The following is a 144,179-nucleotide window of genomic DNA, read 5'->3' on the forward strand; positions in this document are numbered from 1 at the left end:
GCAAGACTATCTTTGCGGCTCACTCCTCTGATTGTGGGAATGAAGCAAGGCCTAAGAGCCAAGCTGCATGGTGTGATGTCCCTGTATATAGATATTACTATAAATATGGTAAGTGCAGGTTTATTAAAGTATATATGGTAAGCGGACTGAGTGAGGGGGGGAGTACATGGGCTAGAATGCTGGAGAATGCTGTATGATGATTGGCTGAGTGTTTGAGTGGCTGAAGGTATAAATGAGAGGATGACAGTTGTGGTGGTTGTTGCTTTGGGTTTTGAGGAGTTGAGGAAGTTGTGGGTTGGATTGCATTAGGCTGGTACTGAGGCAGATTATATATGACTAGAAACATAAAGAGTAACGCAATATCTGAAACCATATGCTTGTTAAATATACCTTAAGTAATCTTGTTATTTCCTGGTGTTTATAAATAAAAATTTTCTTGGTTTACCAAAAGCCTGATCCTTGGCTGGGGCTTTCACAGACCAGAAGGGTGGGCAGGGTATTTACCAAGGTGGAGAAACAGTATCAAATGATGGCAGCGGTGAAGAGATAGTGTAACATCATCAAGTATCCAGAGCAACCCAGGGCTGTATGCTTTATAGGCACAAAGATACAGGGGGGTTGTGGCCTGCAAGTGCACCCAGACACAAAGTAACAATAAGCCAGAAGGAGACTAAGGCAAAGTCCCAAGGCAATATTGTGAAAAGGGGAGTGGCTGGTGGTGCTGCCTAGCAGTGGGATCTTGCGAGATCTGTGCTAGAGCCGGTGAGAGAACAAATAAAAACCAGGATCCTGACTGGTGGTGACCGGAGCTGGGGCACACAAGGTGGGACCTGACAGGTGGTGGCAACAGGAGGGATCCTGACACATGGACACGTCAGGCACGGGATGCTCCATAAAGGAGGTTATCTCCAAGGGGCCTCTCTGCTCTTTGCTGCTAGCAAGAGGCTATCTCAAGAGCCTTCTGAAATGTAAATGGAAGAGAAGGCAAAAGTATATTAGCAGTAATCTGTCTGGATCCGTTAAGCAAAAAAGCATAATAATAACCTAAACGTTTTTTAGAACCGCTAATGGCTAATAAACAGGAACTGTGTGGCCCAGACTGAGCTGCTCTCATGGGGAATAGACAATTAAGCTAAAAAGCTCGATAATTTATGAACATGTGAAAAAGCACAGGCCCAGGACTGGTCCTTGGGGACTCCACTTCCTTTATCCCTCCATCAGGAGAACTGTCCATTTATTCCTTCTCTCTGCTCCCTAACCAGTTACTGATCCACAAGACCTCTCCTCTTATTCCTAGGGATAGGGGAGATTTTATTTCCATTCATATTTTAATGCAATCCTACCTAAAAATTTGCACTTCCTTAACTGAGACACTGCTACCTTTCAAAATTTACACTTCTTGGAATTTTGTGGTGCAGTTTTCCAGCCAAAGAGTGGGCATGAAAATGCTTTGTTATTAACTATCGCACTCTGCATTAGAGGAAATTGCTTGCAGAAGTGCGTATATAAGAAGGAGAAATGGGCACAAAACTATATGTGTAAATTTTCATGCAGATTTTTTTTTCTGAATTGAAATATGATCCAGAGTCCATTACAATCAATCCATTACAAACAATTTTTAAAACTTCACAAAGTGCTATGGAAATGGAGTTTGCTAAGATTGGGAAAACGCCAGACTGAAATGTTCAGATTCATCCATCCTCATCGCCATCCCACAGCGATAGGTCTCCATTTTGTTTTGTTTTTTAATATATACCTGGTTTTAATGTTTTATCATTGTGTAAGTCTCTTCGGGTCATTTTTAATTAAAGAAAGACTAATAAATGCAATAAAGAATACAGCAAGACACATGTTGTTTGGCACCAATTCATTTAATAAATAAATAAATTTGCCGAAAGAATTTTCCCTGCCAGGTCAAAAGGGAATTGTCCAGTGATCATGGCTCCTGAACACGAGGGTGGCAGTTCTGTTGTTTAAAAAGACTGCAGTCTGCATGCTTTGTTGCTCTGCGATTCTTGTGAGCTGCAGGAAGATGTGGGAGAGACATTCCTTCCTCCTGTGGTGACGTTCACTGGAAGTGCTGTAAACCCCGCCAAGTGGCAGCCCAGAGCCACACCCCTCCACTCTGTTGTTTTCACTGGAGCTGTAGAGGCATCAGGATGGGCCCATTTTGGCAGCTTACTTCAGGAACCTGTCCACACTGCATGGGGTGATCTGTGGGGAGCCTGTGGGAAAGTTGACCTGGAGCAGGAGGCTCTATTGGATAGCTGTTGGGGTACCTGCAGTTCTAAAATTCTCAGCTGCAAGGCCAGCCCTCCATTAAGCCCAAGATCTCTTTTCCTCCTTGTTCATGATGAGCCTCTCTGACACAGATGGCAGTGTGACTTCTCCTGTGCTGTGGTTTCAGTACAAAAGTGCCTTTCCTGCAACTGCATTTTACAAAAGCTGGAATTTGATTCTCTTTGCATTTAAAGGTGAACCTGCCTAATTTGCACTTTCCGAATATGCAAACCAAACACAGCCATCCTTGAAAATTCCCACCTCTCTGCATTTCACAGTGCAATTCATCAGCCTTGTAATGTGTACGAAAAAAATATGCAAGGTAAAGTGTGCATTAAAATGCATGTATTCATGAAAATCTAAGAGTGCATTAACTTTGCAAAAATGTGTGCATTAGGAGAAATTTGCACTAAAATGCTGATGCATTTGCATGAGGACTTTTTAAAAAATTGCAAACTAATGTGGAAATGTGGAAAACTGAACTTAAGATTGGAAAAATGAGACACGAAGAGAAACCCAAATTGACGGACTCGCCCATCCCAATCTCCCACGGAGCCACAGCTCTTCCCTTTGGCCTGGGAATATCCCAGGCTGGTTATCCCTCGATCCATGGCTGGATGTTGCTCTTTCCAAAGGGTGGCCGCCGTGCTTTGAAGCTTCGGCACTGAATACCATCCATGGGAAGGTGATACCTGTCAACTGGATTTGACTCCCATTCACTGTCATTGGTTTTGTGGACCTTTTGTGGGGCTGGAGGGGAGGGAAGGGGAAGAGGGAGCCAACTGTGGAAAATGCCGTTGGGCCTGGACAAAATAAAAAAAAATGCAGACTGGAAAATCAGCAGCCTTTGGACACATAATGAGGACATGATTCACTAGAAAAGGCAATGATGCTGGGAAAAACAGAAGGGAGTAGAAAAAGAGGAAGGCCAAACAAGAGATGGATTGATTCCATAAAGGAAGCCACAGACCTGACCTTACAAGATCTGAACAGGGTGGTTCATGACAGATGCTCTTGGAGGTCACTGATTCATAGGGTCGCCATAAGTCATAATCAACTTGGAGGCACATAACAACAAAGCAGAACTAAACAAGAAGAAACAGAACTGTCATCAGTGGTAGCTGGTGAATCCACTATCAGTGGGGCAGTGGAATCCACTCCAGGTTTTAGTCCAAACTTTAAGGAGCTGTCCAAAGGGCTCCTTGAAAGTTCAGACTAAAACCCAGCATGGATTTCACTGCCCCACTGATAATGGATTCACCAGCCACTGACTATCATGCTTGTAAGAATTTAGTCAATGACCAAAATCAATGGAAGAAATTGCATTTGCACTGTGTGTCTTGTACATTGTGCACATCCAAAGCAAAATCAGGGGCCGTTAACCTGCCCTGATTCCTTGGGAAAGGCCAGTGCTCTAAATCAAAGCTGCTCCTCTTCCAGAAACACACCTTATGCTGTTAAGTTGGCTTGCCAGTGGGCTAACACCCGCCTCCACCCGCATCGATCTCCAGGTCTCCAAAGCTGCGCGAATCTTGCAGGCTTGCCAAAGAGCGAAAGAACAAAGGCATGAAATGGCTCTCCTCGTTCCATGGGAAAAGTCCACCAGGAGGGAAGTGGAACAGGCTCTTCTCATTAGCAGGCCTTCATATTTCACAAAAGGAAAAACAAATAGAGTTACCAAACGCACCAGGGACGCCTTGAGGCAGAGGCAGGAGGGGGCCCCAGAGGTTACATCCCAGCACTTGGACGCTTTGTGGTCACTCAGGAGGTCAGCAGGCTCTTCTCCCTGTTCTCAGGACCCCTTTGCCCTCTTTCTCCCCTCCACTCCCTCCACAGCCCACCCCTCAGCGCCTCAGGATCCTTTTGTCATAGGCCCATTGCCGACAAGCAGCTGTTCCCACTTTCTCTGTCAAGAGAGTATAAGAAGCCATAACCCCATCACCCCAACAGTGGAACACTTTCCAAACTAAACAATGTACCCATTGGTAGCACACTCCCAATTTTAGGCTCATGGGAAGGTTAGCAGCCGCAGCTGATGCTCTAAATTCTGGACTTATGCATCAAGGCCTGCCACCCTCATCCTTTCCTGCAATCTTGGCCTCTTAGGCTTGTTTTTCCACAGCCTAAAGAAACTACCCCACAGACCCTAATGCAGAAAACGGAACATAATTAGAATCAGGTTTCGCACACAAACCCCAAATTGTTACAACTGATGAAACAAAGAAAACAGGGTCTCTGAGCATAGGCAGAGTAGCACTCACCCTGGCTTCCAGGCCAGAGTCCCAGTGTGTCCTAAATACTGGCTAACTTCTCTTCTAGAGCAGTTTGTATGTCCCAGGGAAGGGCACTGAGAAGCAAAAAAATCAGCTTGAATTTGCGGGGGCTTTGGCAACAAAAGTGGAGCCAAAAACCGCCTCCACTCTTTTGCATTGTTGTGAGCAGAAGGGCAAGAGTTTTAGAGAGGGGCTTACCAGACCTCTTCAAAGCTTTGTTAGGTTGGCAGCTGCCATGTTAAGTTTCCCAGAATGCTCCGTTCTGAGGGCCGGGGTGGGGGCAGAATGGCAGTGAAAACAAAAAACATGGCAGACACCAACAGGGAGGCATCAACAGCTTCCCAAATGCCTTGCAGAATGAACCATTCTCAGGACTTTCAAACAGCAGCGAACAGCCTGAAGAAGCTCTGTTAAGTTTCACCTGGGCCACCCAGTTCCCCAAAATCACCAGAAGGCCTCTCCATTAGGAGGCAAATAGGGAGCATTTTGCCAAATCCTACAAAAAAGTCCCCAATATGTGCTTGTAGTACAGAAAAGTGTGTGTTTGAAGGAGAAGCCGTTCTGGGAGGAGAAAGTGACATATTTCTGCAGATGAAGAGGGGTTGAGGGTGGTGGTGTAAAACCTCGCTCCAGCAGGAGAGACTGACCTGAAGTTGGGCATTAGGAACGGGAACTGAGCGCAGAGGCACCCCCTCTCATTCTGATGTAGAATGTAGGCAATGCACTTCAGGAAGAGCCGGAATTCAATGTCTTTTAAAATGTATCATTCAAATTTCATAATGTGACCATTGATTTCAAATTCTGATATTCAAATTGTGGAAGCTAAATGGGACAGATAAATTTTAATCATTATTCTTTGAGTTTCTCTTCACCTGTTCAGAGGATTGATTTGTATACCTGGTTTTCAGAATGTGGAGCCCAGTTTTCAGATAACGCTGTATACACACTTAAAAACAAATTCATAGAACAAAACAAACAAATAAAATACAGAATTTAAAGTATGCAAGTAATAAACATAATCAAGTGCAAGAGAAACATTACCTTTCAAGCACCAAGAACACAATGGAACAAAAACATATCCACCTGCTTGCAGAACAATGGCGCAGAGCTGGACAAGCGATCATTGGACAGAAGGTCATTCAAAGCTTTGGGGCTGATGAAGAAAAGGCCACGCTGTGTGTGGGGAAATCAATCTGCCATCCCCAAACATTTGACCCTGCAGCAGAGCCTCATTCTTAAATCACTTTAATTGTTGGGGTAGTTCATGACGATATTTTGGAACTGGCTAAATTCCATTGAATAAGTGAATGTAGTTAACAGTACAAAATTGATGAAAAGCTATTTGCAAGTCCACAGTTGAATACTGTGAAATGTTAACTGCTACTTAACATCTTTGAAGTGTGTGACTTGTTTATTTAGTTATTCGTTTAGAAAAATTTATAGACTGCTCCCATTCAAAAACTCTCTAAGCAGTGTACATAATAAAATAATTATAAATAAAAAATGGAAATGGACTGCCTTCAAGTCGATCCCAACTTATGATGACCTTATGAATAGGGTTTCCATGGCAAGCGGTATTCAGAGGGGGGTTACCATTGACTTCCTCTTAGGCTGAGAGGCAGTGACTGGCCCAAGGTCACCCACTGAGCTTCATGGCTGTGTGGGGTCTCCCAGGTCATTGTGCAACACTATAACCACTATGCCACACTATCAATAAAGCACAGATAAAATCAGTGAACCTTTATAAAACAAATATACACAAAAATGATATGTATGGATAGGCTTGCTTAAATTTTAAAAAAGATTAAAGACAAAAATACATACGCTATTCGTGAATGTGGTATGGATCTAAGTTGTAAGCTGAATTGAGAGAGTTTACAGCAAAGGCAGCTGAGATACTGGGGACGCTGGATGGTTAAAAGTCAATTTGAATATGAATTGATTTAAAATTGATTCAAATCTGGATAGGCTCTGGTATAGCACAGTGGGGAGGAGAGCCTGGCTGGGAGTCCAGAGTCTGTGAGTTCCAATCCCCGCTCGTGTCTCCTGGGTGTCAAGGGCCAGCTAAAGATCACCCCCACAGGGAGTGGCTCAGGGGTTACATGCCCTGCCACCTGTGCAGCCTGGGCAAGCTGCAGAGTCCCAAGGAGCCCAGTTGCCCCCCAGCTGGCAGTTGCGGACAAGGAAGGGGCTGGCTTGTGCAGCTGTGGCAAGCTGAGCAGGCCCTAGCCAGCTGGGGAGGACTAGCCGCAGAGGGAGGCGATGGGAAACCCCCTCTGACTACCGCTTACCATGAAATCCCTATTCACAGGGTTGCCATAAGTCAGGATCGACTTGAAGGCAGTCCATTTTCCATTTTGATGTAGGCTCCAGGCAGAACTTGTGAAAGCTGTTGAGCAAGTGTGTGGTTGTGTATGCGTATAGAATGTGCTGACGAGATGTCAAAATGCCAGAGGCACATTCTGTCATATCAGGTGGGAATGCACCCAGGAATACCGAGAACATGTTTTGTTCTATGGTTGATGGATGTGTTATATACCTGTGAATAATGTTTTCTTTAACATCTATATCAGAGATGTTATTGAATTCCTTTTACTGTTTTAGTAGGGTATTTTAAATGACAGATGGGAGCATTATTAGGTATTGGTGGCAAATATGCTATTCACAGGTAGATTCTTGTTAAAATGATGAATACCATGAGACATATGAAAATGTAGAAACTGGAACTTTGTGTTAATGAACAAATTGACTTCTTTCAAGAGCTTTGAGAAGGACATTTTTAATTAAATGAGGTATTTTTTTCAGACAAGAATTATTGGATGGGATGCAAAGGTTCCCTTCCTCTAATGCAACTTCAGGCCAAGGGGCCAAATATGGCCCTCAGGATCCCTTGGGCTTCTCCTCAGGCTACACCCCTCACTAGCTTCGCTTTGCACTCTCCCTGAGTGTTTCTGTCTGACTGGAACACATCCCTGGACTCTGATCATGGTTGTGTGGAGAGAGAAAGACAGTGGCAGTTGGTGGCTGGTGGGGCAGTGGAATCTGCTCCACGTTTTAGTCTGAACTTTCAAGGAGCTATCCAAGAATGCTCCTTGGACAGCTCCTTGAAGGTACAGACTAGAACCTGTAGGAAATTCCACTGCCCCACTGACATTGGAGCCCCCACTGGAGACAGGTGTGTGAGTGTCTGTAGAACCTAGCCTAGTGCACAAAGGTATAATTTACACCCACTGTTCCACCCACTTTTGCCTCTGGCCTTGCCCCCCATGGCTACATGCCCCCACTCGAAGGTGCCCTTGGGCTGAAACTGGTTCCCCACCTCTGCTCAAATGGAAAGAGCTTCATCTACCAGAGGCAACTTGTTCTCTTGTGTTTGGATACAGGATATTTGTTGTTTTAACATTTCCTAATATTTTAAAACTTGATAATAAAGAATACTATCTGCTGCTGCATGTCAGTTGGCAAGATACTGCCCGAAGGTTGATGCTACTGGGGAAAAAATCATTAGATGTCAAATGTTGGTGCTGAATATCAAATATCTGCCAAATATCCATGCACTCAGAAAATGTTTGCCGTCAGCATTTGCAGAGGAAGTCTTTGAAAGGCAAACCATTTATGATCAAATTTCAGTTTACGGGACTTCTGACATCCTACCCAAATGGATGTGTTTGTTTTCCAGCACAAATGAGCTTCAGCAACAACACACTGCAAATGGATGACGTCTCCGTTTTCTGGAAAGTTGTTTAAAGAACAAACAGAGAGAAAGAGCTGAGCTTGAATTCAGACTTTATTTTGTTTCTAAAATGAAAAGTAAGTAAAACAGCAGTACAAAGAGGCTTTGGCATGATGAGAAAAAGAGATTTGTCCAGGAGCAATTTTATTCCAACTTCCCCCCCTCCCCCAACTCTTATTTCTTCTACGGGTGAAAAAAAACCCCAATTAAGAATAAAATTCTCCCCAATTGCTCCAAAGCAGGTTCTCTTGCAGCACTCTTGCAAGACATAGGTCTATATTTAGAGATATGGTGTGTACATAGCATCGTTTATAATAAATAGCTCTTCTTTAAAATCCCATATCTAACATTATATACATGTTCTCAAGTGTTAGAAATATGCGGGTTTTAATATTTGCTTGTTAAAAAATTGCAAAATGCAGGTTCAGCTTTGTCATTTTCTAAACAAAAACACTGCCTTCTTGTTGCCCCCTCCCATTTCCTGGTGCCCTTTCAATTCACCAAAAGCTAATAGTCAGAGTGGATTGGCTGCAAAAAGGAAGAAACCAATATGATAGGGCTGAGCATTGGCCTTACATAAGCCTTGAGCATTTCCCCAGCATCTTGCAGCATCGGTCATGGAGCTGCCACATCTTACATTTAGATAGTAGGCCAGGGTTAATTTCCTTCCAGACTTGACACCGGGTCTCTGCCACACAAGTTTGGCTAGAAAGGGAGAGCAGAGCAGTTCTTTGGCAAACGAGGGGCATAGGAATGAGCCAGGGCTGTGGTGCCACCAATGCAATAGGCTGTGGGGACAGTTCCAACCAGAGAAATATCTACAGGCTTTGTCTTTCTCATTTAATGTGCTTCATTCTTTTGCAGCAGAGACTTGCAATGATTTCTGGATTTATTTTGCAACAAACCATGCGTCCAAAATGTTTTCTTTTTATTGGTGTTTTAGGGTCAGCTTGTCCATCTGAGGTGGCGTGTCTGTGGGGACACTGTGCAGACAGCTGGGACCTCCCTTTCCTTTGCTTAACAGCCATTGCCTTCCCAGTTATATGACAACCACTTCCCCACCCCACCCCAGTTGTTCTATCACCACCCCACCCAGCCAATGATTTCTGTCCCAGTTGTGGGGGGAAAATATTGCCATTCTGACGCTGGAAGTGGCAAGGGGGCACATCATACCATTGCTTTTCTGCTCCACACCTCACTTCACTTGCTTTCAAATGTCACTGTTGTTACTCATGCTCTGGGTGTTGTAGTTTAGCATTATTATCCTGGCATTATCTTGATTTTCCTCAGCAGTGAAGCCCTGAGAATTTTCCTTGCAGTCAAGGGATTGGATGAAAGGCTCTGATTTTGAAGCAGAACCAGGAAATAATTTAAAAACAAACATTACATTCCATCATAGATGGCTCCCCTCTCGTCACATTCGTTATAGGAGAATCACTTCTGATAACTCATTGGGTTGCACATGAACTCATATTTGTTTATGTGATCTATTCTTCTGAGATAACAATCCTGTAACTTCCTTCCATCCAGATTTGTTTTCCTAGCCAAATGATTCATCAGAGGCCAAATGGAACTCAATGCAGGGAAAAGAGTCTCTGCATAATTAGGGGGCTCTTGATTTGCCTTCGTTTCATCTTGCGGCAAATGACTAGAGTATGCCCATTTTCTTGGATGTGCCAAGGCTGGTAAAATTTAGAATTCAGTGAAAACAGGCTGTAGCTTCAGAGAGACAGAGAGAGATAGTAGATCATGCATAAGGAAGGGTAATCAAAATATTCTGGGATCCACCACAGCAAGATTGTCCAGGAGCGACTTCAGTCTGAACATGCCCTAAGTCTCCCACAACGTGGCCCCAGTTCTGATCACTGATGTTGCATGTAACTTCAAGTGCTGACTCATTTGTCCTGGCATGGCTTTAGTGTGTGTGCCTGGTTTCCTCTAGCAGGAGGCCTACTGTTTTGTGGTAAAGATGATCATAATGATCAACATATATAGTTTCCACATGTTATCCTTGCAAGGCTAATGATGAGAGCCCTGCTGGGACAGAACAAAGGCCCATCTAGTCCAGCATCCTGTGGGCAGGCAGATGCTTCCAGGCATGGGCACCTGCAGGCATTCCCTGGGGGAGGAGCAGGGGGGCAAAGCAAAACACTCCCTCCAAAAGGAATGAGAAGGATGGCGTCTTGGCATTTCACCTCATATCTCAGGTTCTACAAGTGCTAGAAACATACTCTTGCTTTTAAATGAAAGCTGGGGAACTGGGGGTTACAGTTCATCTGGAGGGGGCAACTGCCACACCTTGCTCTCCAGTGGACACACATGCTTCCAGGCACCCCTCAAGCAGGCCATTCCTAACGGATTAGGAACCGTGTGCTGCATAATGAGCAGTGTCTTGCCACAAACCAGATGAAGAGCTGCTCTGAGCCCTCCTACGAGATCCCAGAGTGCTGTAGGGAGGTGCCTCTTTGGATTACAGCTCCCATCAGCCCCAGCCATCAGGGTTGTACGATGCTGGGGCTGATGGGAGCATAGCCATGCCGGTTGGGGCTGATGTGGGTTGCGATCCAAAATATCTGGAGGGCACCAGCTTGGGGGAGGTTCCTGCAGCATTAAAGGTGGCAGATAAGCATACAATGTCTTGGTGACAAGAGGGTGCCAGGGTCGGACAACCTCGTGAACCCAGCCAGAGGTCCTTGCATCTCTTACCACTCCGTATCGGGCATGGTGGGAAATGCTGCATCTTTGATGACATGAACCTATCAAGCTGCTTTCTACGGAATCAGACCAGTGGCCCATCTAGCTTGGTATGGCCAACACTGACCGGCAGCAGCTCTCCAGGGTTCGAAGCAGGGAACTCTCCTGGAGATGCCATTGGGGATTGAACCTGGAGACTTCTACATTCAAAGCAGGGGCTCTGCCACTGAGCCACTACAGCCCAAAGCAAAGGCACAAATGTGGGGAAGGAGGGTGCTGGTGGAAGAATGCAGCTGGGCGAGGAGCAAGAAGCACAAAGGAAGCAGCCTTCTGTGTGCCTTGTGCCTGTCATACACATTCCAACTGAGAACTGGCCCTGCCATTACTCAGCTTGGACAAAGAGCTCAGATGTTCTACAGCAGCCTTCTCCAACTTGGTGCCCTCCAGATGTTTTGGAATACAACTCCCATCAGCCCCAGCCAGCACAGAGGGCACCAGATTGGTGAAGGCTGTCTTACAGAGTGCGGGAAAGAGATAGGGAACTTGGGGGGGGGACAGAAACCTACAGTCAACATTTCCTTGGCTAGTAGGGTCCCTAAAACTTTAGCCAATGCTTCCTTCACGGCATGAGGGCACCAGATTTCCAGATTGGGGTCACATGACAGGCACCTCCCCATGACCCTCAGCATGGCCAAAGATTTCATTGCACTAACCAGATTGTGTGAATTGGCCTTTGGGGATATTTTGTGAGCCGTTATATTCTGCAGAGATGGCAAAACAATACAAATGGTGAGACAATAGCAATTTCCATGATTTGGAAGTGCAATGCAAATCAATGGTGTTTGTGTGTGAAAGTCCCAGGTCAACATCTGATCAGTTGGTTCATACATTCTAGGAACTGACAGGATTTTGGAATTGGTAAGGAATATCATTTCTCATCTAGGTTATCTTTATGATGCTTGAAATAATCAGAAACATATGATCGTAAATTATATAAACATAGATTTTTTTAAAAAAAATCCATAGCATAACATAAACAATATAAAGAAATCACTTTTTTATCCCACTTAAAGGCTACTGCCAATTTTAAAAAGTTATCCTAAAAACATATGCTGTGCATTTTATTCTATGGAAAATTAAAAATATGTGTTTATATAATTTACAGTTGTATGCTTTACTTTAATTCTGTTCTTTTCAAGTTATATTTGTTTAAGGGTAGTGATTTTTTCCCCTTCAGATTGAAATAATCAGAGACATGGGTCCATATTCAATGTTCTGTCCGCTAGTGCAAAAGCCCTTGTGCTTGTGGGACAGCAGAGTTTAAAGGTTGCACAACAAAGGAATCCAGTGCAACAGTTCTTTTTTATTCCAGCAGGCTTTTAGAATAAAAGGTGGTTAGGACAGTTCGTTGAGAGGTTGCTGCATTCTCTATTGCTAAATTGCACTATTTTAATTTGTTTTATTTATTTTAAGTGGATGTTAACTGTTTTAATCTTGCTAATGGTTTAATCTTATTTTAATGTAGAATTTTGAATGTTTTAATCATATGTATTTATGTTGTCATAAGCCGCCCTGAGTTCCACTTGGAAAAAGGGCGGGGTATAAATAAAGATTTTATTATTATTATTATTATTATTATTAACAGTTGTGCTAGCATCAACTTGATGCGCAACTGCTGATTCTTGTTGTGCAATCCAGTGCACAGCAATCTTTGGTAATGTACTTGTGTTTTCCCTTGCGCACAATCAATGTTCCACCAGCTCAACAACTAAGTGGCATTAACTTAGCGCTACATTGGATACAACACATGATATTGTACAGCATAACCCATTACATGTCTACTCAGAAGCAATATGGCTTATGTTCAGTGAAACAGTCCCAGGGAAGCATGTATAGGACTGCAGCCTTCCTCACGAAACAAAGGTGATTTTAATTACTGAATTAAAAATGAATAGTTCTTAATTATGAAAATAATGGAATAACATTTTTAAAAAAATCTTGAAGACTTGGGGAAAATCTCATTCATGTCCTGCACTCGTAGTCTCTGGGCATGTGGTAAAGCACAAGTTGCCACCTCCCACACAGGGGCATAGCAGTAGTAGACGGTGTGATAGGCCAGAGTCACTTACCCAGTCTTCCAGCAGGTGAGCTGCTACTCCTTACTGGGAAGGGGAGGGGCAAGGTGGCAGTGAGGATCTCGAGATCAGTGTGGCGCAAACGGACCAGCTGAGCCAATCCAGTTGCCACTGCATTTCACTTCCCCCTCCTGGTAAGCAGCAATGACTCACCTGCTGGGAGGTCAGTTAAGTGCTTCCGCCCCACCAGGCCATCTGCTACTGGAACACAGAAAGCTGCCTTATACTGAGCCAAGCCATTGGTCTATTTAGCTCCATACTGTCTACACTGACTGGCAGTGGCTCTTCACAATTTCAGACTGGGTTCTTTCCCAGCCCTCCCTGGAGATGCTGCCATTGGGGACTGAACCTGAACCTTCAGCACGCAAAGCAGACCCTCTGTGGCCCTTCCCACACACACTTCCCTGGATACATTCAAGCCATTGCACAGCCACTGGTATCAACTACCTTACTAAGCAACCACAATGGCAAGACTTCCTTCTGAAGGCCACGTCACACCTCGCAAAGCCACACAGACAGGTTTGCAACCAGATAGGTATGCTCAACAGGGAGCCTCAGCCTACCCGGCCTGTCTGACAGGTGTACCTGTCTGAATTGGTTGGCCACTTTTATGCATTTATGGGGGGGAAAGAGGAGATGCATCACGTGCAAAGGACAAAAGTGGGCACCAATTTGCACAACATTTCCATACAGATGTCAAATTTAGAAGGAATTGCTCTAATTTAAATAAAAATAAAATATGTCCCAGCAAAGTGGGGGAGGCTGTGACCGGGGGATTGGTGTGCCCCCCACATCAGTCTGCTGCCCAGGTGCCAACTGTGGATGCGCAACTTCAAGGCCTTTGATGCTCTCCCATTTTATCTCTCAATCGGACTTGAACTAGACAATCCTTCCAATAGAGACTGTCCACTGTAACAGAGGCCACGAGGCCAGCCTGTTTATGAGGCATGTGATGCCAAGCACCTGTTGGCCACATCCTCACTTCACATTTTGAGCTGCACACAGTTAAAAACATCTTAGGCGGACATCTTCAAAATGCAATGTGTGAAGAGGTCATGAAAGCAGTCTTGGGATGGCGAAAAGCAGTGGCTGAAAGCACCTTGGACAGCTCCTTGGAAGTTCAGACTAAAACCCGGCACGGATTCTCCTGCCCCACTGACACAGAGGCACCAGCCTCCACTGGCCAGAAGGCAAACTCCCTTGCCCTGAAGGAGGGAGAAGAAAAGGGCTTTCGCTCAGCTCAAGGCAGCCTCTCCTTTTCTGGAAAGAGATCATCCACGCTTTGTGTCAAAACACCCAGGGCTCGCTTTCCATTCAGCAGCACTGAGAACAAGGGGAATGAATGTGGTGCCCTCCTGATATCATTGCACTATAGCTCCCGTCATCCCTAACCATTGGCCATGCTGGCCACTGGGGCTGTTGGGAACTGTAGCCCATCATCCTCTGGAAGGCGCCACACTGGCTACCCCCGAGTTAGAAGGAGGAAGGGCTGGAGATGGAGAAGTGGTGCAAGGCCTGCTTTGGCTGCCATAAGTGCCACCCTTTAAACCCTGAGACAGGGTTTAACCATGTTTTGAACACTGGAGTTGAGCCCTTGAATATGCAAAGGAGTACTCACGAGCATGTGCAGAGTGCTATCAAGTGGGTAAAACTCCTCCCTGGAACCCTGGAAATCCACGGGCAAACAGCATCACCGATACTGAGTTAGATGCACCAACCGTCCGACTTGGTCATAAGGCAGCTTGCTAAATTCCTATGACCCCAAAATCCATCCTTTGCACATCTTAGATTGGGGTGATGGTTTCATAGAATCATAGAATAGTAGAGTTGGAAGGGGCCTACAAGGCCATCAAGTCCAACCCCCTGCTCAATGCAGGAATCCAAATCAAAGCATCCACGTGGCTATCCAGCTGCCTCTTGAATGCCTCCAGTGTCGGAGAGCCCACTACCTCTCTAGGGAATTGGTTCCATTGTCCTATGGCTCTGTTAGGAAGTTTTTCCTGATGTCCAGTCGAAATCTGGCTTCCTGCAACTTGAGCCCATTATTCCGTGTCCTGCACTCTGGGACAATCGAGAAGAGATCCCAGCCCTCCTCTATGTGACAACCTTTCATGTACTTGAAGAGTGCTATTGTATCTTCCCTCAGTCTTCTCTTCTCCAGGCTCAACATGCCCAGTTCGTTCAGTCTCCCTTCACAGGACTTTGTTTCCAGTCCCCTGATCATCCTTGTTGCCCTCCTCTGAACCTGTTCCAGTTTGTCTGCATCCTTCTTGAAGTGTGGAGACCAGAACTGGACGCAGTATTCAAGATGGGATCTAACCAGTGCTGAATAGAGGGGAACAAGTACTTCACAGTGTTGCAAGAACACCTGCACTTGGCTGACTTTCTCTTCTCCTAAAGATATAAGATCAGTCTCAGGCCCTGACCCTGGCAGCCCTATGCACATACCAGGCAGCCTCATGTTTCTCCTTTGCCTACGTGACACCAGGCTGGATACTTCTGCCACGGCAGGCGGGGACACGTGGGCAGAAATATAAACAGCTTTAGCCTAAGACCGTCTTAGCCTAATTTGCTTGCTGATGCGTGTCCCCATTTGAGCCAAGAAGCAGAGCAGTCCTGTCATCCTCTCTCTCTCTCACTCTCTGCATTCCCCCACCCACCCTCACACTCTGCTCTCTCCACATTGATGATAGCAAGTATATGGAAAGGAAAGCAAAGGCTCCTTGGAAGAAGATGAAGGCTCTTTGCTCCAAAGCAAGAGGTCATGACTACTGATGCGGGGGGCAAGAAAAGCCCAGTGGAACTTGCCCCAGGAAGGAACGGAATGGGGGGGGCAGTGCTCAGAAACAGCTGCTGCCTGCAGGGCTGGCAACAGGCATGACTGGGCCCTTGAGCACCAGCTGGGGCCAGCACTGTAGCCCAATATCACCCCCATTGATACAGGCAGCGTGGTGCTAGTAAGCCTGCATGCATGCCCCACTACCTCTCATGTGAATGATGTGTAGGCATAGCGTGCATGCCTGCCATCAACCAAGATGGTGGCAGAGGCAGCAGCCTCTTAGGGAAGCCCCTGCTGCCATATTGGGTGATGACAGGCATGCCCACACAGAGAGGCAGGTGGGGTGTGCAGGTGGGCTTATTGAAGCCCATGCTGTCTGTATTGAGGGGGTGCCTGGGAGCTCCCTCTTGGCAATCCACAGCAGGGTCGGATTGCAGGACCCAATGCTGCTGCAGATCACGGAACAGGAGTGCCACCCTCCCACCCTCAGGGACCCTTCAGGGGCCTTGGTCAGGGCCCAACCTGGCCATCAAATGGTGCCAGCCTTGGCCAACCTGTGTGGTGAGTGGGGCAGAGCCATAGAGCGCCCCTCCCAACCCTGTTGTCACTGCAGCTTACCTGGACAGGGTAAGGCAAGCAATAATGGGGGTAAAAGTGTATACAAATCAATGAAATGAATCAATTGCAATAGGGGAGATATAAGCCAGAGGTGACCATCGCACAGACTTCGACCCAGGCTGGAAGGCCAATTCACACAACCATTTGGGTGCAGCTGGTTTGCAGGAAGCAGCTGGTTGGCAGATCATTTCAACACATCTTCAGATCGTGAGTCACGGTGGACTTTTAGCCTGCTTCTCCAAGGGTGCGGTTGAACTGGCATTTGAAGATGCACCGAAACACTCGTGTCCCCTGTTCCCCAGCTCAAGTTGGGGTGGCATTGGAGTGCTACAAATGTTTGCCTTTTCTAAGAGCTAGTTTCAATTGCTGACATCACCAGTGAAAAGATCTTAGGTAACAAAGCTGGAGGGGGACTTAGAGCTGAAACGTGATGAGAAGAAGTGGGGGGGGCATATTTTGCTGGACTGTACCACTTCAGACTGCAAGTGGAGAGGCACGCATTTGAGTACTCTCCCAAGTAACAAAGTTCCCTGAACATATTATAAAAAGAGCATGTTAGGAGAAGAGGTTTAAGCTGAGTCTTTTCCCTAACATGCTAGCTTATTTTGTGGGGCAAATATGCAAATACACACACACATACCTGCTATCTGAAGTGGCTGGGCCCAGCAAATGCAGGATCATGTGATTAGGGATGGGGGAGACCTCTGATTCAGTCTGCAATAAAAGGCAAACCCACCTAATTCGCACTTTCAGAAGCAATACACAAACCGAAGAAAGGCCATCCTTCTCCAGACAAGTAATGTGTACAGAAATCTTATGCTAGGGGCAAGTGTGCATAAACATGCATATATTTGTGAAAATAACACACAAACCTGCATTATATTAGGGGAAATTGCTTTGCAAAAATGCATATAAAAATGTGCCCATAAGCAGAAATTTGCCATAAAATGCTGATGAATTTTCATGAGACTTTTTTCTTTTCATTAAACTGATGTGGAAATGTGGAGAACTGATGAGAAGCTAAGAGAGACTGAAATGGACAGGTCTGCTGCTTCTGATCATGTGTTTCAGCGCTTACAGAAAATTGACACAATGGCCACTGGCCTGGCTGAAACCCTGACAAGAATGGCCCAAACGGCTACATGGGTTAGTTCACAGGTCACTGGCCAAGATCAGCGGCAGAGTCGTGGTTGGTTTTCCAACACGAGCGATTGGCTCAGGGACAGTGGACTTCTCCCTGACCCAATCTTGCCTAGCAGGCACAGGCCTCACCTCTTTCAAATGGATATTGCTCTTTCACAGTAAATCAGCACATCCAAAGAGGCTGGGAAGTTCTTGGTAAGCTGGAGGACGGACCTGAGCATGTACTGCCCTCCTATCAGCAAGTCAGACATTGAGAGCGATACAAACATTCGTTGAAAAAGGGGCCACTCCCACCAACCCCAAGAGAGACGGATTTGAGAGGAAGCTACAATTGCAACACTGCAGAGGGCGAGAAGCGGCAGAGAGGGGTCAAGAGAAGAGGGGAAATCTATGAGGCGCTACTTTGAGATCCATGGGGGGGGTTGTGGGTATTACAAGTGCAATGTGTTCACCTGTATAAGGGCTTTGGTAGTGGACCTATGTGCATCAGAGCTGCAAAGGAGGGCAAATGCAACGGTGCTGTGTACACACAAAGGCAGAGGCACCACCAGGGAGCTGCTTCATACTCTGGAGTACTTTGTACTCTGGAGGACAGAGAGCAGCGACTGCTCTTTACACATGGACATAAATGGCGGCTTTTGCTGACCTGAGAGCAACCACTATTTATACACCTGAGCACCATACATGCTATGTTGTACACGTTCAGAAACAAGTTCCTTTCCTCGTGTCAGATGCACATAGCCCTCTACATGCATGGCACGCCATCGACAGGGAAAAGAGGCGATCACTCACCGCTGAAATGAAGGGGATCAAATAAATGGAGTGGGTCCTGCGGTGCTTAATTTCCCACTCCTGCCCCCACTTATTGGCTGGGGGTGGGGAGAATTGCTACATCCTTCCATCAGTCCACAGAGGTATAAATCAAGACGCACGCACACAGCCAGGAGAGCCTCTCTGCCCCATACAACACTCCTCTAAGGGTGCAAAGACCTCTTTTCAAGTTTCACATTTTGTGGAGTTGCTACGAAAGTGAACATTTAGAACTGTGACTAGCTGAAGGCGTGTCTGAGACTCCCTTCCTGGGGAGAACAGGCTCCTCCATGTCTACCCTCGGGGGGGGGTCACCTCTTCTCCCTCCCTTCCTGATCTATAGGGGCAGGCAGCTGAACCCACTCCTAGTGCCAGCTGTAGAAGCTGAGCTTCTCCAGGACACTGACTGACCCGGAAGGCCAACCCAGAGTTTGATCCATCTGCCTATGCACCTCCTTTCTTTGCGCACACCCAAGATGCATGCATGCTGCTGCTGACCCTTCCTTTCTCTTTATAGATATATCTGTATGAATTCTAGGGTTGGTTGATGCCGTTTCTCTCCGCCTGGGATTGTGCACCTGTGGCTCCATCCTCCTCCTCCTCCTCCCCCCCCTTTCTCTGTGGTTAAGGGCAGTCTTGAAAGGGGCTCCCTAGACCCTTTACACAGAGCTACGGCGCTTCATAAGTCCCTGGAAGGCTGAGAGGCTGTGGAGTCCTGTGGAGACGGAGCTGATGGCGGAGCGCTGGGCGTTGCAGAAACATCGGTTGGACGGAGTATCTGGGTATTGCCCGGGGGAGGAGTGGCTCTGCTCCATGCAGGTGTCTGAGGTGGACAGGTCTCTGGGGATGATCATGGGGATGGAGTACTGAAGCTTCTCCCGGCTCTTGTACCAGAGGCAGGAGCACATCGACTGGAAGTGGAGGACCTCGGCGTAGACGTTCCGGAGCCCCCCTCTCCTGCTGCTGCTCCCGCAGCCCCCCACGCCCCCAAGCGCAGCAGCGGTCGAGGAGGCCGTAGTGTCCGTGGTGTGCACGCTGCTGGGCTGCCCGCTGTGGCTCAGCAGGGCCCGGTGCTCTGCATCGCGTTTCTCGTCCTCGGCATTCATGGTCATGAATCGTAGCACCACCAAGTTGAGGAAGGCCCCAATGACGGTCAGCCCAGTTAAGATGTAGATGAAGCTGAAGGCCACGTACTGGGGCTTGGTCTGAAGGGCCTGCTCCTTCTGAAGGGCCACGTAGTCCCCAAAGCCAATGGTGGTGAGGGTGATAAAGCAGTAGTAATAGGCCTGGAAGAAGGTCCAGTTCTCATAGTAGGAGAAGGCGGCTGCTCCAATGCAAAGGGTGCTGATGCAGGAGAAGAACCCAATGGTGACCATGTTGGCCATTGACACTTCCGGCCGCCTCATGCCAAGGCACTTCTTGATGCGGTGGAGGAGGTACCTCACGAAGGTGTTGATTCTCTCGCCAAGGCTCTGGAACATGACCAGGGTGAGTGGGATCCCCAGCAAGGCATAAAACATACAGAAGACTTTGCCTCCATCGGTGCTGGGTGCTGCATGTCCGTACCCTGGGGAACAAAGACACAAAGCACAGGCAAGCTGGTCAGTGGCACCTAACAGATTACGGGGGTCGTTTGCTCGGGGAAGGAGGAGGGAAAGGGTCCCCCCCTCCACATCCTGGCTTGATAGGTGGGTTGGGCGCTGCTTCCACCTCCTCATCCAAAACAGTGGCCGGGTGGAAGGGAGGGGAGCCACATCCAGACGGGGCACCACCCTGGCCTGAAAACTCAGAGGTGTGGCCATCTGTGCCAAGGTCCTCCTCTTCCAGTCCATGTCCACCTGCTGCCGGTACAAGAGCCAGGAGAAGCTATAACACTCCATCACCAGGATGCCACCCTAAAAAAAGAACATCCTGTCCCTGCAGCCTGGGCACATATGGAGCCACACCACCAAGTTTGCAGACTGGAGCTGTGCCCACCTCAGGCAAGGTGAGGACATGCAGGGGGATGGGAAAGGGAGAAAGGATGGATCAGGGACCTGGGGGCTTATCATAGGACCACCTGTACGGTGCACAGAGCGGAGAGGGAGATGCTGGAAAGGAAGGAGAGGGAGCGGAGAAGAGCTGGAAGCTGGGAGCGGGAACTGAAGGGAGAGAAAGTCCAGGGGGCTGAGCGTGGTGTAGCTATGCAAAGTACCCCAGGTGTGCTCCCCCCTGACCCCGACACCTGCGCCTTCTGGCTGGGTTTTATCCCCACGGCTGATCTGCTGGCTGGGGTGTACAGAATTGGACAGCAAAGGCTTTCCTTTGGACCAAAGGCTTTAATCAGATTCTCCAGGGACCTTGCATGAGAGACTATTGCGACTGGGGACACAGCCTTTTCTTTTCCGATTTCAGCTTGTAAGCACGCTTGACGCTTGCACTCAAAAAAGGTTTTGCAATCAGTTAAATCGAAACAGCTACAATCCTCATGCATCTCAGCCGCAATGGCTGCCCCTGGGCATGCTCAGAAGAATCCAGACCTGTGGGACCGACAAGCCAGCCAGCCCTCCTCTCCAATGCTGGCTCCCCCTAGTGGGGAAGAGGGGACCTAGTGGTAGGGCTGACTGGCATTTAACCCATTATGAGCTGGGCCTGAACTTAAGCGAAGTTGTGAACTCAGCTCATAATGAACTGGAGTGGGGGATGGAAAACCCTTCATCATTAGGAGCCCGTCAAGTCTCCCTCCCTCGCTCCCTCCCCCCCCCCGCTATTTTCAACTTTGGCAGCATCTTTGGCACAGCCTCCTGGGTCCAGTTTGCACATTAGAATGGATAAACACAGTTACAATCATTTGCAGCTGGCCAATCTCCTTCCAGCAATCAAAAGGCATCTTTAGAAGCACTCAGAAGAACTTCTGCCATGTGATGGGGGGGTCATGTGGGAGGAAGCAGCCCTTAGTCCCAAACCTGCCAGGAAAGGTACCAAGATTTACATATCTTTTTAAATCTAAATTAAATTTAAAAAATCAGCTTTACAGAATCACTCTCACAACAACCCTAAGAAGTATTAGAACTAATGTTACGTTCATGTTGCAAAAAGAGAACCGAGGCAGCAAAAATATATATATCTTGCCCAGGATCGCACCAGGAAGCCACAGCAGAGGTGGGATGTTTGAACCCAGGCCCATCTAGTCCATTGTTCTGCTCTCAACAATGGCCAACCAGGCACCTTAAAGGGAAGCCCACAAGCTTCATATGGCCTTGTACTTCCCAGTCCAAGTTAAACACAACCATCCACGGGATGAACGCAGTTCTCTGGGTGATTTTGAATCAACTTGCTCCCATTTCTTTGACCAACAAGAATATCAGATCTGCCCTTTTCTGAGTCAGTTGCCTGTTCTTTACAAAAACCTGTTTTACTTATTTACAGAGGATCATAAGGAGAAATTATTCACCATGTCGCAAAATGTTAAAAAAAAACAAAAAACCAAATTCACAAGCAATGTGATCCAATGAAACTGATAGGTCATTGACTTAAGGCAGTAGATTATATATATATATTAAGGCCCTTATTTACATTATTTTTTAAAAATAAAAATTATTTACATTACTCCTGCACAGAGAGTCTGCATTCAACATATAAGGAAATATTTAGGCTGCTATGGAATTTGGAGGTCGCTGATGCACAGGGTCGCCATAAGTCGCAGTCGACTTGGAGGCACATAACAACAACCACAATGGAATTTGGTACCACAAGATGCTGTGATGGTCGGTCACCAGTGGAGAGGATGAGGCAAGTTATGGAAGATAATAATGTTGTCAATGGGCATGACAAATGGAAATAAATTTGATCCCCTGCACACTTAAAGGTGAACCTACCACTGTGCACTTTCTGAAACAATATGCAAAGCAAAACACAGCCATCCTTCAGAATTCACACCTTTGTGCATCTGGCAGTGTAGGTCTGCATCCAAGGAATGTGTGCAAGAATGCAAATCCTATAGTACCATGTGCATAAGAATGCATATATCTGTGACAATAATATACAAAAAAAGCATGACATGAGGCAAAATTACATGCAAAAATGTTTATATTGGGAGAAATTCGCACTAAAATACTGATGAATTTTCATGAGATTGTTTTTTATGCAAATTGATGTGGAAATGAACTTAAGAGAGACGACAGAAAGGAACGAGAAACCAAAACACACAAATCCTTCCATCCCTAGCCACAGCTCTATCCCCCAGCCACCTCTTGCCTCCAGATGCCTTGCAGATGTTTTGGAATGCAATTCCCATCAGCACCAGCCGGCATGGCCATAAGAGTTGTCATTCGTAACATCTGACGGGCACCAGGTTGGTGAAGGCTGCTATATGCCCTTACAGGGAAGTAGGTCTATTTGAGTTGAATGCAGCTTGCTTCTGTAGACTGTGCACTGTTAATCTCACAGCCTCCGTTAGCAGTGGTGGAAGTGGAAAACAAATCTTGTACGAGTCACTGTTGTTATTTAATGTATACACCGCTTATTGACAAAATAGGCTTTTGAGCAGTTTACAAAGTATAAAAATAAGTTACACAAATATTAAAATATAAGCATCCATTATTAAAATCATAATAAAACAACCCAGTTAGAACATTAAAGTATAAACATCCGTAATTAAAGTATGTGATAAAACAATCTATTGTGACCAGAGTTTGCTTCTTTTAAAGAAATGACAGCCCTAGATAAAAAGTCACATGACAATAAGTGGAAGAACGTGGAGCTGACTTTGTACTAAACCTCCACAAGCTTGTGGTATACATAACATCAGTGCCTGTTATTAACAGCCAGATCTGTGGAATGTGACTTTTTGGAGAAATATTTGGACAAATGAACAAAATCATCTTTGTGTCAATGTCATAAAAGCAGAGCATCAGTGCAAATTAAATTTTGAGATGTCTTGTGGGTGACTTCTGTGACTTCAGAAGCCAGGGCCACAGGGCAGCTTCAACAAACATGATTAAATTCAGTTTCTTTTTTTTTAACAGAATGTGCGAAATTGTGGGGCTTGGCACCTTTTCTTTTTTATTTAATAAAGTCATGTTATTTAAAAACTCAACACTTAAAAATTTGTCCCATAATATATTATTAAAGGTAAAGGTGTCCCCGCACTTGTAGTGTGAGTCGTTTCCTTACTAGGCAGACCTATATATGGGGTGGGATTGCCAGTTCCTTCCCCGGCCTTTCTTTACCCCCCAGCATATGCCGGGTACTCATTTTACCGACCACGGATGGATGGAAGGCTGAGTGGACCTCGACCCCTTTTACCGGAGATTCGACTTCCTCCTTCCGTTGGAATCGAACTCCGGCCATGAGCAGAGCTTCAGCTGCGTTACCACCGCACTTTTTTGTGACTGTGCTCGCCAGTACTGAGTACCAGCACCACTTTTTTTATTGCCCATGCTGACATCCAGAGTACCTTTAGCAGGATATGAGTACCAGCACTTCATTTTTTTTAACCAAAAGAAGCACTTAGTATAAAGTTATGAAGATTTGAAGGGAAACAGTATTTACCTTCATTTTCTATTTCTTATCTTTTCTCCTCTATTTATTTTTTAGAAACTACCAAACTCCTTATTAAATCCCATATGCACAACTGTACAAAAACATATTTCACAGTCTCAACAACAAATCCACTTGAATCAGAGGCAGGCAAAAGGGGCCTTCCTTCTACAGTCAGTTTTGACACCCATATGACATATTAAGAATGGAAAGTGTTCCTGAGCACGTGCAAAGTACATATGGACTGGCTTTTACCTGGAAACTTTCTTTTTCTGAAAAAGTCAGCGCTGCACAGGCCCTGTTGTCGTCAGGGTCAGTCCAGCTGCAAACGGCTTCTTGCAGTTGTTTTCCTGCCCTCCCTTGAGCTGTGTACAGAGAACTGCAGGGAGGCAGGTGATTTGGGGTGGAGGAGAGAAGGAGACTCCTGCCTCATTCCATCTCCTTCTGGAAACAAGCGGCAGACTGTCTGCCCTGTGGGGGGTGGCTTTTTATTCCAGAGGTGCTTTGGGCACAAGAGACAGAGCTCCCTCCTGCAACTCCATGTCCCCCCCCCCCCAGGATCAGGGATAGCCATTAGTGCAGGAGGGTATAAATTAAATAATAAATAAATAAGGGGCTTGCCTGGGGAAGGGCTGAAGAGGCTTCTCACCCCTGCTGGCAGCCTATCCTCACCAGGCCCCTGCCTTCAGGGAGACCCATCAAGTCTGCTTCAGTGCAGTGCGCAGAGATGGCTTATCTCACCAGGCAAAGAATGTGCGCCCGGAGAAACAGAGAAGGCTACAAAAAGAAAAAGGGTCGTGCGGAGAGTGATTCACGAAGCAAGAGTCAGCATGACGCACTGGAGCCGATGGTGGGCAACACCATCGTGCCCAGATGTCCCAAGAAAGATCAGAGGAACGGATCGTGCCATGGCTGCCTGGCCCCGGAGCGTGGTCTCCAGGCTGCAACAGGGGTTCCTGGCAACCAGAGGGGTGTGAGCTTCTGCCCTGGCCATTTCCTTTCCTTTTGGTTGCTATGATCTTTCCTCTCCCTCTGAATAAACCCAAGCGGAAAAGAGTGGCCCTGGTGTGCTGCTTCACTGCCTTGGCCAAATACTGACAAGGACCTCTGCCCCGGCAGAGCACCTGGCATCCTCCATGGATTTGGATTGCAATTCCCAGCAGCTCTAACCCAGGTGGGAAGCATCTGCTAACATATGTTCTCCCTCCTCTGTCGGAGACAGCGTGTCCGGGAATACCAGTTGCTGGGGATCACACAAGTGGGGAGAGAGTGCGGTTGCACTCAGGTCCTGCTTGAGGCTTCCCTTTCGGTCATCTGTGGGAACAGAGTGCTGGACTAGATGGGCTGTTGGCCTGATGCAGCTATAGGGCTGTCCATACATTCCTTTGTTGTTGTTGTTATTATTATTATTTATTCCATTTATACCCCGCCTTTCTTTTCATGAAACCCAAGGCAGCTTACATATGGTTCCCAGGCGGTCTCTCATCCAGGCACTGACCACAACTGATGCTGCTTAGCTTCAGCGGGGAGCTGGCCTCATGTGCCTTCAGACCACAGCCTGGGACCATGGGAAATGGCAGGGAAATCCCCCCCCCCCAGAACAATGAAATAGCTGGGGACGCTACAGAAGATGAGAGCCATTTTGACAAAGGCCGTGCTCTTCTCATTCCCCCACCCCCCAACAGTCATTCCTGGCTAAGGATTCTGAAATCTGGCAAGGCAACAAAGGTTTGAGATCTGTTAGAGTGTTTGAGCCATCCTTGAGGCTTCCCTAGCCAGATGCCTTCCGTTTGTTTTGGATTAGAACTCCCATCAGTCTCAGGCAACAGGGCGGCATGGTGCTCAGGGTGATGGGAGTTGCAGTCCGAAACAACTTCAGGGCACTAGGGTGGAGAAGGCTGGCTGAAGTTGTGTATCTCCACCTATACTCAACCTGTATATTTGTAACTAAGCTCAACTATTAGAAAGCGCCATAAGCCTCCAGTGACCTCCAAACTTGGGTAAGCACTGCACCCTCGGAATTTCTCACCGCTCAAGGAATTGGGGCATGTATAAAAAAATCACAAGCTTTTTTTTTTTTAAAGGATGCGACAAAAAATATTAATGCAGCCTGGCTATGTCTATGTCTCCTTAGAAGTAAGTCCAATATACTCCCAATTTTAGCTTAGGATTTTAGCTGTGCAGCCTGATCCAACTGGGTGTGTTTGTTGAGGGGGATAAATTCAATTCAGGTCACATTTAAAGGCGGACCTGCCTAATTCACACTTTCCAAAACACCACAGAAACCAAAACACAGCCATCCTCTGACATGCACAGTTCTCCACATTTTGCAATGCGGTTCTCCAGCTAAGTAATGTGTACAAAAATGCATATACTGGGGTAAAATGTGCAAATAAATGCATTTATTAGTGAAAATATCATGCAAAAATGCAGTATATCAAGGAAAATTTCTTTGTAAAACTTTGTACATATTAAGGAAAATCATCATGCAAAAATGTGTATATCTCCTGTTAATGTCATCAGGAGCACAACATCTGTCTGCATTTGCTCAGAATTCACAGCGCTATTTTCCAAAGAGTGAGTTAAATAGCTCCGTTCGCCAAGTCTAATTAAAGATTGAGGTGGGGGAAGGAGGGGGGAGAGAGGGGTGCCTTCAGTTAGGGCAAAGTGCTTCACCCTGGTTACCTCATGCGTCCTTACAACACAGTTATCAGGCTTGAAGCAGGCCCTTAGTTATAAAACCCATATTGTGGTGTAGGGCTTAGACTGGGGGGAAAGCAACGTATCCAAAGCCCCCAGGAAGCACCATACTATGTGCTACACCTTCCGTGTAGGGAATTGATATGCAACGGCATGCAACAATCACACAGTCACTTTTTACAGTTCACAGTACATGTCTTGTGTGTGCACCAGGTGGCCTCCCTGCCCAAAGGTGATGCAGAGAACCTCTGCGAGCAGTCACCACGCATGGCAACTGACACACCTGTTAAATTAATACATGGAAGGCCTTCAGTAGAGGAAGTGTGCAAAGTGGTCATCCTGAGATTCATAGCTGAAGGGGGATTAGAACTGGCGTGGGGAACCCAGGGGTTGACTGCAGCCCTCCAGGCCTCCCAGTTCACCCCTTGTGACTGTCCCCTGGCCACTCCACTCTCCAAAGGCCACACCCCTCAATGGTCCTGCTCCACACCCTCCTCAAGTGTTTTTGCGCGGTTGGAAAGCGTCCTTGTACCGTGATCATTTGCCTTGCTTGTTTGGATGGTCTGGAAGGGGGACAGAGAGATGTGAGTCAATGGAGAAACCTCTGACTTTGCAGAAAGGGAAGAGTCACATCCATTGCCCCACCCATTTTTGCCTTTGGCCCCACCTACCAGGCACATGAGGGAATGTGCCTGAAAAAGCTTTGGTTTGTGACAACTATTGCCCAGTCGCAAATACCCCCTTCTTGGGGAAGGTGATTGTGAGGGTTGTGATACAGCAATTGCAAGTACTCTTGGATGAAACAGATTATCTTGACCCATTCCAATCTGGGTGCAGGCCTGGTTATTTTATTTATTTATTTATTTTTATTTAATTACATTTCTAGACCGCCCTATAGCAGAAAGCTCTCAGGGCGGTGTACAACAAATAAAATCACAATTAAAATATGAGCAAGTGTGGAAAATATATATATATATAGTACAATTATAAAACATTAATAAAATTGCCATTGAGATTTATAAATTAAGATCATATTAAATTTAGAATGTTAAATTTAAAATATTTAAAAATTTACAAAATTTAAAAAGCCTGGGCAAAAAGGTAAGTTTTTACCTGGCGCCAAAAAGACTAAATGGCCTTGGTCGCCCTGATGGATGACCTTTATCGGGAGAAGGACAGGGGGAGTGCGACCCTGTTACCTTTACTTGATCTCTCAGTGGCTTTTGATACCATTGACCATGGTATCCTTCTGGGCCGACTTGGTGAGATAGATATTGGAGGCACTGTTTTACAGTGGTTTCGATCCTATCTCCAGGGTTGTTTTCAGAAAATAACATTGGGTGATTGTCTTTTGGCCCCCTGGCAGTTGTTGTGGGGTGCCGCAGGGTAGCATCTTGTCCCCGATGCTGTTTAACATCTATATGAAGCTCTTGGGATCAGTCATCAGGAGATTTGGGGTGAGGTGTCAGCAGTATGCTGACAATACCCAGCTCTATTTCTCTGTAACATCTGAATTGGGAGAGGCCATGCAAGCCCTGGACCACTGCCTGGACTCAGTGGTGGGCTGGATGAGGGCCAATAAACTGAGTCTGAATCCTAGCAAGACGGAAGTGCTGTGGGTTGGTGGTTCCCGAGTTCAGATGATTGGTCAGTTGCCTGCTTTGGATGGGGTCGTACTCCCTCTGAAAGAGCAGGTCCATAGTCTGGGGGTGCACCTGGATCCATCTTTGTCACTAGAGGCCCAGGTGACCTCAGTGGCTAGGAGTGCCTTTTACCAGCTTCGGCTGGTAAGACAGCTGCAGCCATTTCTGGACCAGGATACCCTGACCACTGTTGTCCATGCACTGGTAACTTCCAGGCTGGATTCCTGTAATTCACTCTCTGTGGGGCTGCCCTTGAGGTTGGTCCAGAAGCTGCTGCTGATGCAAAGTGCAGCGGTGAGACTGCTCACTGGGGCAGGGTATAGCCAACACGTCACCCCACTGCTGAAATAATTGCACTGGCTACCAGTTAGCTACCGGGCTAAGTTCAAGGTTCTGATTTTGGTCTATAAAGCCCTATGCAGCTTGGGACCAGGATACCTGAAAGACTGTCTTATCCCTTATATACCCAGTCAATCACTACGCTCTGCAGGTGAGGGCCTCTTGCAGATACCATCTTATCAGGAGGTGCGTTCCGCACAACATAGGAAGTGGACCTTTAGTGTTGTGACACCTATCCTTTGAAATTCCCTCCCCTTAAATATTAGACAGGCGCCATCTCTGTTGTCTTTTCGGTCCCTACTGAAGACCTTCCTCTTTCAACAAGCCTTTTAAGCAGAGACCTTATCCCAGTCTGCATCTGTGTTGGAACTGCATTTTAAGATGCTTTAAAATATTTTTTAAAAGATTTTTAAGATGTTTTGTTTTTGAGATATTTTGAGATGTTTTGTTCTCTGTTTACTGCCCTATGCTGCTTCTGGGAGGAACGGTGGAATAGATGTTTAATATAGAAAGAAAGAAAGAAAGAAAGAAAGAAAGAAAGAAAGAAAGAAAGAAAGAAAGAAAGAAAGAAAGAAAGAAAGAAAGAAAGAAAGAAAGAAAGAAAGTTCCCCATTTCTGGATGAGAACATGAATGAATGAATAAATTTATTTCAGTCCTTGATCAGCAAAAGGATGAGAACATGGAATTCTCATGTCTGAATGCAAACCAACCAAGCACATGGGCCTCTATTGTACTAACTATAAAATGGCATTTGGCCCAAACCGACTGGATACCAAAGACCAGCCCACAAGGGAAAGACGTTAACAAGATGTTCCCTAAAGCTGCTCACACCAGACCTTTGGTCCGAGATCATGGGAAGAGAATCCCATAGCGTGAAGCACACAGAACCCCAGAGGATCCTCTAATTGGTGGGTCACCATGGAATGTATGAGAGAAGACTGTTTCTAACACACGCCAGGTCCAAGGCACTCTTCTGTGATTTATGGCTTTAAACGCTGAAACCCATGCAAATGCTCGGAGGCTGGGGTGATGTGCTTGGGGGAAGAGGTGCATCCAGAAACTGGAATGCCAAAGGGCAAAAAGAGATTCTTGCTAGCCCAGCTCACCCAAAGGGCAATGGGGGCATTTGGCCTTCCCAATTGCCAGCGGAATAGAAGGATGTTTCGACGGAATAGAAGTGCTGAAGCTGAACACTGACAAAAAGAAGTACATCTTCACATAGCACACAATTAAACCACGGAACTGAAACCTACAAGTTGTCCACCAACTTGGGTGGCTTTGTTTATTTAATTAATTTCTATCCCACCCTTTCTCCCAAATTCAAGGGCGGTAAGGCTACCAGTGGCTACTAGCCACGATTGCTCAATTCTACCTCCCACAAGTGAGGAAAGTGCTGTTGCGCCCACGTCCTGCTTGCGGGCGCCCTGGAAGAGGCCTCTGGTTGGCCTCTGTGAGAACAGGGCGCTGGACTAGATGGGCCCCCTTTGGCGTGATGCAGTTGCTGCAGGCCTCTTCTGCTCTTTTCACATCAGCCCCACTGACTGTGGACATTCCCACTGCAAAATCACTCTCAGTCTATTGCTGTTTGTCAACGCACAAAACTGCAAGGAGGGGGGATCACGGATACCACCCCTTTCTTCTAAAAGGCACAACAACAGTTCTCTGCTGACGCTGCCCCCTTATTTTGAAAACCTTCTCAGAAGAAGGATAAATGGCTCAGTTAATGCTGTGGAAACTTTGATCTGATAACCCACTGACAGCTGATCTCTGTGGCTCCTTGAGGATTAACGTTCTCTTCTTCCCTAATCCCTCTCAATTTAATAGACGTTTGAGATGGAAGGGAGTGGGCTGGAGAGCAGAGCAGAGGAGCCGGAGAAGGGACAAGGTTTGCTGCTGGGATTTCATGCCCTCACTTGTCACTTCCAGTTGTGGGTCTCTTTTGCGCCCATCCCAGCCACCCTAAAGCACTTCAGTTTGCAGGGGGTGCCACCCCTCCACCCCTGCCAACTGTCCATGCCACTTCACACCGCTACTGTACTGAGCCACAGATGATGGTGACAGAGGTGGCCGACCAAGAGCTCCTACCAATCTTCTTGGGAAGGGGTTGTTGCTGCTGCCATCTGCCAGTTCTGCCCTTGTGTGAACCCCACTGAAGAGGCTAAGGTCGCATCCACACCATACATTTCAAGCACATTTGAAGTGCATGGCTTCCCCCAAAGAATCCTGGGAACTGTCATTTGTGAAGGGCGCTGGGGATTGTAGCTTTGTGAGGGGTAACCTACAGTTTCCAGGATTCTTTGGGAGAAGTCATGGGTTGCAGTCCACTAAGTCCTACCCAGAGTAGACCCACTGAAATTAATGAAGCCATGTTATTTGCATGTTAACTTCAGGGGGTCTACTTTGAGTAGGACTAGCACTGAATACCATCCCATGTGTTTTACATGTGTATCGAATGTGCTTGAAATGCATGGTGTGACCTGACCGTAGCTCAGTGGTAGGGCATCTGTTTTGCATGCAGAAGGAAGGTCCCAGGTATGAACCCCCGATGGCATCTCCAGGTAGGCTTGGAAGAGACCCCTTTCTGAAAGCCTGGAGAACTGCTACCAGTCAGTGTCGACAATATTGAGCTAGATGAACCACTGCTCCAACTCAGTATACGGCACCTTCTGCTGACTATCCTGCTGCCCACTGCATGCAGATCACACCAGATCTCTGAGCACTGCACCTATGCATCCATAGCACCATACAGTTGGAAGGGATCTTGGAGATCATCCAGTCCCATCCTCCACTCAGTGCAGGATCTGCAATGCAGGATGTGCAAGTACAGCACCCCTGGCAGGTGGCCATTCAACCTCTGCTTACCTCCAGCAAAGGGGAGGCCACCACCTCCCAAGGCTGTCGGCTCCACTGCCAAGACAGTTCTTACTGTTAGGCAGTTTCTCCTGATGTTTAGCCAAAATCTGCTTCTCTTCAGGTTCCACCCTTCGCTTCTTGTCCTGCCCCCCATCTTCTGCATGGCAGCCCTTCAGATTCTGGAAAGAGCCGTGGTGTTGCAAGGGCTGCGTAGCTGCACAACGTGACCTTCTCTGTCGCTTGTCTGGGCTGGCTCTCCTTTCCAGGGCAACGTCAAAGGACGCAAAATTCTCCCCTGGGCAGTCCTTCAGGGAGCAGCTTTCACGAATCCCAGGATGAGTCAGGGATTGTGGCAATAGATATTATGCCCTTGGGTAGCCTTTAAGTTTTGGAAAAACAAAACGAGACAAAAATAGCTTTGGCAAATGTTGGGGGTTTGAGGGAGAAGACACGCCAAGAGTTGGAAAATCAGAAATCTTGCAGATTGGACATGAGCAGCTGTCTCACACAGAGTCGGACCTGCCTTGACCCATCTCACATTGTATTTCTTCTCTTGCTGACACCAGCCCCCAAGGAGAGGTGCCCTTTGTCAACCTCCTTCTTGGGATCCTTTTTAACCAGAGAGGTTAGGGATCAGTCCTGGGATCCTCTCGTAATAGGTCTATGCTGCTTAATATAAAAAGACATCTCTACGCTTTTTCATTCAAAGAATATTTTCTACCACTGAGCTATGGTCCTCTGAGTTTGTCTCACCACCCTTCTCTAACCTGGTGCCCTCCAACTGTTTTAGACTACAGTCCCCATCAGCCCTCTGCCAGCACATCTGGAGGGTACCTGGTGGGGAGGGGGTCTAAATCCTGCTGCTTATCTATTTTAGGGGGCTAGCACCTCCGAGGATGTCCCAGCCATCATCCGAATAGCTCAGGGGGCACTTAACCCCACAACAACCCTAAAGGGTAGGCAAGGCCACTGCTGATTTGCTCAAGGCTGCTGAGTAAAAATCCATCGGCATGGCTGGCCAAGGGTTTGAATCCGGCCTTTCCTCACCCCAACCCAAAAACCGAGCCACTGCCATCAAGTGGAGCCTGATTGAAATCAAAGGGGATCTACAGCAGATCCTGTGCAATTATTTTTCTGAAAGTGTCACAGGGGCTCTAAAGTCCCTCAAGAGTTCAGGGAGTCAAAGCGCCAGCTGAGTCCAGCTGTCCTGAAACCCAAACTCTGCTTAACTCAACAGAGGCTATTATGCTCTGGGGAGAGGGGCGTGGGGGGGAAAGCTGGTACAAATCTGAAAAGGTTTAAATAGCTACGATGTACTGCAGGAGAGGGGGAGGCGAGCTGCGTTCCGCAGGGCCACAGAGAACTTCTCAGAAATCATTTAGAACGCGACAAAGTTTCTTTGCCTGCCAAGAAAATCACATGCGCCCCCCCCGCCTTCCCTCCTGATTCCCCCCTCTCTGGGGTATCATAAAATAAATAAGATTTATTTGGAGGGGGACAGCTGGTCTAGCCCAGTGGGGAGGAGAGCCTGGCTGGGAGGCCAGAGTCTGTGCGTTCAAATCCCCGCTCGTGTCTCCTGGGTGTCAAGGGCCAGCCAAAGATCACCCCACAGGGAGTGGCCCAGGGGTTACGTGCCCTGCCACCTGTGCAGCCCTGGGCAAGCGGCAGAGTCCCAAGGAGCCCAGTTGCCCCCCAGCTGGCAGTTGCGGACAAGGAAGGGGCTGGCTTGTGCAGCTGTGGTAAGCTGAGCAGGCCCTAGCCAGCTGGGGAGGACTAGCCGCAGAGGGAGGTGATGGGAAACACCCTCTGACTACCACCTACCATGAAAACCCTATGAATACAACCCAAAAAAGGATTCATAGGGTTGCCATAAGTCAGAATCGACTTGAGGGCATATTTATTTATTTATTACATTTATATACCGCCCTATAGCCGAAGCTCTCTGGGCAGTTTACAGCAATTAAAAACATTAAAAGCAAATACACAAATTTTAAAACACAAAAAACACTTTAAAAACACAATTTAAAATTTTAAAAAACAATTTAAAAACACATGCTAAAATGCCTGGGAGAAGAGGAAAGTCTTGACCTGGCGCCGAAAAGATAACAGTGTTGGTGCCAGGTGCACCTCGTCACGGAAACCATTCCATAATTTGGGGGCCACCACTGAGAAGGCCCCCAATAACAACTTGGAGGGGAGCCTTCCTCAGAAAGGAGCCACACACATCCTGTGAAAGCCACATGCTTCTCAGCCTGAGCGAAGTTTTGAGTTCCCTTTCCCTCCTTATGTGAATCATCAGCCATAAAGCAAAGTTTCTCTTTCTGCCTTTCTCTCCATGACTCCTACTGGGTAATACTAGCAAGTATCAATTTCTTCCAGCCCCAATAGTGAGGGGTTCCGTTCCACCCATCTTTATCACTCCTCTCCGTCTTTTCCTAGGAATGGACGATTGCTCTCCACAACTAGACACAACAAGAGCCTGGCCGGTGGATCAGAGCCAAGGGAGCCCATCTAGACTTGCATCTTCTTTCCCACAGTGCCCAACTAGGGCTGCATGCGCCCTAGACATTTAAAGCACATGACTTCCCCCAAAGAATCCTGGGAACTGACGTTTGTTGAGGATGCTGGGAATTGCAGCTCTGTGAGGGTAAATGACAGTTCCCCAGGATTCTTCGGGAGAAATCACATGCTTTAAATGTGCCTTAAACGTTTTGTGTGTGCAGACAGTGGCTCTGAGAAGCCAGCAAGCAGGACAAGAAGGCAATTAGCAATTCCTATATTATTATGATGATAATCATCATCATTATATTGTATTAACATAGGACCATCAGTGTGCATAATGCTTTATAGAGTGCAAGGGGACAGGTCCCTGCCTCGAGGAGGCTGAAACTGAAAATTCGACATAGAGGAAATACGGTAGGGCCCTGCTTACCGGCGTTCCATTTTGCAGCATTCCGCTCATGCGGCGGCTTTCAATTCAGGGAAATTCCCCGTTTTAAAACCGATTTTGCGCTTTTACGGCGTTTTGCGACATTTTTGTGTCATTTTCGTGCGATGCGGCACATTATAGTCAATGGGTTCCACTTTACGGCGATTTCTGCTTTACGGCGGGGGCCTGGTCCCTAACCCGCCATATTAGCGGGGCCCTACTGTAGAGAAGTACAATTTCTGGAAATTTTGAAGCCGTGAAAAAAAATGGGGTGGGGGTTCGGAGAACATGGAAATTTTGGGGGAAACTGAAAAATACACAATACTTTTTAAAGCACCTTTTACAGGCTGAAAGTCACTTTGTTACTTTAGGAAGATAAAACGTATTATGTATAACTTGGTTTGCCATTAAATTATCATGTTTGGTATATTAAAAGTACAGTTCCCCTCCTGTAATATTTCAAAGGATACTGAGGTGAACCGAAGGAGCAAGGGGGCCTCAGCCCCACACTTGGGCAGGGCAGTCACTTTACACCACAGAATGTTTTAGGGCAGACCCCTCAGTGGGCAGCAAGGAGAGAAAAGGCTGGGGGAGGGCACTGCACTCTCACGCCAAGGCTACAGTCTCACGTGTCCCAACTAGGCATGGCATAGAAATTCGATTCAGTTTGCATTTAAAGACAAACCTTCCTAATTCGCAGCTTCCAAAACAAGACGTGAACTGAAACACAATCTTCAAAATTCACACTTCTCTGAATTTTGCAATGCAATTCTCCAGTCAAATAGCATGTACAAAAATGCACATAGAGTCCAGTGTGCCTAAGAATGCATACATTAGTGAAGATAACATACAAACATGTGTTATATTAGAGGCAATTGCTTTCCAAACATGTGTATATTAGGAGAAATGGACACTAAAGTGCTGATGAATTTTTGGGATACCTTTTTTTAAAAAAAATCACAAACTGATGTTGAAATGTGAAGAACTGAACTTAAGATTGGGAAAAAATGAGAAACTGAAATGGTCAGATTTGCGCCTCCCAACAAACGCATCTAATTTCCCAGCATTTTGGAGCCGGAGTGAACACAGAAAGCCTTTGAAACACAACGTGTTAAAGCAAAAGGGCTTTTGTGAACTGAATGCACATGCAAAGGATTTCTGAATGCAGCCTCCAAGGATGGATATGCTGGATGAAGAGAGGATTTATTTCCTGTCAGAGCACAACAAGATTGACTTGGCCAAGTGACCTTCTGCAGGACACCGGTGGAGAGTTTCAGAGCGAAAAAATGACAGCCCAACTGGCTTGGACACCATTGGAGAGGAAGGACTCCTTGCCAAGGGAAGGGGGCTGCAGCCAACTATGCCTCCCCCCCACCCCGGCTGTTGCCACAAGAGCATAACCAGGGGGTTGAGATTTATGGAATAAGCCCTCCAGCACAGAATGAGGTCAAATCTCAGCTGTCCTGTATTTAAAGAACAAGTGCCTGACCCCCGTCGTTTGGGAGGGAAGCATGAAAGCTTAAAGGCCTAGAAATCCAGCGGTGGGATTCCACAGTAATCAGAAGATGGGCAGCAATTAAGGCACTAGATTTCAGTATCCTCAATGCTACATAACCTATTTCCCAAACGTGAACCCCACCCACTCACCCAGTCTCCTTCCCATTCATCGCAAGCATCCGTGGAGAAGACTCAGGCAAAGGATTTAATGTCTGCCTGCCTGGATCAGAAGATCCATCTCCTTGTAGCCCAAGAGTGGTCCACCAGAGAGCCAATGTGGTCCGAGTGTTGGCCTTGGACTGGGGAGAACCAGGCTCAAACAGGAACACACGGGGACACGAGGAGCTGCCTTACATCAAGTCAGACCCTTGGTCCATCTACCTCAGTATTGTCTCCACTCACTGGCAGCAGCTGTCCAGCGCTTTGGGCAGAGGATGCTCCCAGCCCAACCCGGAGAGCCTGGGGATCAAACCAAGGACCTTTTGCATGCACAGCAAGTGCTCTATGCCTGAGGTAGGGTCCTTCCCCTAAAAATAAAGTAAGATGCCAGCCCTCATGGTTCTGAATGAAGAGCTAATTTAAAACAGAAGCTGTCTTAGACCGAATCAGGCCATTGGTCCATCTTAGTATTGCCACACTGACTGGTAGCAGCTCTCCCGAGGTTCAGGTGGGGTGACATTCCCAGGCCTATTTGGAGATGCCAAGGATTGGATCTGGGACCTTCTGCATGCAAAGCAGGTGCTCTGCCACTGAGCTACCACCCATCCCCATCCCATCCCAACCCAACCAGAAAGCTCACTCATCTTAACGTACCTCTCAGGGTTACTAGTCCTGCTTTTCAACGCCAGGTCGGTGAATGAGAAAACTTCGATCATCCAGGATCTGATCCTGGATGAGCATGCCGACCTGGTGTGTATTACGGAGACCTGGTTGGATGAGCTCGGTGGGGTTAACCTCACCGATCTCTGCCCACCGGGTTTCCAGGTGCAACAGCAGGCTAGACCTGGGGGACGGGGTGGGGGAGTCGCAGTGGTCTATCGTGATTCCATCTCTATGACCAGGTGCCCTCTCCCGCAGTCTACCGGGTTTGAGTGTCTTTATTTAAAGCTTTGTGGGCGGAACAATATAGGGATTCTGCTGGTGTACCGTCCTCCCCGCTGCCCAACAGTCTCCCTACCCGGGCTCTCCAGGCTGGTTTCGGGGTTGATGTTGGAGTCCCCCAGATTGTTGGTGCTGGGTGACTTCAATATTCACGCTGAGTCCTTACTTTATGGAGAGGCCCGGGACTTCATGGCCGCCATGACAACCATGGGGTTATCCCAACTAATATCTGGTCCCACTCATGCAGCCAGACACACTCTTGACCTTGTTTTTTACGCGGGACAGGGGAACAGTGATCTAGGTGTGGCGGGTCTTTCCATAGCTCCGTTGTCATGGACCGATCACTACCTGGTCAGTTTTCGACTAACTGCGGCTCATACCCACTGCGGGGAGAAGGGACCCATTAGAATGGTCCGCCCCAGGAGATTAATGGATCCAGCTGGTTTCCTGTCAGCTCTTGGGGAATTTCCTGTCTCCCGAGTAAGCGATCCTGTCGATGCTCTGGTCGAGCTTTGGAATAACGTGACGACCAGGGCAGTAGACACAATCGCTCCTGAACGCCCCCTCGTGCGTACCAGAGCAAAATCAGCTCTATGGTTCTCCAGTGAGCTGATGGCGATGAAACGCACTCGTAGGGGTCTAGAGCGACGATGGCGGAAATCTCGGAGGGAAACTGACTGACTTCTTGTTAAAGCATTCTCTAAAACATACTTGGCTACTAGACGAGCTACGCAAAAGGCATTTTTTACGACTTCCATATCTTTAGCCAGTAATCAACCAGCAGAATTATTTCGAGCGGTTAAAAGTCTGCTCAACCCTGACTATTCTCAGAATAATGTGGAACACCCCCCCAACTCAATGTCAGGAGCTTGCCTCTTATTTTGCGAATAAGGTCGCTCAGATCCGCTCCGACTTGGACGCCAATATTGATGCAGTCTCTAAGCATGTACCTTCGGCCTCTGCTTGTCATATTATGATGGATTCCTTTCAACCTGTTCAACCTGGAGATATAGATAAACTTCTTGGAGGGATGAGACCTACCACCTGCCCTCTTGATCCTTGTCCCTCTTGGCTTATAAAACAGGCCAGGGGGGGCCTGGTCATGTGGGTTTGTGGGGTGGTTAATGCTTCTCTCCAACAAGGGTTCCTTCCGGCATGCCTGAAAGAGGCGATTGTAAGACCATTGCTGAAAAAACCTACCTTAGACCCATTGTGTTTAGGTAATTATCGACCAGTCTCCAACCTGCCTTTTCTAAGTAAAAGCATGGAGCGGGTGGTGACTACCCAACTTCAACGTTTCCTAGATGAAACGGATTATCTCGATCCTCTCCAATTTGGCTTCAGACCTGGCCACGGGACCGAAATGGCTTTGGTCGCCTTGGTAGATGACCTCCGCAGGGAACTCGACAGGGGGAGTGTGTCCCTGTTGGTTCTTCTGGATCTCTCAGCGGCTTTTGACACTATCGATCACGGTATCCTTCTGGACCGGCTTTCCGGGATGGGGCTAGGGGGGACTGTGTTGAGCTGGCTTCGTTCCTTCTTGGAGGGCCGGATGCAGAAGGTAATACTCGGAGACTCCCGCTCAGCCCCTTGGCCTTTAACCTGTGGGGTTCCTCAGGGTTCTGTTCTGTCTCCTTTGTTATTTAATATCTATATGCAGCCGCTGGGTGAGATCATTCGGAGGTTTGGAGTCCGATATCATCAATATGCAGATGACACCCAGCTTTATTTCTCCTTCCCTCCTGACACCAAAGATGCCGTCCGACCTCTGAACCAGTGCCTGTCCTCAGTGATGGATTGGATGAAGGTCAATAGGTTGAAATTAAATCCAGACAAGACAGAAGTGCTTTTCGTCAATCGTGGGACAAACCTGGAAATAGGGAATCTACCTGTGTTGGACGGGGTTACACTCCCCCTTAAGACTCAGGTTCGCAGTTTGGGTGTGCTTCTGGACTCGGCTTTGAATCTGGATGCTCAGGTTTTGGCCGTGTCCAGGAGAGCCTTTGCCCAATTAAGACTGGTTCGCCAACTGCACCCATTTCTAGAGACGTCTGATTTGACGAAGGTTACACATGCCTTAGTTACATCCCGGTTGGACTACTGCAACGCACTCTACGTGGGGCTGCCCTTGAAGACAGTTCGGAAGCTTAAATTGGTTCAACGTGCAGCAGCGAGAATGCTGACGGGGGCTGGTCCTCGAACCCACACAACCACCTTGTTACAACAGCTCCACTGGCTGCCAGTTAGCTTCCGATCTCAATTCAAGGTGCTGGTCTTAACCTTTAAAGCCCTATACGGTTTGGGCCCTGTTTATTTGTCCGATCGGATGTCATTTTATGAACCCTCCCGCCCCCTGAGATCTTCTGATGAGTCCCTTCTTGTGATTCCCTCAGTTTCACAAGTCCATCTTTCGGGAACTAGAGATAGAGCATTCTCTGTCATTGCCCCTACACTTTGGAACTCATTACCAGTTGCGGTGCGATTGACTTCTTCGCTTTTGGCATTCCGTCGCCAGGTTAAGACATTCCTATTCCAGGTGGCGTTCAACTGAAATAAGGAATAGGAATAAGAATAGGAAAATTTTTAAGGAGAAATGGTGTTTAACTTAAATGAGGAATGGTAATGTTCTAATTTTAATAGATTATGATAACATGTATATGTTATTATGTAGTTTTAGTATATTTATTTTTTGTAAGTGATTATAGTTTATTATGTATATTGTATTTATGTTTTTATATTGAAATTGTTCGCCGCTTTGAGTTTCTTGAAAGATAAAGCGGGTTAGAAATGTTTTAAATAAATAAAATAAATAATAGGGAAGGGGAGAGAACCATGGGTGTCACCATCAGCTCCTTGCTGGAAAGGCAGGATAAAAATGTACTATTAATAGAGGAATCTCTTCTCGATCATCCCAGAGTGCAGGACACGGAATAATGGGCTCAAGTTGCAGGAAGCCAGATTTCGACTGGACATCAGGAAAAACTTCCTAACTGTTAGAGCCATACGACAATGGAACCAACGACCTAGAGAGGTAGTGGGCTCTCCGACACTGGAGGCATTCAAGAGGCAGCTGGACAGCCATCTGTTGGGAATGCTTTGATTTGGATTCCTGCACTGAGCAGGGGGTTGGACTTGATGGCCTTATAGGCCCCTTCCAACTCTACTATTCTATGATTCTATGAATAAATAAATAAATCAGGCAGATATTGGCTTTCTGGAAAGCCAACAAGCAGGGTATGAAGCCAACAGATCCTTTGTTTACACCCTCTCCCCCAGCAACTGGTATTTCTTGGAGTTTGGTATATATTGCAGCGGAGCACAGAAATATTATGATTATATTTATTACCCACCCTTCACCAGCAAATCCCAAGGCAGGTTACAACAACTTAAAATTCAGTATTGAAAACAGTTCAAACCAATGATAGTCCTGCTATCTTGCAGGAACCCCCCTTGGGCCGTCCCTACCTAGACACATTCTTGCAGGAAAAAAACACAAGTCTCAGGAGCTCTAAAACATTCAAAATTAGACAGGGCCCTAAACTAAAGCCAGGGTGAAGTCTGGTAAGACTGTTGGTTGAAAGAACGATGATACTTAAGGTTCATTACTATTGGCAAATAAAGTCATTCTTACTACAGACATACACATGGCCTTTGTAGAGCCAAGAAGCTCGCACTCACAATCGCTGACTGGCTAGAAAGGAAGAGGAAGGGAGGAAGAAAAGCCTGAGAAAAACAAACAAGTTTAAAGAAGGAATCAGCGAGGGAAGAATAGGTTGCCTTCCTGTCTATCCCCCCCCCGCGTCACCCCACTGGTTCAAATTACTTATTACAAGCATTAGTGCTTTACTCCCAACAGTAGTCACGGGCTCTATGGAGGGCCCATTTAGCAACCATCCATAGACCGACCCTCCACGGACGTGTCCATTCCTTTTTTCTTGCAAAATGGGGCTCCACTGGCCTATTGCTATGTGTTGTTCAAAGAAGTACTTTAACCCTCTTAAGGTCAGCTGCTTATGTCAGCATAAGCCAAAAAATGTTGCATGCTCATTTTACTGCCTCCTCTCCTGAAGTGAATTGAACAGGGACTTTGAGGGCCGACTGGGGCTGGCAGACCACACCATCAGGGATCACATCCATGATGCCTTGCTTCAGTGTAATGTCCAATCAGATTTCAGAACCATGAAATGGGCGTGCCTAGACTAGCCTTTGCCAGCCTGGTGCCCTGCAGATGTTTTGGACTATAACTCCCGTCATACATTCCTCACACAGACCTGAAGGAATGGCTTTATAAACATCTGGCAGGGGTGTGCTTGGACAAGTAACCCTATTTTGGTGCAAAGGGAGGGGGCCTAATCAACTTTTCCCAACCTCCAGATGTTGCTGGATTCCATCTCCCATCATCCCTGAACATTGGCCATGCTGGCTGTGGCTAATGGGAGCTGTAGTCCAACAACATCTGGAGGACCACAAGTTGGGGAAGGCTGCCCTAAAATGATATTTTTAGGACCCTTTAGGGCTCTTCCTTTCTCATTCAAAAAGGTTCTCAATATGTTAAACCAGCTGCTGGCTGTCCCAGAATGGCCTGTGCTATCATTTTATAGCTCAAGTGAGCAGAGGGTTGGGCTCGATGGGCTTATAGGTCACTTGCAACTCATTCTGCAATTCTGAGATTATGCCTTTGCATTTTGGGGGAAAAAGGCCCCTGTGAGGCAGGCCATAAATGTTTTAAATAAACAAAGAAAAGCGGGGAAGGCAGTCATTCTGGGCAGGTGGCACATTGGGCTCACCGTTCCCTACTGGCCAGGCCAGCCATAGCTGCCACATTTGTGGAAGACAAATCTAACTGTTCAGCTCAATGGAGGCTGGCGGATCCGATGCCAGTGGGGCAGTGAATCCGCTCTGGGTTTTACTCTCAACTTTCAAGGAGTTTCCAAGGTGAAAGCACCTTTAAAGTTGGGGCTGAAACCCAGAACGGGTTCACTACCCCCCTGACATCGGATCAGCCAGCCTCCACTGGTTTAGTTGTATTGATTTCTGCAAACCAGAATCCCCCACCCCACCCCGGTGCAGCTAGTACGGCCCAGCTATGCCTGGCTAAGAAGGAAACTGGGGAGGCGCTAGATGCACCTTGCCTGCCCCGCTGACTGCTCCATAGCTGGAACCTTCCTGGCCGTGACTTTAACACATGGGCCGTTTCCTTATTAATAGCATATGCTCTATTTTCTTCCTCTGAGTTGTGAGGTTTCGGTGCCAATTTGAGGGTAAACAGCTCTTTGCAAAGAACGTTAATGAAGGGTGACAGTTGGGGACAACAACCAGGGGAAAATGAAGACGGCGGTGCTGGTTTGGGAAAATAACAGGAATGCCAACAATGTATCTAGCATCGCCCAGGCTGTTGCGGTCAGCCACAGAATTCATCCCTCTTGGGGTAAAAATGCACAGAACAATATGGGGGGAGGGGAAACCCCAGCACTTTATTGAGTTAGAGGTATTGTGTCATGACCAAACGGGGGCACCATTTAGGGAGGGCCCAGAGGCCATTGTGCCCTCCATGTCTGAGACCCCAGCATGTGATTTCTCCAGTGTTTCAGAGGATGGAAACAGAGGACTGCTAGTAAATGATCCTGTCCACAAGCCAGGCATGTCAAAGGCGCAATGCTTTTACCCTCACTCTGACCCAGTTGTCAGGGAGGGAGTGATGCTGGCCAGCAACCCTCCCCTGTTGTCCCACACACTCCCCTCAAAAAAACCCACCCTGGTATATTCAGAGGTACATGGGGGTAGCCACTGAGACACCTGTTAATTTTGACTTATCCTCTTTTAAAGCCACCTAAGGCCATGGGCAAGGACACATCTTGTGGCAGTGAATTCCACAGTTCAGCGATGCACTGTGTGGAGAAGGATTTCTTTTTCTCTGTCCTGAATCTCCCGCCATACAGCTTCATGACTCAGAGGAAGGCAATGGTAAACCACCTCTGAATACCTCTTACTATGAAAACACTATGAACAGAGTATCCAAAATGCAATACGTGATAGTGTTGGATCTAGAAAGGGAAGAGGCACCAGAGATCATATCACAAACATACGCTGGATAATGGAACAAAGCAAGGAATTTCTGTGCTTTATCGATTACAGCAAAGCCTTTAACTGTGTAGATCTTGAAAAACTATGGAATGCTTTAAAAGAAATGTGGGTGCCACGGCATCTGATTGTCCTGATGTGCAACCTATACTCTGGACAAGAGGCTACTGTAAGGACGGAATATGGAGAAACCGACTGGTTCCCCATTGGAAAGGGTGTGAGACAGGGGTGTATTTTATCACCCTATTTGTTTAATCTGTACGCAGAACATATCATATGGAAAGCAGGATTGGACCAAGATGAAGGAGGTGTGAAAATTGGAGGGAGAAACATCAATAATTTAAGATATGCAGACGATACCATACTCTTAGCAGAAACCAGTAATGATTTGAAACGAATGCTTAAAGAGGAAAGCACAAAAGCAGGTCTACAGCTTAACAGCAAAAAGACTAAAGTAACAACAACAGAAGATTTATGTAACTTTAAAGTTGACAATGAGAACATTGAACTTGTCAAGGATTATCAATATCTTGGCACAGTCATTAACCAAAATGGAGACAATAGTCAAGAAATCAGAAGAAGGCTAGGACAGTGGAGGGCAGCTGTTGGAGAACTAGAAAAGGTCCTCAAATGCAAAGATGTATCACTGAACACTAAAGTCAGGATCATTCAGACCATGGTATTTCCGATCTCTATGTATGGATGTGAAAGTTGGACAGTGGAAAAAGCTGATGAGAGAAAAATCAGCGCATTTGAAATGTGGTGTTGGAGGAGAGCTTTGCGGATACCATGGACTGCGAAAAAGACCAATAATTGGGTGTTAGAACAAATTAAACCAGAACTGTCACTAGAAGCTAAAATGATGAAACTGAGGTTATCATAGTTTGGACACATAATGAGAAGACATGATTCACTAGAAAAGATAATAATGCTGGGGAAAACAGAAGGGAGTAGAAAAAGAGGAAGGCCAAACAACAGATGGATTGATTCCATCAAGGAAGCCACAGACCTGAACTTACAAGATCTGAACCGGGTGGTTTCTAACAGATGGAGGTTGCTCATTCATAGGGTCACCATAAGTCGTAATCGACTTGAAGGCACATAACAACAAAAACATTCCCACTGTTTCAGCTTTTCCTTGTAGTTATGGTATGTCAGCTTCCTGATCATTTTGCCTCTTTCTGCTCCTTTTCCAGCTCCACAATATCCTTTTGAAGATAGTTCCTGTGCTGTTCTGTCTAGAAGCAAAAAGGGGGAAGAGTAACAGCAGGGATCAGGAAGGGAAGTGAGCATCTTGAATGGCTTTCTGCTCTGAGCCTCTTGTCCAGATCCCTAAACGCTAACGCTGAGAGTCCAAATGTTGGATCAGCATGCTAAAATCGGAGGAGTTAATCCTCTGGGGGAAAGAGCCTCTCCTGCCAGCTTTCTGTCTCTCTAATTCAAACAACATCCTTTGCAAGACTAGCTGTTGTAGTGCAAAGTGTAGTGAGATTCCAAGATGAAAGGGAGACGCTTTCTGTGAACCGAGTCATGGTCATTTCGCTGCCAGGGAAAGATCATGTTGATTTACTCTCTTGGGAAAAGATGCCCTGTCAAGGGACTTTTTGTTTCCTTAGTATCTCTTGTGCACAGAAAGGAAACAAAGGAAGCCAAAGGAAGGGATGGTTTGGAGGTGACTATGCTGTGTTTCCATGCCGTGGGTATGTATATAGTATTCAGGCTCAGTGAATTTGCTGTGCGCCGTCCCCTGAGATTAATCATGTAAGCTGCAGCCTCCCTTCCTCGTCTCGTTCCTTTGCCTAGGAAAAACCTTGCTGCAGGCCTGTGCTCAGCAGGGATTGATCGCTTCACACATTGCCTCAAGAGAGGAAATGCAGCACCAAAAACAAGAGGCCACAGATTCGCATAAAAATTGCAATGTGCCAATTTATATGATCTGCATGCAAATTGAGAAATCACTGCTACAATTTAAGAAGAAATACATCTCGCCATGTGGCCACTAGTGGCTCCAGGCACCTTGGACAGCTCCTTGGAGGTTTAGACTAAACCTAGAGCGGATTCCACTGTCCCATTGACATGGAGCCACCAGCTGGCTCTCACCATAGTGGGAATGGCTGTGACACACAGGGTGACCTGTGTCTTCTCCGCCTGCTGCCCAGATGCTGATGGACAATTTCAAGGCCTCTGAACTTCCTTTTTATTGCCCTTGATCTTAAAACCGGACTTGGGCCAGTCAGCCCTTCAAAGAGAGAACTGCGAAGGAGGACGTTTGGTCACCCTCGTTCAAAACCCTCCTGTGGGGCTGTACAGAGGCCTCTTAATGAACCTTCTACACACTGCCAACACCTGAATCAGCAGTCAAGAATGCAAGAGGGCCAAAGATGCAGTTGTAGGAGATCTGGGTTCAGTCATCAGAGAGTCTGGAGGAGGGTCAGTTAGGAATTATTTAGGGTACACCGGCGGGGGGGCAGTTGCAAGAAAAGAGGGTCCACATGCCCACAACAAGCAAGTCAAAATCGGAAGGCCTGGGGGATTTTGCAGAGCGGGAGGGATCAGCAGTCAGGCCTCAGGTTGTAATCCAGCCTGTGGAACACCCGATTCCTTACTAATCCCTCGTTTCCCTGAGAGAAGGGGGCAGGACGCCAAGGCCTCTAGCAGGAGGGGTTTAGGACTCTCGACCGCAGAGGCCCAGCTGTTCTCTGCATTTGGAAAGTCAGAATGATTCAAAGGGATTTTAGCGCTGCTCCCTCCGCCATGCTCCTCACACCGCATCCCTGGAATCTATTCTAGACATAGTTCAGAAGGGTTGTGGCTAAAAAGGGGCCGTGCGCTGGAACTGCAACCTGCTTGGAAGTCATGCTGCCTGCACGCTCTCTGTGGCACTCTTTCCTGTATTAACGCTTCACATGTTCTAGCGCTGAGCCCAAGCTAGGGGGACCGAAAAAGGGTCAAATGCACTACCAAAAGAAAGCCAGAAAAGGACAGAGAGTTTCCTAAAGTCTGCATACGCTATAGATGTGGAAATGGAAATGGGAATGGACTGCCTTCAAGTCGATCCTGCCTTATGCTGACCCTCTGAATAGGGATCTCATGGTAAGCGGTATTCAGAGGGGGTTTACCATTGCCTCCCTCTGAGGCTAGTCCTCCCCAGCTGGCGAGGGCCTGCTCAGCTTGCCACAGCTGCACAAGCCAGCCCCTTCCTTGTCCGCAACTGCCAGCTGGGGGGCAACTGGGCTCCTTGGGACTCTGCAGCTTGCCCAGGGCTGCACAGGTGGCAGGGCACGTAACCCCTGAGCCACTCCCTGTGGGGTGATCTTTAGCTGGCCCTAGACACCCAGGAGACACGAGCGGGGATTTGAACGCACAGACTCTGGCCTCCCAGCCAGGCTCTCCTCCCCACTGGGCTAGACCAGCTGTTGCTATAGATGTAACCAGTAGTGTAGTAGCAAATTCAGAAGTGCAGAGTCCCTTCATGTTAGTCACAACCACGCTCCCTCCCCACTTTGTTTTGCTGCAGGGTCGAAAATGAGATCCTTGTTAATGCCTAGGAAGTAATAAGCATGAAAGAGGAGAGTGTTAGCCCTAAGAAGACTCTTCTCAGTGTTTGACTCGCCTCCCTTCACTGTGGTTGGCTCCAATCAGCAGGAAAGGACAAGGAAGCATGTTAGAAGACTCTTCTCAGTGGCTAATGCACTCCCCTTTCAAACTAATAGGGATCCTGCTGAGATCCTGCTCCCAAAAAAGTAAAGGGTCTAAGACCCCCCGAGACCCTTCACAACTACACCCCTGGATGTAACTCTATAAATGATGACTATAATTTAAACATAAATGCAGTACATCATCTCACCATAGTGGGGGAGAATGTGACATGTGAGAAGGATCTTGGAATTGTTGTTGATCACAAGCTGAATATGAGCCAACAGTGTGATGTGACTGCAAAAAAGGCAAATACTATATTAGGCTGCATTAACAGAAGTATAGTTTCCAAATCATGTGAAGTACTCGTTCCCCTCTATTCAGCACTGGTTAGGCCTCATCTTCAATACTGCATCCAGTTCTGGTCTCTGCACTTCAAGACGGATGCAGACAAACTGGAATGGGTTCAGAGGAGGGCAACAAAGATGATCAGGGGACTGGAAACAAAGCCCTATGAGGAGAGACTGAAAGAACTGGGCATGTTCAGCCTGCAGAAGAGAAGACCGAGGGGAGATATGATAGCACTCTTCAAGTATATGAAAGGTTGTCACACAGAGGAGGGCCGGGATCTCTTCTCGATCGTCCCAGAGTGCACAGCATGGAATAATGGGCTCAAGTTGCAGGAAGCCAGATTTCGACTGGACATCAGGAAAAACTTCCTAACTGTTAGAGCCATACGACAATGGAACCAATGTCCTAGAGAGGTAGTGGGCTCTCCAACACTGGAGGCATTCAAGAGGCAGCTGGACAGCCATCTGTCAGAAATGCTCTGATTTGGATTCCTGCATTGAGCGGGGGGTTAGACTTGATGGCCTTATAGGCCCCTTCCAACGCTACTATTCTATGATTCTATAATAATAATAATAATAAAATTTTATTTCTAAGCCGCCTATCTGGCCGAATTAACGGCCACTCTAGGCAGCGTACATAATAGGATAAAATACAGCATATAAAATACAACATATAAACAAAACATCAACTGTAACCAATCTAAAACCACCCACAAACTGCAACAAGATAAAAACTAGTCCGCCCCAAGAATCCTGTAAGCCCGCCTGAATAACCAGGTTTTCAAGGCTCGGCGGAAACCTGCCAGGGAGGAGGCATGGCGGATGTCATAGGGCAAAGAGTTCCAGAGGGTGGGGGCCACAATCGAGAATGCCCTCTCTCTGGTCTGCACCAGCCTAGCTGTTTTAACTGGTGGGACCAAGAGAAGGTCTTGTGAGGCTGATCTCGTCGAGCGGCATATTTGGTGATGCTGGAAGCGCTCCTTTAGATAAACTGGGCCGAAACCGTAAAGGGCTTTAAAGGTTAATACCAACACCTTGAACTGGGCCCGGTAAACAACTGGTAACCAGTGTAGGTCTTCTAACACCGGAGTGATGTGATCACGGCGACGGCTGTTCTTAATCAACCGTGCCGCCGCATTCTGAACCAGCTGTAGTTTCCGGACCGTCTTCAAGGGTAACCCAACGTAGAGCGCATTACAGTAGTCTAAGCGAGAGGAGACCAGGGCATGTACCACCCGTGGGAGCAGATGGACAGGAAGGTAGGGTCGCAGCCTCTGTATTAGATGTAATTGATACCAAGCTGCCCAGCTCACTGCCAAAATCTGAGCCTCCATGGACAGCTGGGAGTCAAGAATGACCCCGAGGCTGCGGACCTGGTCCTTCAGGGGCAATCTTACCCCATTAAACACCAGGTCTATATCTCCTAACCTTCTCTTGTTTCCCACGAGCAGCACCTCGGTCTTGTCAGGGTTCAGCTTCAGCCTATTACCTCCCATCCATTCACTTACGGACTCCAGGCACTTGGAAATGGTCTCCACAGCCAACTCTGGTGAGGATTTAAACGAGAGATAGAGCTGAGTGTCATCCGCATATTGGTGACACTGCAGCCCAGATCTCCTGATGATGGCCCCCAGCGGCTTTACATAGATGTTAAATAGCATGGGGGAGAGGATAGAACCCTGTGGCACACCACAATTAAGAGGCCAAGGGTCTGAAACCTCATCTCCCAATGCTACTCGTTGATGCCTACCTGAGAGATAGGAACGGAACCACCGTAAAACAGTGCCCCCTATTCTCATTCCCTCTAGGCGATCTAACAGGATACCGTGGTTGACGGTATCGAAAGCCGCTGAGAGATCCAGGAGGACGAAGAATGCATGTTCTCCCCTATCCAATGCCCTCCTCAAATCATCCACCAGAGCGACCAAGGCTGTTTCAGTTCCATGTCCAGTCCTGAAGCCCGATTGGAATGGATCTAGATAATCTGCTTCATCCAAGTGTGTCTGTAACTGTTTGGCCACCACTCTCTCAATCACCTTGCCCAAGAATGGTAAATTAGAGACTGGGCGGAAGTTGTTCAACTCTTGGGGATCCAAGGAGGGCTTTTTCAGAATGGGCTTTATAACCGCCTTCTTGAGGGTTGAAGGCATTACACCTTCTCCCAAGGAGGCATTCACCACTACCTTGATCCCTTCTCTCAGTCTCTCTTTGCAGCCCATAATGAGCCACGTAGGGCAAGGATCAAGCAGACAAGTGGTTGGCTTCACAGTCGAGAGCACCTTGTCCACTTCCTCAGAGGGAAGAGGCTGAAACCGATCCCACCGGACCGGAATGCAACTGGCCGACTCTGGCCCACTTCCTGTATCCACGGCGCACGGAATCGTGCTCTTCAGACGCTCAATTTTATCAGCAAAGTGTTTAGCAAATATGTCACAGGAGGCTTTAGAATGTTCCATGGGTTCCTGTGCAACTGGACCGACCAAGCTACGGACCACTTGGAACAACCTCCTGGGACAACACTCTGCGGACGCAATAGAGGCAGCAAAGAAATCCCTCTTTGCTGCCTTTGTTGCCGCTTGGTAAGCAGCTATTGCTGCTCTCAAGATTTCTGCCACCGGTGCTCTAGTCGTCTCACCTCCTGTCTCAGACCCCGCAATTGTGGTGTGTACCAGGGCGCAATCTGAGTTCTATTCAGGGGAAGAGGACGTTTCGGAGCCACCCGGTCTATTGCCCTGGTGATCTCCCTATTCCACTCCATCACCAGGGTTTCGGACGGGCGACCTTCAGACAGCTCCAAATCTCCCAGTGCATTCAGGAATCCCTTAGGCTCCATCAGGCGCCTGGGACGGACCATCCTAATAGGTCCCTGCCCCCTGCGGAGGGTGTGCGGCATTGAGAGGTCTATATTTACCAGATAGTGATCTGACCATGACACGGGGTTAGAAAAAACAGCCCCCATTTTCAGAGCACTTCCTCCCCCCTCCGAGACGAACACAAGGTCAAGAGCATGACCGGCTACATGGGTGGGCTCAGTATTACTAAGGTGCAGTTCCCAGGAAGTCATGGTTTCCATGAAATCCCGAGGGGCTCCTATGAGAGCTGCCTCGGCATGCAGGTTGAAGTCCCCCAAAACCAATAGGCTGGGGGAAAGGACCCGCACGCCCAAGACAATCTCGAGCACCTCGGTCAGGGAGTCTGCCGTGCAGCGGGGTGGGTGGTACACCAGCAGAATCCCTAGACTGCCCTTTGGGCCCAACCTCCAGTACATGCAGTCAACAAACTTGGTCTCGTGGAGAGGGGGCCTGGCAAAAATCAAAGACTCCCGATAAATAACTGCCACTCCCCCTCCCCGCCTACCAACCTTCGGCTGCTGCGCGTACTGGAAACCGGCTGGACGCATGGCCTCGAGCACAGGAGCTGAGGCCTCATCCAGCCAGGTTTTCGTGATGCACATCAGGTCTGCATTCTCATCCATGATCATGTCATGGATGAGTGTTGTTTTCTGTACTACAGACCTGGCATTACACAACAGCAGTCGAAGGTTGGATGGAGTCGTGCATCTCCCAGTTTCCTTCTGGCTGTGAACAGGCCCGGAACAGATGACCAGATGAGGTAGCTGTGTGCCTGCTCAACCTGCCGCCCAGGGGCTGCTAACTGTTGATGGGCAACTTAAATTGTGGGCACACTAGTCACCTGCAGCAAAGCATTTCCACTGGCCACACCTGGAGGGGAAATGGGTTGATATGCTGATCAGTTGCAAAATCTCATTGAAACAATTTTTTTTTAAAAGTCACTCAAGCTGATCTCATCAAGTTTTTCAGTAAAAAGGGGCGGGGTTTGACTAGTGTCTTGTGCCCCCATTTTCAGAAAAAGAGGTGCAGGCAGACTGGAACCGGCTCAGGGTTGTATCTCAACCCTTAGAGGCCCCTGATGCTCTCTCTTTGTGGGGTTCTTTATCATTAAACTAGATATGAACCAGACAACCCTTCAAAGAGAGGACTGTAACGGCACATGGCCGCCTTGCACATTGCATTGACAACAGGCTCCAGATCTCAGTCCTGATAAGTACTCACTCAATCCAAGATCTGCATTTTGGAACTGTGATGATTCAGATCCACCATCTCTGGTCCTGGAGAAATCCAACGCCAGATCTGCTTTTCTGGAACCAGGAAGCTGTTTTTTATTTTATTTTCTGGAGCATTTGGACTTATATTGGATTTCAGCGGGAGCCATTGTGGTGTAGTGGTTAAGGTGTTGGACTATGACCTGGGAGACCAGGGTTCGAATCCCCACACAGCCATGAAGCTCACTGTGTGACCTTGGGCCAGTCACTGCCTCTCAGCCTCAGAGGAAGGCAATGGTCAACCCCCTCTGAATACCGCTCACCATGAAAACCCTATTCGTAGGGTCGCCATAAGTCGGGATCGACTTGAAGGCAGTGCATTTCCATTTTGGATTTCAGCAGATCTTTATGCACACTTACTGTCTGGGTGCACAGCATTGTGGGGGTTATATTGTCCGCAGTAAGGTTTAAACCCATGAACTTTATGGTAGCGCAGATGTACATGCATGTGACCTACAGGAAACAGTCCGGAGCATGGGAAAGGTTTCCAGCGTAGCCTAGCTGAGGAGACACAGGGGTGGTCTGACGTTTCTTGACACCTCTCTCTTGAGCAGTGAAGTCCTGAGGGCTCCACGTGGGAAGCCACGAAGCTGCCATACACAGAGTCAGACCATGGTCTGCACTAACTGGGAGAGGCCCTCAGGCAGAGGCCTTTGCCATTCTGCAACCTGAGATCCTTTTCAACTGGAGATGCCGGAGACTGGACCCTGTGCCTGCAAAGCATGCGCTCTGTCCCAGAGCCACAGAATGGGCTCTTCTAGTCCTGCCTGTCTGCCCGCCTCGTAGGCTCGCCTCTCCTGCCTTCTTTCCTTCCTTGTTTTACACTCTGCCAAACTGCATCCCAGAAAGGCCCAGCAGCCTCTCCGTCCAAACATCCAGACCTGTCGGGTCAAATCTGTCATATCCATGCCCACCTCCCCACCCCCAATATCCCCACTGTGCGGCTGGGAGGACCTTCACCCTCCACCAGAGCTGATGGTGTCATGGAAAATGCTCCAGCCGGCCAAAGGGAGTGTTTGTACTGACAGAATCAGGCAATTTCTTTTATTTTTGCACTGGCTCCTGGCCAGGCCCGTCCATTCCTGCCCCAGAGACATTCCAAGCCCTTCGCAGCAAATGGCTCCTTCAGCCCTCCACCTCCTCCCACCCAAGCAGGAGAAAATATGCTCCCTCCTACCCACCCCAATGGCCACATCACTCATCACCCCCTCCCCTCTCCCCCCCCCAACAGCTTGCTTTTGTCAGCCAGAGACAGATGCAAGTAAAGATTCAAAGGAACAGATGGACACAGACAAAGAAGAAATGGCGAGGCAAGGGGAAACTCTGCATCCTAACCTGCCCACCCCCGGGTCAAGAGGAGGACAGGTCAGGCCAGGCTGCATGGAAACCAGGCTCTCTCCCTTGGAAGGCTTGCTCCATGAAGCTGGAGGGAAGGGGCCGCTTGTGGCCAAAAGCATTCTGCACATGCACAACGAGGACACAGCTATGATTTGTATTATTAGCAACACCGTCACCAGAGGGGTTTAAAGCAGAAGGGATGCTTTAGGATGGCCACCTTGCACACAGTATTGACAACAGGCTCCAGATCTCAGTACTCACTCAATCCAAGATCTGGAGTTTGGAACAGTAAGGATTCACATCCACCATCTCTGGCCCAGGAGAAATCCAACCCCAGGGGCTGAGGGGTTTAAAGCTATCAGGGATGTTTTTGTTGCCAGATCCTGCATTGCAGATCCTGCCCCTGAGCAGGAGGGGAGGGGTTCACTGGGCTAGGTGACCTCAAAGGCCCCTTGCAGGTAGCTTGATCATCCCATCATCAGCATATCTGCTCCAATTGTTCCTATTTGCCAGGGACAGGCTCTATTTTCTGGTGTCTTTCCTTGGTATGGGGAATACCGAGCCATAGCTAGTTCTGGAAAGGGCCGCAGTTTGGTGGGAGAGCATCTGCTTTGCATGCAGAAAGTCCCAGATTCAATCCCCAATGGCAAGCTGCAGCTGGTGCAAAATGCAGCGGCGAGACTGCTCATTGGAGCAGGGTATTGCAAACATCTTACCCGGCTGCTGAAAGAATTGCACTGGCTGCCCATTTGCTACCGGGCCAAGTTCAAGGTTCTAGTCTTGGTGTACAAAGCCCTATACAGCTTGGGACAAGGATACCTGAAAAACCGTCTTAAGAACATAAGAACATAAGAAGAGCCTGCTGGATCAGGCCAGTGGCCCATCTAGTCCAGCATCCTGTTCTCACAGTGGCCAACCAGGTGCCTGGGGGAAGCCCGCAAGCAGGACCCGAGTGCAAGAACACTCTCCCCTCCTGAGGCTTCCGGCAACTGGTTTTCAGAAGCATGCTGCCTCTGACTAGGGTGGCAGAGCACAGCCATCATGGCTAGTAGCCATTGATAGCCCTGTCCTCCATGAATTTGTCTAATCTTCTTTTAAAGCCGTCCAAGCTGGTGGCCATTACTGCATCTTGTGGGAGCAAATTCCATAGTTTAACTATGCGCTGAGTAAAGAAGTACTTCCTTTTGTCTGTCCTGAATCTTCCAACATTCAGCTTCTTTGAATGTCCACGAGTTCTAGTATTATGAGAGAGGGAGAAGAACTTTTCTCTATCCACTTTCTCAATGCCATGCATAATTTTATACACTTCTATCATGTCTCCTCTGACCCGCCTTTTCTCTAAACTAAAAAGTCCCAAATGCTGCAACCTTTCCTCGGAAGGGAGTCGCTCCATCCCCTTGATCATTCTGGTTGCCCTCTTCTGAACCTTTTCCAACTCTAGAATATCCTTTTTGAGATGAGGCGACCAGAACTGTACACAGTATTCCAAATGCGGCCGCACCATAGATTTATACAATGGCATTATGATATCGGCTGTTTTATTTTCGATACCTTTCCTAATTATCGCTAGCATGGAATTTGCCTTTTTCACAGCTGCCGCACACTGGGTCGACATTTTCATCGTGCTGTCCACTACAACCCCGAGGTCTCTCTCCTGGTCGGTCACCGCCAGTTCAGACCCCATAAGCGTATATGTGAAATTAAGATTTTTTGCTCCAATATGCATAATTTTACACTTGTTTATATTGAATTGCATTTGCCATTTTTCTGCCCATTCACTCAGTTTGGAGAGATGTTTTTAAGATGTTTTGTTTTAAAATGTTTTTAAATATATGTTGTCTTACTATATTTTTGAAGTCTGTTTTTAAGATGTTTTACAGTGTTTTTAGTGTTTTGTTTGCCACCCTGAGCTCCTTTTGGGAGAAAGGGTGGGATATGAATTTAATTCATCATCATTATTGCCGGGTACAGTGGGGAGAGACCCTGCTTGAAACCCTGGAGAGCTGCTGCCAGTCAGTGTAGGCAATATTGAGCGAGATGGACCAATGGTCTGACTCAGTATAAGGCAGATTCCTATGTTCCTAGTGAAAAAAAAATAATACTGTTTTGCCTCTTGGAGAAAATCATCTCTGTTTTGTTTTGTTTTCAGGGTTGGGGGAGAACCTTAACATCATAGAGGAGGGCCGGGATCTCTTGATTGTCCCAGAGTGCAGGACATGGAATAATGGGCTCAGGTTGCAGGAAGCCAGATTTCGACTGGACATCAGGAAAAACTTCCTGTTAAGACTGGTACGACAATGGAACAAACGACCTAGGGAGGTGGTGGGCTCTCCAACACTGGAGGCGTTCAAGAGGCAGCTGGACAGCCATCTGTCGGGAATGCTTTGATTTGGATTCCTGCATTGAGCAGGGGGTTGGACTTGATGGCCTTATGGGTCCCTTCCAACTTTCTATGTGCCAGAATTCTTCAGGTCGCAGGTGCCTGCCCCTTCCCAGAATGGAAGAAGCAAAATCTCTGAGGGGCAAGAAAGACACAGAGGAATAGAGGAAGTCAGGCCATTGGTACCTCCTGCTCAGCAGTGTCTGCACTGACTGGCAGCAGCTCTCCAGCAGCTTTCAGGCAGAGAGTGTCTCCCAGCCCTGCCTGAAAATGCCATTGGGGCTTGAACCTGGGACCTTTTACAGGCCTTGCCTCTCACACAGGCCGGTAAATACATGCAGAGTGCCTACACTGGGTGGCCTACTCCCCTCTCACCCCCATTCCACCCCAAAACTTCCTGTTCAAATAGGAATTTTGCCAAATGTGTTTGAATTGTGGATGTGGAGTAAGTGCAATCAGATCCACTGTGAGATTAAACGTCGTTTAGCTTAAAGAAATATGAGCCTGTTATCAGTCCGTTGGCTAATGCCGCTGGGCTTCTGAAGCTGGTCCTGGAGAAACAACTGCAGTGTGTACAAAATCAAATGGGGGTTGGACTCGATGGCCTTATAGGCCCCTTCCAACTCTACTATTCTATGATTCTATGAAATGCAATGAACCTCAGGTGAAAAAAATACATTTTGGCAAATGCATAATGGTGAGAAGGGGGGGGTGAGCCTAGGCTATCCATCTTGGCGTGAGTTCTTGGTGCGTAAGCATGTCCCTGTTTAACCTCTGTTAGTTGCTACTATTTTGCACCAGCACTGTGAACAAGGTGCAGGGGAACCACAACTCAGAAGCATATCTGGGGAGAGGATCAAAGTCCAGGAGGACTGAGGGGGAGGGGTGGACAAAATCTCAACCCTTCCAGGAAGGCAGAGCCATGATACCCACGGTAGCCAACGCTGTGCCCTCCAGTTGTTGTTTCACTCAAACTCCCATTATTGGCTATGCTGGGCTTGGAATCCATCAGCACCTGGAGGGCCACAGATGTTGCCTATCACTGTCCTACACAGCACCATATTGTTCTAGTGCTTCACTGCCATGTTAACAGCCAGGGAACGTAGAAAGATGCCTTATCCGGGGTCGGACCATTCTACACTGACTAACAGCAATGACTCTCCAGGGTTTCAGACGGGAGTCTTATCCCAGCCTTACCTGGAGATGCCACTGGGGACTGAACCTGGGGCCTTCTGCATGCAAAGTAGATGCTCTGCCCCTGAGCTGCAGCCCCTTCCCCACAAGCTCTGCTGAAATCCTTACTCGTACCTATTTTTAAAGAATGGCTCTTGATTTCCATTCACAACTGCTTCAGAACTGGGCACTGCTCTTGCTAAGAATCTAAGCATCTTTGGGGAGGATCACAACTAACCTGCATTTATCTGTGATGTCTTGAATGTACCCTCCTTGAATATTTCTTGAAAACCATTTATGCCATTCTCCAAGGTCCCTGCATTTTTGCATTCCCTCTTCTTTCTTTCTGGGGGGGGGGCATCTCAGCTGTTGTCATTGTTCTATACTTTTTTTTAAAAAAGTTTTAATGAATTGTTTTTAAAAAACAGAAGAACCTTGTTTTAGAAAAAGGTTCCATCCTGTGTCAGCAACACTGCTATAGATACTTTGAGGAATAAAAAAAGAAAATAATCGCAGCAAATACTCTTAAAATAAACTGCTTCTTTGCAACCTGGGATAGGGAGGGGCAGGTTTCCATCCTGCATCCTTCAGAGTTGTGTAGAGGTCGGAATGTCATCAGGTGCTGCTGGCTTTTTATGGGGGGGGGTGAGGAAGAAAACAGTTGGCACCTGCTGAAATTTCAACATCTGCTCAGGCAGACCATGCTTGAACACAGGAAACTGATCCTTGGGATAGGAAAAAAAATAGTTGCATTTTAATGTGAACCTGCTTAATTTGCACTTCCTCCACCAAACCAATATGTGAATCAAAACAGAGCTACCCTTGAAAGTTCACACTCTAACCAAACAATGCATACCAAAAAAAGACCTAATATGGTAAACTGTGCATAATTTAATTAATTAATTAATTAATATCCCATCCTTCGTCTCAGAAGGAGCCCAGGACATCAAACAAAAACACTAAAAACACTCTAAAACATCTTAAAAGGCTTTAAAACATATTAAAACAAAACATCTTTAAAAACATATTAAAACAAAATGACATCTTTTGAAAAATCTCTTAAAACATCTTAAAATGCAATTCCAGTACAGATACAGACTAGGATAAGGTCTCTACTTAAAAGGCTTGTTGAAAGGAGAGGGTCTTCAGTAGGGGCCGAAAAGATAACAGAGATGGTGCCCGTCTAATATTTAAGGGGAGGGAATTCCAAAGGGTAGGTGCCACCACACCACAGGCCCACTTCCTAAGTTGTGTGGAATGGACCTCCTGATAAGGGCTTTATGCACCAAAACCAGAACCTTGAACTTGGCCCAGTAGCTAATGGGCAGCTAGTGCAGTTCTTTCAGCAGTGGGGTAACATGTTGGTGAAACCCTGCCCCAGTGAGCAGTCACATTGCTGTATTTTGCACCAGCTGCAGCTTCCAGACCAACCTCAAGGGCAGCCCCACATAGGGTGCATTACAGTAATCCAGCCTGGAGGTTACCAGCACATGGACAACAGTGGTCAGGCTATGCTGGTCCAGAAATGGCTGCAGCTGTCTTACCAGCCAAAGCTAGTAAAAATGCATATATTAATGGAAACAATGCACACAAAATGCACATCTTTGGGGAAATGGCTTGCAAAAGTTATGTATATTAGCAGAAATGAACATAAAATGAGTATGAATTTGCACATGCCCTTTCAGTGATGTGGAACTGGATCAAATGGGACTTAAGACTGGAAAAATGAGGAACTGAAACTGACAGAATTGCCCATCACCCTAAGCAGGGCAGACAACGCCTCCATGAAGCCCAGTCTTGCTTCCTCTTGACTGCAGTGGCTCTCCAGGGTCTCCAGCAGAGAAGGGTCCTTCCCATCACCTGCCACCAAGTTCTTGTAACTGGAGATACCAGGGGTCGAAACTGGGACCTTCTGCATGAAAAGCAGGTGTTCTGCACTGAGTTCCGGCTTCTCCCCAAGACAGGGAGGGCTCCAACTGTCCTTGTTTTGCACCCAACGGAAGGCAGTGATACAAAGTCAGTCTGAACACAAAGAAATTTTGACAGGTACAACTTCTCATGCAGAGATGAGAAAAGAAGCATTTCCACAAGGAACTCTAGGGCTGAGACCAAATCCACTACCACCACCCATTTTGCAGGTGAAGAATTTGGGAGGCATTTTTGATATGAGAAATGATTACAATTTAAATAGAAATCACCGTACATCTCACCCCAGTAGGGAGGGCCGTGACCAGGTGCCCTGTGTGTCTGATCAGGCGGCTGCTCGTGCTAACTTCACATGGGGAACTTCAAGGCCTCCCTTCGTAGATTATCTTTAATCCAGACTTGGAGCCAACAGCCCTTCAGACAACAAAGCCTCTGACACCCTTTCTAATAGAGCACTACTTCAAATAGAGAACGGACCCCTGTAAAGCAGGACACATGCCCATGGGAACAGACCTGCAGCCAGGAGAGGCCAGGGGGCACCCCTCTTAATTTTTTCTCTCCCTCTAATTTTAAGAAAATAATAATGAAATTTATTACAGAAAAAAAATTCTGGTCCCCCTACCATTTTTGTCCCCTTCCCCCCATCACCAAAATTTTAGGCTGGCTACAGGCCCACATGGGAAACATGCAAGCCTGACTTGAACACGACAGCACTCTCGACCCACTTGCAATTCCCCACAGCTGGCACTCAGAGGCATCCTGCCTACGGCATCGAAGGTAGAACATAGTCAATGTGGCTAGTAGCCACTGATAGCCTTTATCCTCCATGAATTTGCCTCATCCTCTGTATGCATCAGGTATCAAAGTGGGAAAGTGCTGCTCTGTCTCCTCTCAATAACCATCTTTGCGGTCCATGTTTTAAAATGTCTTGGAAGCCATCTCCTCCTCGCTTCAACAGCCTTCTCTTGTCTAGGTCGAACTATCCCAGCTCCTTCCACCTTCCCTCGTTGTTTTGACTCTCTTAATCTTTTATATGTATACCATGTCCCTCACTCTCTTCCAAACCTTGGCTGAATTATCAATATCGTTTTCTGAAGTTTGCCAGCAGTCCTGGCCAAAGCTGGACACAGACCGGGTTCCTGCCAAGATCTCACCGCTGGGCAGGAGGAAGTTGTGAGATCCTTCCGTCCTCCCCCCAAGCCCCCAACTAGCCTGCTTCTTCCACAGAGACCTCATGGTGCTGGCACCAATTCAACATGAGATCCAGATAAGCTAGATATCTGGGTTAGGGACAGGAGAACAGAAAAATCCCTCCCTGTAACCACTGTTGGGCAATATCTCCCCAGGACTGTTGCGTCCAGCAAACTACAGTTTGGGGGATTTTATATATATATATCATACACACACACACAGAGAGAGAGAGAGAGGTTGCCAAGCAAAGAGGGTGAACATTGGCCTTCGCACTCACACCAGGCTTTCAAACCATTTTTTATTATCTTTTTAAATGCAGGCGTGCAATGGAGATGCGACAAGCAATAGCATGCATGCCAGCGTGCACAGCACACACGGAAGAGACCAAAAGAGTGGCAGAAGAAACTTTGCCCCAGACAATGGTGGTGCCCCCCTGAAACGCTGGTTCTCCACCTCCCTCCTCCCCACAGCAGAAGCTTTGCCTGCTTACTCTAGGACTGGCACCATTATTTTATTGTGATGTATTATTTGAAAGAATCGTAATACTTAAAAAAATATCTAAGCAGTATGCAATATAAACATCAAACAAATGGGTTGTGTTCTGCTAAATGCTACTCAGAGTAGACCCACTGAAATTAATGAATCTAAGTTAGCCATGCCTATTAACTTCAGTGGGTCTACTCTGAGTAGGACTAGTATTGATTATCACTTGGGATCACTAAAATAACAGTATGACAGTATGGAGAACCGGCACCTCCCTGTTTGCTGCCCATGGCAGCCATTATGTCCCACAGCACTTTTATCAAGATATAAATACCAGCACCTCATTGTCTGCCAAAAAAACACGGCTAACAGCCGTGTAAAAGCATATAAAAGCAAATAAGAAATGTTTAGCCTTGAGAAGAGAAGACTGAGGGGAGACAGGATAGCACTCTTCAGGTTCTGGAAAGGTTGTCACAGAGAGGAGGGCCGGGATCACAGAATCATAGAGTTGGAAGGGGCCTATAAGGCCATCGAGTCCAACCCCTTGATCACTGCAGGAATCCAAATCAAAGCATTTAAGTTTTGTTTCAATGTATTATAAGGTCTTTTTATGATGTTTTAAAGTGATTTTAGCGTTTCTGTTTGCCTCCCTGGGCTGCTGCTGGGAGGAAGGGCGGGATATAAATCAAAGAATAAATATTATAAAATAATAATAAATTTATTTATTTATTTATTTTATTTATTAAATTTATATACCGCCCGACTAGCGATAGCTCTCTGGGCGGTGAACATAAAATAGTATAAAAATACAATGAATAACAAAATAATATTAAAATACAATCAACAATACAATAAACATTTTTAAAATTAGATCAATGTAACTTAAAATGCTTCAGAGAATAGGAAGGTTTTGACCTGGCGCCGGAAGGAAAGCAGAGTCGGCGCCAGGCGTACTTCCTCAGGGAGACTGTTCCATAGTTCGGGGGCCACCACTGAGAAGGCCCTAGATCTTGTCATCACCCTCCGGGCCTCCCTGTGAGTTGGAACCCGGAGGAGGGCCTTCGTAGCAGAACGTAGTGCACGGGCCGGTTCATATCGGAAGAGGCGTTCCGCAAGGTATCGTGGTCCCGCACCGTATAAGGCTTTATAGGTTAATACCAACACTTTGAATCTAGCCCGGAAACATATTGGCAACCAGTGCAAGCTGGCCAGAACAGGTGTTATATGCTCGGACCGCTTGTTCCTTGTCAGCAATCTGGCCGCCGCATTTTGCACTAGTTGTAGCTTCCGAACTGTCTTCAAAGGTAGCCCTACGTAAAGCGCATTACAGTAATCCAAACGTGAGGTTACCAGAGCATGTACCACTGATGTAAGGTCCTCTTTACTCAAATAGGGACGTAGCTGGGCTACCAACCGAAGTTGGTAAAACGCATTCCTAACCACCGAGGCTACTTGAGCCTCAAGTGAGAGGGAAGAGTCTAAAAAGACTCCCAGACTACGAACCCGGTCCTTTAGGGGGAGTGTAACCCCGTCCAGGACAGGGTATATATCCACCATCCGATCAGAGAACCCGTCCACCAACAGCATCTCAGTCTTGTCTGGATTGAGCTTCAGTTTGTTAACTCTCATCCAGTCCATTGTCGAGGCCAGGCAACGGTTCAGCAAATCGATAGCCTCACCTGAAGAAGATGAAAAGGAGAAGTAGAGCTGCGTGTCATCAGCATACTGATGACAACGCACTCCAAAACTCCTGATGACCTCTCCCAACGGCTTCATGTAGATATTAAAAAGCAGGGGGGACAAAACTGACCCCTGCGGGACCCCATATTGGAGAGCCCGCGGTGTCGAGCAATGTTCCCCAAGCACTACCTTCTGGAGACGACCCGCCAAGTAGGAGCGGAACCACTGCCAAGCAGTACCTCCAACTCCCAACTCCGCGAGCCTCTCCAGAAGGATACCATGGTCGATGGTATCAAAAGCCGCTGAGAGATCAAGGAGAATCAACAGAGTTACACTCCCTCTGTCTCTTTCCCGACATAGGTCATCGTACAGGGCGACCAAGGCTGTCTCAGTGCCAAAACCGGGCCTAAAACCCGATTGAAATGGATCTAGATAATCAGTTTCATCCAATAGCGCCTGGAGCTGGCCAGCAACCACCCGTTCCAAGACCTTGCCCAGGAATGGAACATTCGCCACTGGCCTGTAGCTGTTAAAATTGTCTGGGTCCAAGGAAGGCTTTTTCAGGAGTGGTCTCACCACTGCCTCTTTCAGACAGCCCGGGACCACTCCCTCTCGTAAAGAGGCATTTATCACTTCCTTGGCCCAGCTACCTGTTCCATTCCTGCTAGTTTTTATCAGCCAGGAGGGGCAAGGATCCAGTACCGAAGTGGTTGCACGTACCTGTCCAAGCACCTTGTCCACGTCCTCGAGTTGAACCAACTGAAGCTCATCCAACAAAACAGGACAAGACTGTGCTCCGGACACCTCACTAGGATCTACTGCTATAACTTGAGAGTCTAGGTCCCGGCGGATACATGAGATCTTATTCTGGAAGTGATCGGCAAACTGATTACAGCGGGCCTCCGATGATTCCACCGTGTCCGGAGGGTTTGAATGGAGAAGCCCCCGGACAACTCGAAAGAGCTCCGCTGGGCGGCAAAGAGATGATTTAATAGTGGCAGCAAAATGATGTTTTTTAGCTGCCTTCACTGCTCCTACATAGAGCTTAGTCGAAGCACTAACCAGCGCATAATTGTATCCGTCGGGAGTTCGTCTCCATTTCCGCTCAAGCCTCCTCCTATCTTGCTTCATCGCTCTCAGCTCCGGAGTATACCATGGAGCTGTATGAGCTCTACACAGGAGAGGGCGTGCAGGAGCGATCGTGTTTACAGCCCGGGTCATCTCCGTATTCCACAGAGCGACCAGGGCTTCAGCAGGAGCGCCAGTCCTATCAGCCGGAAAATCCCCCAGAGCCCTTTGAAAACCTTCAGGATCCATTAGTCTCCGGGGGCGGACCATTTTAATAAGTCCCCCACCCTTGCAGAGGGAAGAGGTTACTGAAAGTCTAAACTTCAGCAAGCAGTGGTCTGTCCATGACAAAGGGAGTGTTGTAAAACTCCCCACATCCAGATCACTTTCCCCATGCTCAGTAGCAAAAACAAGGTCTAGAGTGTGCCCCGATACATGTGTTGGACCACTAACATATTGAGACAGCCCCATGGCTGTCATGGAAGCCATGAAGTCCTGAGCCGCGCCAGACAAAGTGGTCTCGGCATGAATGTTGAAATCCCCCAGTACTATTAGTCTGGGGGACCTCAACAATATATCCGAGACCACTTCCGCCAGCTCAGTTAGGGAAGCCATTGGGCAGCAAGGTGGGCGGTACACCAAAAGGATTCCCAGCCTGTCCCTCTGGCCCAACACAAGGTGCAAACACTCCAGGCCAGTAACTGAATGAACATGGTGCTTGGTGAGTGAGATGGAACTCTTATAGACGACAGCAACCCCACCTCCCCGACCCTCAGATCTACCATGATGCTGGACCAGGTACCCCGGTGGGCAGAGCTGAGAGAGACCAACTCTTAAATAATAAATAAAAATAAAATAGAATAAAATAAAAGGTCTCTTATCGATCGTCCCAGAGTGCAGGACAGGTAATAATGGGCTGAAGTTACAGGGAACCAGATTTTACCTGATTCATGAACATATTACGAGGCTGGAGAACCACACAGCAAAATCCGGAGATGTGCAAATTGTGGCGGATGGCTGCATTTCCATTTGCCTACTGTTCTGGAAAGTGTGAATTAGATACGCTTGCCTTTAAAGGTGAACTGAATTGAATTTCTCCCCCACTCCTCCTCTTAACCTCTGCCATTACTCCTCCGCAGCGCACCATGCTTTGCAACTTGTCTCCGTTGCATCACTCCAAGGTCTCCTTGCCAAGGTCAGCAAGAGGTCTCTAATCCTCTCCTCTAAGTGTGTGATCCCAACCTTCCCATCTGAGTGCCAGCCATGTCATCGGCACGGCTTACTGTGCTCCTTGTGAAAATCCAATTCCATGCCCAGTATTACAGGCAGCCTGTGTGTGTGTGTGTGTGTGTGTGTGTGTGTGTGTGTGTGTGAGAGAGAGAGAGAGAGAGAGAGAGAGAGATGTGTGTGTGTGTGTGTGTGTGTGTGTGTGAGAGAGAGAGAGAGAGAGAGAGAGAGAGAGAGAGAGAGAGATTTAGCAATGTCAAGGCCAGATCCAAATATTAATAACCCACTCAGCGTCGGACCAGGTTTGAAAACCTGGATGATATGTCAGTTTAGGCCCTTGCCATTCAGATCTTCCTGTCCTTATAACCCAATACGTTCTGGCTTGTGATCTTCGCTCTCCAGATCCACCACCCAATGCCAACCAAAGGTCTCCTATTCCATCCGATCATTTCACTCTTGGAACTGTGCCCTCTTCCACCCCCAAAACATACATCTGCATGATGCCACCTCTCTCTTACCCTCCTCCAAACCATTTTTTTCATGAAAACTGGCACACACACACACACACACACACACACAGGTTCCTATTTCCCATTCTGAAACTGGACTATACCTAAGTCTACCTAAGCACATGCACCTTGCAACTGAAACAACCACATATCGTTGCTCTGTTTACCCCTGCCTCCAGTGATGTAGCGCGGTAGCTTAGTGGTAAAGGGAAAAAGACCGGCAGAAGAGTGTTGCAGCCGGACCAGGGCCCTGGCCCACCTCGGCCAGCATCCTGTTCTCACAGTGGCCAACCACAGAAGCCCATTATGGGAAGTCTGCAAGCAGGACCTGAGTGCAAGAGCACCCTTCCCTCCTGCTTCAGTACCTTGGACAACTCCTTGAAAGTTTGGACTAAAACCCAGAGCGGATTCCGCTGCCCTGCTGACATGGAGCCATCCGCTGCCAGCACTGAGCTTGTGCATTAGTAAAAACCTGTAAGTAGTTAAGGTGGTACACAAAACTCTTTGTCAGTTCCCCCTGTCTTGACTACAGCCTCCTCAGGGCAGGGAGGAATGTGGCTGAAATGTGTCCTTGAACTGTGAGAAATGCCCACCTGGTTGGAGGGCAATTTCTTTGTGTGTGGGAAACCCTCTGACTTTTGTGTGGCTGGGAAGCACCCCTCCTGTACAAAAGTAAGAGTCACATCCTATGCCCTACACACTTCTGCCTCTAGCCCACCCACCTTTGGCTCCCTACAGCTCTGCCACGAGAGGGTTGTGGCACTTGGGCTGAAAAGGGCTCCCCACTCCTGTTGTCAGAGTTACAGCTAGATCATGCATGTGACGCACTTTGAATGTTTCGAAGTACGAGCCAAATGTTTATTATTAATTAGTTAGTTAATTGTCTGCAGTTATGAGTGAGAGATTTAAAAACATCTCTTTTCTTGCCATATTATAAAACACCGTTTTTGCACTGCACCACTTTGGAAACTTATTTCCAAAGAAAAGCTTCAAATATTTCAGCTTTTCTTCAGAGGAAAATTTTGAGGGCTTGGAGGCACTGAAGTTCCATGGGCCTTGAAAACTGTGTCAGGGCACAGGATTTGCCACCTGATCTGCAGGTTGCACTAGCACATGCTGTGCTCCACTGAAAAGCAGTAGAGAAAGAAACTTCTTTGCTTTCTTTTTGAACCTGCCAGCTTTGCCCTGGGAAACTATTCTCCACATGAGTAGGCAAAGCAGGCAGGATATTGATGGACACATGATACACAGAATCGACCTGGGATTGGCACGGTGCACTTACAATGCTAATTAAATCAAATGTCATGGGTATTTCTGTTGGCTTTGTCACTTGGGTGCTTTTAATAAGTGTGGCTTTCTGCCCTTGAGATGATGCAGATCGTAAATCCAAGGAAACATACATAATAAAGGCAGCCTTGGCTTACGTCTGCCAGCTCTCTGCCTCCCACCCACCTACTGCCCTCTCGGATTCAGTTACCCAGGATGTCACATTTATGGCTTTGTCCCCCTGACTTGCCCTCTCATCACCAGGCAGGACAAAAGAGCAACAAACACACAAGCTGTAACACCTGTTGCGTTTCCTTAACAAGGCCAGCTGGGTGTAGGATTTCACGTGGGGGCCTCCCTTGCAGTAGCGTAGTGGCAAATTCAGAAGCACAGTGCCTCTTCATGAATCAAAAGTCACGCCATGTCCCCTCACAACCACACCCTCTCACTTACTTGCTCTCTGTCATCATCTCCACACTCCTTCCCCCGTGCACCTTTTCCCACAACAACAGCAGTCCCTAGGAACCAATCAGTATTATAGAGGAGTGTGTTAGCTACTGAGAACAGTCTTCTCAGTGGCTGACTCACCCCCTTTCACTCTGATTGGCACCAATCAGCAGGAAAGGACAAGGAAGTGTGTTAGAAGACTCTTCTCAGTGGTTAACACACTCCTCTTCCATGCCGATTGGCTCATAGGACGCTGGAAACATAGGGACCCTGCTGGGACCCTGCTCCCCAAAACGTTAGGAGTCTAAGACCCCCTGAGACCCTGGATGACTACAACCCTGCTTCCTTGTGTGTGCAAGCAAGCTAAAATGCCCTTGTGCACACACTCCTGGCAGCTGGACAGCCATCTGTCAGGAATGCTTTGATTTGGATTCCTGCATTGAGCAGGGGGTTGGACTTGATGGCCTTATAGGCCCCTTCCAACTCTACTATTCTATGATTCTATGATTCTCCCACCCACAGCCTCTTTACTGACCAGGGCCATTTTTTCTGTGCTGAACTGCCAGTGATCAACCCTGCCAGTTACTGCTATTACAGCCTTTCTCAATTTGGTGCCCTCTGGATGTTGCTGGACTCCATCTCCCATCAGCCCCAGCCAGTGATGAAGAATGATGGGAGTTGTAATCCAGCAGCAACCTGGAAGACTTCAGGTTAGGGGGATAGCCATTTAGGCTGCACAGTCCTATGCCCAATACCTGGGAATAAGTCCCAGCGACATTTGTGGGGCTTGTTTCTGACTAGACATGCATATTATTATTATTATTATTATTATTATTATTATTATTATTATTATTATTATTATTATTATTATTATTATTTCGATTTATAGACCGCTTACTATCTAAAAGATCTCAAAGCAGTTTACAACAGAATACACAAGGTACAAAACATCCAATTAATTTACAAAGCAAAATACATAAACAATAAGATCGCACTCAGCCTTAATCTCCTCCCCCTAACCCTTCAGTCTCCTTCCCTTAGTTAGCCCCACTGCTTGGCCACTAATGAACCCACACATTGAGGCTTCCAAGCGGATTCCCATTCAGGAGCTGCAATCACAGAGCTGCTTAGTTTCCATAACACAAAAGCCTGTCCTGCATTCAAATCATTCTCGGGATCCAAAAAAGTGGCATTCGTTCAGAGCAGTCCTAAATGTATGCTAAAAACATACGGCGATGTCTAACTATATAGGCTGGTGCAAACGCACTAGCTGCTTCAAAAGTTGCCAGGGTTTTTCTTGGGCTTTGCTTTAAAATGTGTTTGAAACGCCTTTGCCTATGGCTGGACACATCTCCCTTCCCTGCTATTGATCTCAGTGTTGGGCCAATCACTGTCTCTGTCCCAAAGCATTTTCATTGGCCAGGCCACAGAATGGCAACAAGTGGATCTACCAAACAGTTTTGATTTCTCTGTGAAGCTGGTTTCACGGAGAAACGCACTGGACCGGCATTTCCCCAGGTTTTGGAGTAAAAAGGGGTGGGTTTTGCCTAGCGTTGTGTGTCTCCGACTTCAGAAACCAGAGTTGGGAACACACTAAAGTAAAGCCTGCACAACCACAGGTATGTCTCCACCCTGGGCCACACTCAGAGTAGACCCATTGACATTGGATGTCATCCCTCAAAATAAAATAAAAATCCAGTAAAATATAATACCTTAGATCCAAGATGTAACAATGTTTATTATGGGACAACTACGTTCTTGCAAGAGCTAGATCTGAGGCAACAAGTATCTCGGGTTCAGCAACTTGCTTTAATCCAGCTGAACAGGAGCTGAAGCCGTGTAAGAAGCTCTGATTTAAGCCATGCAGAACAGGATTGCTTATATCACTTTGCAATACATCTTGGCTCTATTGTAAGCTAATTAAAACAAGAACCTGAACTGGTAGAGACTTTTAATTGGCTTGCAAACAAACATTGCCTTGCAGAGTGTTCTCCTTTGATCTAACAAGCATCTCATCTCTTAGAAACACTTCACTTCAGTTGCCAAGATCCTTTTTCAAGAAACATGATTGAAGAGAAACATAAAGATCAGAGGGTAAAACTGGAGGAAGAGCAACCAGCTATAATCTGATTTCTCCACTGCAACCTTGGCAGTTGAGGGTAGACTGATACATGCCACCAGTCAGTGGTGGCTGGTGACTCCATGTCAGTGGGGCAGTGGAATCCACTCTGAGTTTCAGTCCAAACTTTCAAAGAGTTGTCCAAGGTGCTTTCAGCAGAAAGTCATGGGACTAGTGCAATTTAAATAAAGAACATATCATTCAGCCTGTTCAGTGTTTATTTGGCAAAAAATAAGGAGAAGAGTGTCAAGTAGGCAACCAACTGACAGCCTTCACCAAGCTAGTGCCCTCCAGATGATTTTGGACTACAACTCCCATCAGCCCTCACCACCACCACCACCTGCCAGCATGGCTGTACTTCCATCAGCATCGTATCGCCATGCTGACAGGAGCTGTAGTCCAAAACATTTGGACAGCATCACCTCAGTTTCTAGGAGTCTTCCTCATTTGGTCTACCCTCTAAAAGATTTCAGGGTCTCTGCAGCAAATGAATGCAATACACGCTGCAAGATCTGGAGCCAAAGATTTGCTGGTTAACACTCAAAGTAATATGCAAAATTCAGCCCAATGTAATACACGGCCTTTAAGGCTCAGCTGCCCCTTTGGTTCCGTGCCACACAATATCTCCAAGCCAGCACCAGCCATCCTGTTTCACACAGTGGCCACCCTGGGGCTTATGGGAGGACAGCAACAAGCAGGACATGAGCGCAACAGCACTCTTAACACTTGTGATTCCTCAGTAACTGGAATTCAGAGAGAAACTGCCTCCAACCGCAGAGGTAGAACATCTCCAAGTGGTATACAAAAATAACATTAAAAACAATAAAAGATTATCATAAAAACAATACAGGACCATTACAAAAAGAGATAGAAACAGGAATTTAGAAGTACCAGGATCCAATCTTATCGTTCATAAAGCCTGGGCAAAAACTGCACACTGTGGGAAGAAAGCCTTTTGTTCGTCTGTCCTGAATCTTCCAACATTCAGCTTCGTTGGATGTCCACGAGTCCTGGGCCACATTCACACTATACGTTTATTCCACTATTATTCCACAGTCATGGCTTCCCCCAAAGACTCCTGGGAAGTGCAGTTTGTGAAGGGTGCTTATAGTTGTTAGGAGACCCTCATTCCTCTCACAGAGCTACAATTTAGTTAGAGTTCTCTAGAAAGAGGCATTGACTGTTAAACCACTATTCAGGGAATTGTTGCTCTGTGAGGGGAATAGAGGCCTCCGAAGAACTCTCAGCATCCTTCACAAACTGCACTTTTCAGGATTCTTTGGGGGAAGCCATGACTGTTTAAAGTAGAATAATAGGGGAATAAATGTATGGTGTGAATGTGGCCCTCGTGTTATGAGAGGGAGAAAGCTTTTCTCTAGCCACTTTCTCCACACCGTGCATGATGGTTATACACACTTCTATCATATCACCTTACTTGCCTTTTCTCTAAACTAAAAAGCCCCAAATGTTGTAACCTTTCCTCACAGAGGAGTCACTCGATCCCCCTGACCATTTTAGTTGTCCTTCTCTGAACCTTTTCCAGCTCTACAGCAGCCTTTTTGAGATGAGGAGAACAGAATAGTACACAGTATGCTAAATGCAGCCACACCATAGATTTATATAACAGTGTTACGATATCAGCAGTTTTATTTTAGGTTCCTTTCCTAATGATCCCTAACATGGAATTTGCCTTTTTCACAGCTGTCGTACACTGGGTCAACATCTACATCAAGCTACCCACTACGAACCCAAAGTGTAATTTCTGGTCAGTTACCACCAGTTCAGATCCCATGAGCGTATATGTGAAGTTAGAGTAGCACAGCATTCACATGGCTTCTCAGCATTCTGTTTCCGACACATTAACCTTAAATTGTTAGGACTGTTTCATTCATGACCTCCCCCTCCCCAACACGGAATATTTATGGTAAAATAAACAGAAAACAAATGCCAGATCAATACAGTATACAGCAGCTTCTTCCTCCAGCTCTCTCACACACACAAAGAAAGACAGATTATTTCCCTGTAAGGAAAATTTCCCTGCCTAAGAATGTTTGTGAATATTCCATGACATCATACATGTTCACAGAAGATTAGTCAATGGAGAGAAGAGTCAGCAACAGCCCTGCTTTTGTCAGGAGTGCCCAGACAAACAAACCACTTCCATGACTGAAAATGTTGAATCCTTAATGCTGATATTGATAACAAAACCAACAGGTCATGGAGCAAATTTTCTCCTTGCCAGGCTGCTGACCATAGCATGCTGCAGGTCAGTGTGATGTGTTCTTGCACTCAGGCAAAACCATTCATGGCACGGCTTAAATCAAAAGCCTGCCGCTCCCATCTCAAAGGCCTCAGATTAATCACAGAACCCTGTCTAGCTGCCAAGTGCAACAACTGCTAGGTAGAAGAAATAATATCTTTTTTTGACCAGTGAAGTGGGACTGAAATTTCATGGCCTGCATGCAACAGCTGACATCTCCCTGCAGAAACGTGCAGTCCAAAGATTGCCAGCCAGCTTCCCACTTACAATCTTCTTCTGCTACGACATTGTGCTGATCGCACAATCGCAACTGAGCTACACAGATTCAGCTGCTCAAATCTTTGTTCAGAAACCTGCGGAGTGTGAAAGCCATTTGTCAAGATCATGGCAGACTATCTTCATAAGCCATTCCTTGGCATTTATGTAGTGCGTAATAAAGTACTAGGTAAAACAAGACTGTTCCACTGGCGTCGGCAGCAAGCTCTAGACCCCAGAGGCTCCTCCATAATAAAATGGTTAGGTCACAAGGTGCCACAGCATTCTTCAGCTGTCTTTGCCACAGCAAACTAACAGGTGCAGAAACGGGCAGTCAAAATAGCCCAGCAGATGGGACACCTTTCCTGCAAGGAAGAGCTAAAGTATTGGGGGCTTTTTAGTTTAGAAGGGGGGAAGGAATCTATGGCTGCAACCTTAACCATGTTTATTCAGAAGTAAGTCCTATTGCATTCACTGGGGCTATCTCCCAGGTAAAAGGGGCTAGGATTGCAGCCTGAATGGGGAGATGGCAGAGGCTTATAACTTTACGTATGGTTCTCATAATACTGGAACTTAATGGGAGTAATCTAAAGAAGCCAAATGTTGGATGATTCAGGAGAAACAAAAGAAAGTCCTTCATTCAATGGATAATTAACTTATGGAACACAAAATGTGGCAATGGCCACTGTTGTTTTTTTTAATTGCTTCAAAAGAGAGGCGATTTGACAAATTCACAAAAGACAGGTCTGCCAAGAGGACTCTTAGCCATAATAACTAAATGGAACCTCCATATTTGAGAGTAATCTATCTCCGAATACCAGCTGCTGAGGATAAGCAAGAGAGGTTGGCCCTGATGGAGAGTTTCCTGGGGCACCTGGCTGGTTGCGGTTGAATCTGAGATGCGGTTGGCCCAAATGGGCCTTTGGCCTGATCCTGTCAAGCTCCCCTTGGCTTCTTCTGCTCCCTGGACTGGTGGCATTTATGCGGTGCTTTTCCGGCCTATTCAAAGCACTTCACATCCGTTGTCCTGTGCTGCAGTTAGGGCAGGCTGGACCTCAGGGCTGAAGTCCAGGGTCTCCCGGCTGAGGGACACCCCATTCTGCCCTACCCAGAGAGTGGCAGATGTTGCTGGCACTGGCAGACTGGCCCAGGGTCAGTATCTAGGGCTACCAGGGCTGCTGACACCGATTGCTGCATCATCCTTTTGGCTTATTATTATTATGATTTTATACAGACAGAGGGCGACTGCCTGGGCATGTACAGGTGCTCATTTTCTTGTTTTATTACTATGGAATAAAAGCTAAATGATGAAACGGAGGTTATCCTACTTTGGACACATCATGAGAAGACATGATTCACTAGAAAAGACAATAATGCTGGGAAAAACAGAAGGAAGTAGAAAAAGAGGAAGGCCAAACAAGAGATGGATTGTTTCCATAAAGGAAGCCACAGACCTGAACTTACAAGATCTGAACAGGGTGGTTCACGACAGATGCTCTTGGAGGTCGCTGATTCATAGGGTCGCCATAAGTCGTAATCGACTTGAAGGCACATAACAACAACAACAAAAAGGAGAGCCTGTGAATTTGGGAAGGGCCGTGGTTCAGTGGGTGGAGAAGCCCGCTCTGCCTGCAGGTCCCCTGTTCAGTCCCCAATGGCATCTCCAGGTAGGCCTGGGGAAGACTCCCTGCCTGGAACTTGGGAGAGCTGCTGCCAGTTAGTGTAGACAATACCAAGCTAGATGGAGCAATGGTCTAATGTGGAATACGACTGTCTCCTATGTTCCTACTAATAAGGGCATTGTTTGCTAGGCTGTGCTTAATGTAAGACCTCGCCGGCCACTTATACCTATTTCAACTGGAACATCATGCTGTTTGTCTTTAAAGATAATGAGGTTTTGTCTGTTGGTTTTTAACGAATATCCCAACTTTCTCTTTGACAATAGGCCCCCAGGGGTGGCTTATAACAAAAGCCATGAAAATAGTACAGTGATAGCAGCATAAAACATCAGCAAAAGCAGCAGGAAGATTCAGAGCACGACAACAAGCCATTTTGTCTGCTTACAGGACTGGCAAAACAAGGGAGTCTTCATAAGCCTTCTAAAGGCCCCAAGACCTCATCAGGTGGCCTCACTATTTTATTTATTTATTTATTAAATTTATTTATATCCCGCCTTTTGGCCAAAGGCCCTCAAGGCGCCTTACAAAGAAAAATAAACACAAGTATAAAAATACATCAAGAAAAGCAATACAATCTACAAAAATTAAACTAAATAACAAATAACATTATCAAGCAAAAAAAGGAAAATTTTGAACAAGTGAGTTTAAAATGGATCACTTTCTGTCTTTGCGAGGGATCACTAGGGATGCAACGAGGAGAAAAGTGAAAAAAGCAAAAATCCCAGGGAATAACCCGTTGCTGGAAATGCTAGAGATCGGTGCCTGTGGACATTTAGTGGGAGCCAGTAGACAGACAGCCACAAGAGAATGTGTTTGTGCCCCTTTGCAGAAAACTGCAGCCAAATCAGCTTTTCGTGCCCATCCATGAGGGTCCAACCTGGCGCCTTCCAGATGGTTTGGACTACAACTCCCATTCGGGTTCAACAGACATCACAGCATACATACTAACAAAAATTTCAAGGGGATCCCTAAACAGCCCCTGCACTGGGGAAAATGGGGATCATGTTTCCCAGCAGAAGCGCCCCATAGTGTAGTGGCAAATTCGGAAGTGCAGGGTCCCGTCATGAATCAATAGTCATGCCATGCTCCCTCATAGCCAAATACTTGCTCTCTGTCATCATCTCCACACTCATCAGTCCTTCCTCCATGCACCTTTTCCCACAACAAGAGCAGGAAAGGACAAGGAAGTGTGTTAGAAGACTTATCTCAGTGGCTACCACACTTCCCTTTCATGCTGATTGGCTCAGAGGCCACTGGAGACATAGGGACCTGGCTGGAACCTTGCTTCCAAAAAAGTAAGGGGTCTAAGACGCCTGGACGGCTACACCCCTGGAAGCGCCAGAGAACTGGGCTTGTCCCTGGTCAGGAGAGACTGCTGGAACTAGGAATGGGCAAATCTGGCCATTCCAGTTTCTCTCGCCTTCTCATTTTCCCCATCTTAAATTCAGCTCTCCACAGTTCCACAGCAGTTTGCAATTTTTTAAGGCCTCATGAAAATTCATCAGCATTTGAGTGCAAATTTCTCCTAATATACACATTTGCAGACAATTTTGTCTAATATACACATTTTTGCAAAGCAATGTTCCCTGATGTAATAATGCATTTTTATTTTCATGAATATATGCATTTTTGCACACATTACTTGTGAATTTTGAAGGATGTCTGTGTTTCAGTTCACGTCTTGTTTTGGAAACTGCGAATTAGGAAGGTTTGTCTTTAAATGCAAGCAATCAAATTTCTATGCCATCCCTAGTTGTGGCGCATTTATTTATTTATTTATTTTATTCAATTTCTATACCGCCCACAGCCAAAAGGCTCTCAGGGCGGTGCACAACAGGGAATAAAATACAATTGAATCACAAGAAACAAAAAAGCATACATATTAAGCAAATTAAACAAGCTGGTATACATTAAAAGCTAAAAATAGATTAAAATAATAGATTAAAATGAGACTGTAGCCTTGGCGTGAGAGTGTGGTGCCCTTCCCCAGCCTTTTCTCTCCTTGCTGCCCAGTGGGGGGTCTGCCCTAAAACGTTCTGCGGTGTAAAGCGACTGCCCTGCCCAAGTGTGGGGCTGAGGCCCCCTTCAGAGTGCTCCTTCCGGTCATCTCAGCATCCTTTGAAATATTACAGGAAGGGAACTGTACTTTTAAGATACCAAACATGATAATTTAATGGCAAACCAAGTTATACATAATACATCCTAAAGTAACAAAGTGACTTTCAGTCTGCAAAAGGCTGATGGCCCCTTCCAGGCCTACATGTTATCTCCGTGTTCTCTGAAATATTACAGGAAGAGATCTTTGGATCAGGAGCTCCATGTGAAGTGGGGAGAGTCTGACCCCTTTCATCCAACCATTTCTGAAATACCCCTCTTGCTGTGAGGAGTTTGTGAGCCCATCAGTTTCTAAGCACATTTTCCTTTCAGGCAGTGTGTTTAGCAAACATTAATCATCATATTCCTCCAGGGAGGTCAATTGGCAAATATTTTCTCTCTCGTGTGCAGATAATTAATCAAATAAAAATACGACTGGGCACTTCAAAAGAGCGCAGCAGCTGCTCCCGTCTTCGATTTTCTGTGCAAACAAAATTTTAAAATCCGCAGGATTTAGCAAACGGTCACACATCTAAATATATATGTATAGTTCTTCTGATGACTTCTTTAAAAAACAGAAATGTATATTGTAGTAAAAATTTGAACTTGGTCATGCAAACCCAAACAGAAGACACAGGCTACCAACAGTGAATGACTCTGACTTGATTAAAGAGTTTTACTGGTTTACAGATTCCCAGAATTATAGCCTTCAAAGGAGTCCATTAGAATGAGATCAACTATCAGCCATGAGGCAGGATGCCCAATTCCTCATCGATAGGACAAGTATTTTCCATAACAACTGAAATGTCTGACACTGCTTGAGCAACGGTGTGGCTGAGAGTGTCACCTATGAGTTAGAGCTCCTTGGTTCAAATCTTGCTTATTTATATGAACTTACTAAGTGCAGCACAGGGAGAGCCTAATGTTGCATCAACCCATTTGTCCATTTAGCTGAGGGGTGACCGTGTGTCCAAATTCACAGAAGATGGTCCTCTCTGGGAAGGTGACCTCCGTTTGAGGGCTGTCCAGTCCAAGTGTGAGTTAAAAATGAAAAATGGGAATGGACTGCCTTCAAGTCGATCCCAACTTATGGCAACCCTATGAATAGGGTTGTTATGGTAAGCGATACTCAGAGGGGGCTTACCATTGCCTCCCTCTGAGGCTAGTCCTCCCCAGCTGGCTAGGGCCTGCTCAGCTTGCCACAGCTGCACAAGCCAGCCCCTTCCTTGTCCGCAACTGCCAGCTGGGGGGCAACTGGGCTCCGTGGGACTCTGCAACTTCCCCACGGCTGCACAGGGGGCAGGGCACGTCACCCCTGAGCCACTCCCTGTGGGGTGATCTTTAGCTGGCCCTTGACACCCAGGAGACATGAGCGGGGATTGGAACTCACAGACTCTGGCCTCCCAGCCAGGCTCTCCTCCCCACTGGGCTAGACCAGCTGTGACAGGGAGAGTGGGAGGGGCCTTGAAGTCGCCCATCCGCACGTAGCAGCGCCTAGTCTGCAGGAAGCCACCTGGTCAGTTTTCCCCACGATGGTGAGCTACATTGCATTTATATTTAAATTCTAGCAATTATCACTAAGTTTATGCTGGTACCCCGTGGTGGCTGGCCCCGGTTGTGCCTGGCAGGGAGCCCAAACAGTCAGTGGAGCCAGAGCCAATCGCAGGCAGAGCGGACGGCTTCTAATTCCTCCTCCCCCCTGCTGAGTTCTGCAAGGGCAACACTAAGGACGAGGGGTGGGTGGGGTGGGGAAGCTGATGCCCAGGGCTGCCCCCCTGGAGTGGTTGTAGGTAGGTGGGGGGGCTGGGCTGGCTGAGGTTGGTGGAGCAGAGCCCCATTTGTCCTGGCTGATGCGGCCAGATAGGCGGCCTAGAAATAAAATTTTATTATTATTATTATTATTATTATTAATGGACCCCCCTCCGCTGCCTAAACATAGATTTCTACATGCAAATGGCATGCAGATTGGTGTCCTCTTTGGTCCTCCTGAACTCCAAGGCATCAGCCACCCAGAAAGAGAAGGCTCCACGTGGATGCGGATCCCTTTCACCCACACATTGGGAACCTCATGCTGTGACCTGATAAATATGCTCTCCTTCTGAGGACTGCATGGGGAGAAAGCCAGCAGGCAATTCCAAGCTTCATGTGCGCCAACAAGAGCAAAACGGTTACCGAAAAGATCGGCTCCTCCCACATATGCTTATCCAAACTACCAAATCTTCAGATTCTCTTTGGAGGCCCTGCTACATGTGCACTCTCCCCCCCCCCCAAGTGAAGTGAAATGAAGTGAAGTGGGTAGCTGACAAAAAGAGGGCCTTTTCAGGTGTGGCACCCTGGCTATGGAGGAGCCTTCCCAGAGAGGCTCGCCTGGCACCTTCTCTAGGGGATTTTTCAGCTTCAGGTGAAGACCTTTCTGTTCATCCAGGTTCTTCACTGCATTCTTAAATGACTGCTCTTGCACCTCAGTATGGGTTTGATCTAAGCTCTATGAACCTATTTTACTGTCTCTGTTGCAAGGACAATTTTATGAATTATTTTTATGGCTTATTGCTGATGTTAATCACTATATACTGTATGCTTAATTTTGTTTTGTTTGGAAACCAGCCCAGGGAATATTAATGATGAGTAGTGATATATATTTAACAAATAAAAATAAAATAATGTAAAACTATATTGATAGGTAGGTAGATATTTGATTCATTAGAAAAGATAATCATGCTGGGAAAAACAGAAGGGAGTAGGAAAAGAGGAAGGCCAAACAAGAGACGGATTGATTCCATAAAGGAAGCCACAGACCTGAACTTACAAGATCTGAGCAGGGTGGTTCATGACAAGATGCTCTTGGAGGTCGCTGATTCAAAGGGTCGCCATAAGTCGTAGTCGACTTGAAGGCACATAACAATATCTTTTTTGAGGTGAGGCAACCAGAACTGTACATAGTATTCCAGATGCAGCTGCACTATAGATTTGTAAAACAGCATTATGATATCGGCAGTTTTCTTTCCAATACCTTTCCTAATGATCCCCTGCTACTAATGGATTTAAAGAGTTTTTGTTATTGATCTTTATGTTTTTAAGCAATGTGCTCCTCAAATTCTTTTTTAGCATTCTTTTTAGGCACAATTAAATACAATACTGGAATAAATCAAATGGTTTGGAAAATAGTACTTAAAGGTGGTTTAAAGACCATCACATAAGAAGGTTAACAGTTATGTTTATAAAGGTGAGTAATTTTTCTAAATTTATGTTATTTGCCTCTCTGCGCATGTATGACTGTTTTGTTATACTAAAAAAGTTGGCGCCAGTAGAAGCTAAAATGATGAAACTCAGGTTATCCTACTTTGGACACATCATGAGAAGACCTGATTCACTAGAAAATACAATAATGCTGGGAAAAACAGAAGGGAGTAGAAAAAGAGGAAGGCCAAACAAGAGACGGATTGATTCCATAAAGGAAGGCACAGACCTGAACTTACAAGATCTGAACAGGGTGGTTCACGACAGATGCTCTTGGAGGTCACTGATTCATAGGGTCGCCATAAGTCATAATCGACTTGAAGGCACATAACAACAACAACAACAGGTAGATATTAGCTAAATATGGTCTAAATTGCTGGCTTTGTGCTATGGAACAGCTGGAGGCTGGCTCACTACAACTGGGATTGTTTATTTATTTATGTATTTATTATTTGATTTATATCCCGCCCTTCCTCCCAGCAGGAGCCCAGGGCATTGTTGTTGACCACAAGCTGAATATGAGCCAACAGTGCAATGTGGCTGCAAAAAAGGCTAATGCTATTTTAGGCTGCATCAACAGAAATATAGTTTCCCAATCACGTGAAGTATTAGTTCCCCCCTATTTGGCACTGGTGAGTTCTCATCTTGAGTACTGCTAGTTCTGGTCTCCGCACTTTAAGAAGGATGCAGACAAACTGGAACGAGTTTAGAGGGGGGCAACAAGGATGATCAAGGGACTAGAAACAAAGCCCTATGAGGAGACACTGAAAGAAATGGACGTGTTTAGCCTTGAGAAGAGAAGACTGAGGGGAGATATGTTCAAGTACTTGAAGGTTTGCCACACAGAGGAGGGGCAGGATCTCTTCTCGATAGTCCCAGAGTGCAGGACGCAGAATAACGGGCTCACGTTGCAGGAAACTAGATTTCGACTGAACATCAGGAAAAACTTCCTAACTGCTAGAGCGGTATGACAATGGAACCAGTGACCTAAGGAAGTGGTGGGCTCTCCAACACTGGAGGCCTTCAAGAGGCACCTATCAGGGATCCTTTAATTTGGACCCCTGCATTGATCAGGGGGTTGGACTCGATGGCCTTACAGGCCCCTTCCAACTCTACTATTCTATGGTTCTATGCCAGGGAAGGAGCAAACGAAAAGAGAGTGCGAGGGGAGTAGCTTCTTCAGGGCTCTTCTGCAGCAGATTGACAGGTAACGAGAGAGTCTCCAGGCTGTCTCCTGGAAAACTTAATGATAATTAGGGGAAGGGCCCTAGCTCAGAAGTAGAGCACTTGTTTCGCATGCAGAAGGTCCCAAGTCCAATCCCCAGTGGTGGCATCTCCAGGTAGGTCTTGGATAAGATCCCCCGTGTGACACCCTGGAGAGCTGCTGCCACTCAGTTTAGACAAGACTGAGCTAGAACGACCAGCGGTCTGACTCTGCATGAGGCCACATCCTACGATCGCATCATAATTTCCCAGCACTTTAAAGAAACAAGAATTCTACCCATGTTTAGAGGGGGGGCAGGTTTCCTCTGTCTTTAACAGATGCATGGGAAGCAGAAATTCAACAGGTATAGCTGTTCCCATCTTGCACCTCCATGTCAGGGAAGCTCCACCTGGAAATGTTGGCCTGTCTTGCAGCCTCGTCTACAACAAGGGGGGATTAACCTGTGGCCCTCAGATGTTGCAAGACTACGAAACCTATTGTCCCTGACCGTCCGCCGTACTGGCTGAAGCTGATGGGACTTGGGGGGGCGGCAACAACCCCTGGATGTCCACAAGTTCTCCCCCCCCCCGCTCTGAAGGCCCAGGACGTCTGCTCAGAGAAAGGGCTGCAGCAGTCGGTCCTTCTGAGGAAGAGCAGAGTCAGTCTATGCAGCACACTCTTCATGATCTAGGGGAGCACCCCCTGATCCTCTGCGCCCCCTCCCCCGGCCTCCACCCCCTGCCTTGTTTTGCCAGTTCCTCCGTTCCACTTCCCACTGGGAACTGTGCAATGAATGATTCATTGGCAGAGTCAGCGCCTCCCTGAAATCCAGACACCGGCAGTCACTCCAGCGCGAAAGTCATGTGATAAATATTTCATGGAACTCATCAATCAGGCAGCAGCAGGAGGCTCTAAAAAGACGCCATTCGCCTCCAAGGCAGGGGAGACTCCTACCTCCCACCTCCCCAAGAGCAGGCCAGGTGGGGAAGGGGAGGTCACAGGAACACAGGAGGTGATGGCTACTGAGTCAGACAGTTGGTTCCTCTTCAATGGGCCCTGATGGTCAACACTGCTTGGCAACTGTCCAGGGTTTCAGACGGGGACCCTGACCAGCCCAGCCTGTAGAGGCCATTGAGGACTGAACCAGGGCCTTCTGCATGCCACGCAGATGCTCTTCTGCAATGGCCCTTCCCTAGGTCAGCTGTAAGAAGAAGACCCACGCGTGACTGCTCAGCAGGAAGCCACACTGGGTTCACTGGGGTTTATTCCCACCCGGGATTGTGGTATAGTGGGGTAGACCACATGGTGCCTTCCCAGTTTCTGTTGGACTACAACCTCCGTGAGCCCCTGACAGTATGGCCAATAGTCCAGCATGATGGGAGATGGAGTCCAGCAACGTCTGGAGGGCACCACGTTGACTGCCCTGGTGTAAAGGATTGCAGCTTAAAGGGTTTTTCCTCTTTGGCTCTGTTACCACCACAAGCATCACCATAATATTGGGGGGGGGGGTTTTACACAGCACTGATAAGACCTCATTTGAGACTTGACCTTGAGTCTTGGATGGCTTTATTATTTATTTATTATTTGATTTATATCCCGCCCTTCCTCCCAGCAGGAGCCTAGGGTGGCAAACAAAAGCACTAAAAACACTTTAAAACATCATAAAAACAAACTTTAAAACATATTAAAACAACACATCTTCAAAAATGTTACTTAAAATAAGCTATGAAAACATCTTCTAAGATTAAAAACATTTTAAAAAAGAAAGTTTGAGAACAACTTAAAAAGCAATTCAAACACAGATGCAGACTAGGATAGGTCTCTACTTAAAAGACTTGTTGAAAGAGGAAGGTCTTCCGTAGGTGCCGAAAAGATAACAGAGATGGCGCCTGTGTAATATTTAAGGGGAGGGAATTCCAAAAGGTCGGTGCTGCCACACTAAAGGTACACTTCCTATGTTGTGCGGAACGGACCTCCTGATAAGATGGTATCTGCAGGAGGCCCTCACTTGCACAGCGCAGTGATCGACTGGGCATATAAGGGGTGAGACAGGCTTTCAGGTATCCTGGTCCTGAGCTGTATAGGGCTTTGTACATGAAGACTAGAACCTTGAACTTGGCCCGGTAGCAAATCCTTTAAAAGAGGATCAGTCAAATTCATGGAAGATAAGGCTATGAATGACTACCAGCCATGATGACTATGCTCTGTCTCCTCTGTCGGAGGCAGTATACGTATGTGAACACCAGTTGCTGGGACTTACGAGTGGGGAGAGTGCTGTTGCCCTTGGATCCTGCTTGCCTGGATCCTGGATGCCCCAGAGGCATCCAGCTGGCCACTGTGAGAAAAGGACACTGGACTAGATGAGCCCCCTTCGGCCTAATCTAGTTTATGGTTTTACGAGTAGAGTTGATGAATCTCACTGCCAAGAGTCTGACCAGAAATGTGAGAGTCTTTGGCTGAGGAGAAACTTGTGGAACTCACTGCCGCTAGTTGTGGTGTTAGCCATTAACTTATATGGAGGGCTACCAATGACTATTAGCTATGATAGCTAGGGGTGGAACCTCCATGTCCAGGGGCAGAATACCTCCAACGATCAGATGCTCAAGAAAAACAAGAGGGGGAAATCCATTTCCCTTGTGCCCTAGTCCTTGCAGGCTTCCTAGAGGCTGCTATTTGGACTCTGGAGCTGGAGAGGAAAAGAATCTAGGGGGACAATTGAGTTAAGCCAGGGAGGCGGTTCCTGCAGATTGGGTCCATCTCATCCCTGATTAAAGGTGTGCAAGTCATGCACTGAGCCACTGCTGAGGTCAGCAGCACCAACTTAAAATAGCCACATCAAGGCCATCATGCCAATCTGTTTAAAGTGACTTCCACCAAGAAGCACATTGTTGCTCGCCACCCCGATCTCCAAGCAGTGAGAGATCTCCAGGGGTTCCTGCACTTGCCTAGGGTCTGGGTTTCCTTAGAAGGAAGATCAGTGGAGTCTATGGTGTCTTTATGAAATATGGTTTGTTAACATACATTCACAGCCTGAGCATAAGATGGAGGGGTTCAAAGCACTAGCAGTCCAATATAGATCTTGCTTTTCCATCAAGGCTTATAGGAGGCATCCTGAAGCCATTGTGCAGGAAGCAGGCCTCTCCATGTCTCTCTAGCCCCCTGTCTTTCCTCAGCCTCTTTGGCCCCAGGAGTGGGGGGGGGCTCTCCTGAAGAGTTTCAGTAGCAATAGGATCTCCCTGGCCCATTCGCCAGTTAATGGGCACTTGATAGACCCATTAGCCCACCTGGCCACTCTGTTAGATTAACAAAGGAGACTCAATTGACCAGCAGAGCAGGTTCCTCAGCTGCAGAGCCCACCTCCCAGTGCTGGGTTCCAAAACAGAGGTGGAAGGGGACTCGTAGAAATCGTCTGTCTCAGCACCAAAACCCAATGCTGGACGCAGAGAGTGGAAGACCCACACAGGAGCAGGCAAAATCAGTAACCCAGGTGCCTGGGTGTGGGGGCAACAGACAAAGTACCTGATCTGTTCTCTGGATGAGGATTACACACATCAGAGGTGCCCATATAAACATTGGGAAGCTGCCTTTTACCCATCAGACCATTGGTCCATTTAATTCAATATTGTCGACACTGATTGGCAGCAGCTCTCCAGAGTTCCAGCATAGGGAAATTCCCATCCCTACCTGAGGATGCTGTGGATGGAATCCAGCACCTTCTGCATGCAAAGCAGATGATCTGCCATTGAGCTGTGGCCCTTCCCCCAAGGCTGGCTGGGGCTGATGGGAGTCCAAAACTTCTGGAGGACACCACGGTGAGGAAGGCTGCCTTATTATGACTGGGCAGCCAGTACTTGACTTCTCAGGATACCAGCTTCTCTAGTAGGGTGGCGCTGACCCTTTGGAATTCACTCCTCTTAAATATTAGGCAGTCGTCATCTCTGTTATCTTTCCGGTGCCTACTTAAGACCTTCCGCTTTCAACAAGCCTTTTAAGTAGAGACCTTATCCCAGTCTGCATCTGTTTTGGAATTGCTTTTTAATGTGTTTTTTACACCTTTTTTTAAAAAAAACAATGTTTTTTTAAGATGTCTTCAAAGCTTTTAAAAAATGTTTTTAAAGATGCTTTGTTTTAATGTATTCTAAAGTCTGTTTTTATGATGTTTTAAAGTGTTTTTAGTGCTTTTGTTTGCCTCCCTGGGCTCCTACTAGAAGGAAGGGGGGGATGTAAATAAATAAATAAGAGTCTCAAAGTATTGGCATTTGAGTCCTTCGTACGGCTTTCTTGGGTTGGTTCTTTTACCAATTTCTGCTGGGGTTGAGAGCCAGTTCCCCAGCAAAGTTGTCACCTTTAAGAGCTGTGTGACAGGCAGAAGTTCAACAGGTGAAGCTTTCTCCCTTTTTCTCTTTCTCCCCCTCCCTTCCTTGCTGTAGAAATGAGGAGGGCTGCCCCTGTTGAATGTTGGCACGTGGTACAGCTGTTAAAGGCACAGGAGCCCTGCCAGACAGAAAGGTAAAAACACTCTTCCCCTGACACAGGCAGAAGAAAGCCATGCAGCTGGCAGCACGGAGTTAACAGGGCAGGGAGAAATCCTGCCACAACTGTTCCACTTGGTCCCAGCTTGGCAGCTGGGGAGAAGGTCACCTGGCAGAAGATTTTCTATTTGGGCAGAGAGGAAGAGAGAGAGGGAGAATGAGAATGTGATGCACGCACATTGTTTCTGGATCCACTCAGACAGTTTTCTGTCTTCTTTCTGGCAAGTCTAGAATTGATTCTACTTGTCATTGTTAATTAATGTATTAATAAACATAACCAGTATAATTATATCACAGCAGCACAGTCCATTTCATTTTGTGCATTGCCATCTCTCAATCATATATATCTCATGCATGCATGCATACACTGGTAAAGAGGATTTTTATCCTACAAGCATAGATTCACATTCCTGTCAGCTACTGGGAAACCCGCCAAGGCCTGTTTAAGGATGCAAAGGGGCAGCTCACTCTGTTGCATGTATGAGTTGACAAGCTCAGCGAAGGAATGAAGAGCCTTGTTGGAGCAAACCTCAAATCCAGTTTCCCAAAAAGATGCTGCTGCACTGCACCAGCCTCAGGCCCACAAACAAGATTCGGGGGCTCAGTAATGCTCACCTCAAAGGTGAGGTGAGTGTTAGAAGGCCTGAATTTCTTCTCCGGCTCAGACTGAAATCAAAGCCAGGGAAGGCTCCCAAGGGAAGCTTACCCTGGTTTGAAGAGCTGTACCCATGAAAGGTGCAGGAGGGGGAACACCAATTCCTTGCAAGTGAACCCTCTTGCCCAAAGGGGGTTTGCCCCCCTCCCCAGCAGCAGTCTCTGGTCGCAGCCCCTGTGCAAAAAGATGGAGATGATGTAGGGATTAAGGAGAAATTTGATGTTGTTTGCCTCTTAATGAGAAACTGCTTAATTCACAGGTTTCGAACTAAAATGTGAACCAATAAAACATGGCTTTTCTTCAAAATTTGCACTTCTCCAGCTAATGTACACAAAAATGTATACATTAAGGGAACGTGTGTATAAAAATGCATGTATTAATACAACTTACAAAATGCTTTCTGGAGAAGCTGTTTTCTGGAGAAGAACTGTGAGGGGAGAGACATGGTTTGTCCTCAGGGGATGGCTATTTCCACCTGCCTTGCCCTACCCACCAGGGAGCTTCTTTCAGACAATTTTCTGGCCTTTTGGGTTGAGACATAAGGGTGAGGAGGACAGAAGAGATTTGTATATCAGCTTGGGGGTGAGTTTTCAATGTTTTTGCTTCCGCTTTATTGTTGAGCTTTACGCTCATTTACACTTTGATGTATATTAACTTTTTGTTTAGTGTTATGGTGGTTACACTTTTCATTATGTATTTTTGTGCTTACAGTATTTGGACTGTTTGTTGTTTGTGTGAACCACTTTGAGCACATATGTATTTGTGGAAAATGTGGTTTATAAATAAACTGAATAAATATTAATATTAGGGAAAATTGCTTGCAAAAATGTGTATATTAGTCAAAACTGCATACAAAAATGTATTAATGGGAGGCATTTGCCCTAAAATGCTGATGAATTTTCATGACAACTTTTTTTTTTAAAGAAAAAACATAAATTGTTGCAGAAATGTGGAGAACTGAATTTAAGGGTTATAACCAACTAAGGCTGCAATCCAATACGTCTGCTCAGAAGTAAGCTCTATTGGGTTCAGTGGGACTTACTCTCAAGTAAGTGTGTATTGGATTGCAGCCTTAGTCCTAAATCAGTTGTATCCATTAATTTCAGTGGGTCTACTTTGAGTGAGATTACTGTTAGATATAACCCTAAGATTAGAAAAAATGAGAGAAACTGAAATTAACAGATTTCCCCATCTTTAAAATGATTGTTTCTGTCCATTCCATCCAGAAAAACCTCCGCAGGAGGGTTGGGATCATTTTCCAAGCCTCAGAAAATCGCAGAGCTTGGAAAAGTTACTTTTTTGAACTACAACTCCCATCAGCCCAATCCAGTGGCCATGCTGGCTGGGGCTGACGGGAGTTGTAGTTCAAAAAAGTAACTTTTCCGAAAATGATATGCGTTTTCTGATTTGGGGTGGAAAAGAATGCAGACATTTCTGAGTTAATCCAAGATGAACAGGGAAGAGCTTGTCAGTCATTAGCATCCAAGAACAGTCAACCAGATAATGGCTGCCCATTATCTACCCGGCCAAGTTCAAGGTTCTGGTTTTGGTGTACAAAGTCCTACCCAGCTTGGAACCCTGTTGGCCACCTGCAGATACCATCATATCAGGAGGTTCGTTCCTACCATCATAGGAAATGGATCATTAGTGTGACGGCACCTACCCTTTGGAATTCCCTCCCCTTCAATATTAGGCACCATCTCTGTTATCTTTTGGGCACCTTTTGAAGACCTTCCTCTTTCAACAAGCCTTTTAAGTGAGACCTCATCCCAATCTGCGTCTGTGCTGGAATTGCTTTTAAAGATGTTTTTAAAGCTTTATTGTTAAAGATGTGTTGTTTTAATATGTTTTTAAAGATGGTTTGTTTTAATACTTTTTAATGTCTTTTGTTTTTAAGATGCTTTAAAGTGCTTCTTAGTGTTTTTGTTTGCTGCCCTGGGCTCCTTCTGGATTGAAGTGTGGGATATACATTTAATCAATAAATTTAATAAATAAACCAGATGTCTCTACAAATTCCACCACAAAGTCCCTGCTGTTAGGTAGAGTAAGGCAGCCACCTAAGGCAGCTGGTTTTGGGTAAAAAATGGCCACAGGTGGCTAGATAATTTTACTTCAAAGATGGGGGAACATGAGAAAATAAGAAGAGCCTGCTGAATCCAACAGTGGTCCATCTAGTCCAACATCCTGGTCTCACAGGTGTCATTTATGGGAAGCCCACAGGAACAACCTGAGCACAGGAGCACTCTCCCCTCCTAAGGTTCCCAGCAACTGTCTCTCTCTGAAAGATCTGGGCATGTTTTGCCTTGAGAGGAGAAGACTGGGGGAGATCGGATAGCACTCCTCAAGTACTTGTAAGGTTGCCACACAGAGGAGGGCCAGGATCTCTTCTCGATCATCCCAGAGTACAGGACAAGGAAGAACTGGCTGAAGCTACAGGAAGCCAGATTCTGGCTGAACATCAGGAGAAACTTCCTAACTGTTAGAGCGGTATGACAGTGGAACCAATGGCCTAGGGAGGTGGTGGGCTCTCCAACCCTGGAGGCATTCAAGAGGCAGCTGGACAGCCACCTGTTGGAGATGCTTTAAGTTGGATTCCTGCATTGAGCAGGGGGATGGACTTGATGGCCTTATAGGCCCCTTCCAACTCCACTATTCTATGATTTAGAGGCAAAGTACCTCCGACAGTGGAGGAAGAGAATAATCATAATATCTAGTAGCCAATCCATTGATAGCCATATCCTCCATGAATTTGTCTTATCTTCTTTTAAAGCTATTCAGAGTGGGGGGGAAGGGTTCCACCTCAAGCAGCAAAAGGTCTTGGGCCAGTCCTGGGCTAGAAAGTAACAAACCTCCCTGACTCCTTGTACCAAGTATTTAACATTCAGAGGTATACTGCTTCTGAACATGGAGGTTCCCATTTAGCTGTCATTGGTACATCCCATTCTTTAAAGACATCTCCATGAGCAACCACCATCTTGGCTTTTAATAAAGTTGTCTCTGCTGACCTTTATTGCAAAATAAAGGCCTGTGTCTTTGTCCTCTGAGATCAGAAGCTGTTTTAAGGGTGTCGAGGGGGGTCTAATTCTTGGCTCCTACTGCAAATCCTCCCTCCCTGTCTGAGCCTGGTTGAGTCAAGTCAGTTAGTCAGCTGGTACCTTGGCTAGAACATATTGTTACAAGGGGAACTATTACAAAATTTTAACTGTTTAGCTGGGCATGAAGATTCTCGCCCTCATTTGCAGACTTCCTTAAATGTCTTGGAAAATGCATGTACCAAATTTCAGGTTTGTAGGAGATGCACCTTAATAAAAGTGTGTGATGATTTTTCATGAGGATTGGGGAAAAAAAGATTCACAAACTGATGTCGAAATGAGGAGGATTGAATTTAAGGTTGGAAAAATGAGGAACTGGGAGAAGCCGAAACAGGCACATTTACCCACCCCTGACTTGCACACCCCAAACCAGCACAGAGCATGATATAACAGTGAGGGGGGGGTTGGTTCCCCTCCCATCATAAGAACATAAGAAGAGCCTGCTGGATCAGGCCAGTGGCCCATCTAGTCCAGCATCCTGTTCTCACAGTGGCCAACCAGGTGCCTGGGAGAAGCCCGCAAGCAGGACCCGGGTGCAAGAACACTCTCCCCTCCTGAGGCTTCCGGCAACTGGTTTTCAGAAGCATGCTGCCTCTGACTAGGGTGGCAGAGCACAGCCATCACGGCTAGTAGCCATTGATAGCCCTGTCCTCCATGAATTGGTCTAATCTTCTTTTAGATCATCCAGCCTTTTCTCCTCCTTGGGAATCAGCCACACCCACCCAACCCATCTGGCTTCACAAAGACAGAGTGGCCGGCCATGACATCTCTCCTGGAAGTGGTCCAAGCCAATGTCCCAGTTGACGTCAATGGCATTAGCAGCTGCACCCTGGCAAGAAAATCAACGTATGGGCACGGGCATCAGGAAGGAAAACGTGGCAGGAGAGCAAGAAGGGGGTGTAAGCACTGGGTAGGTTCTGTCCCCAACCACCCCAAACTCAAAGCAGCTTTGGACACCAACAAATAGGAGGGGATGAGAAAGTGGGAGCCTTTTCCAGCACATGGTGCTTGCTGAAGGTTCAACTTGAAATTAAAATCCCCATCAGAAAGCGGGTTTTTATTACAAATGTCAGCACATTGGAAGAGCTTCCCCATGCAAGTCCAAAACAGCAGGATTTAAAGTGACGGATCTCCCCCTCTTCCCACCTCCAAAATCATTGTCAGAACATCATTAACACCATTTCAATTCCTCAATCAGGAAGAAGAGCCTGAAGAGCCTTTTAAGATGTTTTGATGTTTTATCGTTTGGGCTTAGCGCGGGATATAAATTTAATTAATATTAAAATGAATGAATAAATGTGTTGCAGGGATATTCAGCTTTTAAAAGCAGAGAGATTTATTGATTGGTTGGTCAAACTTACAAATCGCCTAATGTAAGGTTGCTAGGGCGGTTTGCAAAAGGAAATAAAAAATACAATTAAACAACAGCCATCTTTACTAACAAAAGGCTAAATTGACAATAACAGAGATTGGAAAAACTCATCAAATGATGAGAGCTTGGGAGAAGGGGGAGGCGTTTGCATGACTCCGAAAAGGCATTAAAATGGGTGCCAGAAGAATCTTCTCCTGGGGATGATGGAATTTCACAAGCAGGACACCACAACAGAGGAGACTCTCTTCCTGGTTGCCACCTGCCACGTTTCAAACATTGGACACCTGGGTTTCAAAATAATTATACCACCTTGACTTCCAGGATGGAAGAAAGAAATGTGGGGTATAAATTTCATTTGATTAATTGTAGCCACTTTTGGCAAAAGCGGTCCACATCGTCATAATTTATTTATTCCTGGAGGAAGGATGGTTTTGGTTCTCTCCATTTCTCATTTTTCCAGTCTTAAATTCAGTTCTCCACATTCCTGCAGCAATCAGTGATTTTTTTTTAAAAAAAAGAAAATCCTCATGAAAATGCTTCAGCATTTTAGTGTGAATTTATCCTGATAAGTACATTTTTGCATGCAGTTTTAAGTAATGCACACGTTTCTTCAAGCAATTTCTCCTTACAGAATGCATTTTTATGTCATTTTCACAAATGTAAACATTTTCATGCACACTTTCCCTTAATACAGTGGTTTTCCAACTGTGAAAATTGCTGTGAGTCTTGGTGGATCACTTAATGATCTCTCTGCCAGGTGTAGCAAATAGAGTACCCTGTGCTAAATGCTAGATATGATCTTTAATTGTATCTGTGCAGTCAGGCAATGAAGGATGTAATCCTCCGTCTAAAGAACCCGCTGGAAGACAGCGTAAAGGTGCATGGATGGAGAGAAGCAGCCCCGCAAGTGGAAACGAGAGAAGAAAGAGATTTAAGAGTTAATAAGACATTTAAATGTGTTGTGGGAAGAACAAGAGAGCCAATGCAGAGAACAGGACAAAAGAGTAACGTAGTTATCAAGGAGGGTCGTAGCTCAGTGCCCCTGCTTTGCATGCAGAAGGTCCCAGGTTCTGTCCCCAACATCTCCAGTTAAGGATGTTAAAGACAACCTGTCTGATATCCTGGAGAGCCACTGCCAGTCAGTGAAGACAGTACTGAGCTAGATGGGCCAGTGGTCTGACCTGGTACAAGGCAGTTCCTGACGTACTTTTCTTTCAGGAGAGGACATGCCATAGTGGTAGAGCATTTGCTGTGCATGCAGGTTTAATCCCTGATGGAATCTCCAGGTAGGGCTGAGAATGTCCCCTGCCTGAAATGCTGGAGAGCTGCTGCCAGCCAGTGTAGACGCACTGAGCTAGATGGGCCAATTGCAGTGGCTCAGTCCATTTGAAATGTGGTGTTGGAGAAGAGCTTTGCGGGTACTATGGACCGTGCAAAAGACAAATAATTGGGTGTTAGAACAAATTAAACCAGAACTGTCACTAGAAGCTAAAATGATGAAACTGAGGTTATCTTACTTTGGACTCATCATGAGAAGACATGATTCACTAGAAAAGACAATAATGCTGGGGAAAACAGAAGGGAGTAGAAAAAGAGGAAGGCCAAACAAGAGATGGATTGATTCCACAAAGGAAGCCACAGGCCTGAACTTACAAGATCTGAACAGGGTGGTTCATGACAGACGCTCTTGGAGGTCGCTGATTCATAAGGTTGCCGTAAGTCGTAATCGACTTGAAGACACATAACACACACACATAGAGTACAAGGCAACTCCCAATGTTCCAACAATAATAGCGACAAGCCAGAGAGATGAGGCAGGTGGAAGGATTCAAGGTGGAATTCAAAGTGGTTTGGGAGAAGAGACGGGAAGGCTGAGCTAAAGAATACAGCAGTCATCGATGGCAAAGGTAATGAGCGAGAGAGGGTGAGATTGCTGGCTGTGTGACAAGGGTGGATTGCATTGATCTTGCAAAGATTGGGGAGTGGGGGAGATACAAATGCCGGATTGATTTGAAAGCTCCAGGGTGAAGAGGCAACATTTGGTCAAGTGTTGAAAGCCTCCAATTCAGGCTTTGCCAGTCTAGCATGCTGGCTGGAGCTGATAGGAGCTGTTATCCGAAACATCTGGAGGGCACCACCTCCAGAGGACGGAGCGAGCAGATGCCAGGAAACAAAGACTTGCAGTGGTCAAGTGCAGAAAGGGAGAACTGATGGAGTCATTCAGTGGAAGATGAGGAAGGACTTGGCACAGAGATCTGCACACAGCTGAACTGGGAGGCCTTTTTAATGATTAAAAAATCCCAGAGATGGACATTTGGGGCAGGGGTGTCCCTCCTAAAATCACCGAACTTGGTAAATATGTGAGAAGAAGATGTATGTATATGTTGTAGATCAACAATAGGCCCAAAGGTCCAACAGGATACAGCTCAGAGATGAAATCCACGGCAGGAACAAAAGGCTGAGGGTGGCACTGGAGGAGCAGTAGGATGGTCACCCAGACCAGTGGGGCTGTCGCTCTATGGCAGAGCATCTGCCTGGCATGCAGGAGGTCCCAGCTTTGATCCCTAAGGGCATCTCCAGGTACGGCTGGGATAAGACTCCTGTACTGAACCCTGGAGAGCCACTGAAGACAATACTGGGATACAGTGGTGGCTCCATGTCAGCAGGGCAGTGGCATCTGCTCTGGATTTTAGTCCAAACTTTCAAGGAGCTGTCAAGGTGCATTCAGCAGAAAGTCACGGGAGGAATGCAGCATCTTGGACAGCTCTGTGAAAGCCGGAGTGGATTCCACTGCCCCACTGACATGGAGCCATCATTTTCTGCTGCTGGACCAGTGGTCTGATTCGGCAGCTCTCTCTGTTCCTCTCCACATCATTCGTGCCACTAAATCCACAACTGTAAAAGGAATCATTGGCTGGTTTCAGACTACGTGGTCCCATCAGGCCTCATTTGCTGGCTTCAAGTATCCAAATCCCTTAACCGACCTGAGGATCATGACAGCACCTAAGCCTGCACTGTAACTCGGTGAAGGGGGCAGGATTTGGTTGCCGCTAAGCCCAGGGATCCGGCCTGTGAGAGGCAGCGCCAGCTGCCTGCCATGCCAGCTGCGTTAACCACACTGTGCGGATGTTTGTGATTGTGCTGTGGCTGGAGGTGGAGGTAAAATTAAGCCAAGTGGGCGTGCCACTTGACACGGCCTGCTGCAGTTGCGAGCAAGGGACGCCACCCTCCGCTCTCCTGTCTGCCCCCCTTGGCACTTCATGCCTCAGAATCATGGAATAGTAGAGTTGGAAGGGGCCTATGAGGCCATCAAGTCCAACCCCCTGCTCAATGCAGGAATCTAAATCAAAGCATTCCCAACAGATGCCTGTCCAGCTGCCTCTTGAAGGCCTCCACCACCTCCCTGGGCCATTGGTTCCATTGTCGTATGGCTCTAACAGGAAGTTTTTCCTGATGTCCAGTCGAAACCTGGCTTCCTGCAACTTGAGCCCATTATTCCATGTCCTGCACTCTGGGACGATCGAGTTACTGACACTCAAAGACAGCTGAATAATAGTGGCCCTCTCTGAACTGGGGCCACGTGTACGCCAGACAAACCACGGCTGGTTGAGTTTCTCAGTACTTGTGGAAACGCACTCTGTCTGTGGTCTAGAGCATTTCCTTGTCCATCCCATGTTTGCTGAGCCCTGGTCCCGATTAAATTAGCCCTATTTGGCCTTGGGACTCTCCCTAGGCCAAGTCCCTCGCTAGCCCTGCTTTAAGCCCTGGGTGTTTTTCTCTGGCTCGATGTGGCCTTAAACCCTCAGGTCCTCAAGGCAGTTTACAGACATGGCATCTCCTGGAAGAAGACTCACAGCTCAGTGGCAGGCAGAGCTGCTTTGCACACAGAAGGTCTCTGGTTCCGTCGCAAATATCTCCAGGTGGGGCTGGGAATGTTCCCTTACTGAAACCCTGAGGAGCCACGGCCAGTGAGTACAGACGAGAGTGAGCTTGGCAGGCCAAGGGCCTGACCAAGTCGGTAGACGGCCAACTTCCAAAGTTCCAATGACATGAAAAGCTCCGCCTGTTGATTTCTGCAGCCCAAGTTGCAGTTACAGGCATAGGGGCAGGACAGTCCATATTGCTTCTGGTCATTTGGCAACCCTACCGTGATCTTAAGCTTTGGGAAACAACAAGAAGTAGTCGAATGCGTGCCCCCAAAAACTCAGTCCAGGATCAGCTTGTGCTTTTGGATTACACACCCACCTTCTCAGGGGACACGACTCTCCTCTCTAAACTATTCAAAGAACAGATTGTTCAGCTCTTGTAGTTGCATGTTTGCAATCTGTGGTGTCAAATGATCCGCTCTTTGAGAGGTGTATCCAGGGACCCTTCACCCTGTGGTGGGTGTAAGCCCCCACAGCACCCTCAGACAACCCTGCTGAAGGCTGACCAAGTGCCCTACTTTTACAGAGGACAGCCCTCTGTTTGAGGGCTGACTGGTCGAAAGATAAAGCATCCAAAGAAGGGAGTGCGGGGGGGGGGGCAGAGTTGCCCATCAACGCTCCGCACCCTGACTGAGCAGGCCACTGGTGTGATGAGATGTATTGCTTTTCTGTTTGAATTATAGTCATTACTTTAAAATGAGTGTCTATACCTTTACGTTAGCATATGCAAATTGGTGTCTTCTTGGGTCCCCTTTTTTAGCGATGGCATTTCCACAGTTTTGTCAATGCCACCCTACCCCTTTGGCACCTGACATGCCCCCCGCTCCTCACAATTTTTTATTTTTCAAATTAAAGGAGGGATTGCCTTTCCGTTTACTGGAGAACTTGCCTGTTTTGGGGGGGGGGAAATGACCACCCTTTTTTTCTCTGTGCTTTATTGGTTTCAAAATGTGTGTGGGTGTTTTGCTGGGGTGTTTATTATTTATTTATTTGATTTATATCCCGCCCTTCCTCCCAGTAGCAGCCCAGGGTTATTTTTAGAGGTTATCAAAGTGATTTTTCATCATTGCAGCAGAGAAAGGCAGATGTCCATCTGGACAGCTGGGTCTTCAGGCTGATGTCTATCTGCAGCTTCTTGACAAACATCTGGAGAACCTGCCTGGTTTATTTCTCAGATCCCTTACTCTCAAGTTGGGCTCTGTTCCAGGAGCCAAGCTAGCTGGCCAGAAATATTCACACTATCCATCCACTTTGGCCAGAGGATGGCTACCTTGGCTGCATCTGCAAAGCAACTCAAGTACTGAAGGGTGGCTTTAAGAGCGCTTGTCATAGCAGGCTCTCTCCAGAACTTCGTCATGGCAGCCAAGGGCTCACTGCTGCTCGCTAGCCAAAGAGGTTTAAGTTCTCTGCCTCCATCCTGGGTTGCATCTCCACTAAAAGGATGCCAGCCGGGTAATAGTTTCCTTATGACCGATTTTCAAAACTTCTTCAGTGCTTCTCTGTGGATAGTGCAAAGCCACACACTGTCATTAAAACACCCATTAATACCGCCATCTGGGAAGCAGGTGCCACAGAGATGTCTCCTCACGCACATGCATAACCAATTTGTGGGGTTTGCTGCTACAACACTGGGTGATTTTCAGTGGTGGCCTCCAGTATGTGAAATAATCTCCCAAGGGAAATGTGCCTGGCACCATCATCGTCAGTTTTTATGTGCCAGGCTAAGACATTTATATTTACGCAGGCTTTTGGTGGTTTGGTTAGCCTCTGCTGTGTCTTTGTGTTCGGTTAGCCTTTGAGTAGGGTGTGGTAGGATTTGTCCTGCTTAGGCTGCACACACATCATACATTTGAAGCACATTTGACACACACCCAAGAATCCTGGGAACTGTAGTTTACCCCTCACAGAGCTACAATTCCCAGCACCCTTAACAACTGCAGTTCCCATAGTTCTTGCGGGGAGCGGTTCAAATGTGCTTTAAATATATGGTGTGTATGCAGCCTATTGATTTGTACAAGCATTTTAGGAATTTTGTTATGTACATTGTTTTCAATTTGGTTTTTCAAACTTCTCTGTTTATGTTTTATCTCACTGTTAAATCGCTTCGACGTGACACTCAGCTCTGTTTCTCTACAGCCACTGAATCAGGAGAGGCCATGCAGGACCTGGACCAGTGCCTGGACGCAGTGGTGGGGTGGCTTAGGGAAAATAAGCTGAGCATGAATCCTGGCAAGATAAAGGCAGTGTGGGTGAGTGGTTCCTGTGTGCGAGAAATGGGTCAGTTGCCTACTCTGGGTGGGGTGGCACTCCTCCTGATTTTATTTATTTATTTATTTATTAAATTTTTATACCGCCCCATAGCCGAAGCTCTCTGGGCGGTTCACAACATCAAAATATCAACATACAATTTAAAACCACACATTAATCAATTTAAAACATAACTCATTAAATTTCCAAATAAACCTATACTAAACTAAAATACTAAAATACTAAAAATACTAAAATACTAAATGCTACAATGCTGAAATGCTAAAATGCTAAAATGCTAAAATGCTAACATGCTAGAATGCCTGGGAGAAGAGGTAGGTCTTAACCTGGCACTGAAAAGACAACAGTGTTGGCGCCAGGCGTACCTCATCAGGGAGATTGTTCCATAATTCGGGGGCCACCACTGAGAAGGCTCTTTTTCTTGTTACCATCCTCCAGGCTTCCCTCTGCGTAGGCACCCGGAGAAGGGCCTTCGATGTTGAGCGCAGTGTACGGGTAGGTTCATATCGGGAGAGGCGTTCCATCAAGTATCGTGGTCCCAAGCCGTGTAAGGTTTTATAAGTTAAAACCAGCACCTTGAATCGAGCCCGGAAACATATAGGCAGCCAATGCAAGCGGGCCAGAACCGGTGTTATATGTTCGGACCGCCTGGTCCGTGTTAACAATCTGGCCGCTGCATTTTGCACAAGCTGCAGTTTCCGAACCGTCTTCAAACGCAGCCCCACGTAGAGCGCATTGCAGTAATCTAGTCTAGAGGTTACCAGAGCGTGGACAGCTGAAGCAAGGTCGTCCCTGTCCAGATAGGGGCGTAGCTGGGCCACCAACCGAAGTTGGTAGAAAGCACTCTGTGCCACCAAGGCTACTTGAGCCTCAAGTGACAGGGATGGTTCTAAAAGTACTCCCAAGCTACGAACCTGTTCCTTCAGGGGGAATGCAACCCCATCCAGGACAGGTTGAGCATCCACCATCTGGTCAGAAGAACCACCCACTAACAGCATCTCAGTCTTGTCTGGATTGAGCCTCAGTTTGTTAGCTCTCATCCAGTCCATTGTCGCAGCCAGGCATCGGTTCAGCACATTGACAGCCTCACCTGAAAAAGATGAAAAGGAGAAGTAGAGCTGCGTGTCATCAGCATACTGGTGGCAACGCACTCCAAAACTCCTGATGACCGCACCCAGCGGCTTCATGTAGATGTTAAAGAACATGGGGGACAGAACTGACCCCTGCGGAACTCCATACTGGAGGGTCTAGGGTATCGAGCAATGCTCCCCAAACACTACCTTCTGGAGACGACCCGCCAAGTAGGAGGAAAACCACTGCCACGCAGTACCTCCAACTCCCAGCTCAGCGAGCCTCCCCAGGAGGATACCATGGTCGATGGTATCAAAAGCCGCTGAGAGATCAAGGAGAATCAACAGAGTTACACTCCCCCTGTCTCTCTCCCGACAAAGGTCATCGTACAGGGCGACCAAGGCTGTCTCCGTGCCAAAACCAGGCCTGAAACCCGATTGAAATGGATCCTGATAATCAGTTTCATCCCAGAGTGTCTGGAGCTGGTCCGCAACCACTCGTTCTAGGACCTTGCCCAGAAATGGAACATTTGCTACCGGCCTATAGTTATTAACAATTTCTGGGTCCAGGGAAGATTTCTTCAGAAGCGGTCTCACTACCGCCTCTTTCAGGCAGTTAGGGACCACTCCCTCTCGCAATGAGGCGTTAATCACTTCCCTGGCCCAGCCAGCAGCTTTTATTAGCCAAGAGGGGCAAGGATCCAACACAGAAGTGGTTGCACGCACCTGTCCAAGCACCTTGTCAACGTCCTCGAGCTGCACCAACTGAAACTCATCCAAAAAATCAGGACAAGGCTGTGTTCTGGAGACCTCATATGATTCAACTGCTGTAATATTGGAGTCCAAGTCCTGGCGGATGCAAAAGATTTTATCTTGGAAGTGCCTAGAAAATTCATTACAGCGAGCCTTAGTTGGTTCTACCATGTCCCTAGGGCCAGAATGTAATAGCCTGATGCAGCAGGTACGCAGTCTGGGGGTGCTTCCAGACCCAGCTCTGTCACTGGAGGCCCAGGTAGCCTCAGCGGCTAGGAGGGCCTTTTATCAGCTGCACCTGGAGAGACAACTGCGACCATTTCTGGGCCAGAAGAGCTTGGCCACTGTAGTTCAGGCACTGATGACTTCAAGACTGGATTACTGCAGTGCACTCTACATGGGGCTTCCCTTGCACTTGACCTGGAAACTGCAGTTTGTGCAGAATGCTGCAGCCAGACGCTGTCAGCATTTAAGACCTCTGCTCAGAGATCTGCACAGGTTGCCAATTTGTTATTGGGCCAAGATGTTACTATAAAGCCCTTCACAACTTGGGACCAGTTTCCTTGCAGGACCACCTTACCCCATATGTGCCCACTCGAGCTCTTTGCTCTGTGGAGTAGGCACTGTCACAGGTGCCACATAATACTCGTTCTGTAATTGTAAGAAATCTTTCTTTTAGCATGGCAGCAGCTATACTTTGGAACCCCCTGACTGTTGAAGCAGGTGTCTTCACTGTACACTTTTTGGTGACTGCTTGAAACTTTTCTGTCTAAGCAAGCCTATCCACACATGCAGATACTGGGTTGTTTTAATCTCTTTTTGGGTTATTGCTGTTTAAATGATCTTTTAAATGTTTTAATTGCTTGTTTTAACTGTTTTTATTGATAATGTTAGTGTTTCTTGTAAACCACTTAGAGGTTTTCTTACAATCAAGTGGTTGCATACATTTTGTACAAGAAATAAAATTTAAAAAAACTAAATCAGGAGTTCAAAAACTTCGTGGTGGCTTTCATCCACTATGGTTGTTTGACAGATTCACCATATTTCTTGGCTGCAGAAGGCAGCAAGGAATATTTTGGAATGGGGATGCTTGTTCATTGTTGCATCACTCTACTTTGCAGCCGCCTGTGAACTGGGTCCTCCACAAAGGCACATTAAGAATTAGGAGGACCAGCGGCCCTGTTGTTAGGGAACACCTTTGGAACGTGCCCTTACACAATGGTGAAACAGCTTGGACGGCTTCTTGAAAATTCAAACTAAAACCCGGAGTGGATTCTACTGCCCTGCTGACATGGAGCGATCAACAGTCTCTGATTGCCAGTCTCCAAGGCCTGTGCCCACTCCCACCCCACCATCCCAGATCCTCGCAGAGGCTTTGGCTGGTCAGTTGTTTCTGGTGAATTGTTGCTGCTGCTGCAGCTGTTTGCATTAAAAGCCAGCCCATCTTATCTGTGCCCTGAGCTGGACTGCAGACAGACTCTCAGGCAGTTGGGGGGAGGTGTCGCGTATCATCAGCTCTGTTATTCTGGGAAGGTTGTGAGGGAAAGCTTGCATCCTCTAGCTTAAATTGATCATAGATCAACCCGTCCACCAGCCAAATCTCTCCTCTGTTGAGCAACCGAGGGATAACATTACTGTGCCAATCCGTCACTGCATTTGAGTCTTAATTCCTGCTGTTCTGTGAATGATCTGGGAGGCCCCGCTGTGATCTCATTGCTGTGTATTTATTTGGGCAAGGCAGCTCCCACAAAAGCTTACAACTAAAGAATTAAAAATCCCTTCTAAAATAGCAGTGGCAAAACCAATCACCATTAACAACGGCAAAAGCCCAGGAGGATGAGTTATTGAAGCGCCCAATAACAGCAGCATCACTTAAGCTAATGCGGGGGGGGGGAGGTGCTGATCAATGTCTGAAGGAGCAACCCAAGCAAGCCCCCTGCAAGCCATTCCGGGCTCTCATTATAATCCATCCATTCATACAAAATCAGTGTTGCTCCACTAAATGATGAGGCAGGCCAGCTTTCTCCTTCTCAGCCGACGCAGAGGGCACTGCCTTTCCGATCTGCCTGCTGCATTCGGTGGCACCCCAACCGCATCTGCCACGATTCTTTGTTCATTGCGATGCAGGGAGCGCAGCGAGGCAAAACAAGAAGCAGATGCTGCCATATACGAAGCCAGACCCATTGTCCCATCTAGCTCAGTATTGTTTACACTGACTGGCAGCCGCTCAACAGGGTTCTGTCCCAGCCCTACCAGGAGATGCCATTGGGAATTAAACATGAGACCTTCTGCATGCAAGACAGATGCTCTGCCGGTGTGTTGTGGCCTTTCCCCAAAGCTCTTCCACCTTCTCTAGTTGCCAGTGGTGGAGTTATCCAGGGTTGCGGGGGGTCATAGACCCGTTACTTTTTGGGGGGCAGGGTCCCAGCCAGGTCCCTAAGTATGAAAAGGGAGTGTGTTGGCCACAGAGAAGAAAAGGGGGGGGTGTTAGCCATGGAGAAGAGTCCTTGTCCTTGTGTGCTGATTGGAACCAATCAGAGTAAAAGGAGGTGAGTCAGCCAGTGAGAAGACTCTTCCTGGCAGCTAACCCACAGCCTCCCCTTTCATGCTGATGTTTCTGTTGCAGTGGATTGTGGGCTTGCAAGGGAGGCAAAGGAAAGTGGGACAAGGGGTGTAGGCTGTAACAGGGACATGGTGTGACTCTCATGAAGGGACCCTCCACTTCTGAATTTGCCACTACGCTGCTGCTGGTTGCCAGTTTCTATCTGAACCCAGTGCTGCTTTTGACCTCTTGATCTGGGATCTGAAGGGCTGCCTCTTCCCGTATCAATCTGCCTGGGCATTCGAGTCCATGTTGGAGACCTGGTTCTGTGTTCACCTACCACGTCTGTGGTCGGCTGGAAATGCCCTGCTTTTAAGGAGGGTCTCCCTGGCTGAATGGCCTGTTGTACAGTTAGGGGGAACACAGGAGACTGCCTGATGGCATCTAGCCTGGTATTGTCTACACTGACTGGCAGCAGTTTTCTGGAGTTTCAGGCAGGAGTCTCTCCCAGCCCTACCTGGAGATGCCGTGGAGGTTGAGCCTGGGGCCTTCTATGTGAAAAGGAGATGCTCTTCCACTGAGCTTCAGCCCTGCCCTGGTCCTGAAACACATAAACAAACCCATGATGTAGCCACTTTCTCCTGAGCGAAGCCATCAGTCCACATAGCCACCACAGAGGTCTCTCTCAGGACCTTTAAAAGGTGCTGCTGAGAACTGTCCGTGGAGCTCGCAAAGCCTGCGCTCTGCCTCTAAGGCGTGGCACTTTTGGCATGCTCCAGTTCTTGCTGTTCCTTTTTCCTTGCACATTTCCCCTTGCTCACCATTAATAGTCCCTGCAATTAGGCCTGTCTCGGAGGCCAGGGCTCCTGGCGGGACGTCATTCTCTCTCTCGGACACAAGCAGAGAAACGCCTGAGTTTTGCACAGGGAACAGATGATGCTTAATAAACTGGCCAGCCAGCGATACTGCAGAGAAGCCTCTGCCAGATTTGGCCAAAAAAAGCAGGTCGGAGGCTGGCAAAGTGGGAGCCTGGCAAGAAAGAAATACCAGCTGCTTGCTTGGACGGAGAGCATGCCTGCATCGCTGCTTTTGTGCAAATCATTTGTCCTCTGTGCTAAAAAAAATGAGTACAAACAATCTTACAGAAATGCTGTTGACTAAAGCATCAAAATTCTGCATCAAGAAAAAATGAATTCCATAACTTCTATGAATTGTGGCAAACAAGTCCTTTTGCATCATCGCCTGAATGCACGTAATGCTGATCTTGCCCTTGCTAGCCGTGAAGAGCTGTACCAAACAGCGGCTTCCCCACCCCCCACCCCAGACACCCCACTACCTCTTGGAACCGAGGAAGCAGCTTTGGACTGAGTCAGGCTTTTGGTCCATCCAGCTGTTAATTGTTCACACTTCCTGGCAGGGCTGCAGGCAAGGAACTGTCCCAGCCCTCGGGGCAACATCAAAGACTGAACCTGGGACCTTCTGCATGCAAAGCAACTACTCTACCACTGAGCCGCGGCCCTTCTCCAACCTCTCTGGACTCCTGAGGTTTCATTCAGCAAGCCCATACGCTTTCAAATGCATCTTGAGGTCTAGGAGCTTGGGAGAGTCAATGAAAGCTGAGGTTTTCAGGAAGCTGAATTCTGTGCCTAGAATGACATTCTGCACTTTTTCAGCTCTCCAAAAAAATGGCAGAGGCCAGGTTCTTTGGCACAATCTCACTCACACTACCTATGTCCTTAATTGGTTACTGTTTCTTGAGACATCACAGTTACAGAATTGAGAATTCTCTTTTTCTTTTTGTAGTCAATGCTAAAACAGTGCAATTGCAGGAAGGATCTGCACATGAAGGGCTGTAAGATCTTAGAGGCTCCAGAACGCAAGCACTAGCACCAAGGGAGGGAAGAGCGGTCATGCTAACTTCAAAATGCTCCAGTTTCCAGAAAGCAGTCATATAATAGGCTTGAGGTCTAGAAACTTATGTAGAATGCTTTAAAGGGAAAACACACCTGCCAGATCTCTGCCAGACCCTCATCCCAGCTGCTCAGGCTTCAGTTGGTCAAGCACACTGATGTTCTGTGTAACATGATGGATACCAAATCCCTTGCCAGGCTGCATTGCCTCAAAAATAGACACTGAGACATTGTGAGAAGTTCATCTTCAAATGGAGGTTTCCTCAACCGCTGAAGAATTAGGTCAGGAAATGGTTGGGAAGATAAGCAGGGCCCGTGAGCAACGCCAAGGGTAATTTTGAGCTGGCGGCAGAGAGGAGCGGCAGAGTCAAGGCCAGAGCAGGCATGCCAGACATAGCGTACATTCTGGGGCTGTTTTGTGGGTTGCAGCGCCCCAGGGGCTTGTCCCACCCTGCCGCCCTTCAGAGCTGCCGTGTGCCGTGGCCTAGGAGCCTCACAGACCAAACAATGGATTAAAACAGAGATGGTGCAGTATTTTCCAACAGGTTCGCTAGAGCTCCTATGAATTACGGTTTCTTCTGCAAGAATGTGTCTAGGCAGGGAGGGGTCCTGAAAGATAAAGACAGTAATGCTGGGAAAAACAGAAGGGAGTAGAAAAAGAGGAAGGCCAAACAGGAGATGGATTGATTCCATAAAGGAAGCCACAGACCTGAACTTACAAGATCTGAACAGGGTGGTTCAAGACAGATGCTATTGGAGGTCACTGATTCATAGGATGTGCCTTTAAGTCGTAATCGACATGAAGGCACATAACAACAACAACAATTTAACTGGTTTTAATATTGAATTGTAAGTTTTTTGAAACCTGGAAGAGGAGGAGGTGTGCCCACTTGTCATTCCCAGGAACTGGTATTCAGAAGCATTCTGCCTCCGACAGTGCCATCAGGGTTAGTGCCACTGACAGCCTTACCCTCCTTGAATTTGTCCAAACCCCATTTAGAGCCATCCAAATTGATTGCCATCACTTCATCTTGTGCCAGTCAGTTCCATAGCTTAACTATGTTTTTATGATGTTTTAATGTTTTTAGTGCTTTTGTTTGCCGCCCTGGGCTCCTGCCGGGAGGAAGGGCGGGTTATAAATCTAATAATAATAATAACAACAACAACAACAACAACTATGTGCTGTGTGCAGATGGAGGTCCTTATGTCCGTCTTGAATCTCCCACCTTCACTGAGGGACCATTTGGGGTTCTAGTATCACAAAGAAAGGGAGAAAAGTGTCTCTGCATCCCACCATTACACTGGGATTTTCCTTGCTATAATCGTGGAAGTGGGGCCCCAGTCATTTCCTCTTTGCTACTGCCGTGGAAGTGTGTCAGGGCCAGCGCCAGGCATGACTGGGCCCTTGGCAGAGCTTGGAAAAGTTACTTTTTTGAACCACAACTCCCATCAGCCCAATCCAGTGGTCATGCTGGCTGGGGCTGATGGGAGTTGTAGTTCAAAAAAGTAACTTTTCCAAGCTCCGACCCTTGGGCACCAGCCTGCCACGGGCACACGGCTCCTGCCTGTTCCACCTACCTCTCTCCTGTTTTTGCTGCTATGCGCATGCTTCTCTAAGGGGCTGATGCCCTCACCGCCATCTTGGTTGATGCCACGCATGCACGGTATGCTATGTGTGCGCACATGCCTGCCTTCAACCAAGATGGCGGTAGGGGCATCAGCCCCTTAAAGAAGCCGCTGCCGCCATCTTGGTTGACGGTAACCCTGCACACACAGCAGCAAAGACAGGAGGGAGGGAGGTGGAGCTAGCAAACGGGCAGGGGGCCTGGAAGCTTCCTCCCTGCAATCTGCAGCGCTACTCTGAGACCCTAATGAGGGGCCCTTCAGGGGCCCCTCTGGGCTGCAGGGGCCCTCAGTCAGGGCACGACCTGGCCGCCCTTTGGCACCGGCCCTGCCCTTCACATCTGACCCTGACATTGGAGGTGTGGTGGGGAAAACATTCTATTCAGGTCATGCTTTCCAGAACAGCCATCCACCAAAATTCACACTTCTCTGAATGCCCTGTCTGGTCATGGACCGAAATAAACTTTCATTCATTCATTCATTCACTTCTCTGAATTGTGCAATGTAGTTCTCCCATCAAGCAATCTGTACAAAAACGCATAGGGTAACGTGTGCATACAAGTGCATATACAAAGATGCATTTAGTTAGGGCAAAATTGCTTATAAAAACATTTGTGTTAGGAGAAATTCACACAAAAATGCTGATGAATTTTCAGGAGGACTTTTTAAAAAAAGAATTCATAAACTAATGTGGCAACTGAGCCAAAGACTGAAAATGAAAAACTGGGATAAACCGAAATTTGCCATCCATAGCTGATGTGCAGGTTCTGATCCTTTGGCTTGTGAAGTATGTGCCTGCCCTTGGTGGGCATAAGCCCAGGCTCTCCATGTTAAAAGTTCAGCGCTGAGCTTGACTCACCACTCTTCCGTTCCTGCTGCTGCATGGCTAGCCCTGGACCTCATCCTCCACTTCTCTCTTCCCTCCCCATTATAATTCTACCTAATCTCCCTCTCTCCACATTTTGTTTCAAATCCAGCCACCCTCAGCTTACCTGGATTAACCAGCTTGACCAATTTACATGCAAGGCTTTTGAAGCATCAGCAATGGGACTCAAACCAGCAAGCTTAGGAACACAGCAAGTTGTCTTACACCAAGGTAAAACAACAACCCATCTGGCTCTGTCTTGCCTACACTGACTGACAGCAACTCTCCAGAGGCCCTCCTTTCCCAGCCCTACCTGGGGATGCTGCTGGGGATTGAACCTGGCACCTCCTACATGCTGCGCAGTTGCTGTATCACTGAGGTATGCCCTTTCCCATCACATCCACTATGGAGAGGAATCAGCATCACTTGTGTCACACGAACCAGGGGAGGGTCATCATGCAACAAATTCCTGCATCCTCTGTCATCAGCAAGGAGAAGATTTGCTATGCGACAGCCCCAATTTACGCACCAAGTGCTGATAGACAATGTGGTGGATGAGAAGAGAACTCACCATGGAGACACCCATCACTATGGCAGACACACCATGCAATCTGCCCTACGAGGTGGGTAAATAGGGGCACAGACTTAGAGGCACTAAATATCAAGAGTCAGACCACACATCCATCTAGCTCAGTATTGTCTACACTGACTGGCAGCATCTCTCCAAGATTTCAGGCAGCGGTCTTTTCCCGCCCCTACCTGGAAAAGCTAGGAAGAAAGGATTGGCAGAGGCAAAAGCCACCCAGCAGGATGCAGCACTGTAGGCCCCAGTGACTGATTGAAAGAGTTTGGTTAAATGGAAACCCCCTTTTTAGTTTCCTGTTCCCTCTTTTATAGCTCCTGCTCATTGCAGTGAGGCTTGTGCAGGAAAACAGCCTGATTGGGGGGGGGGGAGGAGGAGGGGAATAATGCACCATAATTTGCACAGGGTTTATTTATAGAGTAGCAACGAAAAGTTCCCTGCCTCTAGGAGATTACAATCTAAACTTTAATATAGGATAACACTCCAGAGGGAGGGGAGTTTTCATTTCCCAGTTAAACATACTTAGGCTTAATTTCAGGAAGGATGGGAGACTAAGGCATGTGCCCAAGGCAGGTTTGGGGGAGGGATTGTGCCCCAGAGACCAGAAGTGCCCACTCCTACTTTGCTGCTCTTAATGACACCCACATTCTGCCACATCTCCTCACTTTGTGGAAGGGCTGCTCCCGTCCTGTCTGCTCCAATGGGGGTCACTGTTTGCTGCCCAATTGGTGCTGACCCATGGCAGGGCTTTCTTGGTAGTGGCTCCCCATTTATGGAATGCCCTCCTGGTGAGGTATGCCTGTCTCCCTCATTATTAACATTCCGGTGGAACTTAAGAGATTCCTGTTCATCCAGGCGTTTGGAGGCTAAAATATACTTTTCCTGGCAACCGTGAAATTTTTAGCTGTGAAAATATTTTCTTGAGTGGTATTCCATGCTACTCCTACTCAGAGAACACCACTGAAATTAGGAAGACAGGAAGCTGCCTTATACGGAGTCAGACCATTTGACCCATCTAACTCAGTACTGTCTACACGGACTGGTAGTGGCTCTTCAAGGTTTCAGACAGCCCTACCTGGAGATGCCGCCACAGGGTGTTGAACTTGGGGCCTTCTGCATGCAAAGCAAATGCTGTATCAGTGAGCTACAGCCCTTCCCTTAAGTTAACAGACATGACTAACTGAGGCGCATTAATGTCAATGAGTCTACTCTGAGTAGGACTTGGTGAATACAACCTCTTGTTATTAAATGCATTTAAACTGTCTTTATTGTTTTGCTGTTGTATCATTTGCTGCCCTGGACTACCTTGAGAGGAAAGAAGGAACAGAAAATAAACAAACAAACAGCTAGGACCATTTTTCTTAAGGGATCATCTTGCCCCATATGTGCCTATTTGACCATTCTTAACACATCTGCACTGGCTGCCCATCCACTACCAAGCCAGGTTCAAGATCCTTGTATTAATTTGCAAAGCCCTGAGCAACTGAGATCCAGGTTACTTTAGGGATCGCCTGAACCCTTATATCCCAGCTCGAGCTCTGAGAACACCCCAAGAGTGGCTTTGGTTGTCGCCCAAGTTGGCGAGGCTCATTTGACAACAACAAGAAATCGAGTCTTCAGTGTCATCGGCCCAGATCTGTGGAATGCTCTGCAAATAGAGATTCAGCCGGCACCTTCTGTTTTGACTTTTAAACACCTGCTGAAAACTTTTCTGTGTCACTAGGCTTATGCAGGCAATTGAGAAGATATTTTTATAGGATTGGTCCGGATGACATCTGTGGGTCCCCTCCCAGCCTGTAATCCTGTGTTTGCAAGGGAATCTGCAGTAGAAGAAACCTGCTGTAATGACCAAGCCAGGTTCTTTGTTTGGTTAATGGGTCTGTCAACAGCCCTCATTAACTTGTGCAAAGATTTGGCCATTATTATTATTATTATTATTATTATTATTATAGAATCATAGAACCATAGAATAGTAGAGTTGGAAGGGGCCTATTAGTCCATCAAGTCCAACCCCCTGCTCAATGCAGGAATCCAAATCAAAGCATTCCCAACAGATGGCTGTCCAGCTGCCTCTTGAATGCCTCCATTTATTATTATTGTTGTTGTTGTTGTTGTTGTTGTTGTTGTTGTTATTAATCCCACCTTTTTTCCAGAACTGGGACTCAAGGCAGCTTGCATAAATTAAAACAAATATAGTTAAAACATATAAACATACTGAAGTTATAATTAAAATGTAATTAACTATAAAATTAAAACCATTTAAAACATAGTAGTTTTTTTAAAAAAACACCCAAAATACAAATCAGTAAAAATAGCACCTTATTTAATAGCCCTTGCAGATAGCTCCCAAAAGCCTGTCAGAACAGAAAAGTCTTCAGCTGCCGACCAAAGGAGAGCAGGGAGGGAGCCAGTCTGACCTCCCTAGGAAGAGGTTTTAGAGCCTAGGGGCAGCCACTGACAAGGCCCTCTCCCAGGTTTCTACCAGATGTGCCTGTGAGGGTGACGGTACCAAGAGAAGGGCCTCCCGCAATGATCTCAGGGCTTGGACAGGCTCACATGGGAAGATACGGACCTTCAGAGAGCCTGGACCCAAGCTCTATAGGGTATCCCTCCCCCCTCACTTGGCTGGGGCAGGACATAGACTTTGAGTGAGTCTGAGAAAAAGCAAGAAGCTGAAAAGGGATAGAGCAGCTTAGCTTGCTCTCTGTGCTGAACCCCAAGCCTTGGATTTGGGGAGTCCCCCAGAAACCTAATGGGGAAGCAAGATCTGTTGGAGTGTTAATGCTGAGAATCCTTCCATTTTACGCTTAGATTGTATGTATGTGTAAATAAACCACATATCCTATAAGACATCACAGTCTCTGTTGACCTTCATTCCAAGGAAACCAAACCCTGGGCAAGCGCAGGAACCCACTGGAAGACTCACACCGCTCAGAGATTGGGGTGTGCACAACAATATCTTTTTGCAATACTTAGTTAATGATTTCTGATTTTAAATTCTACCTGGTTTTATCATGCATTCATATATGTTGTAAAATGCTTTGGGTTTTTTTTAATGAATAGAGATATACAAACTCTTTTAATAAAATAAATAAATAAGGAGAACCCCATAGATGAACCTTCCCTTTGTCAAGAAGTATTCCTTTCCAGCCAAGTCGACAGCCTGCTTGGTCTGTGAGTCTACATGGGCACATAGGAAGCTGATTTGCACTTAACCAAACCGTTGGTCCATCAACTGCAATTCAGCATTCCCTATGCTGACAGGAATGGGTCTCCAGGCAGTCTCCGTCAGGGGAATCGGTCCCCAACCTTACCTGGAGATGCTGCTGGGGACTGAATCTGAGACCTGCACGTGCTCCCACTGAGCTGCAAGCCCTTCCCAGGTGCTAGTCAGAGTAGATGGATCATTGTTCTGACTCAGTATAAGACAGTTGTGTATGTTCAGTAGAACTGGTACTAGGTAGGTCTCCCTGCAGAGGGCATCCCATAGATGGGGTGCAAGAGTCAAAAGGCTGCTAGATCAGCAATTGCCTATTCCTAGAAGCTAGCAGCACCCATACAAGAAGGAACCACATCATTATCTGGGTCCACGTGGATGCTATTCGTTGGAGCCAAACTACATACTTGCACCAATGCATGTTATGGAGCTCCAGCACCATTAAAAAGGAAGGAAGGAAGATTTCGACTGCCAGATTTCGACTGAATATCAGGAAAAACTTCCTAACTGTTAGAGCCATATGGGATGCGTGTGCACAGCACGCATGTGTGCCATCAACCAAGATGGTGGGTGGCAGAGGCATCAGGCCCTTAGGGAAACCTCGGTTGCCATCTTGGTTGATGGCAGACTTGTGCCCGCAGTGCAACAGGCCCTGGCATGCCTGACACCACCCTGGCAACCAGCATTTACTTTGAGAGGTAGGCGGAGCATATTGCAGGCGGCCATTGCAGGCTTGCGTGGCAGTGGGGGGTTGCCTCGGAACTCCCTCCCACAATCCGCACCATGGATTGTGGAAGCTACCCACCCACCCTAGAAGGGGCCCTTCAGGGAGAGGTAGGTGGGACAGGTGGGCATGTGGGTGGGCATGTGCAAGGGCCCAGAGCAGGCTGGTGCCCAAGGGCCCAGGCATGCCTGGCGCCGGCCCTAGTACCAATGGTCTGATTCAGTACAAGGGAGCTTCCTATAGTCTTCTCCTCCATGAATTTGTTGAATCCTCTTTTATAGTGGTTAGAGTGTTGGTCTAGGACCTGGGAGACCAAGGTTTAAATCCTTATTCAACAAAAACTGTGAAGTTAAAATCTATCTTAATGCAAAAACAGTGCTCCAAAACAAAATTAAGGTACAAACATAGAATGCATTATTATAAAATAATATCAAAAATTTAATATATATATATAAACAATATAAAATCCTTATAAGTATTCTCATGTAGCAATAAAAAGGTGGCCAAAAATATGTAAACAGATCAATGCCCAAACACAATAAAATACAGAATATATAATATAATCAAAGCAATGTCAGTGTGGAAATCAAGGGCAAGTTGTAAACAGTGGCCAATGTACATAAATCAGTGCCCGTAGAATGCACAATGTATACCATAGCCAGACGCGTTTCGACAATTAGTCTTCTTCAGTGGCTTTCATGATGAGTATACATTTTGTATATTATATTCTAAGATATGAACTGGTACGTGGGCTGTTCATTAACTCAATTATTCATTTCCTTCTGTCAATCAGTTATAAAGAATATATTGAGAATTTTGCCAACGTCAAATCCTTATTCAGCCATGAAGCTCACCAGGTGACCCTAGGCCAGTTGCTGTCTCTCAGCCTCACCTACCTCACAGGGTTGTTGTGAGAATGAAATGGAGAGGGGAAGAACCATGTGCACCGCTCTGAACTCTTCAGAAGAAAGGTAGAGTATAAGAACATCCCGGGGTTCTAGTCTTGTGAAAAAGGGAGGAAAGTTTATCCCACACTGTGCATAATTCTATACACCTCTATCAGGTCCCCCCCTTACTTGCTTTTTCCCCAAAACCAAGAAGCCTCCAACATTGCACCCCTTCCTCAAAGGGGAGTCACTCCACCCCCTTGATCTTTTTGGTTGCCCTTTTCTGAACCTGACTATTGGAGGTGATGATTCAGATTTATATCCCAACTTCCTATAGGATAAATTCAACAGAGCTTACAATCAGGGAAAATACACAAACTATAATTAAACACAAGACAATATCAATAACACTGGTAAATAATCTAAAGGCTGAAAAAAAAAGTCTAAAAGGCAGCAAGATAAAGGGCTGAAGCTAAACATCTTCCTGCAAAGCAGATGCTGTCTACACCACCCAACACAAGGTGCCCTGGAGGAGCCTGGGGGGGGGGCACAGTCACATCCTTGTTTTGTGATACACAATCAGCATTTAGCATTGCAAGTGTGAAATAGCAAGTTGCTGGCTTTTCCTGCAATGTATCCCTGTTTGTAGAAAGAAATGCCAGTCAGAGGGAATTGCTAACTCTGTTGCAAGTTCTCTGCACCCTTCTTCTCCACCGTCATAGCCCACAGAAATCCCAGGTGCACCAGCACAAGTCATCTACTTTACATCCTGCCTAGACAAAGGACCACCACCTCCATAAAACCGACTTTCGTGGTTAGCTCTTAGTTGGGAGACCTGGCTCTGGAGCTCACTAACGGTTGAGTGTGGTGGGTAAACAGGACAGGGTCTTCCCTGTTGGAATATATGTGGTTCAATTCCAACTTGTGGGTTGAGGCTGCATGGGGTTACAAAGGGTAGCTAGAGAGGAGACCTCTTGGTTGCTAGGCTATACCTGTCCTTTGATCTCCTGCTGTCTCTTCCTTCCTTCTAGACTGATATGCAAAGGATGTTGATCCCAGTTCCTTCCCTCCTTCCTAGTCTTCTTTCTCTTGAGAGGGGAGGAGACATATTCCTTTGTCTCTCCCTCTCCTCCAAGCATGAGGGCAAGCACTGGGCTCAGTGTTTGCTTCTCCAACTTAGCTAGTTAGCTAAATATAGGACTCTTTCCTATCAAGCATGTACTTCCAGAATAAAGTAGTTATTTCTTATTTTAAAGCTTAAAGTCTCTGTCTGACTAATTTGCAGGGAAGGTAGAACCTTTAGCAAGGATTAAAACACACACACACATAAGCTCGCTCAGAATTCTCCATTCCCAGCATTGCGACTCTCTGACATTCCCAGTAGTGGCATCCTTTCGTAGCATGCCTTGACCAGCTCAGTGTTGGGAATAAGCAAGCTTGTATGCTATAGAGCAAATGTAGAGAGAGATGCCTCATCTAGTTAGATTTGGGGACAGCTTTATGTTTGTTTACTGTGATGTAACTTCCTGCTTTTCTCCCTCCTCTTCCTCCCCTTTGTGAGTTAGCTGAGGTTTTGCATATCTTCCATTAGCCACAGGAGAGAGCTTCTCTACATCCTAATCATGGACTGAACCTACTATCTACCTCTATTCTTTTTGTCTCCAGACTAAGTCTATAACCAGAACACATGAAAGGCCATGGGTAAAAAACTATTTTATACTTTTTAATAAGGAAGACTGTTTCTTTTATTCAGCTAGTCTGTGTGAGGGGAGGCAGTGGGCTGGTTAATTCTCATTTCCCTTTTGCCAATTTTGCTCTGCCAGAAATAGAAGCACAGTTGTTTTTTAGCTCATAAGACCCAACACAGTTCCCTCCTTGTTTTCAGACACTTGGTGAGGACTCTTGTCATTTTCAGGATGCTTTTGGCCAGAGCAGGAACTATATTAGTTTGGTCTGCTTGGCAGGGTTTGCTTCCTGTTTTGCTGTTTCTAGGATTTTTATTTTTAAGAAGGATATATCAAGCCTTCTTGATGGTCCACTTAAATGGGGTTAAAATGTTTTAATTAATTAATTGCACCCATCAGAATCCTGAAGGGCTTCTCTGAATGATCCCAGCACTTGCCTCAGAGCATTCCCAGGCTGTGCCTCTGCAAGAGATCATGGGCTGTGTCTCTCAAATCTCACAATGTCCCACAGACATGATGACATCCCACCGCAATCCCAAGGGAACCACTTGAGTTCAACTGGATTAGAACTAATAACTACCTTCAAACTTTTTTTATTACATTTCCACCCCACCTTTCCTCCAAAGAGCTCAAGATGGTGTATATGATTCTCTTCACACAGACACACACACACAGAGACACACACATGATTACACTCTTTAAGTACCTGAAGGGCTGTCACATAGAGGAGGGTACAGATTTGTTCTCTGCTGCCCCAGAGGGCAGGACTAGGTCTAATGGTTTTAAGTTGCAGGAGCGTAGATTCAGATTGGACATTAGAAGGAACTTCTTGACAGTAAGGGCAATTCGGCAATGGAACTGACTGCCTAGGGAGGTGGTGGGATCCCCTTCGCTGGATGTCTTCAAGCAGAGGCTGGACAGCTATCTGCGGGAGATGCTGTAGCTGTGGCTTTCCTGCTGTGAGCAGGGGGTTGGACTCGATGGCCTACAAGGCCCCTTCCAACTCTATGATTCTATGATTCTATGATTTTATTCTCAAAACAACCCTGTGAGGTAGGTTAGGCAGAGAGACAGTGACTGGCCCATAGTGACCCAGTGCACATCATTGCTAAGTTGGGATTTGAACCCAGGTCCTAGTCTGACATGCTCTCTAACCATTACACTCTTAATGAAAGTTTACATCATTAAGTTTCTACTAATATTCCCTCGGGGCTTTCAATGAGATTTAACCATCACAATGATCCGAAAAAAGAAAAAAGAAAAGGAAGACACCAAAAAGCATCATAGAACGAGAGTAGGATCAGAACCTGAACCTCCAGGACTCAAACCCCATCCCACAAGAGACTTCTTAAGCAGCCTTGAGCAAGTCATTGTCTCTCAAGGGCAATTTATGTGACGATTCCAACACATATTTGCAATGGGAACAGCCTTGCCCTCTTGGTCCTGGCACATTTGCCAAGGCTGAAGCAGTTGGGATGCCAACAAGGACCGCGGTTTTCCCGCAGTGGTCATGTGCTGAATGAGAAATGGGCCTTGGCCCCAGTTTAACACTGGAAGCGCCTTATACTGAGTCAGACCCATCTAGCTCAGTATCATCTAGTCTGATTGGCAGTGGCTCTGCAGGGCTTCAGGCAGAGGACTGTTTCTCCATCTGATCAGGAGACACCAAGGATTGAACCTGGGACCTCCTGCTTGCAGAGTGGATGCTCTGCCACTGAACTATGGCCCTTTCCCCACTGATCCACTCTCTATAACTTCTAGGATTGGCTACTTCTTTACATGGGGATGCCCTTGGAAACATCAGCTAGCACAATGACTGAGGATGGGAAACAGGAGCATATTCAGCCTATTTTGCAACAACTGCACATACAGGCGGGCCCTGCTTATATGTCAGGTTCCATTCCGGACTGCCGCCGTAAAGCGAAAATCACCGTAAAGTGGAATCCATTCAGTATAAGGGGGCGCATCAGGCAAAAATGACGCGAAAATGCCGCAAAATGCCGCAAAAGCACAAAAATGGCTTTAAAACCCTATACAGTTTCAGCCCAGTTTATCTGAAGGAACGCCTCCAGTATCACCAATTATGCCGCCTGACAAGATCAGCCTCACAAGACCTTCTCTCGGTCCCACCGGGGAAAACAGCTAGGCTGGTGCGGACCAGAGAGAGGGCATTTTCGGTTGTGGCCCCCACCCTCTGGAACTTGCTTCCTTTTGATCTTCGACATGCCTCCTCCCTGATGGGTTTTCGCCGAGCCTTAAAGACCTGGCTATTCAGGCAGGCCTATAGGATTTCTGGGGGGGATTAGTTTTTATGATTTATTAATTGAAGGATGTTTTAGATGAATGGATGATTGTGGTTTTTTAATTTGTATATGTATTTTATATTGTTGTACGTCGCCTAGAGTGTCCATTAGCTCGGACAGATAGGCGACTCAAAAATAAAATTTATTATTTATTTATTATTAAAACAGGGAATTTCCCCTAATTGAAAGCCACCGCATTAGTGGAACGCCAGAATGTGACGTGCCGGTAAGCGGGGCCCTACTGTAGTTTCAGAGTCCAGTTCCAGGTGCTGGTCCTTACCTTTCCTGGCCTGGAACCCAAGTACTTCAGAGCGGCCTTTTCCCTAAGCAAGCCCAGCTGCTGTTTACATACTGTAGCTGTTGGAAGTGGGGCAAGAGCAACTCCTGTTTTGCTCTTTTGTTCATGTTCCAGAAGGGAGATAGAGTTAGGGTCCTTTAGGCTTGAATACCTTTACCTGTGATGCTCTGACTGACTTCATCTTTAGACTGACATGCTTAGGGAAGCTTATCTGCCCCTTCTCCTCCTTCCGCCCTTTCCTTCCTCTCTTCTCCTTCTTCTGTCCGAGAAAGAGGAGACACCTTTGTCTCTGCTCTCTCTCTCCTGAGCAATGAAGGCAACTCCCAAACATGGGTGCTGCGCCTCCAACTTAGTTAGTTAGAACTAGGTATGCCTTTCTATCTGCTATGTATTTCTATAAATAAAATAGCTTTTCTTATTTTAAAAAAATGTAAATGTACTGCCTTCAAGTCGATTCCGACTTATGGCTACCCTATGAATAGGGTTTTCATGAGGCTGAGAGGCAGTGAGTGGCCCAAGATCACCCAGTGAGCTTCATGGCTATGTGGGGAGTCGAACCCTGGTCTCCCAGGTCGTAGTCCAACACCTTAACCACTACACCACTAAGTCTTAATAGCACAGTGGGGAGGAGAGCCTGACTGGGAGTCCAGAGTCTGTCAGTTCAAATCCCTGCTCGTGTCTCCTGGGTGTCAAGGGCCAGTTAAAGATCACCCCCACACTGAGTGGCTCAGGGGTTACGTGCCCTACCCTCTGTGCAGCCGTGGGCAAGCTGCATAGTCCCAAGGAGCCCAGTTGCCCCCAGCTGGCAGCTGCGGACAAGGAAGGGGCTGGCTTCTGCAGCTGTGGCAAGCTGAGCAGGCCCTAGCCAGCTGGGGAGGACTAGCCTCAGAGGGAGGCAATGGTAAACCCTCTCTGAAAACAGCTTACCATGAACACCCTATTCATAGGGACACCATAAGTCGGGATCGACTTGAAGGCAGTCCATTTCCATTTCCAAGTCTAAGTGATCTCAATTCAGGGTAAAAGCTTGCTTTCTTAGGTAAACGCACACAGTGGCACAAACGCATTTCAGGCCGTTGATGTTCTCTGCTAATATCTATACAAATTTACACAACAGTAGCAAGTAGCAGGATCAATCCACAATTGCCCCAGGATGGGAGAAGACCACACCAGAGCAGTCTGGGGCTGTTCTGATTGTGTAGGTTTTCAGAGAAGATGCAAACAAGTGACGTTTTCTGGAAGTTCTACAACAGGCAATCTAATTCAGTTTTGCTCCTGTTGTTGATTCTACTGCATTTATTTTTTATTGTTTTTAATTTGTCTTATTGATGCTCTTATTTTTTTAGGATTCCGTTGGAAGCCATCTCATGCTTTCAAGTGGAGCTTGGGGTGTAAACATTGCAGAACAGAAATAGCAATGGCCTCTCTCCAAAGAGTGATGTAAACATGAACAAAAAAAGTAGTTGTAAAAAGATTTGCAAATTTCGAAAAGTGAAATAACCCAGTACAAAGGGAGTGTTCTAAAAATAAAAACCAAATGAGGAAGAGTAAGTGCCATATTTCAAGGAGACTCTGCAGAGCAGAGATTTTAAGAGCTTGAGATTTGAGAAACAATTTGGAAGCATTGCAAGCCGCTTCATGGCTGTCTGGCCTGTGAGGGTCTTTGGCCAGAATTCTAGAGCAGCAGCATAAATCAGAAATTAATCTGATTGCAAGCAAGAGTTAGGAGCTTAAACTGATCTCTTCCTCTGTGCAGCAAACTGTACCCAATTGCATTTTGTTTGCCCTTAAAAATGCTCTATTCATAGCTGGCTTAATATGTTATAAGCTGAGAGGCATAATTTGAAAAGTGTCAAAGGAAAGCCTTTTGTCCCCATTAAGAAGGGAAACGTTGGAGGGGTAAAAGTGAATGTCTGTAGTGTTACTCAGCATGCTGCATGATTCTGTGTTTACTCAAAAGTTCAATAAGACTTACTCCTAAGTAAAAGCGAAGAGAATTGCAGTTTAGCTACATGCCGCCCTGGACACCTGCTGGGAGGAAGGGCAGGATATAAATCAAATAATAAATAAATAACAAACACAGCTACACATTTAGACCTGATGGTACAACTGACCTTCTTTGACTTCATTATGTGGAGACAAGAGAAAATCTTGAGATGTAATTTGGGGATCAATACATTTTTGTCTGCAGAAGTGTCCTTTGCACGTCCCTGCCTCCCGCCATAGAATCCCGAACATTTTACTAAGGAGCTTTGGAGTAAGTGCCAAGCTCAGGTCACAAGGAGCAACCCATCCTGGGCCTTTGAGCAAGATAAGGAGACAACAAACTCCCAGCAAGGTACGGCTCTGGGGCAAAGGGATCTGGGATTTATTTATTTATTTATTTATTGCACTTGTATACCGCCCCATAGCAGATGCTCTCTGGGCAGTTTACAGCAACCAAAAAACATTAAAACAAATACACAACTTAAAACACATATTTTAAAAACAATTTAAAACACAATTTAAAATTTTTAAACAATTTAAAACACATTTCTCCCCCTTCTGGTATGGGGTAAATTCCTTCCTGTCTGCCTCAGTTCTCCATCTATAAAATGGGAACAACTCTGAAATACCTGCCCTCTTCTGTTGCACACAAACTTGGTAAGAAAGCACAGTTACCCTGGCTCGGTGGAGTAGGAATCTAATGGAGCAATCCCGCGCATGATTACTGTGAAGGAAGTCCCACTGAGTTCGGTGGGGTTTGCTTTTTGCTTTGCGTGTTTAGAATTGCAGCCTTCCTACAAGAAGTTCTTGGAGATTTGAGGCTGTCGCCCTGCACAGAGCACCTTCGTACGATTAGCCAAAGGGGGGGGGGAGAGAGAGAGAGAGAAGGTGTCCCACTATCTGACTTGTCTCGCCAAGGGAAGCCCCCTCCACCCCTTTCCCGCACGGCGCTTCTCACTGGCAGGAACCCTGCGCATTGCAGACACGGCGAGACGCCCCCCCGCCCCCCTCCCGTCTTCTTCACATGTTTGGAAACTGGCAAAATGACCGGCTGGGTTTCCCCCACAAGCAACCAGCAAGGCTTGGACGCACAAGCTGGCCTCCCCCTTTAGGGGAGAGAGCAGGGCACTCCGTCGGGCCTCCCTCGCTTCTCGCCTTCCTCCCCTCTCCCAAACAGCTCTCCAGGGCAGGTAGTCAAACGCAGCTCCTGCCTTTGATGACCGACGGATGCATCCGTGGCCGCCTGCAGGCTAGCGACTCTCTCCTCCGCCGCGCGTGGATTAGGCAGCGGTCATGCACAGACTAGAAAACTCTCGCGATCTTATGCACCTACTTGGAGTAAACCCCAAGGAAAGCAGTGGGACTTACTTCTCGGTATCCATGCCCAGGATTGCACAGTCTACGCATTTTATGAAACAAAATACTGTCTTTTGATCCTATCTTTCCTCAGAAGTAGTCCTTTGCGTGTTTACTCAGGAGTGGCTTCCACTGTGTCAAATCCAGAGTCACTCTTGGGTCCCCGGGCTTAAGACTGCAACGTGGGAAACGACGCCAGAGGCTCATTGCTCTCAAGAGGCGCCGCTGAACCGAGGTGACTAGTTCACCAGGCTCTTGGAGCCTCGCCGTTCCTCCCACTCGCCGTCACCCCGAATGGCTCCCCCCACAACCAACACGGGCCCCCGCGCTCAAGGATCATTCACCAACAGCTCCCGCACATACAGGCAAGCGACACGCCGCCGGCGATTTGGAAGAGGAAGCTCCGCGCGCCTCCAAGCGCAGCCAGGAAGCTCCTCTGCTTATCTACGGCGGGAGGGAGAGGAGAGGAAGGGTCTGCTTTCAGTAGGAGATCCTTTGTCTCCATTGTTCTCTGTGCGTCCCCCCCACACACACACTTTTCTTAACCATGGGGGTAAAAATGAAACCCACCACCCCCACGTTGCTTTGCGCAAAACGGGTTTGCTTTGGTGGTTATTTTTTTTAAGGGGGGGGTCCTCCGGGCACTACTGAGAACGTCATGACATCTTCCTCATAAGATTTGCTTTCAAAGGAAAAACGAAAGAAGCCAAAGGAAGGGGAGAAAACGGGGGGTAGGGGGTAGAGGAGGGGGCACCAGCTGGATTCAGCGCTTGGAGGCTGTAAAGAGGCAGAAAGATAATATAGGCCGAAGGGGGGTTCGTAGTCTCTTGGATAGTACAGTGGAATGTAATAAGCGGGACATCTCCGCCCCCCCAAAAAAAGAGAGGCGTCTCTGAGCTCAGTGGGGCAAACTCCCGACGGTTCCTGAAGCCCCTTCTTCCAAACTATTTGCCGAACTCCTCTCCTCCTCCCGAACCGTGCCCGCCCCTCGCCAAGCTGCACTCCAACGCGGGTCCCGGACCAACGACGGGCGGAACGGGCGAGCGCCGGGGGAAGGCGGGACGGCAGGCAGGCAGGCAGGCGAGCCCCGCTGCCTCCTGGAGACAGTCCGGGAACCGGCTGGGGCTCCCTCCGGCCGGCGCGCGGGCGGGTAGCCGGCTGCGCCCAAAGGCGGCGGGGATGAGCGCGGGGGGCGTCCCGAGGCGCTGGCTGCCTTACCTATGGTGGTGATGACGGTGATGGCGAAGTAGAAGGAGCCGGCGAATTTCCACTGGACGCCGGCCTTGTGCGGCTTGAGCTGGAGGACCACCCGCTCGAGCTCGCAGTAGTTGCCTTCGGAGAGGTTGTACTTGCTCCTCAGCTCCAGCTGCCGCCGCTCCAGCTCCGTCCGGTCCTCCGTCTCCGCCTTGGACTCCAGCGCGTCGAAGACGGCGGCGCCCACCAGCAGGTAGGTGAAGGTGCAGATGATCAGGGCCAGGGTCCGCACGTTCTGCCGCTTCATGGTCCCGCCGGGCTGCGAGCGGCGCCGGGACCGGCTGGGCCAGGAGAAGAGGCGGCCGCCGCCGTTGCCTGGCTCATGGCTGCTGCTCCGGCTCCGGCTCCGGCTGCGCCGCTGCGGCAGCTGTGCTAGCTGGGCACGGCGAGGAGGCTCGCTCTCCGGGCGGCCTCCGGCAAGGGAGGAGGCGCGCCGCAGGGCGGGCCGGAGGGCCGGGCGGGGAGCTGTCCCTTCAGCACCACCTCCAGGAGCACCCGCCGCGCCGCCTCTCCGGCTGCGCCGCCGGCGCGCCTTATAAGAGCGGGAGGGGCGACGGGCCGGGAGGTCCCGCCCCGGACTGTCGGCCCCGCAGGCGGCCTCGGCTCCCCGGGGGACCGCCGCCTCCGCCTCCGCCTCTCTTTCACTCACAGGCTCACCCTCCCTCCTTTGCTCGCGGCACTGATTTCCGGATCCATCCCAGCCCCAGCACCCGCCGTCTGCCAAGTTCTCCCCCAAGGAGGCGCCCGCCTCTTCTCGCTGCCTGCCCCTGATGCTTGGGGCTCCTCCCCGACGCCTAGTGCTACCTCCCTTGCTGCCTTCAAATACCTCCTGGGAGCCCACTTTGTCTGGGAGGCCTTTGGCGCAGCCCCCTCCTCCCTGCTACTCAGTTCACGGTCCCCATGCCCGCCTGTAAGGCAGCCGGCCCCCAAGCCTAAACAACTGCAACTGGAACGGCCACCGGTTGCTAATCCGCTTTTACCCCTCTCTCCTTCCCCCCCCCCATTTTCCCTGCGTTAAACTTCTCCTCTGGGCAGAGACCTGCCCTCTTGTCCTCTGCCAAGCACCGGGCAGCTCTGAGTGTGCCAAGTAAAGAATAAAAATGTGTTTAGTTTTAGTTTTTAGTACAGGCAGATATAGGAAGGGTATTTTCTTCCATACAGTACTAGAACTCTGGGCACTCAGTGAAGCTGAATGTTGGAAGATTCAAGGCAGACAAAAGAAAGGACTCCTTCACGCAGTGCATAGTTAAACTATGGAATTTGCTCCCACCAGAGGCAATGATGAAAGAGGATTAGGCAAATTCATGGAGGATAAGGCTATCAAGGGCTACTCCGCACGATGGCTATGTCGCAGAGTGGCAAAACTGGGAATGGAGAGACTGAGTGAGCCTTTATGTGTTTGAATCTTTGCTAAAGATTACACCTTCCCGGCAAATTAGTCAGGTAGAGACTTTAAGCTTTAAAATAAGAAATAACTAATTTATTCTGGAAGTGCATACTTGATAGGAAAGAGTTCTACATCTAGCTAACTAGATAAGTTGGAGATGCAAACACTAAGCCTAGTGTTTCTCTCATGCTTGGAGGAGAGGGAGAGACAAAGAGAAGATGTCTGCTCTCCCTCTCATGAGAAAGAAGAAGAAGGAAGGAGGAAGGAGATATGGTCAACATCCTCTGCATATCAGTCTAGCAGGAAGGGAGAGTCAGCAGGAGATCAAAGGATAGGTATAGCCTAGCAATCAGGAGGTCTTCTCTCTAGCTACCCTTTTTAACCCCATGCAGCCTCAACCCACAAGTTGGAGTTGAACCACATATTCCAACAGGCTATGCTCTGCCTCCATAGTTGGAGTCAGTGTTCTTGCAAATGCCAGCCACAGGAGGGGAGAGTGCTCTTGCGCTCAGGTCCTGTTTGTGAGCTTCCCATGGGCATCTGGTTGGCCACTGTGAGAATGGGGTAATACTCTGGATGGGCCCCTGGCCTGATCAAGCCATAGGGCTATTCTTTTGTTATTAAGTATCTGAGCTATCACAGAGCTCCTACTTTGCAGGATGAAAGCCTCAGGTTCAATCCTTTTGGTGCTTCTCAAGTCCCAGAGCTGGTTGGAGAGACACAGCCGGTCAGTGTAGCCTTATATGGGCTAGAAAAACTTACACTGGGTTTCGCAGGATAGGACAGATTCATAGGTTGATGCTGATGGGGGTTATCTGTCAGCCATAGGGCACTTGCTTTGCATGGTGGTGGTGGTGGCGGTGCTGCTGCTGCTGCTGCTGCTGCAATTTATTCGTTGCCTTCCACATCCATCCCATGACAATGTACAAAATGCAATTGAAACAGCTAAAACCCAGTTACAACAATAACACAAAATAAGCACCTTTCAAAACTTTCAAAACAAAATAACTTTCAAACAAAATAAGCACCTGTGGCAAAGACACATTCATCCCGCTGAGAAAGCCTGATGGAACACAGATATTTTCAGTTGTTCCAGAAAGTGCAGGTGGTGAGTGCCTGTTGACTCTCAACAGGGATGCTGTTTCACAGGACAGGGGCAGCCACACGGAAAGCCCTGCTCCGAGTTTCCGGAGAGCAGGCTTCCATCTTCTTTGGAACTTGCAGGAGAAACAGTGACCCACCTGGATAAAAATAGTGGGTCAGTTGGAGTAATAGCCTGCACTTTGTAAATTCCTGTCTGGAGGGTCAAGTTCAGGGATAATCGTTAAGGAGTGGTGTTAAGTGGTTCCACAAAGCCACCTTGCATCTTCATGCCAAGCCACTCATTTGCACCAAGTAGCAGGGCCAGCCCAAGACATTTTGCAGCTTGCACCAAATGACAAGATGGCACGCGTGTATGGCACACACCCATCCCACATACAGAAGCTGACCAGATGGGCAGTTGGATGTTACTTCCAACATTACATTCTAAGTCACTTGGAGACCTTTGGGTACCAAGCGACGAATAAATCAAAATCATCATCATCACTGAGATGAAACAAGGACTTCCACTGCTCTTGAGGGCAGAGGCTAGCTTAGGGGGATCAGTTCAGGCCACGTGGCACAGGCAATGCTGTCCTCCAACGCTCACTGCTGCTCCCCAGCATCAGGTGCCTCTCAGCCTGCCTTAAGAAGGGGCCAGCCCTGCCAAGGAGCAGTGCAGACTGCCTGGCCCAGCCTGGCCTCTGATCTCTGGCCTCTCTGTCATCACATCTCCTGCTGCTGTCAGACTTAGACCCCACTGCAGCCTGCCACAAAACAAGGCCCCTGACAAAATACGTTATCTATTCTGTTTGCTTGTCTTCACCCAGAGAATGCAGCATATCCTTACAGTAGGTTCATATGGCCAGCTCAGTTTTGCAGCTAGAATTATGGGAGCAACCACATTCGCTGCTTGATTTAAGCTTGTGCTCTGACAGGTGGGTCTCAGTGAAGATCTTAAGCATAAGGTGGACTGGGAAAAGGACAGACGGAACAGGATAAAGGAAATGGTGCCGGGTCAGGGCAGCAGTATTCTTCAACTCAGGTGTAGGCAGGTTGTTTTGCATATTTTCCTATGATGCTACTTATACAAGACCACGGTCTGTGTCACAGTAATTGATGCATTTATTTATTTATTTGCAGTTTTGTAAACTGCTTCACAGCCAAATGCAGTGTACACTAACAAAAAGAGATAAAATAGAAAACATTACAGACTCAGTGAACGAAAAGCAATAAAACAATTTCTGCAAAGTACAATTATCCTATACATATAATAGAAATGTGAGCATCACGCTGTGCGGTTTGCAGTGCCACAGACACAGCTTCTGCCCCCTCCCTCACCTGCATGCTGCTTGCACTGCCCACCTCAGCAAGCAGGCCAGGCGGCGGTGGCAGCCTTGGTGAGTGAGCGAGCAAGTGCATGGTCTAGGCACAGGGGGTGGCAGGCGGCCGTGGGGGGTGAGAGGCTGGTGTGTAGCCTAGTTGTGTGGCCTGGGTGGTGGCAGCAGCCTGGGTGGGTGGGAGGCTCGTGTGCAGTTTCAGAGCGCTGCACAGTTGCAGTGTTTGTCTGTGGCACTGCAGGGCAGCAGCGGCAGAGGAACAGGCAAGGCAAGTATGTTGGTGAGAGAAGTGGGGGTGCCTGAGGGTGTGGGGTTGGTGAGGGGAGTGGGGATGCCTGGCTGTGGTGGGAGAGTGGGGGGTTGGAGTGGGGGTGGGTGGGAATGGGGGTTGAAGAGAGGAGTAAGCAAGGGGACAGAGTCCCCCCCCAGTATTCCATAAAATACTAGGTCACATTTCAGGGAAAGCCTTCCTAAACAAAAATGCCCTTAATAGCTGCCTCAATACCATGACTCTAGGCACTTGTCTAATTTCAGTCAGCAACTGATTCCAGAAGGCTGGAGCTGCAACACTAAAAACCATCTCACAGGTACTCTCAGCAGTGCCCCACCTGAGAAGCGCAGATGCCAGGAAAGGGATATGTGGGGTGAGGTGGTCCATTAGTTAATCTGGTCCCAAGTTCTTTAGGGCTTGGAATGTTAAAAGCAAAAGCAGCTCCCTCAACAGCGGTGTTGTGTGGTGTCAATGAGATGCCCCAGACCACAACCTTGCTGCTGCATCCTAAGTAAGTACCACCGTCTGGATCTCTGCTACAAATCAGGAATCCAAACTTTGCAAGTAAATTTGTATTAAAAGGATGAAGAAGTCTACCCTTTAACCACCTCTGGCCCAATTCCAGTGGAGACTGGGATCTCCAGTATCAGCAGGGCAGTGAATCTGTTTTGGGTTTCAAGGAGTTGTCCAATGTCCAAGGCTCCAAGTCTCCACTGCTCAATTCATATGTTTATAATAAGTGGAGCACAGGAGCTGCTGGTCTAGTTCTGGTCTGGGTTTCCTTCTTTCAAGTTGTTGTTGTTATGTGCCTTCAAGTTGATTACGACTTATGGCGACCCTATGAATCAGCGACCTCCAACAGCATAAACCACTCTGCTCAGATCTTGTAAGTTCAGGTCTGTGGCTTCCTTTATGGAAATCCATCTCTTGTTTGGCCTTCCTCTTTTTCTACTCCCTTCTGGTTTTCCCAACATTATTGTCTTTTCTAGTGAATCCTGTCTTCTCATGATGTGTCAAAAGTATGATTACCTTAGTTTCATCATATTAGCTTCTAGTGACAATTCTGGTTTAATTTGTTCTAACACCCAATTATTGGTCTTTTTCACAGTCCATGGTATGCGCAAAGGTCTCCTCCAACACCACATTTCAAAGGAGTTGATTTTTCTCTTGTCCGCTTTTTTCACTGTCCAACTTTCACATTCATACATAGAGATCGGGAATACCATGGTCTGAATGATCCTGACTTTGGTGTTCAGTGATATATCTTTGCATTTGAGGACCTTTTCTAGTTCTCTCACAGCTGCCCTCCCCAGTCCTAGCCTTCTTCTGATTTCTTGACTATTGTCTCCATTTTGGTTAATGACTGTGCCAAGGTATTGATAATCCTTGACAAGCTCAGAGTCCTCATTGTCAACTGTAAAGTTGCATAAATCTTCTGTTGTCATTACTTTAGTCTTTTTGATGTTCAGCTGGAGTCCTGCTTTTGTGCTTTCCTCTTTAACTTCCATCAGCATTCCTATTACAGGCATTAAATTGCATGTGGAGAAAGGACAAGGATCATCACAGTGCCTGCTGCAGTGAACAGGTCACTCTGGTCTTATCTTGTACACATTTGGGATGGCTTAGAAATGTCGCAAGCTAAGTGATGCCTTGTACATTTCATGGCCTTTTAGGACCACAGCTTAGGAAAGAAGTTCTCCTCTGTACTCGCATGTGAGTGTCTGTCTGCCAATGGAGGGTGGCACTTCCAGCATTTGGTGAGGATTCTAGTTGCCACAATAAATCTGTTAGTCTTTAAGGTGCCCCTGGACCCTTTCTTGTTTTGCTGCCCTCATTGGCACATCCTCTTTATAAAGATGAAAATTAGCATCCTATTAAGCAGGAGTTATGATATCCCAGAGTGATGGAAGGAACAGATGGATTAAACAAACTTTTCAAACTCCTCCTATGCACTCCAAATATTTTTTCTCCCTCCTCCACCTCTATCATGGTTCACACATTTATTTTAGTTTCTTCTGTTAATTCAGGTTTTGTTTTAATATATAAGTATCGCATTAAGGGTATTTTTAAAATTATGCAAACAAATCCTTGAGGATATTTTCCTTGGGTCTGTCTAAATCAGCCTTCCCCAACCTGGTGCTCTACAGATGTTTTGGACAATATAGGAGCACAGGAGTCTTATACAGAGTCAGGCCATTTCTCTGCTTAGCTCAGTATTGTCTACACTGACTGGCAGTGGCTCTCCAGGGTTTCAGGCTGGGGAGATTCCCAGCGCTACCTGGAGATCCCATTGGGAATTGAACTTGGGACCTTCTTCGTGAAAGGCAGGCACTCTACCACTGAGCCCTTTCTGCAGCTCCCATCAGCCCCAACTCCTATCAGGCTGTTTCTTGCAAAGGAGACTCATAGTGGTTGTGCCTGTTCCTGATCATCCTTCCCTGAAAAAATGCTTCCAGCCTGCCCACCGGCACAGGGACAGAAGCAAGGAAGCAAGGAAGCAAGGAAAATGATTATTGCACAGTGACACCTGTCAGGCTCCAGAAGAGCCCTCCAAGGAATGCAGGCTCAATGTACTTATAAATAATTGGCCACACAGCTCCTGTGGGATGTTTCCATGCACAAAGAGGCAACACACTTGATCACAGGTGCCACCTGAGGAATACTGTGGATTTGCAAGGCTTCCTTGCCTGATATAATTTGAACGCTGTGCTGCTGCAAGTCAACTTGACTTGCTTGAATTCTGCACAAGATGCTAGGTCTTTTTTTCCCAAGGGAGGGGCTGCCACCCAAGGGAGGAGCCCGATGAAGGAGCATAGCAGAGATGGAGAATCTCAGCCCCAGGGTCCAAATTCAGCCCTCCAGTCCTCTCTATGTGGCCCTCAAACTATCTCGAGGCCACATCCCATCACTAGCCTGCTTCACAACCAGTGTTTTTGCCCATTTTGGAGCATGTCCTAGAAACTCTGATCATGCCTCTTGAGTGTCTGGTTGGAAGATAGAAACTAGCCTAACAGTGGCACGTGGCCCTTGGAATGTTGACCAGAAGGGATTCCAGCCCTCAGGCTGAAAAAGTCTCCCCACCCCTGCAGTATACCCATCAGTCGAAGGAGTGGAGTAGGGCACCTTTGCAGAGTCCAGTGAGTGCATGATCCAAAAAGCAAGAGCCAGGGAAAGGGGATTGTTCAGGACCATGGACAGATCGTGGGATGCTCCAGGGTGAGGTAGCCTTGAGTGTTGCTCCAGCGCTAGTCAGGAGCCCCCTTCCCCCCCAGGCTCAGACACTGTCATGCTCAGCCTCCCTGGAGGGAACCAGCTTCCCAGTTAAAGTGAGGGCATTCCATGACATTGCCAGAGTAGACAAGCGGGGAGGACATTTTTTAAAAAAGTTAAAAGCAGTTGAGGTGGGGGTGGTTAGACTGGGACAGTGGTGCAGGGATGGTTGTGGATTTTCTTCTGTGCTGTCTTGATCTAAAATCCCCCCCCTGTTCCTGACCCCAAAAGACCCTGTAATTTGTCTTGAATGGTTTTGTATTTCTCTCATGGGAAGGGTGATGGAGGGGGGAAGGGTAAATTCCAGCACCACACAGCCCCAATTATCTGTCTGTCTGTCTGTCTGTCTATCTATCTATCTATCTATCTATCTATCTATCTATCTATCTATCTATCTATCTATCTATCTATCTATCTATCTATCTATCTGTCTGTCTGTCTGTCTGTCTGTCTGTCTAACAGAAATGCTTTTAACTTTACAAAAAAGGGACATTGATTACAGATCTTCACTTTTTCTATTCCAATTTGGTCTTGTCTCATGGGCCCTGCTGATTATACAGCATGCAAGAAGAGAGAGTTTTAGGGGAGAAGACATTTATATCTGAACCAGGCAGACTTTCCCCAGTAAAAGTGCAGTCCCTAGTGGTGGAGGTGGATCTTCTGCATCTGAATTTGTAGAAATCTTTGCAGAAGAGACCCTCCTTAGCAACTGCTTCTTGGGGGAGTTGATGGAGAGGGGCTCTTGCACCCTCTTGAGCATGCCGTATCCTACAGCTCTGACTCGGGGGCAGAGAATTCTGACTCTGAGTCCTGTACCATGATTCCAGATCCTGAATCGTCATGCAGACATGCCCATTTGGCAAAAGAGAACACAACCAAGGCCTAGTCCTCATGGAATTTGTGTGTGGGCTGTATCACTTCAGACTGCAGGTGGGGGCTCACATGACTGAGTGCTTCTCTGTATCAAAAATAAAATCTCTGCATGTAGAAAACTAGCATGTCAGATAGGAGGGAGAGGGCCAGTTCTCTTTGCTCCAGAATTTCTATATATAGGGATCATATTTCAAATTCCATCATGCAGGCCCCCCACTTGCAGTCTGAAGTGGTACAGACCAGACACAAAATGACCATGTCACTTAGAATGAAGCTTAAGAAAAATAGGAACAAATATTAATCATTTAGAGACTTGGAGAGACTTGCAGAGCGGTCATTCCCCGTGATTAGCACACACACACACACACACATCTATTTTTAAGTCCCACTGTGATCTCTGGCCAATCAGGCTTTGTAGGTCATTGTAGAGTCTTAAGCCATACTCCAGAAAAACGTAAACAAGCCCCCAAAGTATGACCAGCTCTCGTCCAATTATATACACTTTCTGTTTTACTGATGAGGGTGCCGACTGGATATTATTTATTATTTGATTTATATCCTGCCCTTCCTCCCAGCAGGGGCCCAGGGCAGCAAACAAAAGCACTAAAAGCACTTTAAAACATCATAAAAACAGACTTTAAAATACATAAAGCAAAACATCTTTAAAACACTTTTTAAAAGCTTTCAAGACATTTTTTTTTAAAAAAAGGTTAAGAGCATATATTTTTTTTAAAAAAAGGTTTAAGAACATATTAAAAAGCACTTTCAACACAGACGCAGACTGGGATAAGGGCTCAACTTAAAAGGCTTGTTGAAAGAGGACGGTCTTCAGTAGGGGCCGAACAGACAACAGAGATGGCGCCTTTCTAATATTTAAGGGGAGGGAATTCCAGAGGGTAGGTGCCGCCACACTAAAGGTCCGCTTCCTATGTTCAGCGGAACAGATCTCCTGATAAGATGGTATCTGCAGGAGGCCCTCATCTGCAGAGCACAGTGATCGACTGGGTATATAAGGGATAAGGGGTAAGACGATCTTTCAGGTATCCTGGTCGCAAACAGTATAGGGCTATAGGATATCACATTTGGAGAGCATCCTGTTGGTCTCATGTTTGTAAAAACCAGAGGTGTTGTCTCTGGAAGTGGTTCTGCAACATGAGGAAGTGAATTCCAAAGTCAAGAACTATCAAAAAGAGTTTGCATGCCCTTGATTTTCCTATAAGGATGTCAAAGCCATAAGTCATTATATCAGCACCCATTGTTACCTAGAGATCACTGTCAAGATCATGATGAGATGCTGAGTAGAGGCATGTAGATCTTGGAGGCATGTAGGTCCCAAACTCTTAAACCTCTAGTTCAGGGATGGTAAAGCTGTGTCCTTCCAGATGTTGCTAACTATAATAATAATAACAACAATAACAACAACAATAATAATTATAACAATAACAATAACAATAATATCCTGCCCTCCCTTCCAATAGGAGCCCAGGGCAGCAAACTAAAATACTAAAAACACTGTAAAACGTCATAAAAACGATCAACTCCCATAATCCCTGGCCACTGGCCATGCTGGCTCATCTACTTTCATTTCTGGATGGATGCAAACACAGACATACAGTAGGGCCCCGCTTTACGGCGTTCTGCATTACAGCGTTCCGCTGATGCAGCGGCTTTCAAGCAGGGGAAATTCCCCATTTTAAAGCCCATTTTGCCGTTTTGCGACGTTTTGCAACGTTTTCACATCATTTTTTCATGCCGCGGCCCATTATAGTCTATGGGGCCCCGCTTTACGGCGGGGGCCTGGTCCCTAACCCTCCGTATTAGCAGGGCCCTACTGTATATGTATCTGTGTGACAGAGATGTAGGTTGATAGAGATGGCACAATGTCTGAAACATGGTCATGTTTAATTCTTAACATTTGATCTTAGGATCACTGGTAAATCCTAACATTTAGTGGTAGATCACAAGAGCATCCAAGAGCCTGCTGTTGTTGCCTCAAATAGTTAGCAAAGGTTTCCTTCCTGTCCTTTTAGTAAACAGCACATCCATAAAGTGAGATATAGCAGTGCTGCCTCACAGCATCAAAAGATGTTTTAGAGTGTTTTTAGTGTTTTTGTTTGCCTCCATGGGCTCCTACTGGGAGGAAGGGCAGGATATAAATTTAATAAATAAATAAATAATAAAATAAAAGAATGAGTTTATTTGCTAATTACAAATTGCAGATCTTCTAGCAGCTAATTCTGCATTATCAGTAGGCAAATTAGATGTCCATGCAGCCACCATACCCAGGAGGATTCTCCTCTTTTCCAGAGCCCATCAGCATGGAACGTCCCATGTTCAAGTGGTCAGTGAACATCACCACATCATGATCTTACTTTCATATTCGTGAACTGGCAGTGTTTATCTTCTAGTCCCACGTTCATCAAACTGGCAGCCCCTCTTCACATGCTAAGTTGATAGTTAATCATAGGAACGTAGGAACCTGCCTTATACAGTAGGGCCCCGCTTTACGGCATTCCACATTACGGCATTCCGCTGATGCGGCGGCTTTCAAGCAGGGGAAATTCCCCGTTTTAAAGCTGATTTTGCCATTTTGCAACGTTTTGCAACTTTTTTGCGTCATTTTTTAGTGACACGGCCCATTATAGTCTATGGGGCCCCGCTTTACGGCAATTTCCGCTTTACGGCGGGGGCCTGGTCCCTAACCTGCCGTATTAGCGGGGCCCTACTGTAATGAGTCAGATCATTGGTCCATCTAGCTTGGTATTGTCTACACTGACTGGCAGCATCTCTCCAGGATTTCAGGCAGCAAGTCTCTCCTAGCCCTATTTGGAGATGCTGTGGACTGAACCTGGGACCTTCTGCATGCAAAGCAGGTGCTCTGCCACTGAGCTACAATGGCCCTTCCACAAGCAGCGCTATTTGAACTGATATCGTAAGCTAAAGATATTCCTAAGCAAGCACTTTATCTGCTTCACCCAAGGATGCTTGGACTGCTGTTTGATCCCTCCCATGATGCATGGATTGGCTGAGTGCCTTAATGCTGGAGACAGGAAATTTCAGTAATTTAGCTTATGTAGATGATAGCATATTTTCACATTCTGATCAGATCTGACAGTTTCAGTCCATCTGGTACAAGGGACAAGGCTGATAAACACTGACTGGGATGGGGTTGCTGCTTAAGATGGGTCGTATCTCCCCTTTTCTGCAAGAGACTGCTGTCCTTTGCTTCAGGCTAATGGTTAACAGAAGCAAAAGCTGAACAAAAACAGGTTCTGAATCCTACTGTGCCAACTACTGGGCATGCCGTAATTGTTGTTGTGTAAATTTGTATATTTGTTAGCAGAGAACAACAGCGGTCTGAGCTGCGTGTGTGCCAGTGTGTGTGTTCACCTAAGTGGCAGGTTTTTCCCTGCGTTGAGATCACTGAGATTTAAGACTTAGTAAAATAAGAAAAGCTACTTTATTTATCGAAATACATAGTAGATAGGAAAGGCATACCTAGTTCTAACTAACTAAGTTGGAGGCACAATGCCCAGAGTTGGGTATTGCCCTCATGGCTCAGGAGAGAGAGAGCAGAGACAAAGGTGTTGGAGAAGGGAAGAGAGGAAAGGGTGGAAGGAGGAGGGGCAGATAAGCTTCCCTTAAGACGTATCAATCTAGCGATGGAAGGAAGGAAATCGGAGCATCACAGGTAAAGGTAATCAAGCCTATCCATCTGGAGGACCCTCGCTCTATCTCCCTTCTGGAACATAAAGAAAAGAACAAAAGAGGAGTTGGTCACAGTACAGAGATCCAAAGGGGTCAATGCACAAGCTTAAGCCAGTGACTATTGGTAAAGGGCCATCATAGATCTCCAACATTTCCAACATGACAGGCTAAGAAAATGGGGAGTGGCCATAACTAGAGATGGAAGTATCTGCACATCTGAGTTCGCCCCGTTTGTCATTCTTCCTGTCTTTAATTTGGGTTTCCACTTTTCTGCAGCAATTTGCAGGGTGGTTTTTTTAAATGCTCATGGAAACTCTTAACATTTTAGTGCGACTTTCTCCTAATAAACTCATTTTTCTATGCAATTTTGAGCAATGAACACTATTTCGCAAGCAATTTCTCTTAATATAATGCATTTTCTATTTCATGAATATATTTGTTTTTATACACATTTTCTCCTAATACAGGCATTTATGCAAGCATTGTTTGATTGCAGAAGTGCATCACAAAATGTAGATGTGCACATTTCAAAGGATGGCTGTGTGTCAGTTCTCATATTGTTTTGGGAAAAATTAACTGCCTTCAAGCCGATCCCAACTTATGGGTGACTCTATGAATGGTAAGCAGTATTCAGAGGCGGTGTACCATTTCCTCCCTCTGAGGCTGAGTGGCAGTGACTGGCCCAAGGTCACCCAGTGAGCTGCAAGGCTGTGCGGGGATTCAAACCCTGGTCTCCCAGGTCGCAGTCCAGCACACTAACCACTATGCCACACTGGCTCTCTAAAATGGAAGTGGACTGCCTTCAAGTCGATCCCGACTTATGCCGACCCTCTGAATAGGATTTTCATGGTGAGCAGTATTCAGAGGGGGTTTCCCATTGCCTCCCTCCAAGGCTAGTCCTCCCCAGTTGGCTAGGGCCTGCTCAGCTTGCCACAGCTGCAGAAGCCAGCCCCTTCCTTGTCCGCAACTGCCAGCTGGGGGGCAACTGGGCTCCTTGGGACTCTGCAGCTTGCCCACGGCTGCACAGGTGGCAGGGCACATAACCCCTGAGCCACTCCCTGTGTGGTGGTCTTTAGCTGGCCCTTGACACCCAGGAGACACGAGCGGGGATTTGAACTCGCAGACTCTGGACTCCCAGCCAGGCTCTCCTCCCCACTGTGCTATACCAGCTCCATTTTGGAAAGTATGAATTTGAAATATTTGGCTTTAAATGTGGCCTGAATCGAATTCCTCCCCCATTCCCAGCCATAGCTCAGTGGCAGAGCCTCTGCCTTACATACAGAAGGCCCCAAGTTCAATCCCCGATAGCATCTCCAGGCAGGACTGGGAGAGACTGCGTGCCTGAACCCTTGGAGATGATACTGAGCTAGATAGGCCAGTGGTCTGACTCCATATAAGGCAGCTTCCTAATGTCCAAAACAAGCCTTGTGATACAGCCTTGACGTCCATTTTCCATACACCTCCAGTTCACCCATTTTGGCTTCGGGGGAGGTCAAAAGTCATGCTTTCAGGGGCTCTGAAATACTACCTGAGAAACCTGCCAAGGAGAATGTTCATCTTTTGTATATGTCGTTCCTGTTTTCAGCCATAACTCCCACAATCCACTGGTACTGCACACCAAACAGTTCAGGCTTCTTTCCTCTCCGTGCTGTGATACCAGGCATGCAGGGGTCATACACAACACTGATATAGGCAACATTGGAGGCTGGCGGCTTCGATGTCAGTGGGGCAATGGAGCCTGCTCTGGGTTTTAGTCCAAACTTTCAAGGAGCTGTCCGAAGTGAAAGCTCAGACTAAAATCCAGAGAGGATCCCACTGCCCCACTGACATGGAACCACCAGCCCCCACTGGTAGGCAATCAGCTTTGGCTACGTGCTGATGTGTTTGATTGAGTGGGGGGGCAGTGCTTCCTGGGCTGGTCCCATTAGTTGCTACCCTGGGCTCCTGCTGGGAGGAAGGGCGGGATATAAATCCAATAAAAACAGACGGACGGACAGATGGAAGGAAGGACGGATGGACAGGCAGGCAGGCAGATAGTGAGCCTGGTCAGCCAGCAGCAATGGGAGGGCAAATCTTCATTTGCTTCCCCCCAAAAAACAACAAAAATATAGGAAGAGGCTCCTCTTGGGCTTGGCTGGAGACAACCTCTGAGAAGTTCTCCTGTGCACGCCTCACTGACATGAAAGTGAAGAGCTCTTTGCACAAGAGCACCTTGCACAAGAGCACCTCGCACAGGAGCACCTTGGGCAGTTCCCCTTCCTTTCAGTGAGATGTGCACAGGAGAGCTTCCTGGTGGACAGTACCTCGAAGGCTAGGAGACTCTGCAAGCTGGGAAGCCACATGTGAGCCACACTCTCTGCGCGCAAGGCATCTGTTCTTGCCTCCTGGCAGCAGCAGCAGCCCTCAAAAACGGGACCTTAATTTGTAACACAGTTAAAAGCAGCGAAATGGAGATTTGATTAAGGGAGCATCTGGCGCCGGTTTGTTTAAATGCTCAAGAGTCATTTATCACACTGTCGCTCGCTGCTGCGGTTCTCCAGGGGAGGGAGGCCCAGAGAAGCACAGGGACAAAGGAAGTGTACAGCATGTGAGAAGATGTGTTGCTTGGCCCTTGCCTGCCGTTCACGAATCGTTAACCTCACCCTAAACAGACGGGCTCAGTTTCCAGGCAGTGCATCTTAACTGCGCCCTTGCACAGCTGTCCCTATTCATTGCAATGGGGCTTCTGCAAGCGAAGGACCCAGGGGGCCAAATCACATTTTTAACCTGTCCCTATATTCAGAACTTTTGAAGGGCATTTTTTTCAAAGGTTTATTTTAAAATGTAGTTGAACGTCACTGTTAAAAAACAACAACAACTAAGGGCACGATCCATCTCCACACTGCAGCTGCTACTATGCCTTGTGGGGGGTCAGCAGTGGGCTCAACAGGTCCCTTTTGCTCCCCCCACCCTAGCATGTGGTCACTATCAGGAACAGGAGAGGCTGCCTCGCACTGGCTCAGAGCCACTGGCCCATCCAGCTCAGTACCATCTATGCCACTGTTCTCCAACCTTGCGTCCCCAGCGGTTGTTGAACAACAACTCCCATCATCCCCAGACAGCATGGCCAATGGTCAGGGGTGATGGGAGTTGTAGTCCATCAACCTCTAGGGACCCAAGGTTGAAGAACACTAGTCTACACTAGCAGACAGGGGCAAGATTTCAGGCAGGGGACACTCCCAGCCCTACCTGGAGAAGCCATCAGGGACTGAACCTGGGACCTTCTGCATGCAAGGCAGATGCTCTGCCACTGAGCTATGGTTGTTCCAAATCCCAGCAGATCAGCCTCATGAAGCAAGCAAAAAACTCCGAAGTGGACGCAATATGGAGCAAGATAGACCAATAGCTTGACTTGGCCTAAGGCCTCTCCCTGTGGCCTTCAGGTGGAAGGAGGAGTTGTCTGTAGGGAAGGAGCAGCCTTCTTTTCTCCCTCAGCTTGTGCAAGTGTGCTCTCTCTGGGAGATGGGGAGCAGGCCCTTGGGAATAGGCAGGGGAAGAGCCGAGGGCCAGGCTGCCTTCTCCAGGCATCGCTGCCGCTCTGCAACTGACCTTTATTTCACTGAGACCTGGACGCTGCCCTGAGCCACAGTTTGGTTTTTCCACTAAGCAATGTCATAGGAATGTAGGAAGCTGCTTTATGTTGAATCACACTGGTGGTCCCGCTAGTTTAGTATTGTCTACACTAACTGGCAGCAGCTCCCCAGGGAGTCTCCCCCAGCCCCACCTGGAGGTGCTGGGGATTGAATATGAGACCTTAGAGCATAAGAAGAGCCTGCTGGATCAGGCCAAAGGGGCCCATCTGGTCCAGCAACCTGTTCTCACAGTGGCCAACCAGATGCCCATTATGGGAAGCCCACAAGCAGGACCTGCATGCAAGAGAACTCTCCCCTCCTGCAGCTTCTGGCAATTGCTATTTGGAAACATGCTGCCTCTGAGTATGGAGACTGAGCATACCCATCGTGGCTAGTAGCTACTGATGGCCTCATTCCCTATGAATTGGTCTAATCCTCTTTTAAAGCCATCCATGTTGGTGGCCATCACCACCTCCAGTAGAAGAGAATTCCATAGTTTCCCTATTTGCTGTGTCAGGAATTACTTTCTTGCTTCTGCCCCGAGTCATCCATAGAATCATAGACTATAGAATCATAGAGTTGGAAGGGGCCTTGTAGGCCATCGAGTCCAACCCCCTGCTCACAGCAGGAAATCCGCAGCTAGAGCATCTCCCGCAGATAGCTGTCCAGCCTCTGCTTGAAGACATCCAGCGAAGAGGATCCCACCACCTCCCTAGGCGGTCGGTTCCATTGCCGAACCGCCCTTACTGTCAAGAAGTCCCTTCTAATGTCCAATCTGAATCTATGCTCCTGCAACTTAAAACCATTAGACCTAGTCCTACCCTCTGGGGCAGCAGAGAACAAATCTGTACCCTCCTCTATGTGACAGCCCTTCAGGTACTTAAAGAGTGCAATCATGTCATTCCTCAGCCTTCTCTTCACCAGACTGAACATGCCAAGTTCCTTCAACCTTGCCTCATATGACTTGTTCTCCATACTGGCTATCATCCTTGTCGCCCTCTTCTGAACCCGCTCTAACTTGTCTATATCTTTCTTAAAATGAGGCGCCCAGAACTGAATGCAGTATTCTAGATGAGGCCTGACTAATGCAGAATATAGTGGGACTATTACTTCCCTCGACCTGGAAACTATAGCTCTGTTTATGCAGCCCAAAACTGCATTTGCCTTTTTTGCCGCACCATCACACTGCTGGGTCATGTTCAACTTGCGATCCACTACAATTCCAAGGTCCTTCTCACACGCACTACTGCTAAGCCGGGTATTTCCCATCCTGTACCCGTGCATTTTGTTTTTGTGGCCTAAATGCAGAATCCTGCATTTGTCTTTATTGAATTTCATTTTATTAATTTCAGCCCAATTTTCTAGTCTATCCAGGTCCCTTTGGATTTTATTCCTGTCTTCCATTGTGTTAGCTATCCCTCCCAGTTTCGTATCATCCGCAAACTTCATAAGGCTTCCCTCCACCCCATCATCTAAGTCATTGATAAAAATGTTGAAGAGTATCGGCCCCAGGACGGAACCTGTGGCACTCCACTCGAGACCTCCTTCCAGTCCGAAGCAGAGCCACCGACGACCACTCTTTGAGTACGGTTTTCCAACCAGTTGTGAATCCAACATTCAGCTTCATGGGATGTCCATGAGTTCTAGCGTTATGAGACTCTATCCATTTTCTGCACAACATGCATGATTTTGTTGTTGTTGTTACGTGCCTTCAAGTCGATTACGACTTATGGCGACCCTATGAATCAGCGACCTCCAAAGGCATCTGTCATGAACCACCAGATCTTGTAAGTTCAGGTCTGTCGCTTCCTTTATGGAATCAATCCATCTCTTGTTTGGCCTTCCTCTTTTTCTACTCCCTTCTGTTTTTCCCAGCATTACTGTCTTTTCTAGTGAATCAGGTCTTCTCATGATGTGTCCAAAGTAGGATAACCTCCGTTTCATCATTTTAGCTTCTAGTGACAGTTCTGTTTTAATTTGTTCTAACACCCAATTATTTGTCTTTTTTGAAGCCAGATTTCAACTCACCATCAAGAAAAACTTCCTAACTGTTAGAGCCATACGACAATGGAACCAATGACCTATGGATGTGGTGGGCTCTCCAACATTAGAGGCCTTCAAGAGACATCTAGACAGCCACCTGTCGGGTGTGCTTTAGTTTGATTCCTGCATTGAACTTGGACTCGATGGCCTTGTAGGCCCCTTCCATCTCTACAGTTCTATGATTCTATGACCCCCAAGGTCTCATTCCTGGTCACTCACTGCCAGTTCAGACCCCATGAGCATATACATGTAATCAGTTATTTTTTTCCCCAACGTGCATAATTTTATACTTGTTTGCAATGAATTGCATTGGCCATTTGACTGCCCCACCCAGTTTGGATAAATCCTTTTGGAGCTCTTCACAATCCCTTTTTGTTTTAACCATCCTGAACAATTTGGTATCGTCAGCAAACTTGGCCACCTGCCTGCTCACCCCTATCTCTGGATCATTTATGAACCAGTTAAAGAAGCACAGGTCCCGGTACCGATCCTTGAGGGACTTCACTTTCTACATCCCTCCACTGGCAGAACTGTCCGTTTATTCCTATTCTCTGCTTCCTGCTACTTAACCAATTTCTGATCCAAAAGAGGCCCTCTCCTCTTATTCCATGACTGCTAAGCTTACTCAGGAATCTTTGGTGAGGTACCTTGTTGAAAGCATTTAAAAGTCTAAGTATACTATGTCAGTGAGATCACCTCTATCTATACGCTTGTTGACATGCTCAAAGAACTCTGACAGATTAGCGAGACAGGACTTCCCCTTGCAGAAGCCATGCTGGTTCTGCTTCAGCAAGGCTCACTCTTCTATATGCTAGGTTATTCTATCTTTAAGAAAGCTTTCCACCAGTTTTTCCCAGGACAGACATCAAGCTAACTGGCTTGTAATTTCTGGGATCCCCCTGGAATCACTTTTTAAAGATTGATGTTACATTGGCCACTATCCAATCCTCAGTATGGTACATACGTTTCTTAGATTAGCAATTTCACATTTGAGTTCTTTGAGAACTCTCAGGTAGATGCCATGCAGACCCAGAGATTTGTCAGTTTTTATTTTGTCTATTAAGCCTAGAACGTATTTATTTTATTATTTATTTATTTATTAGATTTATATCCCACCTTTTCTCCCAGTAGGAGTCCAGGGTGGCAACTTCACCCCTCATCACCACTATTTCCCTTAGTTCGTCAGACTCATTCCCTGTAAACCTTAGTTCAGGCACAGAGATCTGCCCTGTGTCCTCCACTGTGAAGACGGATGCAAAGAATTCATTCAGCTTCTCTGCAGTCTCCTTATCCTGCTTTAGCACACCTTTGACTCCCTTGTCATCCGAGGGTCCAACTGCCTCCCTAGATGGTCTGCTTTGCATTTATTTAAAGTTTTTTTTGTCATTGGTTTTTATGTTATTAGCAATGTGCTCCTCAAATTCCGTTTTAGCACCCCTTATTGTCTTCTCTAATTAAATTCTAATTAATGATAATTAAACTCTAATTATCACTGGCTGAAATTTTTGCATCTCAATGCCATTCAACTCCACCGTACAATTTGCTTCTTAATAAACCTGCCAACTAAGATTTCACTTCATCTGTCTGACAAAGTGGGCTTGAGTTCATGAACGCTTATGCCATAATAAATTTACTAGTCTTTAAGGTGCCACAAGGCTTTTCCATTGTTTCCCCTCAGATGTGTCCCCCAATAGTTAACTCCTCCATTTTTAATGTTAATAACAACAGCAGTGCTGACAACAATAACAGAACACCATCCATATTTATAGCACTTTATGAGGTGCCACCTGTGTCATATCAACCAAAGTCTGTCACGGAAAGGAGCTCTGTTTTGCCTCTCAACCTTCACTTCTGCTGTTTGCTAAACAGAATCCACCCTGTTTGCCCGCTACTGAGGACCCCTTTTGCAAGGGAGTCTTCTCTGGCTCATGCTGGGCTTGGGTGCCCTTACTTGGGCAAAACATTCAATGACACCTGTCTAAAAATCGTCTTGAGCAAGACTCATTTAGGTGTGTGGGTATTTTTTCAGTGCCCCTATGCCTCTGTGGTATAAAGAACTTGGATGAGCATTCAATGTGAATCAAATGTTATGGAAATATATGTATACCTGCAGAGATCCTCAGCGTCTGAGCTGCGTGTGCGCCGGTGTGTGCATTCACCTAAGCAGCAAGTTTTTACCCTGCATTGAGATCACTGAGACTTAAGATTTAGTAAAATAAGAAAAGCTCCCTTATTTATAGAAATACTTAGTAGATGGGAAAGGCATACCTAGTTCTAACTAACTAAGTTGGAGGCGCAATGCCCAGACGTGGGTATTGTCCTCATGGCTCAGGAGAGAGAGCAAAGACAAAGATGTCTCCTCTCTCCTGGGACAGTCGAAGAAGAAGACAAAGGAAGGAGGGGCAGGTCAGCTTCCCTGAGCATGTCAGTTTACAATGGAAGGAAGTCAGGTAGAGAAGAGCACAGGTAAAGGTAGGCAAGCCTAGCCAGCTGGAGGACCCTCGCTCTATCTTACTTCTGGAATACACACAAAAGAACCCAAACAGGAGTTGCTCTTGCCCCACTTCCAACATCAGAGAAGTCTCCTAAAGCTCACTGCCCAAGGCTGGATATTGCATTGAGAGAGAGAGAGGCACAGAAAAGTCACCTTGGGATAATCCTAAAACCCTAACAAGACCCCTGCAGCTGGATCCAGCCAGTGGCCCACCCAGTATCCTGTTCTCACAGTAGCCAACCAGATGCCCCCAATGTGAAGCCCCCAAGCAGAGCCTGAACCCAGGAGCACTCTCCCCTCCTGCGGTTTCCAGTAACAGGTATTCAGAAGCAGGCTGCCTGTGACAAGGAGAGCAGTGCCATTGTGGCTAATAGCCACTGATAGCCTTGTGCTCCTCCATGAATTTGTCCAATCCCCCTCCTAATGTCATCCACGTTGGTGGCCATCACTACCTCTTGTGGAAACAGAATGCCAGACCAGCTGGGCCTCTGGCCTGATGCAGCAGGCCTTTTCTTACATTCTTACATTGAGGACAAGTGTCTTGCTGTTTATTTGTTACTTGATTTTCCTGGTGTGGAGTTCCCTTCCTGACAACTGGATGCAACCCCCCCCCATAGGATACAGTGTCATTCTGGAGCATTGGGGGAGCATGTTGCAAGCAATCTAGAATCAAAGAATCCTAGAATAGTAGAGCCTTGGACAGCTCCTTGAAAGTTCAGACTAAGACCTACAGCGGATTCACTGCCCCTCTGGCATAAGGACCCATCATAGAATCATAGAATAGTAGAGTTGGAAGGGGCCTACAAGGCCGAGTCCAACCGCCTGCTCAATGCAGGAATCCAAATCAAAGCATTCCTGACAGATGGCTGTCCAGCTGCCTCTTGAAGGCCTCCAGTGTCGGAGAGTCCACTACCCCTCGAGGTCACTGGTTCCATTGTCATATGGCTCTAACAGTTAGAGAGTTTTTCCTGATGTCCAGTCGAAATCTGTTTTCCTGCAACTTGAGCCCATTATTCCGTGTCCTGTCTGTGTCAGTCTCCACTGGCAGTGCTTTGAGGCAATGACCCCCGGCAGCCACTTCACAACCAGCCTGGCATGCACACCAAGGCCTCAGCTAGCAGCTGGCAGGGGAAGGAGAAGTCCAGTGGAATCTTCCCCATACAGACAGAGCCGGGTGTCTTTTTCTTTTTTTTTTTAATAATTTTTATTCAAATTTTTCAAAAGACAAACAAAACAAAGTCAAACAACAAAAACATAACAATACAACAAAAGAAAAAAAAATAAAATAGTTGACTTCCGATTTGTCGCAGATCAGCTATAAGTATATAATATATATCAAACCTGTCCCTTAATATATACATACAGGATCACTTTTCTCCATAGGCTATCTTAGTTAATCGTCAAATCCCAATATCATCATTTTATTTTGATCTTTCAACAAAAAGTCTAAGAGAGGCTTCCATTCCTTAAGAAATGTGTCTGTCGATTTTTCTCTAATTAAGCATGTCAATTTATCCATCTCTACTAAGTCCATTAACTTCAATAGCCAGTCTTCCGTTGTTGGTGTTGATTCCATTTTCCACTTTTGTGCATATAATAATCTTGCTGCCGTAATCATATATAATATTATTCTTCCATATTTCTTTTCTGTTTGTTTATCCATAAAACCCAATAAAAAAAATTCTGGTTTTGACTGAATATTTATCTTTAGAATTTTTTGCATCTTCCTACCTATCTGTGCCCATAATGATTTTGCCTTTTTATACAGCCACCACATATGATAAAATGATCCTTCTTGTTGTTTACATTTCCAACAAACATTAGAAACATTACTATACATTTTTGACAACTTTTCTGGAGTCATGTACCAACGATACATCATTTTATAGAAATTTTCTTTAAGATTATAGCATAATGTAAATCTCAAGCCTTTTTTCCACATATTTTCCCATAGATCCATTTGTATGTTATAACCAAATTTTTTTGCCCACTTTACCATACACTCTTTTACTTGTTCTTCTTCCATATCCATTTTCAGCAAGAGTTTATACGTTTTCGCAATTGTATTTTCATCATTTGTACACAAACCTATTTCAAAATCAGATTTACTTATTTCAAACCCATACATTTTCTTGTCCATTTTATATCTTTCTAACAATTGTAAATAGGCAAACCATTGAGAACTATATCCTTCCTTTTATCAGTTGTTCTCTCTGTTTCATTATATATTCTCCATGTACATTTTCTAATAGTTCTTGATAAGTTAACCATTTCTCTTTTCCAGCCATTTCTCTTCTGTAAAACGCTTCTTGACTTGAGACACATAATGGTATTTTCGAATAGAACCTTGGTTTATATCTGTTCCATATTTTCAATAAAGGACGTCTTATAAAATGATTGTTAAAGTCCACATTAACTTTTACTTTGTCATACCATAGATATCCATGCCATCCCCACTTCAGGTTATGGCCCTCCAAATCCAATAGTCTTTTATTCCTCAATAAAATCCATTCCTTTATCCAGACTAAGCAACAGGCAGCAAAATAAAGTCTCAGATTTGGTAATCCCAGTCCTCCTCTTTCTTTGGCGTCTTGTAGTAATTTAAATTTAACTCTTGGTTTTTTTCCTTGCCATACAAATTTAGAAATATCTTTTTGCCATTGTTTAAAAGGTAAATCAGAGGATATTACAGGTATTGTTTGAAACAAAAACATCATTCTCGGTAATACATTCATTTTTATCACAGATATTCTACCCATTAATGACAATTGTAGTTTATCCCATCTTAGCAGATATTTCTTAATCTCTGTCCATAATTTTTCATAATTATTATGAAACAACTTTGAATTTTTATTTGTCATAATAATACCTAAATATTTCAACTTTTTCTCTATTGTAAAATCTGTCTTGTCCATTAACTCTTTCTGTTCCCTTAAAGTTAAATTTTTCACCAACATCTTTGTTTTTTGATTGTTGATCTTAAATCCTGCTAACGGTCCAAATTCTTTTAATTTCTCCATCAATACATTAATTCCTTCCAAAGGGTTTTCTAATACAATTATCAAATCATCAGCAAATGCTCTCAGTTTATATTCTTCTTTTTTATCTTTAATCCCGAAATCCTTTTATCTTGCCTTATATCTCTAAGCAGCACTTCTAAGACCAGAATAAATAGAAGAGGAGATAATGGACATCCCTGTCTTGTACCCTTTTGTATTTCACATGAATCCGTTAAATCTCCATTAACAATTATCTGAGCCTTCTGAGATGTATAAATCGATCTAATCCATTTTATAAAATTGTCTCCAAAATCCATTTGCTCCAAAACCTGAAACATAAATTTCCAATTCAAATTATCAAATGCTGTCTCAGCATCTAAGAAAATCAAAGCTGCTTGTTTATCATTTCGTTGTTCTAAATATTCCAACACATTCAAGACATTCCTGACGTTGTCACGTAATTGTCTTTTAGGTAAAAACCCCGATTGATCTTCCTGGATAAATTGTTGCAATATTATTTTCATTCTTTCTGCCAAAATCATTGTAAAAATTTTATAGTCATTATTCAATAGAGATATCGGCCGATAATTTTTTGTTTTAGTTAAATCTTGCTCCTCTTTAAGTATTAATGTTATGTTAGCATTTTTCCAAATATCCGGTATCTTTCCCTCTTGCAAAATAGAATTCATTGTATACTGTAAAGGTAGCAAGAGTTCTTCCTCCAAACATTTATAGTACACTACAGATAACCCATCTGGTCCTGGCGCCTTTCCTGATTTAATTTTGTTTATAGCTTCAGATATCTCTCTTGACGTGATAGGGCCATTAATAGCTTGTCTCTGAAAATCTGTAATTTTAGGCAAATTCTGTTTAGATATATACTCTTCTATTTTTTCAGATGGGATTTCCTGACACTTGTACAATGTTGAATAATATTGATGAAAAATCTTTTTGATTTTTACATTATCTGTCAGCATCTCATCTCCTTCTTGTATCTTTAAAATAATATTTTTTTGACGTTCTTTTCTTAATTTATATGCTAACCATTTCCCCGGTTTATTTGCAAATTCAAAAGTCCTTTGTTTAGCAACATTTAGTTTCCTTTCAATTTCTCTGTCAGCATTGATACTTGATTCTGTAACATTTTAATTTGATTTACAATAGAAACTTTAGTTGGATTCTTTTTCAATTCTTCCTCTTTTTGTTTTATTTCTTCCAAAATTAATTGCATTTTCTGTTGTTTCTTTTTTTTTAATTCAGAGTTACATTTAATAAAATATCCCCTCATAAATGCCTTACTTGTATCCCAAACAATATTTTCATTTGTTCCTTTATGTAAATTATGTTCAGAAAACTCTTTTAATTTCTTCTTACATTCTTGTACTACTTTGTCATTCTGTAATAAAGATTCATTTAGTCTCCATCTAAATCCAAGATTTTTTTTTTTTAAAAGTTAATATCACAGGATTGTGGTCCGAAAAAGTTTTTGGTAATATATCCATTTTAAAAATATCTTTCACTAGATTTTTAGACATCCAAATCATATCAATCCTCGAAAATGTTTTATGACTTTCTGAAAAATAAGTAAATTCCTTTGCGTTATCATTTATATATCTCCAGGTATCCACCAATTCTAAATTTTCCATCAGTTCAAAGCAAATCTTCGGTAATTTACCCTGTGTCTCTTTAATATTTTTTTCAGAAAGTCTATCAATTTTTGGTGAGATTACCCCATTCCAATCACCCATGACACACCAATGATCATATGAAAACTCTGACAATTTTTCCATAAGTCCTGTGTAAAACCTTGTTTTATCTTCATTGGGGGCATAAATACCCACTATCAAAATTTTTATGCCCTGTAAAGTAATTTCAACCCCCACAAATCTACCACTATCATCCAGTAATATCAATTTAGGAAGCAATTGTGGGTTAATGTAAAGAACAACTCCATTTTTTTTTTAATCCAGCCAAAATAAATTCTTCACCCAAATTTTTACAAATCAAATATTTGGAATCTTTTTTCTTAATATGAGTTTCTTGTAAACAAATTATATCCAATTTTAATTTTTTTAAATAATGAAACACTTTCTTTCTCTTCTGCGCTGTGTTGGCTCCATTTATATTCCAAGTTAGATATTTGTAATCCATCTTTAAGCGTGTATTTTAAAATGTACCTGATGCTCCCTTTAATCCATCATCTTCCTTCCCCTCCTCTGCATGTTCCTGTTGACTTTGTTTCCCAGGAATTATATCCATATCTTTAAGTTTATCTTCTTCCATGTCTTTTGAAGCTTTTCTCAAGAAATCCCTTGCTTTTTGAACAGTATTCAATCGATATTTCTGTTGTCTGAATGTAAAAATCACTCCTTCTGGAACATCCCATCTAAATTGAATTTTGCATTGCTTAAGTTTTTCTGTAAAGAAAGCATATTCTTTTCTCTTACGTAAAAGTCTAATAGGAATTTCTTTCATCACCAGTATTTTCTTACCATCAATTTTAAAGGTATTGTTGAAGTGTTGATGTAATACCATATCTCTGGTCATCTTTTTTATAAAGTGAACAAGCACATCTCTTGGAATTTTTTTCATTGTTGCATATCTGGAATTAATTCTATAAACTTTATCTATTTCAAATTTCATCCGATCTTCATTCAAATCCAAAAATTTTACTAAGGCATTAACAATTTTATCTCTGATATCTTCACCTGTTTCCTCAGGGATTGCACGGAATCTCAAACAATGTTCTTTATTTCTTAATTCAATCACAGCCATGTAGTCCAAATTTTTTTCTAATTCTAGATTTAATATATCTGTTCTATTCTCCAAGATTTGTACCTTTTCTTTAGTATTTTTTGCATCCTCCTTTATTTGTCCAATTGTCCCTTTAATCTCATCCACTTGTGTTTTAATATAGTCTTTTATATCTATCAATTCAGTTTTCATTTCCTGTTTTATATCACTAATCCCTTCCATTATTTTTTGAAACATATCTGGGGGTAAAGCCCCTTCCTGTGGATCAATTGAACCTCTTCGCTCCTGAGCCTTAGCTGCTTTTTTAGTTGTCATTCTAAAGAAGCCTTTAATTTCTGATATTAACCACTGTTCCCAAACCTAGAGGCAGTCTATTTCTTTCTTTTTTTCCTCCACCAACAAAAGAGTTAATATTCCAGGCCTGTTATTATAGTCCGGCCAGCACAGTTCTTATCTACGTCCAGGAATGCAAAACAATTCTGGTTCACAACACCAAGCAATTAGTAACATATACGAACAGCAGATTCGTCCAAAAAGAAATAATCCAAGGAGAAAAATAGTCCAAAATATATTTCCATCAAATAATAATTGCCTCTCATCCGTTTTTAAACTTTATAACTCCAAATTCAGGCCAGCTTTTTGTCATAAAAATATATATAAATTGTTTACATTTT

At 46.6% G+C, this 144,179-nt stretch overlaps 1 protein-coding gene across 1 annotated transcript; it reads right to left on the reverse strand.

The window, feature by feature from the left end:
* Positions 1 to 8,346: 8,346 nt before the first annotated feature.
* On the reverse strand, positions 8,347 to 118,169 carry KCNK3 (potassium two pore domain channel subfamily K member 3). The gene is made up of 2 exons (XM_061625882.1): positions 117,640 to 118,169; positions 8,347 to 20,032 (listed from the first exon to the last, which is right to left on the reverse strand). Exons 1-2 carry the CDS (start codon positions 117,920 to 117,922, stop codon positions 19,125 to 19,127), a joined length of 1,191 nt encoding a protein of 396 aa, XP_061481866.1. The 5' UTR covers positions 117,923 to 118,169; the 3' UTR covers positions 8,347 to 19,124.
* Between the last annotated feature and the right edge of the window lie 26,010 nt (positions 118,170 to 144,179).

The sequence above is a fragment of the Rhineura floridana genome, chromosome 4 (genome assembly GCF_030035675.1).
Source record: "Rhineura floridana isolate rRhiFlo1 chromosome 4, rRhiFlo1.hap2, whole genome shotgun sequence".
Taxonomy (NCBI): Eukaryota; Metazoa; Chordata; class Lepidosauria; order Squamata; family Rhineuridae; genus Rhineura; species Rhineura floridana.

Bases quoted from the DNA above. Each gene is read 5' to 3' on its own strand.
- KCNK3 (XM_061625882.1), bottom strand. From the start codon at position 117,922: ATGAAGCGGCAGAACGTGCGGACCCTGGCCCTGATCATCTGCACCTTC. The intron at 20,033-117,639 runs GTAAGGCAGCCA...TTTGTTCCCCAG, and splicing joins CACCGTCATCACCACCATAG to GGTACGGACATGCAGCACCC.